This window comes from Gossypium hirsutum, chromosome A01 (genome assembly GCF_007990345.1).
Source record: "Gossypium hirsutum isolate 1008001.06 chromosome A01, Gossypium_hirsutum_v2.1, whole genome shotgun sequence".
In the NCBI taxonomy this organism is placed as follows: Eukaryota; Viridiplantae; Streptophyta; class Magnoliopsida; order Malvales; family Malvaceae; genus Gossypium; species Gossypium hirsutum.
In genome coordinates, this window is record NC_053424.1 from 36,003,129 (window position 1) to 36,147,307 (window position 144,179).

Below are 144,179 nucleotides of genomic sequence, written 5' to 3' on the forward strand. Positions count from 1 at the left end.
CAATAGAGATCAATTTTCTATTCTGATACCTTAAATGAATTCATTCTAACAACAATTCACTCCTAGGATAACATCAAATTTATTAAAAATGCAGTAGCATCAAATCAACAAGAAAGTCGTAACCCTAAATTCTTAGTGAACACTATTTGTAAATAAAATCAAGTATGACACTTTAGACTAAATATTTAGTTACTTTAAAAACATATTCAGGTGACACAAACCGTAAAATCTATTCTGTTACAAACTTAGTGCATATATAAATGTGTCTCAACCCATAGTCAATTAATGCATATAACATCAAAGGTTGGAAAGGTACCGACAGTAGCATCATGAGTTGAGCCCTCCACATGTGCTCAAATCACATAAACTCTAGCGAAAACTCAAGCTTCTGATCGAACCACTATGTCTTTTGTTTTGCTTCTATTGAATTTAGTTATGCCTCAAATTTCTAGTCGTCTACCTCTTATAAAAGTAACAGCAGGTTTTGCATTCTGATATCTATTCAACTCAACTTGATTCAAGCGATCTTTCTTGACATGATCGAGAGATCCACAAACGAAACAAGGCCTATTTTTCAATCTAAGTATTTCAGAATGATTCTGGCCACAATGATCACATTCAAATCTAATCACATTTTTGACACTACTAGTTACTAAAGTCGCTGATGGTCTTACATTACTTTATTTTGATTTATCTTTACCAGAAAATCTTGGTAATACTGAAGAACAATTATTAGATTCATTCCTTTTCTTTGGCGAGGAAGTAGAAATGTTCTAGATACATTTCTTTTATTGAAGTCTCGAACTCTCGTCTCGCTCTATTTCTTGTGATTACAAACTTTTTCATTTTTTTGAGCCTGATAAGATAAAACTACGAAGTCACAAAATTCTATTGCACCCACAAGCATTTTAATCTCATCATTCAATCCATCTTCGAAACAAATACACAATCCCTGTTCAATTGAGACCACCTTATAAGCATATTTACTGGGTTGAACAAACTCTAGCTCATATTCCGCAACTGATCTGTTTCCTAGTTTCAACTCAAGAAATTCCTTTTTCTTTTTATCTAATTATTGTTTACTGACATATTTCTTTCAGAATTTAATTCGGAACGAATCCCAAATAACCTATTCTTTCGATACAATAGTAATTAAAGTCAACTACCAGTGGAGAAGCCTCATATGTTAATAATGACATGGCACACCTCAGATAATCTTTGGAAGAACACAATATTTCATCCAGAACCCTCTGTGTGTTGTCTAACCAATACTATGCTCTACCCAGATTGTCAACCACTTTACTCCGATACTTTTCAACTCCATATAATCAGACTTTATCGATAGAAAGCCTATGAATATTCTGTTATATAGGGCTTTGGGGACGAGGGAGTGGAGGTTGTTGAGCCACGAGATTGACTCTCATATACGCATTAAACATATAATTCATTATTAAGAAAGGTATTGTGAACCTCTTCTCTAGAATCTTTAATTTTGACACATTACGAGCAGCCTCGTGATTGTTGGCTGGAACATAACTCTATACTTTGTCGAAATTAGCTCGATTGGATTAAGCTTACATCTTTGATTTATAAGGTTACAAGTCATCACACTATCACATTATAAAGTGACATGTATTTCTAGATTCAATACATGCTACGTTCAGTCCTAAAATTGACTAAATTGTAGTTGTGATACCACTAAATGTAACATCCCTAACCCATCTTCATCCTTGGAATAAGGTCACGAGATATTATGACAATTAAAAAATTTGATAATATTTTTAAAAAATTCAAAAATCAATTTAAATGGCCCTAAATTCATACAAAAACGGCCTTAAATCAAGATTGTGGGACCTTAGAAATAGTTTGGAAACAATAGAGACTAATCTAAAACAAAATAGAAAAATGTGGGAAATACTGAAAACATGGGTCACACGGCCGAGTGAAAAAGCCTAGGCCATGTGGCTCGGGAATATGGTCGTGTGGCCAAACCATGTACAACTTGAATTTAGGGACACATGACCGTGTTGCTAGGCCGTGCAATAGCCTAATACCGTGTAGAAAAACATGCAGTAAAAATCAATAAGACATACAGCCGTGTAGTTGGCCATGTATGGCACATGATCATTGACAAACCGTGTCCCAGGCCTTATGACAGCCTCTGTCCCAAGCCCTGTGCACCTGTAAACTGAAAAATATATAGGATTTTTCCTATGTAATTTATCACATTTTTACTTAAATTCATTGTTAAAACTAAGTAATTGTTTAATAAATTAATGAAATACATGAAAATATGAAATTAGGATATAGAAATTATTAAAATGTGATTTTTTGCTTTATTATATAGTTTTCATGCATAAAATGGCTTATTTTATGTTGATTTGAGCATATTATATTTTTAAGACATAAAATGCGTCATGCATGATTAAATTAAAGAATAAAATATAAAATTATATTTAATATTTCATTTTAAAATATTTCATTAATAATTTGGGTTTTAATTAATTATTTAAATTGGTTAAACTTTATTCTTTGGTCCTTTAACTTATTAATTTATTTTGGATAGGTCTGTTAGCTTTGTTGGAATACAAAACCGTCCAAATTGAAGACCAAGTCAACCCAAATTTGGCTACACATGGCTGTTCTTTTAAGCCACTTTTTAGTTTAATTACTCAAGGTCCTTGCATTGTTAAAGAAATTAGAGATTTGCCCGAAGATTTACGATTGACTGAGTCTTAGTCTTGAGTTATTATGGCATTTAATTTGCTTAAAAATCAATCAAAATCAGCTCAAATTCCACTAATTGTGGGAGGCCATCCAAGGAAGATATTTGAAGAGACCAAACCAAGCTATTTTTAGCAAACTACCCACCTCTCTTCACCTATAAATATGACCCCTTCATTCCCTCATTCATCATCCCTCATCATTCATCATTCTCTCTTCTCTCCAAATTCTCTTAGCTTTTTCCATTCCCGCTCCTAGCATCATCTCTACATAGAGATTTTAGCAATTAAGCATCTTAAAGAGCCCTTGGTTGGCTAGCTTGGAGAGCCATCAGCAAAGGAGCAAAGCAAAGAAGTGAAGGAGATTAGTCAGTCAGAGTCTTGGGTGACAGCCACTTTGATTTGGGTTTAATCTTTCCTTTCTTTAATTTAATCTAAAAATGTTTGCTATGTGTACTTTGTTCTTGTTTACAACAATGTTAGCTTAATTTTATTTAAGCTAGGATGATTGCTTTGATTAAATAATATTTATTTGATTCATGCTTATAATGTTTGTGCCTCAATCAATCATGTTTTCAATTAAAATCAAGTCTGTATTTCATTCATACTTGATTGAAGTGCACCTAAATTAGTTGAGTAATCCTAACCAAACTACAGCTAATGGACGCATAATTGAAATGAGCATGCTCAATTTAGATCCTAACCCGATTAAATTGCAGGTTGCATAACAACTCTAATCAAGCTCTATTATCTACATAGTTTTTAGATTTGTGTGATTAAACTGTTTCAAACCTAACACGTCCTTGTTACCTCACATGAATACTAAGAAACCCTTAGTAAATAAGAATCATTAAAATGCGTATTTACTAAGTAAAGGATTCCGAAAGGACCTAATGTGGTTTCCAAACTCATGAACGATCGAATTGCCATAGAATGTTTTTCTGAATGTTATTAAGCATGTTGATAATAAGTTGAGTTTAACTGAAGTAATTATCCTAGTTTATTTATGTTATAATTGTTGCAAATTGTGTTTAATTTACCTAAAATCTATTTCACTCATATGGTTTGGATATTAGGATAATTTTGATTAGGGATCATTTCATTTAGTTTAATATATTTAATTTTAATCATCACTTCTCAACCATATTGTGTTCTTATTTACCAAGTTTTTAGTATAATTTTACAATTAAGTGATTTAACACAAATACAATCCCTGTGGAGACGATAACTCGAGACTTACTTATTACTTGATTACGACTAACGATAACTCGATACTTACTTATGACTTGATAACGACTATGTACACTTGCACAAACCTACGCATTATAGCACACGAAATGACTTCCAAAACGAGCAATTTCATACACCATTTCTTAATCACCAAACCAAACCATATCTAACCCCATACATATATTCAAAACACATCTAAACATGCCAAAAAAAATCCAAAATCATACAACCTATTTGCCTAACCAATATGCCCACATTGGCACCACAAATCAAACATTAATCAAAATTTGATTTCAATATACACATGTTCTTACCTTATAAATCAATCAAACATATCTATACAACTATTTCATTCACATTTAGTGAACCAAATTTCAAACCACTTTCATAAGGCATATAGAAAATGGTCAAAAACACTTATATAAACATACCAGTTGTAACACCCCAAACCCGGCCTAGACGTTATGCCCTAATTTGGCATGTCACATTGAAGTGTTTTTCGAAAACCATGTTTTCATTAAAAACCCTTCTTATTTAAAACATAGTACATTGTAAACTTATTAATATTATTCCCAAAATTCTTTTTAGGTTGCGGAAGCAAATTTTAAAAGTAACCGATTTACAAAAACGTGATTTTTAAAAGTTAAGTTGCGAAAACGTAGTGTTTTGAAAACAATTATTGTTTTGGAAAACAGCGATCTACTTCTAACAAATATCAAACATAGTAAATAAAATCCTTAAGTTTAAAATAAAAACCAGATAGGCCTTATTACAAACCAAACTGAATTTAAAGTACTGTAACACCCCTAATTTGTATCCATTACTGGATTAGGGTTATGAGCCATTACTGTATAAAACATAGTTTAGCACACTCATTCCTCACCTTTCATACACTAAGAATTAATAAACATTCAAAACTTATAAATTTCAAATATCCACAATTCACTTATTATAAATTCGAATACATAAATTCGAATACATGGGTCATAATTCCAATTCAGAAATAATCATACCTTATTGAACATATATCTCAAATAAGCACATTTCAAAAATTCCAACTAATTCAGTACGAACATATATCAAAACCCAACTAATTATGTTCCATAATTACTAAATTCGAACCAAACTTGTATATATCAAAGACTTGTTCACATATTTAATACTTCCAATATTCAGTTCCTTATATCCATCATATTAATGCCATTTTCATAATTAAAATCACATTCCATTATATATCATTACACTTCATACTTCGAATATATGCCAATTTCTATCTCATTAATCGTATATCAAACATATCATTTGATAACATTAGCACAAGTTCATAATAAAACCAATTGAATCATATTACATGAATTATTATGCAGTCACATATGAAACTTAAATACATTATAACATGGCCGAACATACTAATGATGCATATATATACAAGTGCGCAATTCATCCTAAAAATAAAAGCCATACGTAACACTTGAACACAAATAACACTCCAACGTTCATCTAATTCATATCTATATTAATATACCTAAACTTCATATTTTTGTTCTATTAACTAACCCAAAACATATTTAATCATTACCATCATTAACCATTTGAACCCATACCAATACAATCAACCAAAACAATCATAAAACATATTCATTACTTACCACTTAGTAACCAAACCTGTTAAGTTAATAGACCATCATCCATCACTCTAATTATACCACATTTCATATTTCCAAAATGAGCTAACTATTAAAACGACTACCACAACCAAACTCATTAAACATTTTAATTAAGAACATGTAAAACCAGACTTAAGCATAATAAGCAAGTCATTTTCACATTGCTTTAAATACATACTTATTCAGAACAATTAACTCCAAGACTAGCCTATACATGCCACATAACTGAGTCTAAAAATGTTATTTACTGAAATGATAACAGGATAGTGTGATGTCGTCTCCATCAACTTCCAACCCGAGCAAATCTCCGAAAATTTATAAACATAAGAAAAAGAAAACACAGAGTAAGCTTTTAAGCTTAGTAAGCTCGTATCTTAATAAACTTAATATAACAAATACTTTCATTACAATGCCGTAAACATAATATGCTATCTCACACAACCTTTCTAAATTTCATAACATGTTCTCATATCAAATTATCATCATTCAATATTATATTTACTCACTTAACCAACTTTAACTTTCACAAACTTATTCAATTAAATTTTTATACATCAACCCTTTCACACATTCTGTAACACCCCAAACCCGAGACCGACACCGGAGTCGAACACGAGGTGTTAACAGACTTTAAACCCCTTATAAAAAATATTTCCCAGACACTGCCAATCTGCGTACTAGTCGCTTTAAAAATCATATCTTGAGTTTCACAACTCGAAAATAAGTTTCGTGATTTTTCCCTGAAACTAGACTCATATGCCCATCTACATATTTTTTTCTAGAGTTTTTGGTCGGGCCAATTAGTACAGTTTATTAGTCAAATTCTCCCATGTTACAGGGATCGACTACCCTGACCTTTGCGCATTACGACTTGGATATCTCCTTGTACAGGGCTCCAATACTGATTCCGTTTGTTTCTATAGAAACTAGACTCAGAGAGGAATCTATAAATATATGGTATGACTCCTAATTATCTCTGGTTAATTTATAATGAATTTCCAAAGTCGGAACAAGGAATCCAGAAACCGTTCTGGCCCTGTCTCACGAGAACCCGAATATCTCTTAACATACATTCCGTATGATTGTTTCGTTACTTTCCTATGAAAGTAGATTCATCAAGGTTTGTTTACGTAATTTATTCACTATTTAATTCCATTCCTACTATTTTTAGTGATTTTCCAAATATACATCACTGCTGCTGTCAGCATCTGCCTTTAAGGTAGACTTTACCTATTTCATGGTTTCCATGATTCAACTAGCCCTTTTTGCATAAATAGCACAACTTATGAAAGTGATTAACCATCCCCGTGGCCAATCCTTGTCAAGCATATCCACACCAAATGATTATAACATTATACTCAAACACATATAAGCCAATTTCGCATGGCTATCCAAAATTTATACAAGTCCAAAGGGTCCACGACCCACAACAAACGGGTAGTCCTATACATGCCATTTCGAAGTTCAACCAAAATTGTACCAAAAGGGGGGCCTTTGATAGTGTGGGCGACTTTGACTTCAAGATCCCGAGTCCGATAGCTGGAGAACCAAATCTATAAAACAGAGGAGCAATGAAACGGAGTAAGCAATTTATGCTTAGTAAGTTTTGAGCAAGGAATTCCAGCACAACAAAAGTATAGCATTCATATAGCTAAACGGATAATTTCATATGCACAAATTTACGATATCGTACTTGCTTCACATTATCAACCCTTATGTACATACACAAAAGATCAACTCAGCCAAAGGCCGGTAGCTCGTTTATCAACTGAGCGAATACTTATTTGTAAGGGCTCAACTAAATTCAAGCACATACGAAACATACCTCAATGTTGGGATGTTTCGAGAGTATTAACTGGAATTTTACAGCAAGTTCATTCATTCCCAAATCACGTACCTTCGGAATTTAACCGGATATAGCTCCTCGTTCAAATGCCTTCGGGACATAGCCCGGTTATAGTAATTCGCACAAATGCCTTCGGGACTTAACCCGGATTTAGTAACTCGCACAAATGCCTTCGGGCTTAGCCCGGAATTAGTATCTCGCACAAATGCCTTCGGGCTTAGCCCGGAATTAGTATCTCGCACAAATGCCTTCGGGCTTAGCCCGGAATTAGTATCTCGCACAAATGCCTTCGGATCTTAGTCCGGATATTGTCACTTAGCACAAGCCTTCGGGACTTAGCCCGGACATCATTCAAATAACCATGCACATTTAACAATAAATCATGGCCCATTCGTATTTCATTTTCGTTAGCAAAACTCAAACACAAGACATTTATCATTCTTGCAAATTCGGCTCAATAGCCACACAAAGAGCATGATTTTAATTTGCTTAAAACATGATCTAATCACATCATAATTTAAGCTCTCTTACTCAAGAACTTACCTCGGGTGTTGTCGAACGATTCCGATAGCTATTCGACCACTTTTTCCTTCCCTTTATCGGATTTAGTTCCCCTTTGCTCTTGAGCTTAATTAAACAAATAAATTGATTTAATCATTTGAGCATCGAAAAGAGGAACACAAGGCACTTAGCCCATATTTATACATTAGACATTAAAGTCACATATGTACGGAATCATGAATCAAACTCAACATTTTAGCTAATTTTTCCCCCTTGGCCGAATATGCATGTCTATTTTGGGGCCGATTTCAACACTTAATACATTCTACAAGTATGGTCACTTGTATTGACTAAACACCCTTTTGTTTCAAGTTCAAAACTTGGCTAATACACACATATACACACTAGTAAAGCATCCTCTCCCTTTCCATCAATTTAACACATGCATTGCTCATTAACATGCAAAAGTTATATTCGGCCTTAGCACACAACTTGCTAGCCGATTCTTCTCCATTTAGCAACCAATGCACATATGTGCTCACTCAAAAATGCTAAAAAGGAGGTTCAAGAATCATCAAGCCACCATCACATGCATCATTAACAAGCTTCATATTTAGCATGCAATGGCATTAACACAAACTCCACCTAGGCCGAATCTTAACTCATCCTCATGCCTCATCACCACAACATCAAACATCAACCAAGAATGATGCATCCTTGGCCGAGTGTCATTTCCATCACATAGCAAGATTTATACCATGGGCTAGGTAGAACTCAAGCTAACAACTAAAACATGCATGCATCTCATGGAACATCATCAAACATACCTTAGCCTAGCTACATGCATGGCCGAACCTCTTCAACCTTTCTTCTTCCTTCCTCCTTAAAATTTTTGGCCAAGGATGAACCAAAGGATGAGCATTTTTTTTCTTTGTTTTTTTCTTTCTAGTTTCGGCTAAATGAAGATGAGAAAGGATGAACAAAAGTTTTCTCCTTTCTTTTCTTTAGCTCACGGCAATGGGGGGGGGAAACAACTACACACATTTTTTTTTGTATTCATCATACTCCTTTTCATTATTTTATGCCCATGCCCCTTATTTTATTTTTTCCTACATACCTCACTAGGCCAACATGTTCCCAACATGTTTCCACCCATAGCATGGCCAACCACTAGCTCAAATTTTGGGTAATTTGACATGCAAACCCATCATTTTCACAACATGCATTAATAGACCATTTTAAATTAGCCTATCATATTTTCACCATGTCTCATATCAATCCCTATTTAATAATTTCTCATACAATTGGCAAAATTGGAGAATGAAACTTCCACATACTCATGTACACACATAATAAGCATAGAATATGGAAATCAATTATTTTTATGACTCGGTTTTGTGGTCCCGAAACCACTTCCCGACTAGGGTCAATTTTGGGCTGTCACAACTCTCCCCCACTTAAGAAATTTTCGTCCCCGAAAATCTTACCGGTAAATAGGTTTGGGTATCGTTCTTTCATCGAGCTCTCGATTTCCCAAGTAGCTTCCTCGATCCTGTGTTTGAGCCATAACACCTTCACTAACGGAACCCTTTTGTTTCGCAACTCCTTCACTTCACGAGCTAGGATATGCATCGGCTCTTCTTCATAACTCATATCGGCTTGAATTTCAACCTCTGATGGGCTAATTATGTGCGATGGATCAGATCGATAGCGTCGAAGCATCGAAACATGAAAGACGTCGTGAATCTTTTCAAGCTTAGGGGGCAAAATCAATCTATACGCAACCGGACCAACTCGTTCGGAGATTTCGTACGGCCCAATGAATCTCGGGCTCAACTTGCCCTTACGGCCAAACCTGAGTACCTTTTTCCAAGGTGAAACTTTAAGGAACACTTTATCTCCCACCTGATATTCAATGTCCTTTCGTTTCAAATCCGCATACGATTTTTGACGATCTGTGGCTGCTTTCAGACTTTCACGGATTACCTTTACTTTCTATTCAGCATCCTTAATCAAATCAACTCCGAAAATTTTACTTTCACCGAGCTCGGTCCAAAACAACGGTGTACGGCATTTACGACCGTACAAAGCCTCGTAAGGTGCCATCTTAATACTTGATTGAAAACTATTATTGTAAGCGAATTCAATCAAAGGTAAATACCGTTCCCATGAACCACTGAACTCGAGGATGCAACATCTCAACATATCCTCAAGTATCTGAATTATCCGCTCAGATTGACCATCGGTTTGGGGATGAAAAGCAGTGCTAAAATGCAGCTTGGTACCCAAAGCTTCTTGTAATTTCCTCCAAAATCGCGAGGTGAATCTCGGATCTCTATCCGACACGATAGAAATAGGTACCCCGTGTAATCTCACAATCTGAGAAACGTGCAATTCAACTAGTCTATCCAATGAAAAATCCATACACACGGGGATAAAGTGAGCCGACTTAGTCAGTCTATCAACAACAACCCAAATCGCATCCTTCTTACTTGTTGACAATGGCAGTCCGGACACAAAGTCCATTGTGACTCGATCCCATTTCCACTCGGGTATCATGATCGGCTGAAGTAATCCTGAAAGCACTTGATGTTCCGCTTTCACTTGTTGACATATTAAACATCTCGAAACAAAGTCGGAGATGTCTCATTTCATACCATGCCACCAAAACCAACGTTTCAAATCGTTGTACATTTTCGTACTCCCCGGGTGACTTGACATTCGGCTACAATGGGCTTCATTCAGAATCATCGAAATGAGTTCCGAACTCCTTGGAATACACAAACGACTTCTGAACCTCAAACAATCATCATCATCAATTTGAAACTCCGATTCCTTGTTCGGAGCACACTCAGCCCGTTTTGCAACCAATTCATCATCAACTTTCTGGGCTTCACGAATTTGATGAATCAATAATGGTTTGGCTTTTAATTCAGCTATTAACACATTGTCGGGTAGAACAGACAAGTGCACATTCATCGCTCGTAAAGCAAACAATGATTTCCGGCTTAAGGCGTCCGCAACCATATTAGCCTTTCCCGGGTGGTAATCAATGACAAGCTCGTAATCTTTCAACAACTCAAGCCAACGTCTTTGTCGCAGATTTAAGTCTCTTTGAGTCATCAAATTTTTGAGACTTTTGTGATCCGAAAATACATGGCACTTCTCACCAAATAAGTAATGTCGCCATATTTTTAAAGCAAATACGATGGCAGCTAGTTCAAGATCATGGGTCGGATAATTTTTCTCATGTGGCTTTAATTGTCTCGACGCATAGGCCACCACTCGAACTTCTTGCATCAATACGCAACCCAACCTAAGTAGGGATGCGTCACTATAAATGACAAACTCTTTGCCTGATTCGGGTTGCACTAAAATTGGAGCTTCAGTCAAATAAGTTTTTAGTTGATCAAAACTTTTCTGACATTTCTCCGTCCATTCGAACTTAACATCCTTTTGAAGTAGCTTCGTCATTGGTGTGGCTATCATCGAGAAACCTTTGATAAATCGTCGGTAATAACCGGCGAGTCCCAGGAAGCTCCGAACTTCGGTAATATTTCTTGGAGGCTTCCAGTTAAGTATGGCTGAAATTTTGCTCGGGTCAGCTCGAATACCCGATGCGGATACCACATGACCCAAGAAGCTAACCTCTCTTAACCAGAACTCACACTTACTGAACTTAGCATATAACTGCTTATCCCGCAAAATTTGCAACACTAGCCTCAGATGCTCAGCATGTTCGGTCTCATCTCTTAAATAGACCAAGATGTCATCAATGAACACAACTACGAACCGATCCAAATATGGTCTGAAGATTCGATTCATCAAATCCATAAATACCGCAGGGGCATTTGTGAGCCCAAACGGCATCACTAAGAACTCGTAGTGACCATATCCCGTTCTGAAAGCAGTTTTGGGTATGTCTGAATCTCGAATTCGCAACTGATAATAGCCCGATCTCAAATCTATTTTTGAGAACATTGAGGCTCCCTTCAGTTGGTCGAACAAATCATCGATATGCGGTAACGGATATTTGTTCTTTATCGTCACTTTATTCAGTTGACGATAGTCAATGCACAAGCTCATGGTTCCGTCCTTCTTTTTCACGAACAATACTGGTGCACCCCAAGGTGAGAAACTTGGTCGAGCAAAACCTCTATCCGTCAATTCTTGCAACTGAGCTTTCAACTCTTTTAACTCGGTTGGTGCCATACGATACGGAGCTATCGAAATCGGCGTAGTCCCAGGTACAAGCTCAATACCAAACTCTACCTCCCGAACAGGTGGTAAACCCGGTAATCCTTCAGGAAAAACATCCGGGTATTCACAAACCACTGGCACAGATTCGGGTTTCTTGTCTAATTCTTTGTCATCCAGTACATACGTAAGGTATGCTTCGCACCCTTTTCTTACATATTTCTGGGCCAACATTGCTGATATTACAGCTGGCATCCCCTCCAAGTCCGTAGACTCAACTCGGATTACTTCGTTATTTGCGCACCTCAAATCAATAGTCTTGCTTTTGCAATTCACAACCGCATCATGCGCGGTCAACCAATCCAAACCAAGAATAACATCAAATTCATCAAACGGCAAAAGCATCAAGTCCGCCGGAAAACAGGAACCTCGAATTTCTAGGGGACATTTCTTACACACTTTGTCGACAAGCACGTAACGACCCAAGGGATTTGACACCCGAATTACGAACTCAGTAGACTCAATAGGTAAAGTCTTACTGGATGCTAAGGTTTCACATATGTAAGAATGAGTAGAACCGGGGTCAATCAAAGCAATTACATTAGTATCAAAGAGAGTAAAAGTACCGGTAATAACATCAGGCGAAGAAGCATCCTCGCGGGCACGTATAGCATAAGCTCTAGCAGGCGCACGAGCCTCGGATCTGGTCGTAGCATCTCTAGATTCTCTCTGACCACCACTAGCATTGCCCGTATTTCCAGATGGTCTACCTCGAGCAGTGGTAGCACCCGGTTTCCCACTCTGATTTTCATTCTGTTCAAACAACCTCGGGCAATCTTTAATGAAGTGGTCAACTGATCCGCACTTGTAACAGGAGCGGTCAGGGAATCTACAACTCCCCGAATGCCATTTACCGCAATATCGACATTTCATTCTATCTCGACGTTCATTCCCAACACTGGCGACCGAAGTGCCTCGTGTACCCACAGGGGGTCGATCACGATCTCGTCTAAAAAGGCCCGAAGTGCCTCTAAACTGGCCCGCATCATCTCGAAATTTCTTCGATGCCTGTTGAAGAGACTTTCCCGAAGATCTTTTACGAAACTCTCCAGTTCCCACATCAACTTTTTGTTTTTCTTTTTTAAGCTCTTCGGCTTTACAAGCTCGCTCGACCAGTACTACGAACTCTCGTATTTCAAGAACGCCAACGAACATTTTTATATCTTCATTCAGCCCATCCTCGAAGCGTTTACACATGATAGCCTCGGACGAAACACATTCCCGAGCGTATCTACTAAGTCTAACAAATTTTCGCTCGTAATCAGTAACTGACATGGAACCTTGCTTAAGCTCAAGAAATTCCTTCCGTTTTTGATCAACAAATCTCTGACTGATATACTTTTTCCGAAACTCAGTTTGGAAAAACTCCAAGTTACTTGCTCTCGGGGCACAACAGAAGTCAGAGTACTCCACCAATAATAGGCAGAATCACGTAGCAAGGAGATAGTACACTTTAGGCATTCATCGGGTGTACAAGATAGCTCATCGAGTACCCGGATAGTGTTGTCCAACCAAAATTCAGCTTGCTCGGCATCGTCGCTATCCGTAGCTTTAAATTCAGTAGCCCCATGTTTTCGGATTCTGTCAACTGGGGGCTTATTTGACCTTATTTGGTCAGTTACTGGAGGTATTGTAGGTGCGGGGGTGGTATTAGTTGGGAATGGAGGTTGTGGGACAGCCGTATTAGTTCGAATGTATTGGTTGAACCAATCATTCATCACGCTATAGAAAGCTTGTCTAGCTTCATCATTCGGGTTACTAGCATTAGGTTGAGAGTCCGCCGGCGCTGTCCCTTGTGCGGGAGCAGGCGCTACACTCTCAAGATCATCAGCTACCTCTCGGTTGGGATCGGGATCCATTACTATAAATAAACACATTTACAATTGTCAGAAATCACCACACTATCAAGTAATCACATAAAATGGCATGTATAGCTAGACCCAACGCATTACGGTAGTCCTAGAATCGACTAAACCGTAGCTCTGATACCAATCAAATGTAACACCCCGAACCCGAGACCGACACCGGAGTCGAACACGAGGTGTTAACAGACTTTAAACCCCTTATAAAAATATTTCCCAGACACTGCCAATCTGCGTACTAGTCGCTTTAAAAATCATATCTTGAGTTTCACAACTCGAAAATCAGTTTCGTGATTTTTCCCTGAAACTAGACTCATATGCCCATCTACATATTTTTTTCTAGAGTTTTTGGTCGGGCCAATTAGTACAGTTTATTAGTCAAAGTATCCCATGTTACAGGGATCGACTACCCTGACCTTTGCGCATTACGACTTGGATATCTCCTTGTACAGGGCTCCAATACTGATGCCGTTTGTTTCTATAGAAACTAGACTCAGAGAGGAATCTATACATATATGGTATGACTCCTAATTACTCTGGTTAATTTATAATGAATTTCCAAAGTCGGAACAGGGAATCCAGAAACCGTTCTGGCCCTGTCTCATGAGAACCCGAATATCTCTTAACATACTGTCCGTATGATTGTTTCGTTACTTTCCTATGAAAGTAGATTCATCAAGGTTTGTTTACATAATTTATTCACTATTTAATTCCATTCCTACTACTTTTAGTGATTTTCCAAATCTACATCACTGCTGCTGTCAGCATCTGCCTTTAAGGTAGAGTTTACCTATTTCATGGTTTCCATGATTCAACTAGCCCTTTTTGCATAAATAGCACAATTTATGAAAGTGATTAACCATCCCCGTGGCCAATCCTTGTCAAGCATATCCACACCAAATGATTATAACATTATACTCAAACACATATAAGCCATTTTCGCATGGCTATCCAAAATTTATACAAGTCCAAAGGGTCCATGACCCACAACAAACGGGTAGTCCTATACATGCCATTTCGAAGTTCAACCAAAATTGTACCAAAAGGGGGGCTTTGATAGTGTGGGCGACTTTGACTTCAAGATCCCGAGTCCGATAGCTGGAGAACCAAATCTATAAAACAGAGGAGCAATGAAACGGAGTAAGCAATTTATGCTTAGTAAGTTTTGAGCAAGGAATTCCAGCACAACAAAAGTATAGCATTCATATAGCTAAACGGATAATTTCATATGCACAAATTTACGATATCGTACTTGCTTCACATTATCAACCCTTATGTACATACACAAAAGATCAACTCAGCCAAAGGCCGGTAGCTCGTTTATCAACTGAGCGAATACTTATTTGTAAGGGCTCAACTAAATTCAAGCACATACGAAACATACCTCAATGTTGGGATGTTTCGAGAGTATTAACTGGAATTTTACAGCAAGTTCATTCATTCCCAAATCACGTACCTTCGGAATTTAACCGGATATAGCTCCTCGTTCAAATGCCTTCGGGACATAGCCCGGTTATAGTAATTCGCACAAATGCCTTCGGGACTTAACCCGGATTTAGTAACTCGCACAAATGCCTTCGGGCTTAGCCCGGAATTAGTATCTCGTACAAATGCCTTCGGGCTTAGCCCGGAATTAGTATCTCGCACAAATGCCTTCGGGCTTAGCCCGGAATTAGTATCTCGCACAAATGCCTTCGGATCTTAGTCCGGATATTGTCACTTAGCACAAGCCTTCGGGACTTAGCCCGGACATCATTCAAATAACCATGCACATTTAACAATAAATCATGGCCCATTCGTATTTCATTTTCGTTAGCAAAACTCAAACACAAGACATTTATCATTCTTGCAAATTCGGCTCAATAGCCACACAAAGAGCATGATTTTAATTTGCTTAAAACATGATCTAATCACATCATAATTTAAGCTCTCTTACTCAAGAACTTACCTCGGGTGTTGTCGAACGATTCCGATAGCTATTCGACCACTTTTTCCTTCCCTTTATCGGATTTAGTTCCCCTTGCTCTTGAGCTTAATTAAACAAATAAATTGATTTAATCATTTGAGCATCGAAAAGAGGAACACAAGGCACTTAGCCCATATTTATACATTAGACATTAAAGTCACATATGTACGGAATCATGAATCAAACTCAACATTTTAGCTAATTTTTCCCCCTTGGCCGAATATGCATGTCTATTTTGGGGCCGATTTCAACACTTAATACATTCTACAAGTATGGTCACTTGTTTTGACTAAACACCCTTTTGTTTCAAGTTCAAAACTTGGCTAATACACACATATACACATTAGTAAAGCATCCTCTCCCTTTCCATCAATTTAACACATGCATTGATCATTAACATGCAAAAGTTATATTCGGCCTTAGCACACAACTTGCTAGCCGATTCTTCTCCATTTAGCAACCAATGCACATATGTGCTCACTCAAAAATGCTAAAAAGGAGGTTCAAGAATCATCAAGCCACCATCACATGCATCATTAACAAGCTTCATATTTAGCATGCAATGGCATTAACACAAACTCCACCTAGGCCGAATCTTAACTCATCCTCATGCCTCGTCACCACAACATCAAACATCAACCAAGAATGATGCATCCATGGCCGAGTGTCATTTCCATCACATAGCAAGATTTAGACCATGGGCTAGGTAGAACTCAAGCTAACAACTAAAACATGCATGCATCTCATGGAACATCATCAAACATACCTTAGCCTAGCTACATGCATGGCCGAACCTCTTCAACCTTTCTTCTTCCTTCCTCCTTAAAATTTTTGGCCAAGGATGAACCAAAGGATGAGCATTTTTTTTTCTTTGTTTTTTTCTTTCTAGTTTCAGCTAAATGAAGATGAGAAAGGATGAACAAAAATTTTCTCCTTTCTTTTCTTTAGCTCACGGCAATGGGGGGGGGAAACAACTACACACATTTTTTTTGTATTCATCATACTCCTTTTCATTATTTTATGCCCATGCCCCTTATTTTATTTTTTTCCTACATACCTCACTAGGCCAACATGTTTCCAACATGTTTCCACCCATAGCATGGCCAACCACTAGCTCAAATTTTGGGTAATTTGACATGCAAACCCATCATTTTCACAACATGCATTAATAGACCATTTTAAATTAGCCTATCATATTTTCACCATGTCTCATATCAATCCCTATTTAATAATTTCTCATGCAATTGGCAAAATTGGAGAATGAAACTTCCACATACTCATGTACACACATAATAAGCATAGAATATGGAAATCAATTATTTTTATGACTCGGTTTTGTGGTCCCGAAACCACTTCCCGACTAGGGTCAATTTTGGGCTGTCACACATTCATATAGCCAAATGAACACATTATGGGAAATAACACATTTAATTATATATCTTTCTCATATGAATCTCGTATGATCATTTATAATCAAATTCACTTTTCATTCATATAGCATCTAACAAATTTCACATATGCAACTTTACAAATCACATCTTATTCATTTATTTATGTTTCATTGGCACATAACCATATTTCATTTCCACATACATCACAATACATTCTTTGCACATACAGCGGATTTATTTTTGGTACCAACAATTAAGAATTGTTTTCCCTTACTTGCTGCATCAAAAACTAAATCACAAGCTTCTGATAAAAAACGAGCGGTTCTAGTCAGATTTGTAATATGAATACCCTTACGTTTTGCAGAGATATATGGCGCCATTCTAGGATTCCATTTCCTAGTACCATGACCAAAATGAACTCCTGCTTCCAACATCTCTTCCAAATTTATGTTCCAATATCTTCTTGCCATTTCTGTTTGCACTTCCTCTCTCTCTCTCTTTTTTTTAAGTAAAAAAAAAGAGAGACAAGACACCTTGAAATAAATAATAGTTCCAATGGAACCTTCTCTTCTACCGGGGATTGGTCGTTTATCCACGAGCCAAGCCATTACTTTCTATTCGTTATTCTCTTTATTACTATTAACAAATTAACAACTCAAATGACCACAACAAATTATCTTAAGAATTATTAATTCTATACCTATAAAGAGCGGCCTGATGTATCATGTAAATTGTTTGAAATGCAAGAGTCAAATAATTCTCGGTGGTGGAAGAAAATATCTCTCATTTCTCCCCGAAGAAATTCTTTTTTTTGTTTCCAAAAGAATGTTGTTATGTTGCCGTGACCGGTGCACTAATCCTTTGAATCCGGTACCGGCGAGTATCATACCCCCAAGCACAACGTTTTCTTTCAGGCCTTTCAACCAATCGATACGACCCCGGAGAGCAGCTTTTGCTAAAACTCGAGCAGTTTCTTGAAACTTGCTTCAGATATAAAACTTTGAGTGTTCAGAGATGCTCTCGTTATTCCCAATAAAACGGCTCGATAACAAATCGCTTCTTCTAAAGTTACCTTATTTTCAAATAGGTAATCAATTATCACGTACCTGATCGTTTTAGCTTGTTTAACGTATTCAACTACCATATTAGCAATAAATCTTTTAGGCATAAACTTATAATAATTCACCGGCATAAAGCCTGCTAGGCCTAAGCCTGTATCTCACACCGGCACAAGGCCTTCTAGACTCAAAGTCTGATTTTATAAATCGGCAATAAGCCTGCTAGGCATAAGCCCGATTTAATTCACCAGCACATGGCTTGCTAGGCTCAAAGCCCGAATAGCACCATTATAAAGTCATCTCGTAAACAATTCATATAATATAGCATGTATACCTGTTCACTTTGCTTGATTTAATCATTCAATCACAATTTATAATTTCCCTTTGAATCATTCGATATTTTGCACACTAAGTGTCATTCTCAATATCTCGCACACTAAGTGTCATTCTCAATATTTCGTACACTGAGTGCCATATTTGATTGCCCCGCACACTAAGTGCCACATTTAGTCGATATGTCATCAGACATTAAAATATTCACGTATATAGAATTTATATGATATTAAAGCATTAGAAACATAAATTTAACAATGCTTATTGCATACAAACTTACCTCGTTCGCGGTAACGACAAATTAGATCGACGAATTCGATACTTTGTTTTTCCCTCGATATAGACTCGTACGAGGCTTAACTTGATCTAATCAATCAAATTCAACTATTACAATTCATATTCTATTCATTTTAACTCAATTTCATATTTTGGTAAAATTACTATTTTACCCCTAAAGTTTCACTTTTATTCAATTTAGTCCCTAAGCTCAAAAAATGCAAATTAACCATTTTTAACCGTAAACAAGCTTAGCCGAATGTTCATAGTATTAAAACAACCCATAAATTACTTTATAGAAAAATTACATTTTTGCCCCCAATATTTCAACTTCTTTACAATTTAGTCCTTAAGCTCGAAAAATGAAATTCATTCAATTTTGGCCAAACCCATGCCTACCCGAATTTACTACAACTTCATAACAGCCCATATTTTCATTTATTCACACTTTCAACAGCATAATTTCAATAATTCACAATTTAACCCAAAATTGACATTTTTACCAAAATTCACTTTACAAAACATGTATATCCAACAACAACAATTTATTTTCCATCATCAACTATCAAAATACTCATGCATTCAACAATGGAGACATTCAAATACTTTAACAGTTTTGAAATCAGAGATACAGGCTAGCTAAAATACGAAGCAACGATCTCAAAAACATAAAAATTATCAAAAACTGAACACAAAACATACCTAAATCAGTTCATGCAAGTTCCAAAACTAAGGAAGCTTCAATGGCTTTCTTTTTCTCCTCCATATTCGACCAAGAAATAAAATTTGCATGGCCATTTTATGTTTTATTTTTATTTAATACATTTTAATATTCCATTTACCTTTTTATCCTTTATAATAATACATAATTTCATATATGCCAAACCACCAATCTCCACTATCATAAAATAATGGTTTAATTGATAAATAGGGACTTCTACTTTAGTAAAACATGACAAATAAACGCTTAGACAATTAGAATGCAACTTTTGCATTTTACGCGATTTAGTCATTTTTGCTTAATTAACTATCGAAACGATAATTTTTTTCAACGAAACTTTACTACCATCTTTTTGCCACTCTGAAAATATTTATAAAAATATTTACGACTCTGTTTATAGAAATGAGGTCCCGATACCTCATTTTCTAAACCCACTTAACCTTAGGGTCATATCACTTGAACTTAATAAATCACTTATAAAACAAATATCACAATATCAAAAACATTTTTAAAATAACAATTAACTCGTAAATATTAAATATAATATTTACAAACCTACTCGTCAGATTTAGTGGCTCTAAAACCACTATTCCGGTTAATCTTAAAAATGGGCTGTTACAAGTACTAAGAAGCAAATAAACGTAGTAGATAACAAAAGCAGCTGTGTGGCCATCTCCGAGTCTCTCGTAGCACCGATCCTCCTAATGTTGGGGATTACCTGCACAGTTAATAAACGGGGTGAGTTTATGAAAACTCAGTGTGTAATTCCCTTCTAAATTAAAACAGTTAGTAAATAGACAGAATTCAGAATCAGTCTGGGCCGGAGTCCACTACAGTAATAGAACAATGTGTGTGGGCCTAAGCCCAGTACAATTTCACTTGGGTCTCAGCCCTCATCAAAATTAATTGGGCCTAGCCCATTCTCAATATAAATAATAGTACCATATGCATAATGTGTGATGCATGCTAACCCATCCCATCCAACCCTACACTTGCCTCCATCCAACCTTGCACTACTTGCGGGGAATAAATCATCCCTACAGTCCCAATGTTAGCACCGGTTGCGGCACTAACCAAAATCGCAGCAAAGCTGCCCTTAAACAGAATGGCCAAGAGCCATAAACAAAATGGTTATAAACCATAATCAAGATAGCACAAAGCCATAATCAGAATGGCATAGAGCCATAATTAGGATGGCACAACGCTATTGGTAACTATAGTAAGTTGCACATAGCCATCAGCGATGGTAATATAATCGGCACACAACCACGGGTAAATATGATCGACACAGAGTCATCAATAAATATGATAGGCACTTAGCCGCAGGTAAATATGATTGGCACAAAGCCATAATCAGGATGGCACAGAGCCATTTTTAGGTTGGCAAAAAGCCATAATCAGATTACACAGCTTTAAGCCTTCCATCGATCCATAGTCGCCTCGTGCGACCCGTGCAACCTTAACAGATCAATACTAGATCCACAGTCGTCTCGTGCGACCCGTGCGACCCTATCAGAACTTCATCCATATCAACGTCCCAACCCCATGCAATATGTCGTGTATGTCATGCCCAATCAACACACGTGTATGCAAAATGGCCATGCTCAGTAACAGTCATTTAAACATATATTAATAGCATAACAATCATATGACTACAGTCAAGTCAGTTAAAACACAGTCATACGATCACAGTCAAATCAGTCAAATTCACAGTCTAAGTCGGTCATCTACCCATAAGGGCAAAATAATCATTTTCCCTACAGGGGTATTTCAGTAATTTTATACTACAAGGGTATTTCGGTAATTTTACACTACAAGGGTATTTCGATAATTGTACACTACAAGGGTATATTTTTACAAATTGGGGCTATTTTAGTAATTTTACAAACTGGGGTCTTAACGACCGAACAGAAGGTCCACCATCACCTCGAGCGACTTAAATAACCTAAACAGACATAACAGTGTAAATTGGCCTACGACCCATTACTCGGCCCAAGTGGGCCCACACACTCGTGTGGCCCATTTAGCCCAAAATCGTTTGATTTTGGTACAGTAAAGAAATTAAGAAAACAAATGCCCAATCGATTAACTGAGAAAAGGGCAGAAAAGAAACTAAAACAAGAGACTCCTAAATCCCTTTAGCAAAAAATCGGCTCTCCAAAAGTGCCTAAAACCAAAATGGCAAGAAAAGATTCTGCAACTACCAACGTCAACACTCCAAAACTGAAAAAAATGAACCCAACTCTCTCTAGCCGAAATTCTTGAGTAGCCAAGCCCTCATTTGGCTAGAATACCTTATTATTCAAATCCTTCCTTGATTTTCACGCAACCTCCAAGATTATCTCTCCCAAATCCCTCCTCAAATTTCTCCAAGACCAATTCAAACTCTCCTCATCAGTGTTTGATTCAAACTCTACTACCTGCTCAGCAAAGGAGTAAAATAAATACTCCTTTGAGTAGGGAGTGACTCGAACTCAAGATCCCTTACCACCTTAATGACGCCACAACCACTGGACCACAAGCTCATCTTGCATCATATTTTCACCCCAAATATTTATAAAGCCTTCATGCAAAGGCTTAGATTCACTTAAGAGCAAAATCAACAATTTTACAAAAGCCAGGGCTTGAACCCAGGACTTCTTAGGCACTCCCAAACACTCCCAATTCACTTAACCATTAAAGAAAACAACCAATCTGTGCTATTCTCATGCACAACTAAATATTTATAAGCCGCCTTCTAACCGATCCCATGCTCAAGGCCCAATCCTACTAGGCCCAAACTCAGGTCGTTACAACTCTACCCCCTTAAAGAAATTTCGTCCCCAAAATTTCCCAACTAACAGGGTAGTCATGTAACAACTACCTCATACGCTACCGCTACGCACTCTAATCCCCACAGCACTGATACGCTTTTAACCTAATTTTGAAACCTTACACACAACCAAACATCTAACCACAGAAGCAAACAAATATTTATCACACTTGCATAAAATTTCTATATTCAAACATCACATCCAAACAAAACACACCTAACTCAAAAGGGACTGTGTAATCCCGAACCCGATGCTCCTTAGACCCGCATCTGATACACGCTCCTGACTTCTTCCAGTATTCACCCGAATGGCACCTTTTGCAATGCTCACAAGCTGAAAAGTTTGGACGTGTCTTAACGCGTTTCACAAAACGAGGCTCCCGCTTCAAAGGACTGTGATCCCTCTTCCTGCTGCACTCTAAGCACCAAGCCTCAAGTGTTTCACCATACGCCTTAACTCTTGCCTCAAACACTTTTTCCAGTACTTCCCTTACTAACCGGGTCAGTTCCTCTATACCAAGCTCCTGGTTATTGTTACCCGAAGTTGGCGGACTTACCTCGACTATCATTTTCTAAACCATCTCATGTTCCAGGGAGACAGGAAACTCCTTGCGACCTTGCTTGCCTTTGGAATCCATCACAGTATTATTGCTAACTTAAAAAAAAATCTGATTTCCAGAACATACACTGAATAAATACAAAATCTAACTTTAAGTACAGTCTAACAGAAAACTTATGGAGTCGGCGCTAGAGACTCGGTAACCACACTTTCAGAAAAACATTTCAAATACTTCAAATCTTTTCAAACCTTTTTGAAACAATTCTTTCAGAAATCCAATTTTAAAACCTATTCCACAGTCAAGTTTTGTAACTTGGCTCTGGTACCACTAAATGTACCAACCCAAGCCTGGACCTAGACGTTATGCCCAAATTTGGCGTGTCACATTGAAGTAATTTTCGAAAACCATGTTTTTATTAAAAACCCTTCTTATTTAAAATGTAGTACATTCTAAACTTATTAATAATATTCCCAAAATTCTTTTTAGGTTGCGAAACTAAATTTTAGAAGTAACTGATTTACGAAAATGTGATGTTTAAAAGTTAAGTTGCGAAAACGTAGTTTTTTGAAAACAGTTATTATTTTGGAAAACCGCTATCTACTTCTAATAAATATCAAATATAGTAAATAAAATCCCAAGGTTTAAAATAAAAACCAGAGAGGCCTTATTACAAACCAAATCGAATTTAAAGTACTGAGAAGCAAATAAAAGTAGTAGATAACAAAAGCAACTGTATGGCCATCTCTGAGTCCCTTGTAGCACCGATCCTCCTAATGTTGGGGATTACCAGCACAGTTAATAAATGAGGTGAGTTTATGAAAACTCAATGTGTAATCCCCTCCTAAATTAAAATAGTTAGTACACAGACAGAATTCAGAATCGCTCTGGGCCGGAGTCCATTACATAATAGAACAATGTGTGTGGGCCTAAGCCAGTACAATTTCACTTGGGTCTCAGCCCTCATCAGAATCAATTGGGCCTAGCCCATTCTCAATATCAATAACAGTTCCATATGCATAATGTGTGATGCATGCTAACCCATCCTATCCAACCCTGCACTTGCCTTCGTCCAACCCTGCACTACCTATGGGGAATAAATCACCCATGCCATCCCTACAGTCCCAATGTTAGCACCGGTTGCGGTACTAACCAAAATCCCAGCAAAGCTGCCCGTAAATAGAATGGCCAAGAGCCATAAACAGAATGGTTATAAACCATAATCAAGATGGCACAAAGACATAATAAGGATGGCAGAGAGCTATAATCAGGATGGCACAAGGCTATCGGTAACTGTATTAAGTTTGGCACATAACCATCAGTAGCAGTAATATAATAGGCACACAGGCACTTAGCCACAGGTAAATATGATTGGCATAAAGCCATAATCAAGATGGCACAGAGCCATTTTTAGGATGGCACAGAGCCATAATCAGATTACGCAGCTTTAAGCCGTCCGTCGGTCCATAGTCATCTCGTGCGACCTTATCAGATCAATACTGGATCCACAATCGTCTTGTGCGACCCGTGCGACTCTATCAGAATTTCCTCCATATCAATGTCCCAACCCCATGCAATATGTCGTGTATGTCATGCCCAATCAACACATGTGTATGCAAAATGGACATGCTCAGTAACAGTCATTTAAACATATATTAAAAGCATAATAGTCATACGACTACAATCAAGTCAGTTAAAACATAGTCATACGATCATAGTCAAATCAGTCAAATTCACAGTCTAAGTCGGTCATCTACCCATAAGGGCAAAACAATCATTTTGCCCTACAAGGGTATCTCGATAATTTTTCACTATAAGGGTATTTCGATAATTTTACACTATAAGGGTATTTCGGTAATTTTACAAACTGGGGTATTTGGGTAATTTTATAAACTGAGGTCTTAATGATCCAACAGAAGGTCCACCGTCACCTTGAGCGACTTAAATAACCTAAACAGACATAACGGTGTAAATAGGCCTACGACCCATTACTCGGCCCTAGTGGACCCACACACTCGTGTGGTCTATTTAGCCTAAAATCAAATGCGGCTATGTGTACACCATAGCCAGTTCCTTATTAGTCACTTACCGTAGATTTCATTTGTGTGGGGCTCACGAGCCCGTTGGGTCTACACTACCCATTTAGGCCCAACGAGGCCTAGAACTACCTAAGTCATGTGCGCGACATGACAAGTCTATCTACGCCCCACTTAACAGTGAAGTTTACCCACGTAGGCCCACGGGCCCATACAGCCCATTCCGGCCCAAGCCTATGAGATTGCTTATGGTGGCCTTCCTCGTCGTACGCCCACGTTTCTTGGGCTCGATTGATCACATGAGCTTTCGCATGGTCATGTGGCCCAAAAGCCTAATCTTTCGGCTTTTCAAATTTTCGGCATTCCAGCATTTTCGCATTTGCCGCTACAGCTAACACCGTGCGAAAAACATACACACTCTATTGGCTTTTGACTGATTAGCAATTACAGTACTAATACACACATTTCTGTGGCTTTTACGCCTAATACCATTTACAAGGTACAGAAACACACCTGATTGCAAGCTTTCGTGAAAACTCTTGAGCATCCAAACCTATAATCCATCATAACACACCATTAATAATTATCTAAAGAGTTAAAACAATTCCTTCCTAATAATTCTGCCGCTTGCCTTGATCGATTGACAGAAAATCACCTACCTACACCGTTGTCCAAAAACTAATCACTCGATCTCAGAGATCTTGTGTCAACCAACCTTATCATCCCTTACCAAAAAGAATAACTTGAGGAAGATAATGAGAATACTTACTGAACCGCGAGGTTAACTAGGGAGAAGGGACAATTGGCTTAACACCACTCGTCCCTAGCCATTGAACGGTAATAAAAAACAAGGTTAAGTGCAAGATTACCAACAAGAAGAAGAAGATTTACAAAGGATCAACACCCACCACTTGACCACAGAATATTTGTACAAGTCGAATACTGGAGTAGTGAGGAAGGGTGCTGATGTTTGGCCAAAGCAAAACCAAAATCAACACTGAAGCGAAAAGAAATAAGGGAGAGAGAGAAAGATTGGTTTGGTCAAATTGAGAATAGAAAGGGGGAGGAGATGTATACGGCTAGAGTTTGAGAATAGAAACAAGAAGAGAAGAAAAGGATTGAGAAGAGGAGAACAAAGGGAGAATCAGCACAAGCAGCAATTGTTTGAGAAATAGCAGAGAAGAGAGGTATTGTTCCGTTTTGATACAGTAAAGAAATTAAGAAAACAAATGCCCAATCGATTAACTGAGAAAAAGGCAGACAAAAAACTAAAACAAGAGACTCCTAAATCCATTTAGCAAAAAATCAGCTCCCCAAAAGTTCCTAAAACCAAAATGGCAAGAAAAGATTCGGCAACTACCAACATCAACACTCTAAAACCGAAAAACATGAACCCAAGTCTCCCTAGCCGAAATTCTTGAGTAACCAAGTCCTCATTCGGCTAGAATACTTCATTATTCAAATCCTTCCTTGATTTTCACCCAACCTCCAAGATTATCTCTCCCAAATCCCTCCTCAAATTTCTCCAAGACCAATTCAAACTCTCCTCAATAGTGTTTGACTCAAACTCTACTACTTGCTCAGAAAAGGAGTAAAATAAATGCTCCTTTGAGCAAGAAGTGACTCGAACTCAGGATCCCTTGCCACCTTAATGACGCCACAACCACTGGACCACAAGCTCATCTTGGGTCATATTTCCACCCCAAATATTTATAAAGCCTTCATGCAAAGGCCTAAATTCACTTAAGAGCAAAATCAACAATTTTGCAAAAGCCAGGGCTTGAACCCAGGACTTCTCAGGCACTTCCAAACACTCCTAATTGACTTAACCATTAAAGCAAACAACCAATTTGTGCTATTCTCATGCACAACTAAATATTTATACCCCGCCTTCTAACCGATCCCATGTTCAAGGCCCAATCCTACTAGGCCCAAATTTAGGGTGTTACAGCAGTGCCATCAATCACCACAATCAACCAAAAAAAATTTAAGATTCACATCAATAAACACATCTCATATTTCAGTTAACACAAAACATATGCGTAATGCTTATAACATATAACAAAACCTTATTTACATGCCACTTATAATCGAACCAAAATAAATAATTAGTTACCGAAAAAGTTGTCAAATAATGTGATCTCCAAAAGCAATCCATTCGACAGCTCGAGTCTGACGATCTATAAGGAAGAAAAGCCAACATGAGGTAAGCTTACATAAAGCTTAGTAAATTCGTAATAAACTTAAACTTTAACTTATCGTAAAGGATGTAATTTTAAACATTTTACAAGATAATTCAATATCATGGTCATAAGTTCATTAATTACATATACAAATCACAAGCCTCACAAGGTTAGTGAGTTCATATATAAAACATATAACTTTATCATGTTATCAAACATATACATGAAAAACACATTTGGCACATAAACCAGCAATCACATATTCATTTGACAACTCACTTTTCATTTCAAATATCCATATCCAATGTCCCAATTCATACATATATTTTCATATAACCAATTCACATAACCATTTCATATAACTATTTCGTATATTAGTTTCATCTAAACATTTCTTACATATATATCACATAATCATTTTGTATACCACATTTCATTTTAATAATTCATATAAATTTATTTATTCGATGTCTAATTCCGTATAACCATTTCATATATTTCATTTCATTTTATACATTTAACACCCAATGAACCAAATTAAATAACATCAGATACGCGAGAATAATGCTCGCACAAAGTGTGGCTGTAATTGTAACTGCAATTGTATCTGTAAATGCTCAGACGAGATGTGAAATGGGTCTACTCACACAAGTTGTGGGTTGAGATGTTAAGTTGCATGGTGATGCTCACATGAGCTATGGAGATTCTGTAACAAATGCAGGAACTCATCCATCAGTAGAACATCCAAGACTAGCACTCGAACTGTAATAAACCTAATGACATGTCATTTGTATCCTAAGCATTCACAAGGTTCATATGGGCTAATATCCATTACAATTTGTTTAAATTTTTTCATATCGTACCGTTACAAGAATGTATCCATGTAGTTTCCGTCTACGATCATAATCATTAACTTAGCTACCATGGTAATTAAAATCATTTCATTAACTACTATATATCAATTAATACAATTCATCACTTATCACTTATCAAACAAATGAACTCAATCAAAACATATATAAATAATTATCAAATCACAAAAAGAAAAAACTAATTAGTTAAACCAATTTACGAACTTACCAAATACCATGGCTACTGACGCCTCAACAGTGACTACTAGATGACCATTTTTTATTTCTCGCGGTTACCAATAGAATGATCTACTTTTTTATCTAAATATAATAATTTTATTCAATTAACCAATACAAATATAATAAAATACTGAAATTCATATATTTGACTATTAATCGCCATTTAACACTTTTACCCTGAACTTTTACTTTTTATTGAATTTAATCCCTAGCCCGAAACTTTCAATTCAATCATAAATTAATCCAAACAAGGCCAGTCGAGTTTTCTATAATTCCGAAATAGCCCATATTCATCATATTATTACAAGAATTTCATATAACTTTACTATTTTAGCAATTTAGTCCTTTAACTTCAAAATTAACCAAAACATTTTACAAAATTATCCAATTTAACTATCAAGCTTATTAAACTAACATAAAACTTCAAAAAATCACCAATTCATCAATGGCATAATCCAAAACATTTAACAATTTTACGAATTAGTCCTTAAGTTAGCTAGACTAAGCTACAACGATCTAAAAAAACATAAAAATTACTAAAAACGGATTAAAAATACTTGCCATGCAAAAGAAATTTCTCATGGCAGAAGTTTTGGTTTCAAGACAATGGTGGTTTTGATGTTCTTAAAAAAATTCAAGAAGATACGAAGTTAAAATGGCTTTTACTTTTGTTTATTTTATTTTATTATAATAAAATATGTTTATCTTTTAATTAAATAAATCTTTAACATATAAAATAGTTAAAAACAACCCACTAACCGTCCAACCTATTTTAATGTGGTACCATGATTTTTTTTACTATTAAGCATGAATAAACTAATAGCGATTAACTTTTATAACTTTTACAATTTAGTCCTTTGTTTCTTAATTAACTATCTGAACGTTAAATTTTTGGGACCAAACTTTAGTATACCTATATAATCGCTCTGTAAATATTTATTAAATATTTATGGGCTTGATTTATAGAAATGAGGTCCCGAACATCATTTTCTAAAACCATTTAACTTTAGGGACAAACCACTTGTACTTAACTATTCGTTCAATTAGCAAAAATTATCTAATCAAAATGTAATATATTACTATATTTGAATCTTAAATATTTAATAATAATATTTACGGACTCACTCATTGAATTTGTGGTCGTGAAACAACTCAAAAGTGGGCTGTTACATAGCAGTTCTAATTAAACTCTAATTTTCTGTATATTATTATATATTCAACTAACTGCTTAGCTTAGACTTTGATTTATATTAAAATTGGGTTTTATATGAATCGAAACACTTTGAAAGTGAAAATTTGGGTTAAAACAGAGTTGGTGTCACAACACAAAACACTCGTGTCACTACACTGCATCCATAATCAAAGGATTGAGAAAATCATCTCGATGTTGTGACACAGCACCTCTGTGTCACAACAGGGAAGATAGTTCACCCATGTTTTCAAAATTTTAGAGTGTGTCGCAACATTGAACCCTGATGTCGCGACATCGATAAAGTGACAGGGGTGTCGCCACACTGAACACCTGTGTCGCGACAGCGTTACAATTTTTTTGTAGGGTCGACCCGACCTATTGTGCAACCCGGTTGACCAAACCATAATTTTCTCGATTTTTAACCTTAAAGACTCCTATTTTAAAATCTAAAAACATCTTAAATCAACATTCAAACTCATCTTAACTCCTTAACCATATTAAAACCTCTCAAATTTCAAAAGCCCTAAAACTCTTTTTACTTTTCCTTACTATTCTACTACAAAATTTATTCTTCTAATCTTATTCGGTGAAGAAATGAACAAGAAACACTCAAAGGAACAACACCAATCGAACTATTACAAGAAATCCAAAGAGAATTTATACCAGGTTAAGGGTTCTTAACTCATCTTTTTACTGTTCCATTGAAAATTTTGCTTGTTAATTTATTAGTATTAGCCTAGACCACAATAAAATATGCCTCAAAGGATAATTAAGAGAACTAATGAATCAGAACCATCGACAGTTACAAACCCCTCTAATATTTCGAATCAAAATGTTGAGAAATATTTTATAGAACTTTAGGGAAAAACATTTATATAAGAAAAGGGTACTTGAACCGTCGATGATTCTCTATTAAAAGATTTGAACTTTGTGTAACATCCCAAATTAGGGCCAAGTTAGAATAGTGGTTTTGGGACCATAAATACGATGTTAAAATATTGATTTTATGGTTGTTATGAGGTTTAGAATATGAATATATGCATGTGTTAAAGTTTCATGAAGAAATTCTAAGTATAAGGGGTCCAGTTGGAAATTAGGGACCAAATTGAATAAGTTGCAAAATTTGTGTTTTAGAAGTAATTTGTATGAAATTTCTTTGGATTATTAATTAGGAGGTCTTAAAGAGAAATTTTCCCAATTTCTAAGTTTTTGGACAAAAATAGGCTTGTATGGAAAAATTTAAAGGAAAGGCATTAGGGGCATTTTGGTCATTTAATATATTAATGAAATAGAAAGGGAAAATAAGCCAAAAATCAGCTCACTCTCTCCATGTTACTGCCAAAATTTTAGGGTTCTTCATAGCTAGGGTTTTCAAGCTTTCCAAGCTCTATAGTAAGTGCTCCCAAGCCCTGTTTTTAATGTTCTTCATATTTTTGAAATCCCGGTAACTTGCTCTCTCTATTTCTACCCATATTTCATGCTAGGGTTCATGTTTAGAAATTTACCCATGCATGAGAAGCTTATGTTTTGATGATTTATGGAAGGATATGAGAGTTTGAAGGATGGTAAACAACTTTTACTAAGTAGATTTTCATGAAAAGGGCTTTAAGGACTATTTTGTAAAAGTTGTAGAAAAGGGTAGAAAAATGTGAAATAAAGGACAATGTGGGCTATTATGAACATGAAAATGTTTGGATAGGCTTGGATAACTAGGAAATCCCATACACTGTATTATCCGAGCCTATGCACTAAATTGTAAATAAGTATAGGGGTAAAATAGTAATTTTACCCAAGTATGAATTTTGGGTCATTTTGAGTAATGTATGTATTAAATGAGATAAATTTGGTATTCTAGATCAAGAGAATCAAGATACGAGCCTTGATCAGGGAAAGAACAAGGTTTACGAGGTTTAGGCTTGATTTCTAATATTTTGTACCGAGGTAAGTACATATGCAAATAAATACAGTAATTATTGTTATTAAATGATTTATTGATATTTGTATGCTCAATATGCTTATTTGGCTATGTTGATAATATAACATGTTTTGATGCTTTGCTATATGATTATGAGACGTTGGCCATATGAAAGATACCAATTATACGAGTACGTTCGGTAAAGGTCTGGAAGTTTAAAATCTCATTTGAACCTTAGGAATAGTTGAGGATACAAGTGACATGTCACTAGGATAGTTATGTGTGTTATGAGCTCATTTAATATGTGATACATGCCAGGGTCCAGGTGTTAGGTATCCTGAGTTGTGTTCGGATACTCTTTTAGCTCTTTTAGTAGACCCGTTGAGAGCGGCATGGGATTCTGTGATATGAGACAGTTTGATGCACATTCTGTCAGGTAGCCAAGGCTACGTTCAGCCACTTTGGTGCATTTCTTACATGTGTCTGAATCATATTCCAAGTGTTTAAATGGTAACGTAATATGAATTCTAGAAGTAAAATTTAAGAAAGCCATATGTGTGCAAGATGGCACTGGTATGTTCTAAAACCCTATGAGGACTTAGTATATGATGATATTATGAAAAGATATGTATTATGATAAACATGTGCATATGAATATGGAAGGTAAGTATATATATATATGACATGATGAAAAGTATCATAATGGATAAGTAATTATGCTTAGATTATCAATAGTTGCAAAATGTAGATTATTTGTATGTGTACTTACTAAGCTTTATTGCTTACCCTCCTCTCTTTTCCCTTCTCTTTAGATACGTCAAGCTAGCTCAAAGGATTGGGGGACGTCGAAGCTCAGATCACACTATCTTCAAGGATTTTGGCTATAAAAGGGTTTAATTATTTTGGTCATGGCATGTATAAGAAACTTGTCTATTTTATGTATATGTGTCATGTTGAAGTAGCCAAGTGTAATGGCTCGTTTGGGCATTGATTATTTTGTATATGGCCATGTGATTTGGTCCATATTAATGATTGGGATGTATCCCAAAGTTTACCTTTGCATGCATACTAAGATGTGTATGCGTTGGTTTGATGGATGGCTATTTATTTGCTTGTATGTGGTTGCATGATTTAGCACTCATAATGGATTGATATTAAGGAATATGGTAAACCATGAAATTGGTGTGGATTGACTAAAAGATAAGGTTGTGTGAATACTAATGGACTAGTATAAAAAGGGGTCATAGTGATGCTATAATGTTGCATATTGAAGATATGGAAGTGTATGATTGTTTAAGGTTGACCAATGGCTTGGAGAATAACCTCCAAATGGTCCACACGGGTAGATACACGGGCATGTGTCTAGGCCGCGTCTGACACACTGTCAGCCCCATGGGTGTGTCGTTCGGCCGTGTGTCCCCTGCACCTCAAATTTTAAGTTGACATGCATGGTAGTAAACACACGGACAGAGACACGGCTGTGTGTCTCAACCATGTAGAGGACATAGCCTTTGGCCACGGGTGTGTACTTGGCCGTGTGCCTCAAATTTGTATGATGATGTCATAAATAGAATGCTCGCTAAAATCACACGGGCTACCACACGGGCGTGTGCCAGGCCGTGTGAGGGACACAGGCGTGTGCTTGGCCGTGTGAAAACCCTTGTTGTTTCAAATTGGAAAATAAATCCAATAATTTCTACACGGGTGTGGAACATGGGTGTGTCCCCAGGCACACGGACATGTGCATTACCTCTACACAGGCATGTGAGGGTTTAACCTAGAATTAAAACTTCCGTAAGTTCTTGGTTTAGTCCTGAACCGTTAATGATGTATGTTTTGGACCTCGTAGGTCCATAATAGGGACAAATTGACTTTAACTGATTGGTTTTAGTTGGATGAAATTTTATGGCCCAGTTTTGCTATGTTGGGTCCTGCTTAAGTCCGGTAATGCCTTGTACCGTGTCCCAGCATCGGATAGGGATATGGAGTGTTATATTTATTAGTATTAGGGCTACGGTTTAGACAGATCTTGGACTACGTAGCATGTGTTTGTGTCTAGCTATATATGCCATGCGTAAATTGTGATAGTGATTACTCTGACGATATTAAACTGTATTTTTCATATAGTTATGGATCCCATTCGAGCTGTAGCAGATGACGTAAAAAGCAATGCACTAGCCCCTACTCAAGGGACGGTGCCTGAAGAAAGTAGACCCGTAACCGTGAGCCAAGGGGGAGGCTAGAGAGGCCTTCTTCCAAATGATAAATGATTGGTATGCTAAGGTCGTTCGTATGAACCCAGCCGCTTAGACGCAACCTCCTTCACCCCCTCCGAACCTTCAGCCTGTACCCGTGATACCCCGAGGTATAGCTTTTATGAGATTTTCTAAAACTCATGTGGATAAGATTCAAAAACAAGGAGCAAAAGAGTTTAGAGCTAACACTGAACTATCTTGTACACCTGAAGAGTGTTCGATGATGCCTACCATTGGTGAAGACTTTGAATTCAGTTGTGCTTAAGGAGGCAGTTACTTGGGACTTCTTTTAGGAGGAATTCCGGAAGAAGTATATTAGCGAGAGGCTTATCAACCAAAAACGTAATGAATTTCTTGAACATAAGCAGGGTCGCATGTCAGTTACCGAATATGAGTGAGAGTTCATCCGGCTTAGCAAGTATGCCCGAGAGTATGTGCCTACTGAGGCTAAGATGTGCAAGAAGTTTGAGGACAGATTTAGTAAGGATATTAGGGTGTTAGTGGGCATCCTTAAACTAAAGAAATTTGTTGTGCTCATTGAACGGGCATGTAAGGATGAAGAATTGACAAGGGAGAAGAAGAAAGTCAAGTCGGAAGCTAGAGATACGTGAAAGAGAATGATGAGCAGATCGGCCCCAACTCAGTCTAAGAAATCTAAAGATGTGTATTCTCATTCTTATGCATCGGCAGGACGCTCCCATGGAAATCGTAAGCAAAGTTCGGGTTTCCGAACTTAGGCTACATCTGTAGCTAGCGTAGGAGACACAAAACCTCGTCGACCCGAGTGTGAATAATGCGGAAGACGTCATCCGAGCTCATGTAGGAGGAATAATGGGACGTTGTATAAATATGGTGTAACACCCTTACCCGTACCCGAGACCGAGACCAGGTACGAGGTGTTACCAAGCATGCACTCAAACATTTTAGAGAAATACGGGTTAGAAAATTTTGTTCCAGTTTGAAACCAATCTAATAATATCTTGGTGTGACTGTTATGGGCCTACAAGGCCCAAGTCATACATTAAAAAGGATCTGGGAACCAAACCAAAACTTAGGAAAATTTCAAGGAAAATCCTAGGTTAGTATCTCACACGCCCGTGTGCTTTGGGACACGCCTGTGTCCCCTACCCGTGTGGAATTAATTGAATTTATTTTCTACTTTGAACCTACAGTGGTTTTCACACAGCCAAGCACATACCCGTGTCTCCAGCCTGTGTCCTTCACACGGCCTAGACACGTCCGTGTGGTCGCCTGTGTCCAAAAACTCGAACATTCTATTTATGATGTCATCATGCATTTAGGGGCACACGGCCAAGACACACACCTGTGTGTTAGGCCGTGCCCTCCACACGGTTGAGACACATGGCCGTGTCTCTACCGCAGGGGACACAAGACCATACCAGCCAATGGGGTGGTCTATGTGTCACACACAGCCTAGACACATGCCCTTGTGTCTACCCGTATGTACCTTGTTAGGCTATTTTCCAAGCCTTTGGTCACCCTCTAACATCCATTCTCACTTATAGGTTTTCATAATACATAACAGGGCCTAATTATACACTTAAGTGACCTTAATAAACCTCATTGCATGTAAACCTCATTTCATCGGTTTTACATATGCTAGGTTATTTCTCTTGTATCAAGGATGTCTATGCTTTATAACAAATTCAAGATTGACTCATTATTATAACTCATTTTCCAATTATGGTCTAGCCATCTCATGTGATTCGGTCATGTTACATGTGTATCTACTTGTGATATGCCACGTTCATTCATCTCAATACATTAGAACACAAATATGCACAACTATGTAAGTCATACCTTATAACAAAATGAGCCAAATCCCATGGCCATGTGCATATGGACATGTATACCTTACAAGCCTTCATATTGGCTAATCGAATGACACATATTAAAAAATTAACAAAAGCCCTATACATGCCAATGAACAAAATAATAGTATCTATATACCAAAGCTAGACAAGATGATAGTGTGTTGACTTTCCAATCGTCTCCCAATCTTCGCGAGTCCACGAGTTCTGTAAACTCACATCGGTGGGATTAGCAGTCCAGGCTAAATCCCCCGTAATGTAAACTCATAAGGTGATGTCGGGACTACCAACCCAGGCTAAATCCCTTATAGCAACAATCACCCTCAATGAGCTCGGATTTGAATTACCAGTTCAGGCTAAATTCAGACCCTAATCGGATTACCTGTCCAGGCTAAATCCATAATGCACACATATTCTTCAGGAGACTCGGTCACTCAAGGAACACCCGTCCAGTCTATATCCTTTCTACATTTGAGATCAACGGAGTACCCGTCCGGGCTAAATCCTTTTCTGCAACACATGCAGGATCTCAACTCATGTAAGCCATGGTTTAACCATCGAATTTCCCTTTTAATCCTCAATCGGGGCATTTATCATCATATCATTATTATTGACATATTTCATGGATTTTCATGCCATTATTATAACTAAATATCATGCATTCATAACACATGTATTAGGTATATTAATAGTTTACTTAAAGTTATTTGAACTTACCTGGTATTCGTCTCGGTTTTGCGTTTCGATTATTCTGAAACCTTTTGTTTTCCTTGATCGACCTCTAGAATTTGCTCCTTAGGGTCTATAACGATAAAAATGAATCATCAATACCCCACATTATTCTTTTTGAGCCTAAATTTCACCCCTAAATAAAATGACCATTTTGCCCTTAAACTTTCACATTTTTACGGTTTAGTCCTTAGGCTCGTATAATAAAATGCATGCAATTTCTACCTTACCCAAGCCTAGCCGATTTTTCTTTCCTCTTATGGCAGCCCACATTTCTCCATTATTTCACATTTTTACCACATATTTTACACCTTTTGCAAAAGGGTCCTTTTAGGGGTTTTTCATGAAAATCACCTAGAAAAAGATGTTTAACACACATACAACTTTCATATTCCTCCATAAAACATCAAAGAATAAACATGTCACACATGGGTCACTTTACAAACATGAACTCTAACTCAAAATATGGGTAGAAATGGAAAGAGTAAGCTACAGGGATTTCAAAAATGCGAAGAACATTAAAAACGGGGCTTGGGAGCACTTACTATTGAGCTTGAAAATGTTGAAAACCCTAGCTATGGAGGGCTTGAGAAATTCAGCTGGATGAGGGAGAATAATGGCTGATTTTTGCCTTCATTTTCCCATTTTATTTCATTAATTAGCCAAATGACCAAAATGCCCTTAAGCCTTTTCTTTAAAATTTTATCCATACATGCCCATTTCTGTCCAAAAACTTAGAAATTGGGAAAATTTCTCCTTAAGACCTTCTAATTAAGAATCTAAAGCAATTTCATTCAAATTGCTTCTAGAATCCAAGTTTTGCAATTTATTTAATTTGGTCCTTATTTTCTAATTGGACACCTTACTCATAGAATTTCCTCATGAAACTTTAACACATGCATATTTTTATATTCTAGACCTCATAATAATCATAAAATAAATATTTCAACATCGAATTTTTGGTCCCAAAACCACTGTTCTGACTAGGCCTTATTTTGGGATGTTACATGTGGTTTCTCAAGACCACTTTATTAAGGATTGTCCCAAGATGGGCGAGAGATTTTAGAATACAAGATAGAGTGGTTCAGCTTCAAAGGCGAGACCCTCGAAGAGTGCTGATACTGGAGCTTGCAGTAAAAGTATGACACGAGAGATGACAGTACGATCTTGAGGCTAGGGCTTCGGTTGAGCCTATGCCATACCAGCACGTGAAGAAGCATCGTCGCTTGACGTGATCATTGGTACATTTTATCTTTATGACACTGTTTTTATTGCTTTGATAGATCCAGGATCTACACATTTGTATGCATGCATGAAATTGGCATCTAGCTTGAATTTACTCGGGGAGTCTACAAATTTTGTGATTAGAGTGTCAAACCTGTTGGGAAAGCATGTCTTAGTCGATAAAGTATGCAAGAACTGCCCTTTGATGATTAGAGGTCTTTGTTTTCTAGCCGACTTGATGTTGTTGTCGTTTGATTAATTCGATGTTATTTTAGGTATGGATTGGTTGACACTTCATAGTGCTATAGTAGATTGTAAATGAAAAGTTATGGAATTGAAAAATGAGAATGGTGAAGTCCTTTGAGTCGAATAAAATGAACTTAGTGGTTTGCCAACCGTAATTTCTTTGATGACCACTCAGAAATGTATGAGAAAAGGATACGAAGCATATCTGGCTTATGTGTTAAATACAAAAGAATCTGAGTTGAAAGTCGAATCAGTGCCTGTTGTATGTGAGCTTGCGGATGTGTTCCCGAAAGAATTGCCAGGTTTACCCCTGGTTAGGGAAGTTGAATTTGGTATTGAGTTAATTCCAGGGGCTGCACCTATCTCTATCGCTCCGTATAGGATGGCTCCGACAGAGTTAAGGGAATTAAAGTCACAGTTGCAAGAATTGGTTGACAAAGACTTTGTGAGACCTAGTTTTTCACCTTGGGGTGCTTTCGTGTTATTCATAAAGAAGAATGATTGTTCCATGAGATTATGTATTGATTACCAGTAACTTAATAAGGTAACGGTTAAGAACAAATATCTATTGCCAATAATTGATGATTTGTTCGATTAGTTAAAAGGAGTAACATGCTTTTCCATGATAGACTTGAGGTCCGATTATTACTAGGTGCGAGTTAAGGAGATAGACATACCTAAGACTACTTTTAGAACAAGGTATGGTCACTACGAATTTCTTGTTATGCCTTTTGGATTGACGAATGATCCGGCTGTGTTTATGGATTTGATGAATAGAATATTTCGTCCATACTTGGATAAGTTTGTTGTAGTGTTGACAGATGACATTTTAATTTACTTTAGAGATCAGATAGAACATACCAAATATCTGAGGATCATTTTACAGACTTTGAGGGATAAGCAATTCTTTGTCAAGTTCAATAAAAGTGAGTTTTGGCTTCAGGAAGTTGGATTCTTAGGCCACATTGTTTCCAGTGATGGTATTCGGGTTGATACTAGTAAAATTTCTGCCATTGTTGAATGGAAGCCTCCAAGAAATGTAACCGAAGTTAGGAGCTTTTTGGGCTTAGCCGGTTATTACCGAAGGTTTGTAAAGAGATTTTCTACAATAGCCACTCCTATGAGGAGACTGCTGCAAAAGGCTGTTAAGTTTAAGTGGACAGAAAAGTGCCAACAAAGCTTTGAAAAGTTGAAAATGCTATTGACCGAGGCGCCAGTTCTAGTAGAACAGGAACCAGGGAAAGAATTTGTAATTTACAGTGATGTGTCCTTGAATGGACTAGGATGTATACTTATGCAAGAAGGAAAAGTTGTAGCCTGTGCTTCGAGACAACTGAAACCTCACGAGAAGAATTATCCAACTCATGACTTGGAATTGGCCGCCATAGTGTTTGCCTTGAAGATTTGGCATCAGTATTTGTTCGGGGAAAAATGCTATGTCTATATTGATCATAAGATCCTCAAGTATTTGATGACTCAAAAAGATTTGAATTTAAGGCAACAGAGATGGTTGGAATTGTTGAAAGATTATGAGTTTATAATTGATTATCATCTGGGAAGGAAAACGTGGTCACCGACGCTTTGAGTAGGAAGTCTCTATTTGCTTTGAGGGCAATGAATACACATATAACCTTATGTAATGATGGTTCCATTTTAGCTGAATTGACGTATAGGCCGACTCTTCTCCATCCGATTTTTGAAGCTTAGAAATCCAATGAGAAATTACAAGCTAAGAAAGTTCAGTGTGAATCAACCAATGAACCCAACTTTTAGATTGACTCTGAGGGATGCTTGAGATTTCAGGGAAGAATTTAAGTTCCAAAGGATACTGAGTTGATCCAAACTATTTTACACAAGGCACATAACAGTCGTATGTCAGTTCATCCAGGAAGTACAAAGATGTACAATGACTTGAAGAAAGTTTATTGGTGGAATGGCATGAAAAGAGATATCTTAGAATTTGTATCAAGATGTTTGATTTTTTAGCAGTTTAAAGCTGAACATCAAGTACCCTCCGATTTACTCCAGCATATTGTGGTCCCTGAGTGGAAATGGGATTGGATCACTATGGATTTCATGATTAGGTTGCCAGTGACTCCAAGAAAGAAAGATGCTATTTGAGTGATAGTCGATAGATTGACTAAATCAACCCATTTTATTCCGGTACGTACAAACTATTCTCTAAATAAGTTAGTTGATTTGTACATTTCAGATATTGTTAGACTTCAAGGTGTGCCATTGTCGATTATTTCAGATAAAGATTCGAGATTTACGTCGCGATTTTGGAAAAAATTGCAAGCGACATTGGGAACGAAATTGAATTTTAGTACTGCTTTCCACCCACAACTGATGGACAATCCGAGAGAATAATTTAGACACTTGAAGATATGCTTAGATGTTGTGTTCTTGAGTTTCAAGGTAATTGAAAAAATTATCTACCTTTGGTTGAATTTGCTTACAACAACAGTTATCAGTCTAGTTGAAGGATGGTACCTTATGAGGCATTATACAGCCGAAAGTGTTGAACACCTTTGTCTTGGATAGAGCTTAAGGAAAGTAAAATTTTCAGAGTTGATTTGATCAAAGAAACCGAGGATGAAGTTAAGGTGATTCAAGATTGTTTAAAAGTAGCGTCAGATAGATAGAATAGAAATTGAGTATCAAGTGGGTTACAAGGTATTGAGTATCAAGTGGGTTACAAGGTATTCTTGAAGGTATCACCCTAGAAAAAGGTTTTAAGATTCGGTATAAAAGACAAATTAAGTCCTCGTTTTATTGGGCTTTATGAGATTACCGAGAGAATAGCACTGGTTGCCTATCGCTTAGCTCTACTGTTAGAGTTGGAAAAGATCCATGACGTGTTGAATATATCCATTTTACGTCGATATAGATCAGACCCCTCGCATTTGATTACCCCAACAGAGATTGAAATTCAACCGGACATGACTTACGGTGAGGAACCGGTTAAGATTTTAGCGAGGGAAGTTAAGCAACTGAGGAACAAAAGTATTGCCTTTGTGAAGGTATTATGGCATAGACATGGGGTTGAAGAAGCCACTCGAAACCAGAGGAGACTATGAGAAGTCAATACATGAACCTGTTTACTGGTAACACTTTCGAGGACGAAAGTCCCTAAGGGGGAGAAATGTTACATCCCAAATTTGGACCTAGTCAGAATAGTGGTTTTGAGACCATAAATCCAATGTTAAAATATTTATTTTATGATTTTTATGAGGTTTAGAATATGAATATATGCATGTGTTAAAGTTTCATGAAGAAATTCTAAGTATAAGGGGTCCAATTGGAAATTAGGGACCAAATTGAATAAGTTGCAAAATTTGTGTTTTAGAAGCAATTTGTATGAAATTGCTTTGGATTATTAATTAGGAGGTCTTAAAGAGCAATTTTCCCAATTTCTAAGTTTTTGGACAAAAATGGGCTTGTATGGAAAAATTTGAAGGAAAGGCATTAGGGGCATTTTGGTTATTTGGTATATTAATAAAATAAAAAGGGAAAATAAGCTAAAAATAAGCTTATTCTCTCCATGTTGCTGCCGAAACTTTAGGTTCTCTATAGCTAGGGTTTTCAAGCTTTCCAAGCTCTATAGTAAATGCTCCCATGCCTTGTTTTTAATGTTCTTCGTATTTTTGAAATCCCGGTAACTTGTTCTCTCTATTTCTATCCATATTTCATGCTAAGGTTCATGTTTAGAAATTTACCCATGCATGAGAAGCTTATGTTTTGAAGATTTACGGAAGGATATGAGAGTTTAAAGGATAGTAAACAACTTTTACTAAGTAGATTTTCATGAAAAAGGCTTTAAGGACTATTTTGTAAAAGTTGTAGAAAAGGGTAGAAAAATGTGAAATGAAGGAAAATGTGGGCTATTATGAACATGAAAAATGTTTGGCTAGGCTTGGATAACTAATAAATCCCATACATTGTATTATCCGAGCCTAGGGACTTAATTGCAAATATATAAAAGTATAGGGGTAAAATAGTAATTTTGCCCAAGTATGAATTTTGAGTCGTTTTGAGTAATGTATGTATTAAACGAGCTAAATTTGGTATTATAGATCAAGAGAATCGAGATACGGGCCTTGATCTAGGAAAAAACAAGTTTTACGAGGTTTAAGCTCGATTTCTAATATTTTGTACCGAGTTAAGTACATATGCAAATAAATACATTAATTATTGTTATTAAATGATTTATTGATATTTGTATGCTTAATATGCTTATTTGGCTATGTTGATAATATAACATGTTTTGATGTTTTGCTATATGATTATGAAACGTTGGCCATGTGAAAGAAACCAATTATACGAGTACTTTCGGTAAAGGTATGAAAGTCTAAAATCCCGTTTGAACCTTAGGAATAGTTGAGGATACAAGTGACATGTCACTAGGATAGTTATGTGTGTTATGAGCTCATTGAATATGTGATACATGCTAGGGTCCAGGTGCTGGGTATCCTGAGTTGTGTTCGGATACTCTTTTAGCTCTTTGAGTAGCCCCATTGAGAGCGGCATGGGTTTTGTGATATGAGGCACTTCGGTGCACATTCTGTCAAGTAGCCAATGTAATAGCCCAAAATTAGGTCTAGTTGGAACAGGGGTTTCGGGACCACAAAATCCGAGATAGAAATAATTATTTTATGATTATTTTGAGGTCTATGATATGATTGCATGATTGTGTGAAAATTTCGTGAAGAAATTCTATGCATAAAGTGCTCAATTTGAAGTTAGGGACTAAATTGAATAAGTTGCAAAACTTGCATTCTAGAAGTTTCTAGTATGAAATTGCTTTGAAATATTAATTAGGAGGTCTTAAATAGCAATTTGACCAATTCCTAAGTTATGGACAAAAATTGGACATGGATGGAATTTTTGAAAGTTTAGTAAGGAAGGGCATTTTGGTCATTTGGTAATTAAAAGAAATAAAAAGGGAAAATAAATCCAAAATTGACTCATCTTTTTCATGGATGCCGAAATTAGCATGGGAGAAGCCATGGCTAGGGTTTTCAAGCTTTCCAAGCTCAATAGTAAGTCTGTTCTAACCCCGTTTTTCAAGTTCTTTACGTTTTTTGAATCCCGGTAATTTGATTAAGCTTATTCTAGCAATAATTTAAGCTAGGGTTCATATTTGGAAAAATACCCATAGGTGAAATGTGTTTATTTTGATGTTTTATGATAGAATATGAGGTTTTAAATTCTGTTAGACAACTTGTGCTACTCGGTTTTGAGTGAAAACAAGTAAAATGGCTTAATCGGTAAAAATACCTAATAATCATAAGTATATGTTAGAGTGAGAATTTGATGTTGCCATAGAAGGGAAAAGTGATCAGGATGTCATAAAACATAAGAATAAGGGATGAAGTTTAATTCCCGAGCCTAGGGGCAAAAGTGTAAATATGCAAAAGTTTAGGGGCAAAATTGTAATTTTTCCAAAGTTTGAGTTAAGGTACATGAAGTGCATTGAATTATCATACATAAATGTGATTTCTATGATTATGGATATTATGGGAAATTGTAAGTTCATATGATTTTTAATAAGGCAATGTGTAATTTAATGTTATTGCATTGATATTAAATGAGATGTAAGTTTATATGTAAGTAATACATCAATTTTACTTGTATTATAATATTTTATAATAATATTGGAAATATGTTTGTTGATAATTACTTGATTGGTGAAATTTTTGGAAAAGAGAGAGAAATCCCGGTTGAACCTTTGGAAAGATTGGATGATACAAATGGTATGTAGCTAGGTCACATGTATGGTGCTGAGTGCACATCATGTGTACAAGAGAGCTACAAAACATTATGATGTAGCTAGGTCGCATGAGTGATACTATGTGTACACCATGTAGACAAAAGAGCTACGGGATATATGTAGCTAGGTCGCATGCGTGGTTCCAGGTGAAGGACACCATGTAGACAAGAGAGCTACGAGATAAATTGGCTGGGTCACATGGGTGGTACTAAGTGTTCACCATGTGTACAAGAGAGCCGAACTATATGATGGGTTGAGCTATGTGTTGAAACCACCAAGTATCGAGGATTGATCCGAAGTGTTCAACGGGAGACTTTCTATGTATTGCTTTTTGAGTTTTGTGATGAATAAGTGCAGGAACTTGGTTATGTGAATGATGTGTACATTAAGTGAACGGGATGTGGTAAGGTTATAAACAAGTAAGTTATATGTGAGGATGATTTTATGGTGACCTTGTGATCATGGGCCTATACTTGTGATGTATGAAATGTGGTGAAAATGATTTGTGATATGTATGTTAAAATGAGGTTAATACAAAGAAAGTGTGAAAGAGTGAATTAGCAATAAAACTGTTTTGGACAGTAACAGTGATGTGATTTTGAAAAATCACCAAAAATAGTATAACTTGAATCAGAGACTGAATGAGAGATCAAATTAAATCTTAATTAGTCTATTTTCATATAAAAGAAACATAGAAAGAAAAGGAGTTCTATATTTTGATATATTTATGTTTTTGTGTGACTGGTTCAGAATGATTATGTGATCCCCTGTTCTGACTTTGGAAAATCAAAAAAATTTGGATAAAAATAATTAGAGGCTAAAACTTATATTTTTAAAATCCTTAATGAGTATATTTTCAATATAAATCAACAATAACATTATCTGAGTTCTAGACTGTGAGATAACTAATTTTTAGTGAAGAGAGGTCATAACTGTCAGAAAGTGAAACATGGGAAAATTTAATGAATAAACTGTACTAATTGGCTAAACGAAAAATTATGAAAATTTTATGGTGGAAAGATATGTGAGTCTTGTTTCAGGGGAAATTTACAGATCTTAATTTGGAGCTCTGTAGCTCGAATTATAAATAAGTAAGTGACTATGACTCGTGTGGACAGTTTGATGTGAGCATTTATTAGTAAATTGTGAAATCGTACTTACAAGAATGCTATATACATTAAGGATGTGGAATGGAGAGGAGGAGGAGGAAAATAAATATATGTGGAATACATGGAAACTATGGTATATGAAATATTGATATAATGAAATAAATGATATGTGTTTATAAGAAAACAGAAAGAGAATGATATGTATCATGATATATATATAACTAGTCTCAATGTAATGCTTGTTGGGTATGGAGTTGAATTGAAATGTTTTAGGCAAACATGTTATTCTGCGCATCTGAATTGTGGTATTTTATAAAGATATGATCTAGGTTTAAATATGAATGCTTGATGATTAAGCTGAAGATATTTGGTAAGATGATAATCTTGGTATAAATGTACAAGTGTGTAAGAGATTAAGGTTGACCAAAGCTTGGAAAATAGCCTAGGTATATTCCATACAGGCAGAGACACGACCATGTGTCTCAGCCGTGTATGGAACACAACTTTGGGACACGAGCGTGTGGAGCCTTAAAGCATGAAATTTCTAAGATTTTCGTAAGTTCTCGGTTTAGTCCCGAACCCTTTCTAAAGTATGTTTTGGGCTCCGTAGACTCAAATAAGGGACTATGTGTAAATGAATGAACGTTTTGAAATATGAATGAAATTTTATGGCTAAGGGGTGTTACAGCTAAGGCTACGTTCAGGCACTTCGGTGCATTTCTTTCGTGTGTCCGAATCATTTTCCAAGTGTTTAACGGGTAATGTAATATGAATTCCGGAAGTAAAATTTAAGTAAGCCATATATGTGCAAGATGGCACAGGTATGTACTAAAACCCTATGAGAACTTAGTATATGATGATATTATGAAAAGATATGTATTTGGACAAGCATATGCATATGAATATGGAAGGTAAGTATATATATATATGACATGATGAAAAGTAACATAATGGATAAGTAATTATGCTTAGATTTTCAATAGTTGCAAAATGTAGATTATTTTTATGTGTACTTACTAAGCTTTATAGCTTACCCTCCTCTCTTTTCCCTTCTCTTTAGATACGTCAAGCTAGCTCAAAGGATCGAGGGACATCGAAGCTCGAATCACACTATTTTCAAGGATTTTGGGTATAAAAGGGTTTAATTATTTTGGTCATGGCATGTATAGGAAACTTGTCTATTTTGTATATATGTGTCATGTTGAAGTAGCCAAGTGCAATGGATCGTTTGGGAATTGATTAATATGTATATGGCCATGTGATTTGGTCTATACTAATGATTGGGATGTATCCTTAAGTTTACCTTTGCATGAATACTAAGATGTGTATGCGTTGGTTTGATGGATGACTATTTATTTGCTTGTATGTGGTTGCATGATTTAGCACTCATAATGGATTGATAATAAAGAATATGGTAAACCATGAAATTGGTGTGGAATGACTAGAAGGTAAGGTTGTACGAATACTAATAGACTAGTATAAAAAGGGGTCATAGTGATGCTATAATGTTGCATTTTTAAGTGTCCAAATATGTCATGGAATATGCCGTTGAACATATGGAAGTGTATGATTGTTTAAGGGTGACCAATGGCTTGGAGAATACCCTCCAAATGGTCCACACGGGTAGACACACGGGCATGTGTCCAGGCTGCGTGTGACATACAGTCAGCCCAATGGGCATGTCGTTTGGCCGTGTGTCCCCTGCACCTCGAATTTTAGGTTAACACGCATGGTAGTAAACACACGGGCAGAGACACGGCCGTGTGTCTCAACCATGTGGAGGACATAGCCTCTGGCCATGGGCATGTGCTTGGCCGTGTGCCTCAAATTTGTATGATGATGTCATAAATAGAATGATAGCTAAAATCACACGAGCTACCACACGGGCGTGTGCCAGGCCATGTGAGGGACACGGGCCAAGGACACGGGCGTGTGCTCGACCGTGTGAAAACTCCTATAGGTTCTAATTGGAAAATAAATCCAATAATTTCCAAACGAGTGTGGGACATGGGCGTGTCCCTAAGCACACGGGCGTGTGCATTGCCTCCACACGGGCGTGTGAGGCTTTAATGTGACAGCCTTAAAGTGACCCTAGTCGGAAAGCGGTTTCGGGACTGCTAAACCGAGTCACCAAATTATTTGAATATGAATGTGTGAAAGTTTTAAGCTTCGATTTAGTAAATTGCATGTGAATTTAGTCAATAGGACTTATGTGTGACACTTTTTAAATGTGATAGGTCAAAACATAAGGATCTATTAGTGCATGTAATAAAAAGGGTGGACTTGCATGTCAATTTCCCCCCCTAATTAGTAGTGGCCGGCCATGACAAATAGGGTGGACAAAGTGTGATGGGCAAAACATGTCATAAACATGTTATGTTGGTGTTTCATGGGAGGAATGATAAAATAAGGAGCATGGTAATAAAATAATGGAAGGGAAAATGATGAAAACAAAGAAAAAAAAAGTGTCCATCTTTTACATTTCTTTGGCCGAAAGTTCTAAGGAGGAAGGAAGAAGGAAGGAGCTCTCTTGCTTTATGTTCGGCTTGGAAGAGGATTAGAAAGAGGTTCGACCATACTTGTATCTAGGTTAAGGTATGTTTGATGTTGTTCCATGAGATTCATGCATGCTTTTAGTTGTTAGCTTGAGTTCTACCTAGCCCATGGTTCAAATCTTTGCTATGTCATAGAGATGATATTCGGCTAAGGTGGATTGGTGTTGATATCATTTGCATGCTAAAAGTGAAGCTTTGTAATGATACATGTGATGGTGGATTGATGACTTTTGAATTTTCTTTTTAGCATTTTTGAGTTAGACATTAAGTTCTTTGTTTAACCATGACCAAAATTGAAATGGTATGGTGTTTTGATGCATTTGGACATGGTAGGAAGTAGAAGAGAAATATGGTTGTTGTTCACGTTATTTGGATGAGAAATGGTAGTAAGGTGAAGTGCAAATGTTAGTGTTTGATTTACTAGTGTGTATATGTGTATTAGTCGAGTTTTGAATTTGAAACAAAATGGTATGTAGTCAATACAAGTAACCATATTTGTAGGAAGTATTAAGCATATATTGGCCTCAACATAGACATGCATATTCGGCCACATGAGATAGATTGGTGTTCCATGTATTCGGTTAGAGGCAAGCATATTGATGCTTTTATCTTGGCTTAGATAATCGGCTAAAAGAGAGTGTGGGCTAATATGTTGAGTTTCATTCATGATTTCATATATATGTGACTCTAATGTCTAATGTATATATGGGTTAAGTACCTTGAGTTTCTCTTTTTGATGTTCAAATGATTAAATCAATTTATTTGTTAATATTAAGCTCAAGAGCAAAGGGGAACTAAATCCGATAAAGGGAATGAAAAAGTAAACGAATAGCCGTGGATATCTAGTCGTCGACCACTTCCGAGGTAAGTTTTAAGTGATTAAACGTTGAGTAAATTCAATCATAATAGGACATAATGAGTTGATTTAATAAGATATGATGTGGCCATGATATGTCTTAAACTCAAATGGTAAGTTCATAAGTGTTTGGACTTGGAAATTTAAGAGCAAATTGTAATAATTTGCTTTGGACAGAAGCAGTAATGTGATTTTAGAAAATCACTATAAATTGTTGGTGTGGAATTATAGGCTGAATAAAATATGTAATCAAAGCTTAGTTAGTCTAGTTTCTTATAAAAGAGACCGTGGAAGCAATGAAATTTCCTATAAAGAGATATTTAAAGTTGTGTGGGACAGTGTCAGAATGACTCCGAAATCCCCTGTTCTTTTTTTGGAAAATCATTATAATTTGTAAAAAAATGGTTATAAGATAAGATTTATATGCTTAGACTCCTTAATGAGTCTAGTTTCAAATGAAATCAAATAGAACACATTATGAATTCTGTACAATGAAAAATTTGATTCGTAGTGACGAGTGGTCAGATTAGTCAAACTGTGAAACAGGGGAAACTTTAAGAAAAATCTGGTATTGATTGGCCAAACCTAAAATTCTGGAAATTTTATGGATGGAAGATATACGAGTCTATATTCAGGGAAAATTAACGGCAAGTGATTTGGAGTTTTTTAGCTCCAGTTATAAATAATTTAGTGACTATGGCTCAGGAAAACATCTCATAGTGAATATGTGATTTTGTTGTAAACATGGATAAAACTTGTTTTAGTTGCTCATAAGCTATTGATTAAACCCATACGTGAATTATAAATCGTGATATTGTAAAACGATATATGAGTGTTAGATGGATCTTCGATATTAAAATTTGTGAAATTGTAAGTTTATGAGTATTCGAATATGAAATGATAGTATGGCGTGAAATTAAATTATTCATTGGAAAATGATTGATGTAGATTCGGCCAAGACAAAGTGTATACATGATAGTATATGTGGTATGTGAAGTATATTTGGATAATTGTGATGTGAATACATGAAAATTTATATTTTGATTTAGGATTTTATGTGATGAATGTAAATGTGTATATATGAGATAAGGCCGAATGGCCAATGTGATGAATGTGAGCATGCATATGTGTGATAAGGCCGAATGGCAAATGTGATGAATGTGAGCATGCATATGTGTGATAAGGCCGAATGGCCAATGTGATGAATGTGAACATGCATATATGTGATAAGGCCGAATGGCCAATGTGATGAATGTGAACATGCATATATGTGATAAGGCCGAGTGGCCAATGTGATGAATGTGAGCATGCATATGTGTGATAAGGCCGAATGGCCAATGTGGTGAGTATGAACATGCATATATGTGGTAAAGCCGAATGGCTCATGTGAAATATATATATGAGATATGTATATGTGGTAAAGCCGAATGGCTAGTGTGAAATATGTAGGCGATGTGCGTATATTGTGGCCGAACGACCAATGTGAAAGGTGTGTATTATTAGATATTTGATGAGGCAAATGAATTACAAATATGACAGTCGATGTGAATGTTGTAACATGTGATTAAATGTACATGAAACTTGGAAATATATTCCAGGTAAGACCCGATGACTACGTGTGGAGATTATGTCCGGGTAAGACCCGATGACTATGTGTGGAGATTATGTCCGGGGAAGACCCGATGACTACGTGTGGAGATTATGTCCGGGTAAGACCCGATGACTACGTGTGGAGATTATGTCCGGGTAAGACCCGATGACTACGTGTGGAGATTTTATCCGGGTAAGACTTGATAACTTCGTGTGGAGATTATGTCCGGGTAAGACCCGATGACTACGTGTGGAGATTATGTCCGGGTAAGACCCGATGACTACGTGTGGAGATTTTATCCGGGTAAGACTTGATAACTTCGTGTGGAGATTTCGTCTGAGCTAAAGTTCTCGCCGATAATCCGAGTAGAGGTTAAAGCTATAAGACTTCGTAATAAGAATTGCTTATAAATATATTCAATGCGAAAGGTTAAACAGGTATGTACTCCAAGTTTATATGTGAGCTTGATTTGAACTAAATCATAAGGTAGTTATGTGATGCATACGAGAGCAATCTATGAGACTATTCCTATGATTATGTGACATCGGATCAGTGTGAGAGGTTATGTGAAATCATACAATATATTTATGTCACATGAGCTCACTTTTATGTGAAAGTTTATCTGCCTATTGTATATGATGAGATGTGCATATTCGGTAAAGGGATGGTATGCCCGAAGGAAGAGTGAAATAAAATATACGAACAACTATGTTATAATTTGATTGTTCTCTGTTGACACTGCTTAAAACTTACTAAGCATTGTAATGCTTACTCCGTTTACTCTGTTTCCTCTGTTTTATAGATCTCATTGCGAAGCTACAGGCTCGGGGATTGTCAGCAACTAGTCACACTATCACTATCCACCGCTTGTTACTGTTATGTTTAGAATTATTTTATGGCTTGTATAGAATAGACTGGTGGCGGAAGAATATTTTTGGTTAATGTATATAAGCCATGCGAAAATGGCATCTTTTGAATGTTTACTTAGTGAAGTTTAAATTTTACCTCTGGTTGTGCTTAGTACTTATTTAAATGAACGATCTTTATTTCAAGAAAAAGTTCAAAATTTTACTGTTCTGACATGAGTTACAAGTCCGGTAATGCCCCTTACCTATTCTGGAGACAGTTACGGGATAAGGGTGTTACATTTAACCTAGAAATTTTCTTAGAACTTTCGTAAGTTCTCGATTTAGTCCCGTACCGCTAATGATGTATGTTTTGGACCTCTTAGGTCCATAATAGGAGCATATTTACTTTAATTGATTTGTTTTAGTTGTATGAAATTTTATGGCCGATTTTGTATGTTTGGTTCTGCTTAAGTCCGGTAATGCTTCGTACCTTGTCCAAGCATCGGATACGGGTAAGAGTTGTTACACTTTGGTTCGATACCATAGATGGGAATGCTTCCAAGTGATCCCAAAAGACTCTGTTGTGGTCCCCGTAGTTTAGAAATTGTACACATCTTTATGGGACCAAGAGTCTAAAAGGAGTGAACGCTCCACATAAAAAATAGTATAGGCGAGGGAAAGAAGTGCGACTTACCCCTAAAATTATTGGCAAATTTTATAAAACTACATTTTATGATAAATACTTTGTGGACGAAACTGATTTAGATTACATTAGACACATAAATATGGACAATGTTATAAACTATCTAACGGAAGGAAGGGACCAATGGAAGTGCCGCCCATCTACAAATATCCCAACTTCATTTAATCATGCAATAATGTTTCCTGTAACAAAAATGTGGATTCAATTTCTGTGCACTCGAATTGCTCCTGTGTTGAATGTTTCTAATGTCATTACTTTCTTAGCGGTTTTGTTTTATGCTAGTGTGTAGAAGAAATAGATATGCATCGGAACATGGATATATCAAAATATGAAGAAATGCGTTAGCGGCCAAAAAGTAGAAGACTTCTTTCCCCATTTAGTGACAGCCTTATACAAAAGAGCAGGCATTTCGGTGGTGTCTACTGAGTAATCCATGAAACAATCCCGAAGCATACTTGGAGACACACAGTATACATAGTACATAGAGCTTCAGACGATAAAAATTAAGGAGTGGAATAAACGCCAACAATAGAGGACAACTTCTCCAACATCATCTCCAAGGAAAGCAAAGTCAACAACCCGACAGGAAATTGGCGAGAGCAGTCATCCAAAGTAGGATTGTATGATACATTAGATGTAAGAATTAGGCACAATTTTTCAAGAACTTGCACCGCAAAACAATATTAGAGTACTTAATTATATATAAGATATAACAACCCGTTTTTAGTCAAATTGGAACAGTGGTTTTGGACCACAAATTTGAGGTTGAAATATTTATTCTATTATTATTTTAATGTCTACAACATGATAGTAATGTTGTATAAAAATTTCGTTTAGAAATTTTATCGTTTGTGTACTTAATTTGATAAAAAGGACTAAATCGTGTAAAGTGTAACAGTTGGGTTCTAATAGCTAAAGGTGTCTAAAAGCTATAGAATGTGATAACTTTTAAGGTTAATTATGCCATTTAGTAATTAAATGATAAATTAAATAAAGTAAAATAAGCTTTCATCTATTATGGTCTTCTCCAACTGATTTTCACAAGAGAAAATAGCCATTTTTGAAGCTAGGGTTCGGCCATGCTTGTTTGGCTAGATTAGGTATGTATTTTGTCCCATTTTTAATGATTTCTATATTTTTGAGATTGTTGTAGCTTAATCTAGCTAGGCTAGGGACTAATTTGCAAAACTGTTAAAGGTTTAGGGTTTTACCATTGATGAATATGTGTGTATCCTAATGTTTGATGATAGAAAATGGATGGTTGTTGTTAGATAAAGAACATTTGTTAAGTGATTTTTGATAAAATTGTCAATTAGGGATTTAATTAAGAAATGTGTAAAATTAATGGTGAAATGTGTGAAATAATGAAAATTTTGGGCTGCTATGGATCTATAGGAAATTCAGCTAGCATAGGCGTTCACTTAATTGCATAAATTTTCATTTTTATGAGCTAGGAACTAAATTCTAAAGAAATTGAAATATTAGGGTAGAAGTGTAAAATTGTCATAATATGATTTTTGGGATAAATAAAATAGAATGATAATTAAATAAGTAAAATCTAATTATATATAGATCAAGAAAAGCGAAGTTCGGAATTAGATCGAGGGAAAAACAAAATAGTTGATTGATAGCTCGTTTCTCTCTTTATAAAATCTGAGGTAAGTTCGTATGTTAGTAAGCGTTAATATAAATTTGTTTTAAAAGCTTTATTATTGAATTAATTGTGAATACGATCTTACGGAAATGTTCGACGAAGAATTTTCTACATGTGAAATCCCAGTTGAACCTTAGGAATAGATAGGATACAAATGACATGTCATTAGGGGTTATTGTGTTTGGGTGTTGGTCCATACGTTCTACCGGTGGCTGAGTTTTTGTCATGTGTTGCAGATCCTTGTCAACTTGTGTGAGCAACACTGTGTAGTTACGTCTTGACCGTCAACTTGTGTAAGCAGACCCGTTGATAGCTCGAGAGTGAGTATTTTATTAGATATGGGATTGAGATGGCTTCAGCCTTGTATTGCCACTTAGGGTGCGGGATTCCCGAGTATTTGATATTTTTCCAAATGGTTCAACGGGTATATTGAAGATATGAAAGCGTAAGAGGTTGATACGTATTAGTGCTGTTATGTATGTAAACCGTATAAGCATTGAATCTATGAAGTTTGTGAGTTACATGATCTAGTATGTAAATGAAAATGTATTCAGCTTAAGTTAAATTGTAGTTTTTTATGATAGATAACTTACTTTGAGAATGAATGGTAAGTTTTACTTATTAACTATACGAGCTTACAAAGCTTTATAGCTTACTCTGTTTACTTTTCTGTGTTTTATAGTGATTATTGAAGCTTGCTTGGATTGGGAGTTGTCAGAGATCTCATCACACTATCAAGCTATCATTTCGGTATTTTTGAACTTGTGTATTTGGTTATATGGCATGTATAAGAGATGTGGTTAATATGGTCTCTATGTTGGTAATGGATTTAAGCAATTGATTTGGCTTGTAAATGATGAATGTTTGGTTATGTGTATAGCGATGTGATTTAGCTTATTTTGGAATATTTGACTATGTATATATATGTACAAATGGCCTTTTGTTATGTGGTTGTAATTGCTATGTGAATGCTTGTTGTGATTTTGTATTTTGAGTACCAAATGGTTGAATCTTGAGATATGGTATGCATGTGATGCTAGGCAAGATAATGTATATATGAAGTTAACCACTAGGGTGATTTGTGTATGTGAAATTGATATGTTTTGAATTGGCAAAACATGATTTTATGAGCATTATAGTTGTTAATTTTAGGCTTGATTGAGATTGGTTTGAATGCCTATTGATGCTATGTTATATGTCATTTGGTTTGTGTAGGTGAATGCAAATTTGGGTGAGAAAGATGGCTTGGTAAATAGCCTATTTTTGTCCACCTAGGTAAAGACATGGGCATGTCTTAGTCGTGTGTGACACACGGTCAAGTGACACAGTGTCCTATGATGATTATTTAAAAACCAAGTCAGTATGCTCCACACGCCCTAGCACACGGGCATGTGACTTGGCTATGTGATATAAGTCAGTATACCCTTCAGTTTTTGCACGGCCTAGCATACAGCCTGGCATACAAGCATGTGTGGCCATTTCAAAGGGTACACGGGCTAGTCACACGGGCACGTGGTTGGCCGTGTGACCCAAGTCAGAGAGTTACATGGGGTGGGATACGGGCTGGGACACAGCCTTGTGATCCCATTTCGAATGTCCACACAGCCTGTGACACCGGCGTGTCTTTGGTCGTGTGAGACACATGTCGGGCCATACGGGCGTATGTCCCCTATATTTTGAAAAATTTCTATACTTTTCAAAAAGTTTCCTAAGTTCTCGGTTTAGTCCCAAACCACTTCTAATGCATGATTTGGGCCTCATAGGCTCGTATTAGGGACTATATGATTGATTGTGAATGACTTTTAGTTGGAAATGAAAAATGTATGTGAAATATATGTTTGTTTAAGTAATAAGTTCGATAATGCTCCGTAACCCTATTTCAGCGACAAGTACGAGTTAGGGGTGTTACATTTTTTAGTATCAGAGCTAAGGTTTAGTTGATTCTCGAACTAACGTAGTGTGTGTAAGTCTAGCTATACATGCCATATTTAACATGTGATAGTGTAATATCTCCTGACAGTTTTAAATCATGTTTTTATATAGTAATGAATCCAAATTGAGCAGTTGCTGATGATGTTGAAAGTAATGCGCTAGCCTCCACTCACAGAGCAACACCATCTGAATCGAGACCTATATCTGGGATTCAAGGAGGAGAGGCCAAAGAAGCCTTTTCCCAAATGATGAACGAATGGTTCACTGAGTTTTTCCAAAAGAATCCAGCTGCTCAGCAACCTCCACCCCACCTATTCCCTAATAGGTTCCCGTAGCTCTTCAAGATTTAGAACCTTTACGTTTGAGCAAGCCACCTATTGATAAAATTTGAAAATACGGGGCTGAAGAGTTTAGAGCTACAGTCGATGATGATCCTGAGAGAGCCGAGTTTTGACTTGAGAATATAATCTGAGTATTTGATGAATTGTCTTGTTCGCCAGCAAAATGTGTAAAATGCATTGTATCACTCCTGAGAGATACTGCATATCAGTGGTGGAACACTTTGATATATGTGGTGCCAAGAGAAAGAGTCACGTGAGAATTCTTTCAGACAGAGTTTAAAAAGAAATATATAAGTCAGCGATTTATTGATCAAAAGCGTAAAGAATTTCTAAAGTTGAAACAGGGTCATATGTCTGTGACCGGGTACGAAAGAGAATTTGTGAGACTCAATAAATATGCTCAAGAATGTGTTTCCACTGAAGAGATTATGTGTAAGTAGTTCGAAGACGGGTTGAATGAAGATTTAAGCTTTTAGTCGGGATTCTTGAATTGAATGAATTTGTTGTGTTAATTGATAGAGCTTGCAAAGCCGAAGAACTTGACAAAGAAAAGAGAAAAGTCGATTTAGAGGCTAAAGATTCGAGAAAGAGGCCAATGAGTAAACTCTATCATTCTTTTTCCAAGAAATCATAGGATTCGTATAATCATTCAAATGCTTTAGTGGGGTATTCTAATAGAATCGTGGGAAGCAATATATGAGTCCTAAAGCTCAAGCCACCTCAGCATCGAGTGTTGGTATTGTCAGAACCAACAAACCTGAGTGTCAACAGTGCGGAAGACAGCATTTTGGAGATTGCTGGATGAATAACAAAGCTTGTTTTAGATGTGGCTCGCGAGATCACTTTACTCGGGATTTTCCTAAGTTACTTGGGAAAGAGAAATTTTTGAATACAAGACTGAGCAATACAGCTGCTAGAAGGAGACTATCTAGAAATACGAGAATTGTGACTAGCAGCAAAGGTGTGACAAAGGATTCTACAGTGAGATCTGAGGCTCGAGCACCAGCCAAAGCTTACACTATTCGCACTCGCGAAGATACGTCATCACCAGATGTTATCAACGGTACATTTTCTCTCTATGACACTAATGTAATTACTTTGATTGATCCTGGATCAACTTATTCGTATGTTTGTAAAAATTCAGTGTCTAGTGATAAACCGTAATTTATACATATTTTTACCCCATGTTTAACGCATTTTATGGATGATTTTCCATTAGAATTAGTGAATTTGATGCTCCTAATGCTTTAATTTCATGTTTTACACTTAGGAGAGCATAGGAGAGTGAAAGGAATGAGAAACGGGCCAAAAATGGAGAAAATGGGCCAAAGTATGAAATCAACATGGCCTGGACCTCCTCACTCCGGTAGACACACGACCGTGTTGATTTGGCAAGCTCGAGCACGGCCTGAAGTAATCGAACACAGGCGTGTCCCTACTGAGCCCAAGTTGAGTCCAATTCGGAAAAGGCTAATTTTGAGGGTTTTTAGGCATTCCAAAGCCTATAAATACACCCTAGAGAAGGAAGAAAGGGGAGGACGGAGTAGGGGGTAAGGAATTAGTCCAAAAAAGCTGATTGATTCATCTCAGAGGCCGGATTCATCATCAAGACTGAAGATCTCTCCTCAATTCCCCTTTCGGAGTTTTGGATTTTCCTTATGTTTTGTATTCTTTATTATTTTGATATGTTTTCTTATTTAGGTATGAACTAAATCCCCTAAATACCTAAGGGGAATGAAACCTAAGATGAATCTTGTTATTATTTTCTAAATTGTATGATAAATATTTGACTTGTTCTTAATTATGTGTTCGTAATTCTTGTTTTGATATCCCAGGATACTGATTCAAGATAAGCTCTTATTCAGAGGAGGAATAGACCCTGTTTAAGAGTACATTTGTCATAATTAAATGGAGTTTATTGCGCGTCTAGACATAGGGTGACAAGATTTTGCCGGATTAGGGTGAAACCTAATAAGGGGATCCATAGATCGAGTTAATATAACCCTAGAGTGTTAATTAGAGAGAAGTCTCAGTTATTCAATCTAGGGATTAGACGTTGTTACTCTTGAATAGGGATAATAACATAACTTAGGGATCTCTACGAAACAAGTTAAATGAATAAATCGTTCGATTCGGAGCTAGAATAACAAGTACAGTCTAGGTGGATTTTTCCTTAGGTATTGTCCTCATTCAATCGATTTTTCCAAAAGCAATTCCCCAATTCCATTCTCTGTGCATTCTTAGTTTAGATAATTAGTTAGTTAAAACAAAAACCACTTTATTCTTAGGCTAGATAATAAAAGACAGTCATTACTAGTACTTTTAGTTCCTTTGGGTTCGACAATCCGGTCTTGCTAAAACTATACTACTGTTCGATAGGTACACTTGCCTACATCGTGATAATAGTTAGTTCAAGAATGAGTAATTATAAATATTTAAAACCTATCACGAAATCATGCGATAATCTAGTAAGAGTTTACCTGTTGAGTCAACCAAATTTTTTATTAAGGTAATGAAACCCTTAGGCAAGTATGTCATAGTTGATAAAGTTTGCAAGAATTGTCCTTTGATGACTCGGGGTTACTATTTTCTGCCTGATTTGATGCTTTTACCATTTAATTGTGACACCCCTAAAGTGACCCTAGTCGAAAAGTGGTTTCGGGACCACTAAACCGAGTCATAAAGATAATTAACCGTCATAGTTGATGCTCATTATATGTACATATGCATGTGTGAAAATTTCATGTTTGAATTTTGTTAATAGTAAGTGAATTTTATCAAATAGGACTTATGTGAGAAAATTTGGAAATGTGCTAGGCAAATGTAAAGTGGCCTAATAATGCATGTTGTGAAATGATGGGTTTGCATGTCAAATTACCCAAAATTAAAGCATAGTGGCCGGCCATGCTATGGGTGGAAACATGTTGCAAACATGTTGTGTTAGTGAGTTATGTTAGAAAGAATAAAGAAAAGGGGTTAGGATTAAAGTAATGCAAAAAGGTGGAGTGATGAAAAAAAAAATGGTCTCATCCATGCCCCCCCCTTTGCCGTGAATGGAAGAAAGGAAACAAAGAAAAAAAAAGTGTTCATCCTTGAACATCTTTGGCCGAATAGAAGAAAGAAAGGAAGGGAATGAGCTTGGAGAAAAATCGGCTATGAAGGCTCACTAGATTAAGGTATGTTTAGTGTTGCTTTGAAAGTTCATACATCCCTTGGATGATTAGTCTAAATTCTAACTATCTCATGGATGGATTTGGGATTATTAGAGAGTTAGTATTCGACTAAGAGGCTTCAAAAGTTTTAGTTGAAGCCTTGAGACTATTAGCATGTTAGCTATATAGATGTGTTATGAGGCTTGAGGTGTTAGGTAAATTTGAACTCATCACCAAGTTCTTTAAGCAATCCAAGCTAAAAGTTTCGATATTGAGGTATCTTGAGCATCCAGCCATGGTAGGAAGTAGAAGGGAAAATATGGTTTTTGTTAGATGAAGTAGAGTCTAACAAATGAGCACATATGTGCATTAGTTGCTAGATGGAGAAGAATCGGCTAGCAAGTTGTGTGCTAAGGCCGAATATAATTTTGTATATTAATGAGTAATGCATGTGTTGAATTGATGGAAAGGGAGAGGATGCTTTACTAGTGTATATATGTGTATTGGCCAAGTTTTGAACTTGAAACAAAATGGTGTTTAGTCAATACAAGTGACCATACTTGTAGAATGTATTAAGTGTTGCAATCGGCCTCAACATAGACATGTATGTTCGGCCACATGAATGAGTACATAAGTTGATGTGTATGTTCGGCCATAAGTAACCATATTGGTGGCTTAATCTTGGCTTAGACAATCGGCTAAAAGAGAGTGTGGGTTAATATGTTGAGTTGATTCATGATTTCATATGTATGTGACTTTAATGTCTAATGTATATATATATGGGTTAAGTACCTTGATTTTCTCTTTTCGATGTTCAAATGATTAAATCAATTTATTTGTTAAATTAAGCTCAAGAGCAAAGGGGAACTAAATCCGATAAAGGGAAGGAAAAAAGTGATCGAATAGCCGCCGAAATCGTTCGACCACATCCGAGGTAAGTTTTAAGTGATTAAACGTTGAGTAAATTCAGTCATAATAGGACATAATGAGTTGATTTAATAAGATATGATGTGGCCATAATATGTCTTAAACTCAAATGGTAAGTTCATAAGTGTTTGGACTTGGAAATTTAAGAGCAAATTGTAATAATTTGCTTTGGACAGCAGCAGTAATGTGATTTTAGAAAATCACTATAAATTGTTGGTGTGGAATTATAGGCTGAATAAAATATGTAATCAAAGCTTATTTAGTCTAGTTTCTTATAAAAGAGACCGTGGAAGCAAAGAAATTTCCTATAAAGAGATATTTAAAGTTGTGTGGGACAGTGTCAGAATGACTCCGAAATCCCCTGTTCTGTTTTTAGAAAAATCATTATAATTTGTACAAAAATGGTTATAAGATAAAATTTATATGCCTAGACTCCTTAATGAGTCTAGTTTCAAATGAAATCAAATAGAACACATTTTTAATTCCGTACAATGAGAAATTTGATTCGTAGTGAAGAGTGGTCAGATTAGTCAAACAGTGAAACAGGGGAAACTTTAAGAAAAATCTGGTATTGATTGGCCAAACCAAAAATTCTGAAAATTTGCTGGATAAGATATGTATGAGTCTATTTCCAGGGAAAATTAATGGCACTCCATTTTGAGTTTCGTAGCTCCATTTACGAATAATTTAATGACTATTGCTCAGAAAAAAACAGCTTGTGCTGAATTTGGAATTTTGTTGTAAACCTTAATAAAACCATTTGAGTTGCTTATAAGCTATCGATTAAACATTGGTAATCAAAGTACCAAATTCGTATTAAAGTGAAGCTATAAGCCACAAATGACTAGTATACCTAGTAAATTTTGTTATGATGAAATTGATGTACAAGTATATATATGTGATAGGGCCGAGTGGCCAATGTGATGAATGTGAAAGTATATATATGCGTGATAAGGCCGAATGGCCAATGTGATGAATGTGAACATGTGTATGTGTGATAAGGCCGAATGGCCAATGTGATGAATGTGAACATGCATATATGAGATAAGGCCGAATGGCCAATGTGATGAATGTGAAAGTGTATATATGTGATAAGGCCGAATGGCCAATGTGATGGATGTGGAAGTGTATAAATGTGATAAGTCCCGAAGGGCAATTGTGCCAGTACTATATCCGGGTTAAAACCCCGCAGGCTTTATGCGAGAATATTATCCTGATTAATGTCCGTAGGCTTCGTGCTCGTACTATATCCGAGCTTTAAAGACCCGACGGCTAAATGCTAGGATTCAAGTAAGACTTTGATATTGAGTATCTGCATTAAGTTACCATCAAATAAGTATTATGTATTCAAGATGTTCAGGTACGTATTACTTACTCATCGGTGGAGTGATTTCGAGGTGAATTATCAGTATCAAAGAGGTAGGTAAATGTGATTAATATTATAACTCCAAATGTGAGAATGATCTAATTGGTAATGGTATGTTTGTATAATAAAGTATGCGATGAAATATTCTTATGTATTAGTGCAGATTCTGCCCAAAAGCCTTATGATCTGAGTATGGGTTGGGTTGAGCTAGATGTGCCAGTACAAGGTAAGGATTATGATTTGTAAGCTTACATATATGTGATAAGGAATATGTTGGTTCTTTATGTGCCTATGGTAATTTAGTACTTGTCATGTTGAAATACTTAAAAGTATGGATGTGATTATGAACAAGTGGAAAGGATTATTGAAAGTTGAAAATCGATGAAGAATGTGCTTTGGAAATATTTGACCATCTAGGTCATTATTATTCGAAAGTATATATGTGGCAGCCAAGTGTTGCGTTTAATGATATTATAGATCGAGATGAAGCTCTAGATTAACTTCATCGAACAGTTGAAATGAATGACCAATAATAGTGATTGAGAACACTTTGTCTTGCTTACTAAGCATTAAATGCTTACTCCGTTCTTTGAATCTCTGTTTTATAGATTTTGGTTCGTCAGCTATCGGACTCGGGATTATTGAAGTCGAAGTCGCCCACACTATCAAAGCCCTTTTGGTACACTTTTGGTTGAACTCTGAAAATGGCATGTATAGGACTACCCTTTTTGTAGTGGGTCATGGACCCTTTGGATTTGTATAATTTTTGATAGCCATGCGAAAATGGCTTATATATGTTTGAGCATAATGTTATAATTATTTGGTATGGATATGGTTATTGAGAGGTGTGGATATGCTTAACAAGGATTGGCCATGGGAATGGTTAATCACTATCATAATTTGTGCTATTTATGCTAAAAGGGCTAGTTGAATCATGGAAACTATGAAATAGGTAAAGTCTACCTTAAAGGCAGATGCTGACAGCAGCAGTGATGTAGATTTGGAAAATCACTAAAAATAGTAGGAATAGAATTAAATAGTGAATCAATTATTTAAATGAACCTTGATGAATCCACTTTCATATGGAAGAAACGAAACGGTCATATGAGTGGTATGTTAAGAGATAATTAGGTTTTCGTGAGACAGAGCCAGAACGGTTTCTGGATTCCCTGTTCCGACTTTGGAAATTCATTATAAATTAACCAGAGATAATTAGGAGTCATGCCATATATGTATAGATTCCTCTCTGGGTCTAGTTTCTATAGAAACAAACGGCATCAGTATTGAAGCCCTGTACAGGGAGATATCCAAATTGTAATGCATGAAGGTCAGTGTAGTCGTACCCTGTAACAGGGGAGACTTTAACTAATAAAATGTACTAATTGGCCCGACCAAAAATTCTAGAAAAAAATATGTAGATGGAAATAGGAGTCTAGTTTCAGGGAAAAATCACGAAACTGATTTTTGAGTTGTGAAACTCAAGATATGATTTTTAAGGTGACAGCGACACAGTTAGCCAGCTGTCTGGAAAAATTTAAAATGGACTGCAATAGTAAGCAAATTTAGTCTGTGAACCCCTCGTGTCCGACTCCGGCAACGGTCTCGGGTACGGGGTGTTACATTAATGAATTCGATGTGATCTTGGGTATGAATTGGTTGACTCTGCATGATGTTGTGAATTGTAAACGAAAGACTATTGAGTTGAAATGTCATAATAGTGAAATTCTTCGTATTGAAACTGATGATTCAAGTGGGTTGCCTATTGTGGTATAGACGATGTTAGCTCAAAAATATGTGAGGAAAGGTTGTGATGCTTATCTTTCGTATGTACTGGATACAAAAGTGTTTGAATCAAAGATTGAAGTAGTGCTAGTGGTTTGTGAATATCCAGATGTATTTCCAGAAGAGTAACCTGGGTTGCCACCAATCAGAGAGGTTGAATTTACTATCGAATTAGTACAAGGAACATCACCGATATCGATAGCTCCGTACAGAATGGCTCTAACAGAATTGAAAAAATTGAAAGCTCAATTGCAAGAGTTAACAAATAAAGGTTTTGCGCGACCTAGTTTTTCGCCCTGGGGTGCACCAGTTCTATTTGTAAAGAAAAAAAGATGGATCAATGAGACTGTGTATCAACTATCATTAACTTAACAAGGTTATAATTAAGAATAATTATCATTTTCCTAGAATTGATGATTTGTTTGGTTAGTTGAAAGGGACAACTATATTTTCAAAGATTTTTCTATGATTTGGTTATTATCAGTTGCGAGTTAAAGATTCATGTAACACCCCAAGCCTGGCCTAGATGTTATGGCTGAACTAGCGATGTCACATTGAAGTGTTTTTCGCAAAATATAATATCATTGAAAAACCCGTTCTATAGTGAGCCTCTTTGTGATCTTAGCAAAGATTTAAAGATATCCCGTTTATTTTCAAAGCTTAAATCATTTGACAAAAAGTTAACCATATTAAATTTGTTATTAATTTTAAAACATTATTTCTTGCGGAAGCTTTTAAAAACATGCCGCATAAACGCTGTGATTTGAAAAACATTTGTCTTTTTGAAAACTCCCATCCTACCACTAGCAGATATAAATCAAAATAAATAAAACCGCAAAATTAAAGCTTAAAAATTATAGAGGCCTTATTACATTAAAAACATCTAAAACAAAACTATTTCTAATTTTAAAACCCAATAAGAAAGTCCGTGCAGTTGTGTGGCCACCTTTGAGTTCCTCGCAGCGCTAACCCACCTAAGCCGGGGGATTACCTGTACAGTTAAATAGATGGGTGAGTTATGAAAAATCAGTGTGTAATCCCATATCAAATAATCAATCAGAGAGCATATACAGTCTAGGCCTAAGCCCAATTCAGTAACGGTTCGGTTTCAGTTAGGGCCTTAGCCCATTACAGTATTAGTATCAGTGTGGGTCTGAGCCTATCTCAATAACATTACAGTACAAATATGTAATTAATAAATCCTACCTAACCAGCCTCTACACTCCATCTCTTTCCAACCCTACACTCCATGTGGCGATAAAATTAACCCATTCGTCCCTACACTCCAGGTAGTACCGGTTGCGGCACTAAACAATTTTTGTAGCAAAGCTGCTAGTACAGTACACTTCCCCCAATCATAATAAACCCATTCCCATGCAACATGTCATGCATCATGTCACAATATCATACGTGTGATCAATATATATAAAATGGCATGCTCAACCATAGTCATACATCTCATAGGGGCATATAAATCATTTTACCATGTAGGGGCATTTTAGTCATTTTATCAATTAGGGGGTCTAGGTACACTTACTGACCCAACAGTAGGTCCAAATTCGTCTCGGGCGACCCATGCAACCTTAACATTCAAACAGTGAAAATGGGCCTACGGCCCATTTGCGGGTCCATGTGGGCCCACACGCCTGTGAGGCCCACATAGCCCAGAAATGGCCTTGGCCATGTTGATTACACAGCCTAGCCCAATATTCTTCATGTAATGCCCCCGTACTTGAGACCGTTGTTGGAGTCGAGCACGAGGTGTTAACGGACTTAATTCATTAATTAAACAGCTCAAACAATTTATTTTAGAATTTCCAGACAAGCTGGCTAACTGCGTCATAGTCTCTAAAAAAATTATATCTCGAGTTAAGAAACTCAAAATCCAATTTCGTAAATTTTCATTGAAACTAGACTCATATATATACTTACTAATTTTTTTCTATAATTTTTGGTCCGGCCAATTAGTACAGTTTATTAGTTAAATTCTCCTCTATTTCAAGGTTCAGCTACTCTAACCCCTATGTATTACGAATCAGATATCTCCCTGTACAGAGTCTCAATAACTATTCTGTTTGTTTCTCATAAAATTAGACTCAATAATTATTTCATACATGTAATGTAAAACTCCTAATCATTTTTGTACAATTTATGGTGAATTTTTAAATTCAGAACAGGGGATACAGAGATCGCTCTGACCCTATTCTACTAAAACTTGAATATATCATAAAATATAACTCATTTATCTGTTTTGTTTCTTCCATATGAAAATAGACTCATCAGCTTCAATTACATAACTTATTCATCATTTAATTCTATTTCTACTATTTTTAGTGATTTTTAAAATTCATGTCACTGCTGCTGTCTGATTCTGTTTTGTGGCAAATTTTACCTTTCCAAGGGTTTTCATGGTTTAGTTAAGACATAAAGCATACATGTTATCGTTTATAAACTTGATTAGCCATTCCAATAGCTAATCATTCTCAAACATTTCCATTCCATCCATGGCCATATCGTAAGATTATACACACAAAATGATTGGAATGCTATACATGCCATATTTCCAAAAATTTCAAGTCATTATACCGCGATAGTCCAGTGATAGTGTGAGTTTTGCCTCCGACCGTCCCAATCTCCAAATTGACTTTTCAAAACTACAAAGAATGAAAAGGAGGGAGTAAGCATAGATGCTTAGTAAGTCAACATGAAAATAACAAATAACTTAACAAAGCAATTATACCAACCAACATTAGCATAATATCACTAAAACATGTATCACACTTCTATTCATCATTGATCATCTTACCATATTATTATTGTCGTATCAAGTCTCAACCCGAGGGTTAAGTACATACCTGTCCAAAGTGCCCATTCCACAACACTTACGAATATGTCACTTGCATCTTGAGTATTCTTCCATGTCATTAGAATTTTACCCGTTAAACACATCGGAATATAACTCGGATACATGGAAAGTTTGCACATAAGTTCCACATATGTAGCCAAGCTACCATGTAACCCGCCCATAAGCGAACTCAGACTCAACTCAACGAGCTCGGGCATTCGCATCCATAAGTGAACTCGGACTCAACTCAACGAGTTCGGATGCCTAGTTACATTTCATGAACTCGGACTCAACTCAACGAGTTCGGACGTTCGCATCCATAAGTGAACTCGAACTCAACTCAATGAGCTTAGGCCTTCGCATCCATAAGTGAATTCGGACTCGACTCAATGAGTTTGGATGCCAGTTACATTTCATGAACTCGGACTCAACTCAACGAGTTCGGACGTTCGCATCCATAAGTGAACTCGAACTCAACTCAACGAGTTCAGATGTTCGCATCCATAAGTGAACTTAGACTCAACTCAACGAGTTTGGATGCCAAAATATTTGAATCTATTCCTAAGGTTCAACGGGACTTTCCTCGTTCGTACTCCTTTACCATTCTCCTTGGAATACCATTGATGATACTTCAGTAGTCTTTCACATTTTTCAGATAATTCATAAAATTTTTGCATGTTGTCCAAAAATGACCACAAAGCATAGAATTGCATGATAAAAATCATAATATCGTATAAATAGTATTAAATGATTTAAAATAACGGTTATATTACAATATTTACATATGAACTTACCTCGATACAAAATGAGAATAGTCGAGCCTATTCCTCGTAAACTTTATTTTTCCCCTGATCTCGACTCGAATCTCTTTTCTCTTGATCTATAATACCAAAATAATTTATTTAATACGCACATTCAATAAAACAGCCCCTAGTACGAACTTTGGCAAAATTACCATTTTGCCCCTAAATTTTCACATATTTACACTTTTGCCCCAAGGCTCGTAAATTAAACCTCGTCCTATTTTCTTATGTTTTATGACATGCTGATCATTTTTTCCTTCTATAGAAACATCAAATTCACACTTTAACATGTACTTATGAATATTAGGTATTTTTACCGATTATGTCATTTTACTCGTTTTTACGAAAAATCACTTAGCAAAAGTTGTTTAACACAATCTCAAACTTCATATTCTACCATAAAACATCAAAATTCATACATATCATCCATGGGTAAAATTTTATATATAAACCCTAGCTCAAAATATTGGTAGAAATAGGTAAACCGAGCTACGAGGATTTCAAAAATGTAAAGAACATTAAAAACGGGCATAGAAATCACTTACAATCAAGGCTTAAAAGTGTTGAAGCCCTAGCTATGGTGAAGAGAAAAATTCAGCAGCAACTTATGGAGAAGATGATCATTTTTGTGTTATTTTTCCCATTTTATTTCATTTAATATCCAAATGACCAAAATGCCCTTCCTTACTAAACTTTCAAAAATTCCATCCATGTCCAATTTTTGTCCATAAACTTAGAAATTGGTCAAATTGCTATTTAATACCTCCTAATTAATATTTCAAATCAATTTCATACTAGAAACTTCTAGAATGCAAGTTTTGCAACTTATTCAATTTAGTCCCTAACTTCAAATTAAGCACTTTATGCATAAAATTTCTTCACGAAATTTTCACACAATCATGCAATCATATCATAGACCTCAAATAATCATAAAATAATTATTTCTATCTCGAATTTTGTGGTCCCGAAACCACTATTCTGATTAGGCCCTAATTTGGGTTATCACACTTCACACTTCTATGTTATAAACCCGTGTGAGGCCTATATGCTCGTGGGGCCCACACGACCCATTTCGGGCTAACATGATCCAAAACGGCCTATGCCCATGAAATCTCTCATGGTGGCCTTTACGATCAAACACCCATGTTTATGCGTTCGAATTACCACACGAACGAGCGCATGCCCGTGTAGCGTCGACTGTCACTTATTTTGGCTTTTGCCGGTTTACGATTAGGGCAGTGTTTTTACACATCTGATAGGATTCCAAATACGAATGCTCCTGAGATAACTCACACCTAAACAATTAACAATTTCATGCCCATCATTACTAGCACTTAGAATCGATCATACACGAACAATCCCCAACTGAAATCATTAACGATACTTACTTCCACTGCTTCAACCAATGTAGCCTACAAATCTGTAAGTAAACCAAATTCGATGCGATTCGATGCTGCCAACAAGGTTTACCACAACAAAGAGTCAAAACTCTTACCCCATTTAACAATTGAAACTACATCCTCGCCTCTTACCGAAAGACTTACCAAATCCACGAGAAACAAGAGTTGAGCGCAAGGGAAGAACAAATTTTGCAAAGAACTGAAAAAGGGGATTGAACTGAAACAGTAAACAGAGGGGGTGTAACGAAAAATATAGGAAAAGAAGGGAAAAGCTGAAAGAGCAGAAGTAAAGCAGTGTCTTACCTATCAATATTCGGCCAACGCACGCCTTTTTGAGGAAAAGGGAAAGAATAAAAAGGAATTAAGTGCACCCACTGATTGCTAGAGAATAGTTGCCAAACCGAAAACAAAAATAGTATTCGGAAAGAGTACAAAATGGAAAGAGCTAATAAGAGAAAAGTTTTGAGAGAGAAGAGAGGGAAAGAGAAGGTATTCAACAAAAGAGAGAATCAATTGCGAGAGGGGGAGACTAGGAGGAAATCGGCCAAAGAAAAAGATGAAAACAAGGAAAAGAATGATTGCTCAAGGAGTAAGGGAGAAGAGAAATTGGTCAAAAAGGGCACTGCAAAGAAGAGTAAAACTGAAAAAAACCTCAAATGAAAGGTACCTGTGTGGTTACTAACAATATTCAGCTACCAAAACACAGAGTGAAAAGAACCCGAAAGCTACTGCTAGAAACCAAAAATGAGAAGAGCAAGCATCCCAAGCCGAATTCTGAGTGTTTGGAGTCCAAAATCGGCACCAACACTCCTACTCCTCCAAAACCCCTTAATTTCATCCCCAAATCCCTCCTCAAATCACTCCATCCGATCACTATCCACATCCTAACATTCCCTCCTAAAATCCTTCTATCACCAATTCAAACTCCACTCCACTCAGTAGTGTTTCGGTCAACTTCCTCTACCCACACGACAAGAGTAGCAAAATTAAACACTTCCTTGCATCAAGTAGGACTCAAACTCAAGACCTTCAGTAATAGTAACACGTCACTTATCCCTTAGACTAGTAGGCCCTTTCTGTCATGTTATAAACACATTAATTTAAAAGACCTACTGACTAGAGATAGGGTTTAATCTTCTAAAAACAAAACTTTTGCACAAATCAAGGCTTGAACCCAAGACTTCTCAAACACTCCCAGAACACATAACCACTGAAGTAGATACACTGTTGTGTCACAAACATACAAAAAAAATTACTAAGGTTTTTGGGGCGTTACAACTCTAGCCTTCTAAAAGAAATTTTCGGCATCAAAATTTACCTGATCAGAATAGGAGAGGGTATTGTTTTCGCATTGCCTCCTAGGGTTCCTACGTGGCCTCCTCTGAGCTATGGTTATGCCAAAGTACCTTAACCAATAGGATAGACTTCTTCCTTAACACTTTTACATCATGCTCCAATACCTAAACTGGTTCCTCTTCAAAAGTCAGGTCTGGCTTAAGCTCAATCTCCTCAATCGAGATAACATGCACAGGATCAGAGCCGTAGCACCTCAACATAGAGATGTAGAACACATCATGAATTCGGTCCAACTCCGGAAGTAACTCTAACTGATATGCAACTGGCCCCACACATTTCAGTATGCGGTAAGGCCCAATGAACCTAGGGCTTAGCTTGGCCTTAAGTCCAAACCTTAGTACTTTCTTCTATTGCAAGACCTTGAGAAAAATGAAGTCCCCTATAGAATATTCAAGCTCCTTACACTTCAGATCCACATATGACTTCTATTTGTCTGATACCGCCTTCATTCGATCTCGAATTAATCTAACTTTATCCTCAGTATCAGAAACTACTTCAGGGCCCAGAACATGTTGCTCGCCCAACTCAGTTAACATGAAGGAGTACGACACCTATGACCATATAATGCCTCGTAAGGTGCCATATGTATGCTAGACTGGTAGCTATTATTATACGCAAACTCTGCTAACGGCAAGTAGTCCTCCCAACTACCTCAGAAATATATCATATAACTCCTTTCATGTCCTCCAGTATCTGAATCACCCTCTCTGGCTGACCATCTGTTTGAGGATGGAACGCAGTACTGAAGTCCAATCTTGTACCCAAAGCTTCGTGCAACTTTCTTCAAAACTGAGACATAAAACGAGTTTCTTTATCAGATATTATGGAAACTGATACACCATGTAGTCTCACTATCTTAGACACATATAACTTAGCCCGATTCTGTAAAGAATAATTAGTACGAACTGGTATGAAATGGGTAGATTTGGTCAACCGATCTACGATGACCCATAGCGAATCCTTCTTAGTAGGCGTTAGGGGCAGCCCACTAACGAAGTCCATTGTCACTCTCTCCCACTTTTAAAGTGGAATCTTAACTAGCTAAAGCAATCACGAAGGTAACTGATGCTCCGCCTTAACCTGCTGACAAGTCAGACATTTACCCACAAAGTTAGCAACCTCACGCTTAAGACCTGGCCACCAATATAACTTACGAAGGTCTCGGTACATCTTATTCCCACCAGGATGCATAACATAAGGGCTATTATGAGCTTCTCACAGTATAGACAACCTCAAATCAGTATCCTTCAGTACGTAGACTCTCCCACGGAAACAGAGTACCCCTTCGCTATTTAGTCCAAAATCTGATGTGCTACCACTCTCTATTTGTCAGAATCGAAGACCTAGTCACTCATCCTCTAACTATTTATCCTTAATTTGCTTAATCCACACCGGTTTAACTTAGAGCTCGGCCAACAAGCTACCATCATTAGATAAACTGAGGCAAGCAAACATCGCCCTTAGATCAATCATAGCCCTACGGCTCAATGCGTCAGCCACCACATTGGACTTCCCAGGATGGTATTCAATCATGCAGTCGCAGTCTTTTGGTAGCTCAATCCATCTACGCTGTCTAAGATTAAGCTCCTTCTGAGTGAGGAGATACTTGAGGCTCTTGTGATCCATGTAAATGATACACTTCTCACCGTATAGGTAATGACTCCAAATTTTCAATACAAATACCACCGTAGCCAAATCCAAAATCATGAGTAAAATAATTTGCCTCATGAGTCTTAAGCTGATGAGAAGCATATGCAACCACATTACCCTTTTGCATCAACACACTTCCCAACCTAACATGTGATGCATCACTGTAAACAGTGAACTCTTTCCCAGACTCTGGCTATATCAAGACAGAGGCCTCAATCAGAACTTTCTCAAGCTTCTCAAACTCTCTTACTGTGCATCAGTCCAATTAAACAGCACGCCCTTATACAACAACTTTGTCAAAGGTGTAGCAATCAATGAAAACCCTTCAACAAATCACCGGTAATACCCTGCCAGTCCCAGAAAATTACGGATTTTTGATACAGTCTTAGGTGGCTTTCAATCTAGAATAGCCTTAATTTTCTGAGGATTAACCCTAATCCCTTCAGCAAATACCACATGGCCCAAAAATGTTACCTCTCAAAACCAGAACTCACACTTTCTAAACTTAGCGTACAGTTTTTTCTCCCTCAGAATTTGCATAACCACTCAAAGATGTGCATCATTATCCTCTCCAGTTCTCAAATACACCAGAATGTCATCAATAAAAATAACTATAAACTGATCCAGATAGGGCTAGAACACTCAGTTCATCAGATCCATAAAAGCTTCTGGTGCATTCGTCAATCCAAACAACATTACTAGGAACTCGTAATGACCATAACGAGTCCTAAACGTTGTCTTATAAACATCAGTCTCTTTAACCCTCAGTTGATGGTGCCCAGATCAGAGATTAATCTTGGAAAAAATCAAACGCCCACAAAACTGGTTGAATAGATCATCAATCCTCGATAGGGGTACTTATTCTTAATGGTCAATTTATTCAGTTACCGATAATAGATGTACATGCACATGGATCCATCCTTCTTTTTCGCAAACAAAACCAGTGCTTCCCATTGAGACATACTAGGTTAGATGAACCCACGATCTAATAATTCTTGAATTTGAGCCTTAAGCTCCACAAGCTCCTTTAGTGCCATTTTATAAGGTGCAATGGACACCGGAGCTATACCAGGCAGGAGCTCAATCCCAAACTCAACTTCACAGTTTGGAAGTAACCTAGGTAGCTCATTAGGAAAAACATTGGGAAAGTCTTTAATTGTTCTCATATTCAGCCACTGATTTATCCCCCTGTGTCAGATTTGGAAACTCTCTCCTTCAGGCATCCACATAACTAGCATCCATATATTTTCCTTGGAAAGCAGTCTTGAAGAATTCCCAAGTCAACCGATCGAGCTGAGTGCCCTCTTTAACTGTAAGTCACCACTAGTAAGCCTCATCTCTCATCAATGACACTACACCCTTTAGTTTCTGCTCGGTGGTACAATCAAGATCATCCATGATCTTCTCTGTGGCCTCAATCCAATATTCAGCCACATTAGGGGCAACTCTAGCAATACCCCTAAAAATCTCAACTCTGTTAGACTGGAGCCGTTCCATAACTGACCCACGGCCCACGGTACCAATACCGGGCCCAGCAACCCTCTTCAAAATTCGCAACATGGCCTGGGACAATGCGTCATCCCCAGCTGCACGATCATGAGACCCAGTCTTAGTCATAGTTGAAGCCGGTACCTCTCGAGCTTCAATATTAGGCATGTGGCCAGATGACGAAGACCCAACCTGAGCACGTCCACGGCTTCTACTGCGACCTCTTGTACCCCTTCCATGAGTACCTCTAGTGCTCATTATCGAATTACGCTTTCTCTATACTAACAATTTGATGCATCAATTTATAGTTCTAGTGTTTATTAACGGATATTTTATGGACAAAGAGTATCAGTAATTTAGAGTTCATTTTCGCGGATCGCAGTCTTACTACAGTTTTAGTTTACCCTAAATACAGTATTTTAGTACATTTTACTACCTATAGTCATCTCAGTATTTCAATTAATCAATCAATTGTTTTAGAAGACTTACAGAATCGGTGCACATTCAGTAAACCTTTCAAAATACTTCAAACCATTTTGAAATAATTCTTTTTGAAATTTACCTTTTATAAGAAACCCAAATCCACAGCTGAGTTTTGCAATCTGGCTCTCATACCACTAAATGTAACACCCCAAGCCCAGCTAGACGTTATGGCCGAATCTGGCGAAGTCACATTGAAGTGTTTTTCGCAAAATATAATATCATTGAAAAACCCGTTCTATATTTAGCCTCTTTAGGATCTTAGCAAAGATTTAAATATATCTCGTTTATTTTGAAATATTAAATCGTTTGACAAAAAGTTAACCATATTAAATTTGTTATTAATTTTAAAACATTATTTCTTACGGAAGCTTCTAAAAACATGCCGCGTAAACGCGGTGATTTGAAAAACATTTTTCTTTTTGAAAACCTACTAGCAAATATAAATCAAAATAAATAAAACCCCAAACTTAAAGACTAAAAATTATAGAGGCCACCCAAAACAAAACTATTTATAATTTTAAAACTAAATAAGAAAGTTTGTGTAGTTGTGTGGCCACCTTTGAGTTCCTCGTAGCACCAACCCGCCTCAGCCTGGGGATTACCTGTATAGTTAAACAGATGGGTGAGTTATGAAAACTCAGTGTGTAATCCCATATCAGATAATCAATCAGAGAGCATATATAGTCTAGGCTTAAGCCCAATTCAGTAACGGTTCGATTTGAGTTAGTGCCTTAACCCATTACATTATTAGTAGCAGTGTGGGCCTGAGCCCATCTTAGTAACAGTACAGTATAGATATGCAATCAATAAATCCTACCCAACCAGCCTCTACACTCCATCTCCGTCCAACCCTATACTCTATGTGGGTATAAAATCAACCCACCCATCCCTACACTCTATATAGTACTGGTTGCGGCACTAAACAGTATTTGCAGCAGAGCTACCAGTACAGTACACTTCCTCCAATCATAATAAACCCATCCCCATGCAACATGTCATGCATCATGTCATAATATCATACGTGTGATCAATATATATATAAAATGGCATGCTCAACCATAGTCATACGTCTCATAGGGGCATATCAGTCATTTTACCAGTAGGGGCGTTTTAGTATTTTATCAATTGGGGGTCTACGTACACTTACCAACCCAACAATAGGTCCATAGTTGTCTCGGGCGACCCGTGCAACCTTAACAGTCAAACAGTGAAAATGGGCTTATGGCCCATATTGCGGGCCCATGTGGATCCACATGCCTGTGTGGCCCACATAGCCCAGAAATGGCCTTGGCTATGTCGATTACACAACCTCACCCAATATTCTCTACACTTCCGTCTGATAAACTCGTATGGGGCCCATACGCCAGTGGGGTCTACACGGCCCAAAATGGCGTAAGCCCCAAAAATCGCTCATGGTGACCTTTACGATTAAACGCCCATGTTTATGCATTCGGATTACCACACGAACAGGCGCACGCCCGTGTAGCATCGACGGTCACTTATTTCGACTTTTTCCAATTTACGATTAGGGCAGTGTTTTTACACACTTGATAGGATTCTAGATATGAATGCTCTTGATATAACTCACACCTAAACAATTAACAGTTTCAAGCCCATTGTTAGTCACACTTAGAATTGATAATACAAGAACAATCCCCAACCAAAATCATTAATGATACTTACTTCCACTGCTTCAACTGATGTAGCCTAGAAATCCACAGGTAAACCAAGTTCAATGCAATTAAATGCTGCCAACAAGGTTTAACACAATAAAGAGTTAGAACTCTTACCCTATTTAACAAGTGAAACTACATCCTCGCCTCTTACTAAAAGATTTACCAAATCCACGAGAAATAAGAGTTGAGCACAAGGGAAGAACAGATTCGGTAAAAAACTGAAAAGCAGGATTGAATTGAAATAATAAACAGATGGGGTGTAACAAAAAATATGGGAAACAAAGAGAAAAGCTAAAAAAGCAGAAGAAAAGCAGGGACATACCTATCAATATTCGGCCAACGCATGCCTTTTTAACGAAAAAAGAAGAATAGAGAGGAATTGAGTGCACCCAACAATTGCCAAACTGTAAACAAAAATAGAGGGAGTAAGGGATGAAGTATTTGGCCAGAGTACAAAATGGAAAGAGCTAATAACAGAAGAGTTTTGAGAGAGAAAAGAGAAGAGAAGGGAAGAGAAGGTATTCGACAAAAGAGAGAATCAATTGAGAGAGGGAAAGACTAGGAGGAAATCGACCAAAGTAAAAGATGAAAACAAGGAAAAGAACAATTGTTCAAGGAGTAAGGAAGGAGAGAAATTGGTCAAAAAAGGCACTATAAAGAAGTGTAAAACTAAAATAAAACTCAAATGAAAGGTACCCATGTGGTCACACAATATTCGGCTACCAAAACAGAGAGTGAAAATAACCTGAAAGCTATTACTAAAAATCAAAAATGAGGAGTGCAAGCATCCCAAGTCAAATTCTGAGTGTTAGAGTCCACAATCGGCACCAACACTTCTACCTCTCCAAAACCCCTTAATTTCCTTCCCAAATCCCTCTTCAAATCACTCTAACCAATCACTATCCACATCCTAACATTCCCTCATAAAATCCCTCCATCACCAATTCAAACTTCACTCCACTTAGCAGTGTTTCGGTCGATTTCTTATACCCACACGGCAAGAGCAACAAAATTAAACACTTCCTTGCAAAAATCCCTCCATCACCAATTCAAACTTCACTCCACTTAGCAGCGTTTCGGTCGACTTCTTATACCCACATGGCAAGAGCAGCAAAATTAAACACTTCCTTGCATCAAGCAGTCCTTGAACTCAAGACCTTCAGTAATAGTAACACACCACTTATCCCTTAGACTAGCAGGCCCTTTCTGTCATGTTATAAACACATTAATTTAAAAGACCTACTGACTAGAGATAAGGTTTAATCTTCTAAAAACAAAACTTTTGGACAAGTCAAGTCTTGAACCCAAGACTTCTCAGACACTCCCAGAACACATAACCACTGAAGTAGATACACTATTGTGTCACAAACATAAAAAATAATTACTAAAGATTTTGGGGCGTTACAATTTAGATGTGCCAAAAATTGTATTCAGAACTGGGTACGGGCATTATCAATTTCTTGTTATGCCATTAGGATTAACTAACACTCCTGTAGTTTTTATGGATTTGATGAATAGAATTTTCAGACCCTATTTGGACAAATTTGTTGTTCTATTCCTTGATGAGATTCTGATCTATTCTCGAGATGAATCTGAACATGCTGAGCATTTGAGGATTGTATTACAAACATTAAGAGATAAGAAACTGTTTGCTAAATTCAGTAAATGTGAGTTTTAGCTCCGAGAAGTTGGATTTTTGGGACACACTGTTTCAGCGGAAGGCATTCGAGTTGATCCGAGTAAGATTACATCAGTTGTTGATTGGAAACGACCAAGAAATGTATCTAAAGTCAGAAGTTTTCTGGGATTAGCTGGCTACTATAGGCGTTTTGTAAAAGGGTTCTCAATGGATGCTACACTGATAACTTGATTGTTACAAAAAGATGTGAAATTTGTTGTCTGAGAAATGCCAACAGAGTTTTGAACAATTAAAAGCATTGTTAACTGAAGCACCAGTTTTAGTTCAGCCTAAGTCAGGTAAAGAGTTTGTGATTGTCAGTGACGCATCATTGAATGGTTTGGGATCTGTATTAAAGCTAGAAGGCAAAGTATTGGCTTATGTAGCACCCCAAACCCGGCCCAAACGTTATGGTCGAATCCGACATGCCACATTGAAGTTAAAAACCCATGTTCCCTTTTAAGTGTTTTAAAAGCCGACTTTTGTTAAGCTAACCAAGTGAATGGAAACTGGGCACCAGGTAGGTATCCATAACAGAGGAGGTGAGCCATGAAGGCTGCTTAAGTACCAAGCTCTTCGATTGGATCCAATTCTAGACATGCCCACACCCATTGCCACACTTGGTTATAACGGATTGAAACTTCTTTAAGTGGTTATCTTTGATAAATCAAAAATTCATGACGTCGTGTTATTTTAAAAACAAGTATCGTTTTGAAATCACGCCCTAAGTCTAGCCCATTTGAATTATTACACCCCAGAAAATAAAAGAAGAAAATAAAGTTAAAATGGCCTTATTACACCCCAAAAATTAAATAGTAAATAAAAATGACTTAAGGAAACCAGTCTCTTTTCAAACCCAAAAGCGTTCACCATGGCCACTCTGAATCCCCTCCGGCTCCAAGACATCCACATCAAGGCCCACCTGCAAGGTTGAAGAAGGGGTGAGTTTGGAAACTCAGTGTGTAAGGAAAGCCCATTCAAAGACCAGGTCAGCTCAAGCCCATCGGGCCTAAGCCCATTCGGATAACAGTGATACTGGGCCAGAGCCCTTTTTAGATTACATTAAACTGGGCCTTAGCCCCTTATTCAGATAACAGTACGGCCCATAGGCCCATTTCAAAATACATGCAACATCAATAAACATATGCAAGCCCATTTAGGGAGACTACTCAACCAACCAACCGCTACAATCCACCCGTACCAGCCCTACACTCCATGTGGGGAATAACTCAACCCACCCAGCCTTACACTCCACAGTTGCAGCCTTGCTGCTCAGTTAACAGTAAATTGAGGCAAAGCCTCCAGTACGTGGACAAGCCACTTTTAGTACTTCCTCCATCAATATCCTAGTCCCATGCATCAGATAATAACAATATGGCATGCAGTAAATAACAACAGTTAAACATGCATTTAGGTCAATTTACTCCTAGGGGTATTTTGGTACTTTATCTCCTATGGGTAAAACTATAAATTTTCCACTTTTTAAAGGTATTTCAGTAATTTACCTATTCTAGGGTTTTTCATGCATATTCCTACCTTTCACGTACTAACAGAATCACTTACCGAGGGTTCTTACCGAATTGGGCCTGTTGGCCTTTATTCTAATTTTGGCCCAATAAGCCCAAAAATATCGAGGGCACAAAAATCATCCACTTTGCAGTCCAAACATTGAAGCTTACCAAAAACATTAATCGATTTACCTCACGAGCACTCGCGCACTCGCAAATCTACAAAATACCAGTTTTTTGGCATTTCAACTTTTCGGCTTTTGCCGAACTAGACTAAGAAAGGGTGTCAGTTACACACCTATTTTATGACGATTCGTTTGATGAGATCCTCACACGAACTACCTACAATTATATTACTACCACGTTAATCTACTACTGAAACGAACTACATAATATCTCCTTACCTCATTCGGCCATAACACCTTAGGCACTAGCAATCCTACCTTTGCCAAAGTTTGCGACTAGACTTAGATCCCGTTGCTCCACTTGTCCAAGCCCTTGATCAGCAGCCTCTAGATCACATTATTATCAAGACAAAACAGTTATCACAACCCCTTAGGGCTACAAGTCCAAGTCGACAGCCTCCCTAACCTTTAGAGGTTTCGGCTTTTCTAAAATACGAAATAAAGACTAGATTGAAAGGACTTACCACCGGTTCCTTCGGTCAATGATCCCAATTAATTTCTACTCAATTCTGATACCGATCTAAGCCCTCCAATGATAACAAAAGTCGAGCCTTCAGTGATCTCACTATTCAGCCAAGTCCCTAAGAGAGTGGGGTTTTCAGCTTTTGTTGAAGCTGTGTAAAGAAAGATGAAATAGGAGGGTTTTGTATGGTCCTGTCGACAGAACCTTGAGGTTTAGAGAACTAGAGAATCGGTCAAGAATGATGGAAAATATAATAAAATTGGCAAGGAGAAATCGGCACAGAAAAAGTATAGTTTTTAGGATTTCGGCTTTTTATGGCAATGGTTATGAAGGTTTTAGAAACGTCTGAAGAAAAAGATGGAGATGCATAGGTGGTTAGTGAGATTCGGATATGGAGGAAAAGAAGAAAAAGAAAAAGTTGAAGAGAAAAGGAGAAAAGAAAGAAGAGGAGAATGGTCAGCAAATGGCACAACTTTCCCCCTCATGCCGAATTTATACTAGCACTTAACCTAGCCGAATTTTCCCATGCTAGAGGCCCTTGGCCGGCCAACTCCTGCTCCTTGATCAGCTCCTAAATCTTCTCCTGACAGCCTTTCACTTTAGTTCCACTGCTTACCTTTTCTGCACATAAAAATTAATATCACCAATTTGCTTACCTTGCGACTCGAACCTTTGCTCTCCTTGGTCATCCACACGCCACCTCTCAAGCCCCCAAGTGACGCCACAAGCCAACTTACCACGGGCTTCCTTGTGTTTTATTTTACCCAGTTTATACCTTAAAGCCCAGCTAACCAGAACCCCTTCTTCTATAGAATTAAAATTAACTAAAATTACCAGATTTTAACTTAAACTTGGGCCTTCTAGAGACCCACTAACGTGATTAAATCTACGCCAAGCAGACAGAACACCAAAATTTAAAATTTGCCAACACTCACAGAATTCCCAAAAATTGAGGCGTTACAACTCTACCCCCCTAAAAGAAATTTTGGCCTCGAAATTTACCTGATCCAAATAGTTGAGGATATTGTTGACGCATAGTCTCTTCTGACTCCCAAGTAGCTTCTTCCCTTCCATGATTACTCCAAAGCACTTTTACTAATGGAACAGATTTCCTTCTGAGAACCTTAACATCTCGTGCCAATATCTGCATAGGCTCCTCCTCAAAGGTCAAATAAATCCTTACTTCAATCTCCTCCACTGGCAAAACATGTGAGGGATCCAATCGATATCGTCTTAACATAGACACATGAAAGACGTCATGGATTCTGTCCAACTCTGGTGGTAACTCTAACTGATACGCTGCTGGCCCTACACACTTAAGAACCCGATAAGGACCTATAAATCGTGAACTCAATTTGCCCTTCTTGTCGAATCTCAAGATCTTCTTCCAAGGTGAAACCTTCAAGAAAACCATATCTCCAATAGCGAACTCTATCTCTTTTCACTTTAGATCCGCCCTTTAATCGATCTCTTATCAACTTAACCTTACTCTCGGTATCTGCCACCAACTCCGGTCCAAGCACTTGTCGTTCACCCAACTCTGTCCAACACGTAGGCGTACGACATCTCCTCCCACAAAGTGCCTCATATGGAGCCATCTGAATACTTGCTTGGTAGCTGTTATTGTATGCAAACTCCGCCAATGGAAAATAGTCCTCCCAACTCCCACGAAAATTGATGATACACCCCCTTAACATATCCTCCAAAATCTAAATAACCCTCTCCGACTGTCCATCTGTCTGTGGGTGAAAGGCAGTACTGAAATCCAAGCGTGTACCCAATGCCTCCTGCAACTTCTTCCAGAACCGAGATGTAAACCTAGGGTCTCGATCAGAAATAATCGACCCTGGCACTCCATGTAGTCGCACTATCTCTGCCAAATACAACCTAGCCAACTTTTGCAGGGAGTAATCAGTACAAACTGGTATGAAATGGGCAGATTTTGTTAACCTATCCACCACTACCCATACAGAATCTTTCTTGGCGGATGTCAAAGGTAGCCCACCCACAAAGTCCATAGTGACTCTCTCCCACTTCCACAATGGAATTTTCATCGGTTGCAGTAATCCAGAAGGAAATTGATGCTCAGCTTTCAATTGCTGGCATGTTAGACATTTCCCCACGAATTTCGTTACTTCTCGTTTAAGTCCAGGCCACCAGTACAACTCTCGCAAGTCGTGATACAACTTATTCCCTCCAGGATGCATGGCACAAAGTCCCCCATGAGCTTCCTTCAATATTGACTGTCTCAAGTCAGAGTCCTTCGGAATACAAATTCTTCCTCGGAAGCATAAAACTCCTTCAGTATTCAGTCCAAAATCCTCATTCTCACCCTTCTCAACTTGTTGAAACTGAAGAACCAACGAATCATCCTTCAACTATTTTTATTTAACTTCCTCAGTCCAAGTAGGCCTCACTTGCAACTTTGCTAAAGACTTCCATCGTCAAACAGACTCAAACGTGCAAACAAGGCTCTCAAATCAGAAACAACCCTTCGACTCAATGCATCAGCCACCACGTTAGCCTTACCTGGGTGGTACTCAATCGAACAGTCGTAATCCTTAAGCAACTCTACCCATCTTCGTTGCCTAAGGTTTAACTCCTTCTAAGTTAATAGATACTTTAGGCTCTTATGGTCTGTGTATATGATACATTTTTCCCCATATAAGTAATGTCTCTAGATTTTCAACGCGAAGATCACTGCTGCTAGCTCTAAATCGTGCATAGGGTAGTTCGCTTCATGAGGCTTAAGCTGTCGGGAAGCATAAGCGACCACCTTACCCTCTTGTATCAATACACATCCTAACCCCACATACGACGCATCGCTGTACACAGTGAAGTCCTTCCCAGACTCCGGTTGAATCAACACTGGTGCTTCAGTCAATACCTTTTCCAAATGGTCAAAAGCTTTTTGCTGATTCTTAGTCCAGACAAATGCTACCCCTTTCCTTAACAGTGTCATCAATGGTGCAGCAATCAGATAAAATCCTTCTACGAACCTTCGGTAATAGCCTGCCAAACCTAGAAAACTTCGAATTTCTGATACTAATCTTGGTGGCTTCCATCCCAGAACTACCTCAACTTTTCGAGGATCCACTCTAATTCCTTCAGCAGAAACCACATGACCTAGAAAAGCCACTTCTCGCAACCAAAATTCACACTTACTAAACTTTGCATACAGTTGCTTCTCTCTTAGCACTTGCAGCACAATATGTAGATGCTCTTCATGTTCCTCCTCGGTTTCCGAGTATACCAGAATATCATCGATAAAAACTACCATGAATCGATCCAAGTAAGGTTGGAACACTCGATTCATCAGATCCATGAAAGCGGTAGGTGCGTTCATCAACCCAAACGGCATAACAAGGAACTCGTAATGACCATATCGAGTCCTGAATGCTGTCTTATGAATATCCACTTCCTATACCCTTAACTGATGGTATTCAGATCGAAGGTCAATCTTGGAAAATACCGAAGCTCCTCTAAGTTGGTCAAATAAATCATCAATCCTTGGAAGTGGGTATTTGTTCTTTATCGTCAGTTTGTTCAATTGGCGGTAATCGATGCACATGCGCATTGTCCCGTCCTTTTTCTTCACAAATAGGGCCGGTGCTCCCTATGGAGACACACTAAGTCTCATGAAGCCCCTATCTAACAACTCTTGGATTTGAGCTTTCAATTTCACTAACTCCTTCAGTGTCATTCTTTAGGGTGCAATGGATACTGGAGCTGTTCCAGGCAACAAATCGATTCCAAACTCCACTTCTCGATTCAGAGGCAATCCAGGAAGCTCCTCCGGAAAAACATCTCGGAATTCCCTAATAGTCCTGACGGTATCCACAGTCAGATCCCCAGTTTCAACTTGATTTATAAAACCCAAGTACGTCTCGCATCCCTTACGCATCAGTTTCTCAGCCTTTAAAGCTGATACCACATTGGACAAGTAATCTCTTCGTTCCCCAATAATCATTACCTCCTCATCCTCAATAGTCCTTAACACCATCCTCTTAGCTGCACAATCCAGCGTTGCCTTATGCCTGGTCAGCCAATCCATCCCTAAGATCAAATCGAATTCTCCGATCGGTAACTCCATTAAGTCTCCACAGAAAATCCTACCTTGAGTCTCTAAAGGCACTTCCCTAAAGAGTTTCTCTACTTTAACTGAGTGACCTAACGGACTTATCACAGTTACCCCACACACAATCTCCTCAAATTGAACACCCAATACCCTAGGAATATCACATGCTACATATGATTGAGTTGACCCCACATCTATCAGAGCAGTATAGGGTACGTCAGAGATAAAAACGTACTAGTTATGACATCAGGTGCGTCACCCTCCTCGCGGTGACGAGCAGCATATACTAAAGCTGGCTGACGAGCCTCAATGTTAGCAGTACCCTTGCCAGGTGCCCCACGTCCATGGCCATTACTACCGCGACCTTGGCCACGACCTCTCGGCGGCGACGGTCCACCTCGCGCTGGTTGGACGGGTTGCACAGCCCTTTGTTCAACCACTTGAGCTTGAGCTGGCCTCTTAGGATAATCCCTGACCTTATGTTCCTTTGATCCACAATGAAGACAAGCCCCAGAATGTTTCCAACATTCCCCCAGATGCATTCTACCACAATCTCCACAAACTTGTGATCTAACAATGTTCACCAGAACCGCTCGAACTAGTTCCTCCATCCTGGCTCTCTTAACATTTCGGTTTGCAGCACCAGCCGGTCCAGCATCTCTCCTAAACCAGTTTCGATCCCTATCGCGGTTCCGTCGTTCGGCTTGCTTCACCTCTTCGGCTATCTTAGCCTTTTCTACTAGTGCAGTAAAATCGCACTCTCTCTGCAGAGCTATTAGCACCCTTAGCTCATCCTTGAGGCCATCATCAAAGCGAACACTGTGCTCATATTTTGTAGAGACAATACGACTAGCATACCGGCTCAATCGCAGAAACTCTGCCTCATATTCAGCAACGATCATACCACCCTAGGTCAGGTTCACGAATTACTTCCTTCTTGCATCCATATAGCTAGCTCCAACATACTTCGCCTTGAAGGACTACTTAAACAACTCCCAAGTTACCCTCTCAGCTGGGGTACCCTCTCTCACAGTGATCCACCACTGATATGCCTCGTCCCGCAGTAAGGACACCGCCCCTTTTAACTTTTGCTCCACTAAGCAGTCCAGTTCATCCATAATCTGCTCCGTGGCTTCCAGCCAGTACTCAGCTACATTTGGGGCTACTCCAGATACATCCTTAAAAACTTCCGCTCCGTTGGCCCAGAGCCGCTCAGAAATGGACCCCCTTTTCATGGGCCCAATATTAGCTCTGGCCACCCTTTCCAAAACTCTTAGCATGGCCTAGGACAGAGCGTCATTCCCTGTGGCCAGATTATACGGCCCATTCTCATCCACCGGTGGTGGTCGTGCTACCCTAGCGGGTATGTGCTAAGAAAACGAAGATCTAGCTTGAGTACTACCTCGGCCTCGACCACGGCCTCTTCCCCGAGTAGCTCTCGTACTCATATCGATTTATCTGATTATGAATTTTATGCAGTTAGTTTACTGTTTCCACTATTTATTACAGAATATCTTATGAACAGATAAGGTTTCATAGTTGTTCTCGCGTAACCATAGTTTAGCTACTGTCTCAGTTTCCTAGGGCTGAGTTTACTCTACAGTCTCAGTTTTGTAGCCTTTATGCTACATTATCTATAGTACTATCGCTAATGCTTAGTACTAACTACAGTACAGTTCAGTATGTAAAACAGAAAGGTACTTATAGCCTTGGTGCCGGGGATTTAGTGTGCCACCTCATCAGTTTTCAGATAAACTCAAAAGATTTAGGCTTTTTGAAATCCATTTTTCAAACATTTGAAAAAAAACCAAGTTCGGAGATTATCCCCTTTTAAACAGAAAATTTATTTTCAAAAGTCAAGTTTTTCCAAAAATACCCTCTTTGGCATAAAGTTTTGAAAACCCTTTTTGGACCCGATCCACAGCCGAGTTGTTGCAACCCAGGCTTTGATACCACTAAATGTAGAACCCCAAACCTAGCCCAGATGTTATTGCCGAATCCGACGTGCCACATTCAAGTTAAAAACCCATGTTCCCTTTTAAGTGTTTTAAAAGCCGACTTTTGTTAAGCTAACCAAGTGAATGGAAGTTGGGCACTAGGTCGGTATCCATAACAGAGGAGGTGAGCCATGAAGGCTGCTTAAGTACCAAGCTCTTCGATTGGATCCAATCCTGGACATGCCCACATCCATTGCCACACTTGGTTATAACGGATTGAAACTTCTTTGAGTGGTTATCTTTGATAAATCGAAAATTCGTGACGTCGTGTTATTTTAAAAACAAGTATCGTTTTGAAATCGTGCCGTAAGTCTAGCCCATTTGAATTATTATCCACCAGAATAAAGTTATTAAAAAGAATATAATCCTAGAAAATCAAAGAAGAAAATAAAGTTAAAATGGCCTTATTACACCCCAAAAATTAAATAGTAAATAAAAATGACTTAAGGAAACCAGTCTCTTTTCAAACCCAAAAGCATTCACCATGGCCACTCTGAATCCCCTCCGGCTCCAAGACACCCACACGAAGGCCCACCTGCAAGGTTGAAGAAGCGGTAAGTTTGGAAACTCAGTGTGTAAGGAAAACCCATTCAAAGCCCAGGTCAGCTCAAGCCCATCAGACCTAAGCCCATTCAGATAACAGTGATACTGGGCCAGAGCCCTTTTCAAATTACATTAAACTGGGCCTTAGTCCCTTATTCAGATAATAGTACGACCCATAGGCCCATTTCAAAATACATGCAACATAAATAAACATATGCAAGCCCGTTTGGGGAGACTACTCAACCCACCAACCGCTACACTCCACCCGTACCAGCCCTACACTCCATGTGGGGAATAACTCAACCCACCCAGCCTTACACTCCACAGTTGCAGCCTTGCTGCTCAGTTAACAGTAAATTGAGGCAAAGCCTCCAGTACATGGACAAGCCACTTTCAGTACTTCCTCCGTCAATATCCCAGTCCCATGCATCAGATAATAACAACATGGCATGCAGTAAATAACAACAGTCAAACATGCATTTAGGTCAATTTACTCCTAGGAGTATTTCGGTACTTTATCTCCTAGGGGTAAAACTATAAATTTTCCACTTTTTAAAGGTATTTTAGTAATTTATCTATTCTAGGGTTTTTCATGCATATTCCTACCTTTCACGTACTAATAGAATCACTTACCGAGGGTTCTTACCGAATTGGGCCTGTTGGCCCTTTATTCCAATTTTGGCCCAATAAGCCCAAAAATATCGAGGGCACAGAAATCGTGCACTTTGCAGTCCAAACATTACAGCTTATCAAAACCATTAATCGATTTACCTCACGAGCATTCGCACACTCGCAAATCTACAAAATACCAGTTTTTCGGCATTTCAACTTTTCAACTTTTGCTGAACTAGACTGAGAAAAGGTGTCAGTTACACACCTGTTTTATGACGATTCGTTTGACGAGATCCATGCATGAACTACCTACAATTATATTACTACCACGTTAATCTACTACCGAAATGAATTCCATAATATCTCCTTACCTTATTCGGCCATAACACCTTAGGCACTAGCAATCCTACCTTTGCCGAAGTTTGCAACTAGACTTAGATCCCGTTGCTCCACTTGTCCAAGCCCTTGATCAGCAACCTCTAGATCACATTATTATCAAGACAAAACAGTTATCACAACCCCTTAGGGCTACAAGTCCAAGTCGACAGCCTCCCTAACCTTTAGGGGTTTCGGCTTTTCTAAAATACGAAATAAAGACTAGATTGAAAAGACTTACCATCGGTTCCTTCGGTCGAGGATCCCAATTAATTTCTACTCAATTCTGATGCCGATCTAAGCCCTCAAATGATAACAAAAGTCGAGCCTTCAGTGATCTCACTATTTGGCCAAGTCCCTAAGAGAGTGGGGGTTTCGACTTTTGTTGAAGCTGTGTAAAGAAAGATGAAATAAGAGGGTTTTGCTATGGACCTGTCGACAGAACCTTGAGGTTTAGAGAACTAGAGAATCGGTCAAGAATGATGGAAAAGATAATAAAATTGGCTAGGAGAAATCGGCACAGAAAAAGTATAGTTTTCGGGATTTTGGCTTTTTATGGCAATGGCGATGAAGGTTTTAGAAACGTCTGAAGAAAAAGATGGAGATGCACAGGTGGTTAGAGAGATTCGGCTATGGAGGAAAAGAACAAAAAGAAAAATTTGAAGAGAAAAGGAGAAAAGAAAGAATAGGAGAATGGTCAGCAAACGGCACAACTTTCCCTTTCATGCCGAATTTATAGTGGCACTTAACCTAGCCGAATTTTCCCATGCTAGAGGCCCTTGGCCGGCCAACTCCTGCTCCTTGATCATCTTCTAAATCTTCTCCTTTATCAACTCCTAAATCCTCTCCCTTATCAGCTCCTAAATCCTCTCCCTAATCAGCTCCTAAATCTTCTCCTGACAGCCTTTCACTTTAGTTCCACTACTTACCTTTTCTGTACATAAAAATTAATATCACCAATTTGCTTACCTTGCGACTTGAACCTTTGCTCTCCTTGGTCATCCACACGCCACCTCTCAAGCCCCCAAGTGAGGCCACAAGCCAACTTACCACGGGCTTCCTTGTGTTTTATTTTACCCAGTTAATACCTTAAAGCCCAGCTAACCAGAACCCCTTCTTCTATAGAATTAAAATTAACTAAAATTACCAAATTTTAACTTAAACTTGGGCCTTCTAGAGACCCACTAACCTGATTAAATCTACGCCAAGCAGATAGAACACCAAAATTTAAAATTTGCCAACACTCACAGAATTCTCAAAAATTGGGGCGTTACAGCTTACGCATCCAAACAGTTAAAATCGCATGAAAATAATTATCCGACGCACGAGTTAGACTTGGCCTCTATTGTTTTCGCATTGGAAATTTGGCAACATTATTTGTACGGTGAAAAGTGCCATGTATTTACTAACCATAAGAGTTTGAAGTATCTAATGTCTCAAAAATATTTGAATTTGCAACAATGAAGATGGCTCAAATTATTGCAAGATTATGAGTTAGTAATTGATTATCATCCGAGGAAAATGAATGTTGTCGCGGATGCTCTGAGTAGAGAGTATTTGTTTACTTTGTGGGCAATGAACACACAGTTAACCTTATCTGATGATGGTTCACTTTTAGTTGAGTTAAAAGCTAAATCGGTATTTCTTCAGCAAATTTGTAAGGCTCAGAAGTGTGACAATGAATTGCAAGCTAAAAGAGTACAGTGCGAGTCAACTACTGATTTAGAGCATTAAATCGGATCCGGTGATTGTTTACTATTCCATGGTAGAATTTGTGTACTGAGAAATTTTGAGCTTGTTCAGAAAATTCTACACGAAGCACACCGTGGTTGCTTATTTGTTCATCCAGGAAGTACTAAGATGTACAGTGATTTGAAATAATTGTATTGGTGGTTAGGCATGAAACAAGACATTTCAAAATTTGTGTCAAGATGCTTAGTTTGTCAACAAGTCAAAGGTGAACATCAAGTGCCTTCAAGACTACTACAGCTAGTGATGATACCAGAGTGGAAATGGATAGAGTTACAATGGATTTCATATCGGGATTATCCCTATGTCTGAAAAAGAAAGATGCCATCTGGGTTGTAGTTAATCGATTGATGAAATTTTCACATTTCATTTTGGTATGTACGTACTTCTCAGTTGATAGATTAGCTTAATTATATATCTCTGAGATTGTCAGATTGCACAGAGTGTCAGTTTCTATTATCTCGGATAGAGATTCGAGGTATACGTTACGATTTTGGAAGAAATTGCAAAAGCTTTGGGTAACAGTTGCACTTTAGTACCAGTTTTCATCCTCAAACAGATGGTCAATCCAAGAGAGTTATTCAGATTATCAAAGATATGCTTAGTTGTTGTGTTTTAGAGTTTGAAGGCAACTGGAAAAATATTTACCGTTGGTTGAATTCACGTATAACAACAATTTTCAATCAGGTATAAAGATGGCACCGTATGAAGATTTATATGGTTGTAAATGCTAAACTCCATTTATTGTATCGAGATTAGTGAGAAAAAGATTCACGGGGTTTATTTGATTAAAGAAGCTGAAGAGAAAGTGAAAGTAATTTGCGATAGTTTGAAATGAGCTTCAAATTGACAAAAATCATATGCAGATTTAAGACATAAAGACATTGAATTTCAAATCGGTGACAGAGTGTTTCTAAAAGTATCATTGTGGAAGAAGATTCTTCGATTTCGTTGCAAAGGAAAATTAAGTTAGCGATTTATCGGGCTGTCTGAAACTATCGAAAGAATAGGGCTAGTGCCATATCAACTTTACCGTCAGAGTTAGAAAATATTCATAATGTATTTTATCTATTGATGTTACGCCAATATAGATCAAATCCGTCAAACGTAATCTTTCCAATAGAAGTTGAAATTCAACCTGATATGTCATATAATGAAGAACCGATTAGAATTCTGGCTCGAGAGATTAAAGAGTTAAGAAATAAAAGCATAGCTTTAGTGAAATTTCTATGGCAACGTCATGGTTTAGAAGAGGCTACGTGGGAACCCAAGGAAGCTATGAGAAAATAGTACCCTAACCTATTTTCTGGTAAGATTTTCAGGGACGAAAATTCTTAAAGGGGAGAGTTGTAACAACTCGTTTTTAGTCAAATCAGAACTGTGGTTTTGGGACAACAAATTTGAGGTTGAAATATTTATTTTATTATTATTTTAACGTCTACAGCATGTTATTAGTGTCATATAAAAATTTCATTAAGAAATTTTATCGTTTGTGTGCTTGATTTGATAAAAAAAGAATAAATCGCGTAAAGTGCAAAAGTTGGGTTCTAATAACTAAAGGTGTCTAATAGCTATAGAACTTTCAAGTAGAGGTCTTTATGTGGTAAATAGCCCAGTAATGTGTTAGGGGATGATAGTGGCTTGGCAATTTTGAAATTTGTGATAAATTTTAAGGTTAATTATGTAATTTAGTAATTAAATGATAAATTAAATAAAGTAAAATAAGCTTTCATCTATTATGGTTTCTTCAACAAATTTTCACAAGACAAAATAGCCATTTTTGAAGCTAGGGTTCGGCCATGCTTTTTTGGCTAGATTAGGTATGTATTTTGTCCCATTTTTTATGATTTTTATGTTTTTAAGATCGTTGTAGCTTAATCTAGCTAGGCCAGGGACTAATTTGCAAAATTGTTAAAGGTTTAGGGTTTTACCATTGATGAATACGTGTGTATCTTGATGTTTGATGACAGAAAATGGATGGTTCTTGTTAGATAAACAACATTTGTTAAGTGATTTTTTATGTCAATTAGGGATTTAATTGAGAAATGTGTAAAATTCATGGTAAAATGTGTGAAATAATGAAAATTTTGGGCTCCTATGGGTCTATGGAAATTTGGCTAGCATGGGTGTGGACTTAATTGTGTAAATTTGCATTCTTATGAGCTATAGACTAAATTGTAAATAAATTAAAATATTAGGGGCAAAAGTGTAAAATTACGATAATATGATTTTTGGGCTAAATTGAATAGAATGATAATTAAATAAATTAAAATTTGATTATATATAGATCAAGAAAACCGAAGTTTGGGATTAGATTGGGGGAAAAACAAGATAGTTGATTGATAGCTCGTTTCTCTCCGTATAAATCCGAGGTAAGTTCGTATGTTAATAAGCATTAATATAATTGTGTTTTAAATGCTTTATTATTGAATTAATTATGAATACAATCTTACAAAAATCTTCGACGAAGAATTGCTACGTGTAAAATCCCGATTGAACCTTAGGAATAGATAGGATACAAATGACATGTCATTAGGGGTTATTGTGTTTGGGTGTTGGTCTATACGTTTTACCGGTGGCTGATTTTTCTGGCATGTGTTGCAGATTCTCGTCAGCTTGTGTGAGTAGCACCGTATGGTTACATCTTAACCATCAGCTTCTGTGAGTAGACTTGTTGATAGCTCGAGAGTGGGCATTATATGAGATATGAGATTGAGATGGCTTCGGCCTTGTATTGCCACTTAGGGTGCAAGATTCTCGAGTATCTGATATTATTCTAAATGGTTTAATAGGTATATTGAAGATATGAAAGGGTAAGAGGTAGATACGTATCAGTGTAGGTATGTACGTAAACCGTATAAGCATTGAATCTATGAAGTTTGTGAGTTACATGATCTAGTATGTGAATGAAAATGTATTCACCATATGATTATGTTAAATTGTAGTGTTTTATGATAGATAATTTACTTTGAGAATGAATAATAAGTTTTACTAATTAACTATACGAGCTTACTAAGCTTTATAGCTTACTCTGTTTACGTTTTTGTGTTTTATAGTGATTATCGAAGCTTGCTCGAATTGGGAGTTGTCGGAGATCCCATCACACTATCAAGCTGTCATTTTGGTGCTTTTGAACTTGTGTTTTTGGTTATATGGCATGTATAGGAGTTGTGGTTAATATAGTCTATGATGCGATCATGGTCCAAGACTAACCTGAAGCTGCTGCAGAACCCATGGAGCTACCAAAGGGGCCGATTACTCGAGCTCGAGCTAAGAGGTTCAAGGAAGCTATTGCGGGACTTATTGATCGAATTTGGGGTGAAGCCATTACGGGGTTTATTCATCAATCATGGACATGCACTCCATGCATGCCATGCAACTTGCTTCAAGCTCAACTAGCTCAATTTTATCTTTCTTTAGCTTGTGCATTTTATTTGATGGAATAAACAAATAAATTCGGTTATAGTTATTTTAGTTTAATTAGTTTAAGTCATTAATTACATCATAATTTAAACATTATTAATATGAGTTTTAATTATTTCATAATTCGAACATCTTTAATAAGGGATTTTAATTATGTCATAGTTTAGGACATCTTAAATATATGTTTTAAATGTGTCCTAGTTAAGACATCTTTAATACATGTCTTTAGTTCAGACATATTAAATTGTGATATTAGCATATTTAAGACGAGTTTAATGTGTCTTGTAGGTGTTCACATTGGCTACTGCTAGGAAGCTTCCTTTGGGCTATTCGCATGGCACAATTATGAGCTGAACACAGCCTCCCAAGATCCATTTCGTGTTCAGCAAAGCATCAAGTGTTTTCACACTTGATTAACTGATTGGCTACCATGTTCACACCAAGGGACTATCCAATTTTTGCTATTCACATTGTAGACTCTTCATGTGCCCAAGAAACTATAAAGAGTTGCTTGTCCATTCGGGTTTCCAAGGCAACATCTCAACTTGTTCACAACATCTTGGGTGATCAGCTCCATGCACATTCAACTCAATTCTAAAGTCAAATGAACTAACTGACTGGAATTACAAATGGTCATGGCTGTTGGTGTCACCAAGGCTTGGAAAACTTCAAAAGACATGTGGGATAGTTCAAAGGTTAATAAGCTCAATTAAGCTAAACTCAATTTGTCCATTCAGCTAGACTTTTGTGGAGCTATAAATATTAAGCTCAAAACATTTATTTTAGAATTTTGACCTTTTTATGAATATTATAACTTTTGTGAGTTATTCAACTCTCTTTGATTCTTTTTTTGACTCAAATTGGCTTATCTAGCTATGTCTAGTGGCGTCAATTCTTAATATTTTGTGAACTTATCACTTCCACGGGTGTAGCGTTCAATCAATACTGTTTGGTTCCTATCTCTCATAGATAGTGGGTCACGGTTAAACTTTTAACACCAATTTTGACTTAAAAGCTATTATAAGATTCGGGTCAATATTACCATATAATATTGGTTCTTTCTTTAGCCTTAGACCGAGCCTATTTTTACCATCTCTAAACACTTAACAATTTGTTTTCAAACCAAATTGTTTGTTTCGAACCCCTTTCAAGAACTAAACCTATACTTCTTAATTTTATGATTGGGAACACCCGTAACTCAAATCAACTCACTAGTATGAGATCGCATCATTTTGTATCAGAGCTAGCCACAATTGAGAAGTATCAACGTTCTAGCATTCCTAGGGTGAGTTTTTGAAGAAAATTAATATTCGAAAAAAAATTTGTGTTAAAAAAGAGAGAGGGATATATAGTATATTTGAAGTACAAAGTTTGCAATATATAAATAAAAAAAGAAGAAAGTTTCAAATTAAAAAAAAAAGAAAAGAAAAGAGAAGAGCTAGTTTTGAAAGTTATTGTTTCTCGAGCACTAAATTTCATTTTACAAACACTTTCGCCGCACTTCAAGTTATCTACTTCTGTCTTTTAGCCTACCCAACACCGATATCAATTCCTACCTTTGCAACACCTTTTGAAACCGACCCATGAAGATTTACTGTTAAATCTAAAGTAGTCACTTACGAACTTAGAGAGGCGAATACGAGTGGAAAAGAGCAAGAGAATGGTGAGATCATTAGAGAGATATAAAAGCCAAAGTTTGAGTGAAAACATGAGTGGAGAGCACAACTATTTTTTCTTATTTTTGAGTGGATTAGTGAGGTTTGTGGTGAGGATTAAAACACTATGTCTTGTAGTCTTGAAAGAAATGTTTTGGAAGGTGGTGGTTTACACCTCATAAGAAACGTTGCTGTTGGTGGAGGAGTACCGACTTAGCATATCAACCCCTAATCCAAGAGATGTACTGAATGCTCCAACGGTGTCTAGAGCCCATATAGGAGAAATTAGAGCAATTAGAAGAACGGGTCCAACAAGAAAGAACTCCCCAAAATCTGAGGAGAGAGCAAGGCCGACCAAGATAAACCAAGACAATCCCTATGATCCTAGCGATGTGGAGAGCGATCAAGCATCTAACTAAAGTGAAAGACGATGAGGCCATAGAAACCGAGGGCTTAGGGAGCAAGAACGAATAGATGATGACCAATCTGGAGACGTATCCAGAATGGGAGAAAAAGATTGAGCTTGTCTTCGATTGCCATAACTACTCAGAGAATAAAAAAGTCAAGCTCACGGCCATTAAGTTTTCTGACTATACAATCATATGGTGGGATCAACTGATTATGAGCCGGGGGAGAAACAGAGGGTGACCCGTGTCCACATGGGTCGAGATGAAAGCCATCATGAGGAAAAGGTTCGTTCCCGCTTACTATCACCGGGAGCTATATCAAAAGCTATAAAACCTTATGCAAGGCAACCGGAGTGTGGAGGACTATTATAAGGAAATGGAGATTGCCATGATCCGGGCCAACATCTTAAAGGATCGGGAGGCTATCATGGCGAGGTTCTTAGCCAGATTTAATCATGAAATTTCCAATGTAGTGGAACTACAACACTACGTTGAAGTTGTAGATATGGTGCATATGGCCATCAAAGTGGAGAAATAACTCAAACAAAAAGATGTTGTTTGAGCCTATCCTAACTCCACTTCCACATCAAAATGGGGTCAAGGAACCAACAAGAACAACAACTCCTTTCGATCAAAGGAACCTATGGTATCCACAAAGCCCAACAAGCCGAGTGGAGAAACCAGCAAAGGAAAAAATGAAGCCGTGCCGAACCGTACCCATGACACTAAATGCTTCAAGTGCCTTGGGAGGGCTCACATTGCAATTCAATGCCCAAATTGAAGCGTAATTGTTGTAAGACCTAATAGTGATATCGAATCAGAAAAAGAGAAAGAGGATGAATCCAGCGCACCCACTGAAGAGGAGGAAGATCTCGAGTATGCTGTTGACGGTGAAATACTCATCATCAAATGAAGTTTAAGCCTACAAAGTATGGAGAACAAATAGCAACGTGAGAATATCTTTCACACGTGATGTCATGTTCAAGGAAAAGTTTGTAGTGTGATCATCGACGGAGGAAGCTACACAAAAGTTTCTAGTACCATGTTGGTGGAGAAGCTTGGCTTACCAATGACCAAACATCTGCACCTATATATGCTACAATGGCTTAATGATGGAGGTAAGCTAAAAGTCACTAAACAAGCTATTGTTGCCTTTTCAATAGGAAAATATAGCGATGAAGTTGTGCGCAGCGTGGTGCCAATGCATACTAGCCATTTGCTTTTGGGAAGGCCATGCCAGTTCGATCGAAGAGTGATCCATGATGGTTACACCAATCGACACACATTCAAGCACCTTGGAAAGAATGTAACCTTGGCACCATAGACTCCTAAGCAAGTGTACGAGGATCAACTGAAATTGAAAGATTCTTTTGAACAATTGAGAGCGAAAGAACAAAAAGAAAAAAGTGAAAAAGAAAAAGAAAAGATAACTGAAAAAAAAAGAAAAAAAAGAAAGAGGTAAAAACGAGGGAAAAGAATAAAGAGAGCAAAATAAGAATGAGAGAAGAAAAAAGAAGAGATGAAAAAGAGGTTGAAAAATTAAGTGTTTAAGCAAAAGAGAGGGAGATTTGAAAATCTTTGTTGTTGAAACAGCCGATGCTTGTACTTATGTACAAGGAAAATTTTCTCAATACTAACAATTTGGATGACAACCTGCCTTCTTTGATTGTGTCCTTGTTGTAGGATTTTGAAGATGTATTACCGAAAGATGTCCTTAGTGGTTTACCACCTATTCGAGGGATCGAGTATCAAATTGACTTCATACTTGGAGCTACTATTCCAAACCGTCTGACCTACCAAAGTAACCCGAAGAGACTAAGGAACTTCAAAGGAAAGTAGCCGAATTGATGGAGAAGGGGTACATCCGAGAGAGCCTAAGTCCTTATGTCGTGCCCGTGCTCTTGGTGCCCAAAAAGGATGGAACTTGGCATATGTCCATGGACTGTCGAGCGGTCAACAAGATCACAATCAAGTATCGACATCCAATACCGTACCTTGACGACATGTTGGATGAATTAAGTGGCGCACAAATCTTCTCCAAAATAGATCTTAAAAGCGGATATCATCAGATCCGAAGGCGAGAAGGAGATGAGTGGAAAGTGGCTTTTAAGACAAAGCACAGTTTGTATGAGTGGTTGGTTATGCCTTTTGGCTTAATTAACGCACCTAGCACGTTTATGTGTCTAATGAATTATGTGTTGTGTAACACCCTTCACCCATAGTCAATGCCATAATAGGGTTATGGAGTATTACCGAACTTATAAAATAATTTAACATTTACTATTCATAAATTTACACATTTCATACAATTATCATTCAATCTCAATTAATATGTCCCAAATACGAGCCTACAAGGCCTAAAACATACATTGAAAGTGGTTCAGGACTAAACTGATAACTTTGAAAACTCATAAAACACTTAAATTTTTTTTCTTAAAACAGGGGACACATGCCCGTGTGGCCCGACCGTGTGTCTGACATGTTCAACAGACACGCCCGTGTCACAGGCCATGTGGACATTTGAAATGGGATCACATGGTCGTGTCTCAGCCTGTGTCTGACCCCGTGTAACTCTCTGACTTGGGTCACACGGCCAAATCGTACTCCCGTGTGTGAGGCCTTGTGGAGCATACTGACTTGATTCAAATTTCAACACTAAGGGACACACGATCGTGTAATATAACCGTGTGTCACACACAGCTGAGACACACGTCTATGTCTCTACCCGTGTGGACAAAATAGGCTATTTACCAAGCTGTTTTGCCACCCATACTTGTGCACACCTACACCAAACTCAATGGCACAAAACATAACATATATTAGACATTTAAACCAGCCAATTCAAACATAAATCATGAACATTCTATACTTCCATTTTTCATATGCACAAATCACCAAAATATGCTATACTATTTGTACCAAAATTTACTTCCTCAATTCACCAATATGATCATTATCAATTATGAATCATTTGATCTATTTTCTCAAGCTTGTTAATCAATCAAAAGTTGGCTATTAGATATTTGCTATGCTAATTATCCACAAGCATCACATATCTAACTTTCAAAACATCACTCAAGCCACATACACATATATATTCATGATTTAAACATACCAAAATAACCCAAAATAAGCCATCCCTCATGGTTATATATACAAACCAAAATATAAACATTTACAAGCCATTTCAAATGGTACAACACTTTACCAAATATGCCAAAATGACCAAAATCCCTATACATGCCATATACTCAGATGTTAATTCAAAAGGTACCAAAATGATAGTAGGATAGTGTGACGATGTCTCCGACGACCTCAAATCCGAGCTAACTTCGAAATCACTATAAAACATGGTAAAATAAACAAAGTAAGCTTTATAGCTTAGTAAGATCGTATGACAATAATATGCAAATATCACCATTCATTTATCAATTTAAATTAAATGACATAATATGCAACAATACAATAATCTCAACTAAAATGAACTTAACCACCTACTTGATCATAAACTCACAACTTCCATTGATTCATTGCTCATATATACTTCCGAACATACTTGTACCGATACGTATCTATTTCTCACCATTTCACATCTTTAATTTACCCGTTGAACAATTCGAAATAAAAGTCGGATACTCGAAAGTCTCGCACTCTAGGTGCCAATATCACGGCTCGACGCCAAACCAATGAAGCTCGCACCAGAAGTGCTAATATCATGGCCTGAAGCCAAATCAATGAAGATCGTACCCAAAGTGCTAATATCATGGCGCGAAGCAAAATCAATAAAGCTCGTAATGACATGTCCTTCATATCCTCATTTATTGCTAAGGTTCAATCAGGATTTCAAATGCCGAATCATCTTCAAATCATTTTTGAATACGTCTGTACTCTCGTATTCACAGTTTATACACTATCAAAGAATTTAAAATATATTCACAATGAAACTTATTACATACAAACTTACTTCAGAAGCAAAAACGGCTAAACGAGTCAATTATTTTGCAACCTTATTCTTTCCCCAATCTAAGTCCGTATTTTACTTTTCTTGATCTATATGATATCAAATTAAACTTATTCAATTATATCTCTATTCAATTTATGTAACACCCTTTACCCGTATTCGACGCCAGAATAGGGTACGAGGCATTACCGGACTTATACACAAGCAATCATACAAAATCAAGACGTAAATTTTCATCCAAATTTAAAACTTTTTATTTACATTCATATCATCTCTAAAATGAGCCTACGAGGTCCAAAACATACATTGGAAGCGGTTCGGCAGTAAATCGAGAACTTAGGAAAATTTCACAACACTTAGAAAATTTTTCATGTGTTAAGAGCCACACGCCCATGTAGCTTGGGACATTCCTGTGTGGGCAGGCTCCTATGTGGGCAGGCCATTTGGTCACACACGCCTATGTCCCTAACCCATGTAACTCTCTGTTTGTCACCCAAGAACAAATTGAAGGCACACGGCCAAGTCACACGCCCATATGCTAGGCTGTGTGGTCGATTTCATTTTCATAATTTTTCATAAAATATGTGCAGACTTCACACACCCAGGGCACACACTCGTGCCTGAGGCCGTGTCATCCACACGGCTGAGACACATGCCCATGTCTTTGCCCGTATGCTCAATTTTGAGCATTATGTTTTGCAAAAATTAAAGTGTAGGGGGCACACGACCAGAACACATGGCCATAAGGCAAGCCGTGTGTCACACACGGCCTAGACACACCCCGTGTGTCTACCCGTGTGGACAAAAACAAGGCTATTTACCAAGCCATTTTGTCACCCTTTTATGCACACACCTACAAAACATAACACCATTCAAAGCAATTACATTCAACCAATTTAGCCACAATCAAGACATCCACACATCATTAACATGCTACCATTTACCACATACACATATCACATCCTTATGAACTTAAACCATGCAAATTTCCACATCTATAAAAACATCATCATATGCATAAATACTTCGACCAATATTGGCCACTTTCATATGGCCATTTACAAAATAAATTATCAACCAATATGGGCCAACATATCAGGCCAATTCAATTATGACAGATAACAAAATGACCAAGTCCCTATACATGTCATAACTCAAAACATTGAAATCATTGGTACCCAGAATATTAAGTTGATAGTGTGACTAGATCTCTGACAAATCTCCGATGCCTGAGCTGGCTTGGTGACACTATAAGACAAGGGAAAAAAAAGGGAGTAAACTTTAAAGCTTAATAATAGGCATCATAACCATGCATTTAACATATAACTAACATGATGGTAATTAGCATAAATATCAATAAAATCTTATAACAATAACTTAATCAAAATCTTACGAAGGGTTCATCACATAACGAGCTCATTTCGTATGAGTTTTACGTACATACCTGACTCATCTCGAATTGGATTTACACACAATTCATCGTTGACATACTCGTTAAATTACCCGTTGAACCACTTGGAATACTAAAGGATACTAGGGAGTTCCATGCACACAATACCATACCAATCTCATATCCCAGATATGGTCTTAATGAGATCTCGTATCGATGCCAATAGTCCCAGTTATGGTCTTACACAAAGTCTCTTATCGATTCCATATCCCAAATATGCTCTTACAAGAAGTCTCACATAAATGCCATATCCCAGATATGGTCTTACACATAGTTTTACTAACCCTAATATCATGACATTTGTATCCTATCTATTTCTAAGGTTCAACCAGGATTTTCTCTCTTGTTGTAATTTTTTCGAACACGCTCAATGGTCAATCATAATTCATATAATAATAAAGCATTTAAAACATAATTAAAACAATGCATTATTTACATAAGAACTTACCTCAGTAAAAAAATAGTAAGAAATGAACCTAATCGTCAAATACTTTATTTTTCCCCCGATCTAGGTTCGAACCTCATTTCTCTTTATCTATAATAGAAAATTATATTATGGAAAAATTACATTCTTGCCCCTAAACTTTAACATATTTACATTTTAGTCCCTAGGCTCGTAAAATGAAATATATTCAATTTCATCAAGACCCAAGCCTATCCGAATCTCTTTCATGCTTATAACAACTCATATTTTCCATTTAATCACACTTTTATACACATTTTGAAATCTTTTTACAAATATGTCCTATAACATCCCGAATTAGGGCTTAGTCAGAATAGTGGGTTCGAGACCATAAGTTAGAATTAGAAATAATTATTTTATGATTATAGTATGGTTTGTGATATATTTATATGCTTGTGTAAAAATTTCATGAAGAAATTCTAAGTGGAAAGTGCTTAATTTGACTTTAAGGAAAAAATAGAATAAATTGTAAAACTTGAGTTCTAGAAGCTTTAAGCATGAAATTGAATTGAATTACTAATTAGAGGTCCTTAAAAAGTAATTTGACCAAGTTCTAAAAATTTGGACAAAAATGGGCTTGTGTGGTAAAAATTTCAAAGAATGGTTAAAAGGGAAATTTGGTCATTTGGTAAATAAATGATTTAAAAAGGGAAAATAAGCCAAAATTTCTCATCTTCCCCATTCAACCGAAAATTAGAAGGAACCATGCCTAGGGTTTTTGTTCAAGCTTCCAAGCTTATTTGTAAGTGATCCCGAGCCCTATTTTATTATTCTACGCATTTTTGAAGTCCTCGTAACTTGATCTAATCATTTCTACCCATATTTTTAGCTAGGGTTCATGTTTAAAAATTTACCCATGCATGAAATGTTAGTTAATGCAAGAATATGAAAGACTGAAGTATGTGTAACAACTTTTACTAGGTGATTTTTCATGAAAACACCTTGAAAGGACTAAAATGTAAAAGTTGTAAAATGGGTAGTAAATGTGTAAAATGAAAGAGAAATGTGGGCTGCTACAAGAGTGATAAAGGTTCGGCTAGGCTTAAAGTACAAGAAAAATGAATATATTTCATTTTATGAGCCTAGGGGCTAAATTATAAATATATGAAAGTTTAGGGGTAAAAATAAAAATTGTAAAAGTATGATTTTTGGGTCAATTTGAATAATGTGAGTAATGAATAAGCTATATTTGAAATGTTAGATCAAGAAAACTGAGATTCGACTTAAATCAGGAAAGTACGAGATTGTGGACTGAAATGGAATAATTAGTTGTGCTCGGATTCGAGGTAAGTTCGTACGTCAATAATAATGCAATGTTATACTTGAATGTTAGTGTTTGATATTACATGAATTATAATTACATATGTAAATAATGTGACAATGTAATATATTTTGATGTGTTGACATTATGTGATAAGTGTTTCATCATTATTATGAATGCTATGTCTAAAGATAACTTTGTAAGTATGAACAATATTGGTCGTTATCCATGATGTTACGAACAAGTATGATGGAGATGCTATGTGTATATAAGAAAGAATCCCGTTTGAACTTTAGGAATAGTTTAGGATACAAGTGACATGTCACTAGGAATTAAGAAATCTGAACTCATTGAGTTGGTCTGGGTTTGTGATATGTATGAGGCATCCAAGCTCGTTGAGTTGGTTCGAGTTCATTATGGATTCGATACATGTAATTGGGTTCTGGGCAATGGTCTTATGTGTCCTACTGGTGGCTAGGTAATCCTTGAGTGGGTCAGATACCTGACAGCTTATGTAAGCAGCCCGCGTAGTTACACCTTGATCAATAACTTATATGAGCAAGCCTGTGAGTAGCTCCATTGCGAGCGTTACTCGTTATGAGGTAGCTTTGGCTACGTATGTATATGTGGCACTTATGTGTAAGTTTTTCGAGTGTCCAATAGTATTCCGAGTGTTCAACGGGTAATGTAATGGATGATGTGACCAAAGTCTAAGGAGAATATGTTAAGGAAGTTATGATTATATGATGTATTACGAGTTGGTATAGGTATGTACACTAATCTCGCGAGTAATGCCTTGATATATGATCTTTCATGATAAAGAGATATGTGGGTGATAAGTAATTCAAAGGTTTTGAATCATGAATAAACTTATGTTAATGTTTATGATTATGTTTATTATGTCATCATATGATAGTTATCATGATATTGCTCTAAAACAGTTTTGAATAGCAGTAGTTTGTGACATTGAAAATCCACCAAAAATTGTGGAACTAGAATTAGAGACTGAATACAATATTAAATTAAAGCTTGTTGAGTCTAGTTTCACATAGTGGAAACAGTGCAAACAAAAGAATTTCATATTATGAGATATTTGAATTTTTGCGAGACAAGGTCCGAGTGATTTCGAGCTCCCCTGTCTTAACTTGGGAAAATCACTAAAAAATTTAAAAAAATAATTATGGGTTAGAACTGATTCTAATAAGTTCTTAATAAATCTATTTTCAATAGAAACATATGGGAACATTATCCGGATCCCGTACTAAAAGATAAATAAATTTTAGTAAAGAAAGGTCAAAGCTGTCAAAAAGTAAAATAGAGGTGTAACAGCCCGATTTAGACCCTAATCGGAACAATGGTTTCGGGACCATGAATCTGAGTCAAAAAAATATTTAAAAATTATATTCCGTGTTATTTTGTGTGAATTTATATCTATAAAATTTTCGTGATTTAATTTTGTCGTTTAAGTATCCGATTAAGAAAAAGGACTTAATTGCATAAATTAAAATTTTGGTAGTTAAAATCATAAAGGGCTGAATTGTTATTATTTCATTAAGGTTATTTAAGTAATTTAGTTAATAATAAAGTTATCAAAATTATTTAGTTTCATTTGTTCTTCATTGCCGAAAGTTAAAACAAGAAAAAAGAAAGAAACTAAGCTAGGGTTCAATTGGTTCTAAGCTCAATCAAGGTAAATGTTCAGCTCGCTTTTTGATAATTTTTACGTTTTTGAGATCGTTGCTTTGAGTACTACAAACCCATGCTTGAATTTTTGATTTTGATGAATCTTTTGAGTTATGCCATTGATTAGAGCTTATGCTTTTTGTTGTTTGATGATGAAAAATGAAAGATATGTTTTAGATTAACATGTTTTGTATTGGAGTTTTTGATGATTTTGAGTAATTAGGACTAAATAGCAAAAATAATAATTTGAGGGACTAAAATGTGAAATAAATGAAATATATGGACTTGTATAATCATGATTTGGCCCACCATGAGTATGGCGAAATTTTGTGTATTTTGTGTTTTGTGCAATAGGGACTAAATTGTAAAAATTGTAAATGCCAGGGGTAAAATGATAATTTGCCCATTTATGTGTTTTTGGACTAAATTGAATGAAAATATGTTTGAATGAGCTTAATATGAATATGTTTAGATCAAGAACCAATTAATCGAATTTGGATCGGGGGAAAACGAAAGTCGTCGACTAGCTACCCTATTCAGTTTATAACGTCTGAGGTAAGTTTATAAGCAAATAGACGTACTTAATTTTAATCTAATGTAAAGAATATATGCTGATATGATATATATGAATTAATATGTGCTAATGCAGAATGTGTAAGCATGGTAACTATGTTCATGAAATCGTTTCGACCGAGTTACGACGTCCGGAAGCCCCATATGAACCTTAGGCATAGTTAGGATACATATGTCATGACATAGGATTCTGATATATGTGTGCGAGTAAGACCATGGCATCAATTTGTGATTCCGATATGTGTGTACGAATAAGACCCTGTTTGGGACAGTGGCATCGATATGTGGCTACATGTAAGACCACGTCTGAGACGTTGGCATTGTAAAATTTATGTGATTATCTGAGTGTCCTATCCGATTCTGAATGGTTCATTGGACAAAGATAGGATATGATTGAATGTCTAAAACGAGCTATATGCCAGGTATGGATTAACTTGTTACCTATTCAAGGTAAGGTAAGTAAGTATTTAATGTTTGATACAAATGACTTATGAGGTAAATATGGAATGTGTAATTAAAAGTGTAATCGATCTTGGTAAGATATATATATTGTGATTGTCTTCGAAATGGTATGAGATATGTTTATTGATGTAACCATGTGTATTCAGCCATCTAGGTAATGTGTACATGATGATATATTAAGATGCTTGAGTTGGTGTTTATGAGTATAAGTATATTTGATTGTCTAATGATATATTGGCTTTGTAAGTGAAGTGTGAAATACTCATATTGGTTATATAGGCATTCGGCCAAAGTGGGGATTTTGTATAAAAATGAAAATATCATGTATGTTAGGTTGAGACTAAGCATACTTATACTAGTATAATTCGATTAAGTTTAAAATGAGTTGGTTATATTACTAGATTGTTTATTTGCTTATGGCTTACTAAGCTATGATAGCTTACTCTGTGTGTTATGTTACTTTGTTTTATAGATTTTGGAGTCAAGCTATGAGCTCGGGGACTGTCAGCCAAGTTCACCATACTATCTACTGTTTTGGTACCTTATAAGCAAAACTTAAATTATAGGATGTATAGACTGGCTTTGGGGATTAATTATTTTGAAAATGTTTCTATATTAGCCATGCGAAAATGGCTTAACTACCTTGCTTGATTTTGGTTTCGGTTTAGTTGTCGTTTAAGTCTATTTTGGGTCAAGATGCTGTATGCTATAAACATTTATAAATGGTGCTATGTGATTGTATATTAAGGTTGGTTTATGACTTAGTAAGTGACATGGTAGAATCAGTCATAAGCATGTTAAATTAGTTTGGATGTGATCAAGTTTAGATGAAGTATACATATGTGAATTTGCTTTATATGCTTTGGCTTACGCTCGTATGTTCATAGATATAATAGTTAGTGAGCTTAGATTTAAGTATTACCATTCGGTGATGAAAGGTAGCAAGTATTAAATACATTTTAAAATTGTTTTGGCTAATTATTTGACATGTACGCATAAGTTAAGTGTGGCCTTAAAATTTTGGATAAATAAACATTAGTTACAAATATATATATGTATTGGTAATAGGTACGACCATGTTATATAGCACCAATGATGCATATGTGATTTTTATTTAAATTTTGTACTATGAATTCTTTTAGTTTACATAGAAGTGTATGCAAAGGTTGTTATTGTGATTTAATGGCAGCTTGATAATATAATGAATTTTGCATGATGTGATATTAAATTATCATTAGGGTTCTTTAACGGGTTTATGCTAAATGGTAAAATGTGTTTGAGCTCTATAACATATGTTGCGTCTTTTATGTGATGGTGATTTATTAAATTGAAATTATGACCTGCCTTATAGTTTTATTCGGTTATGTTAGTTATACCTACTTACATGTTTATATATATTTAATGGCTGTATTAGATAGCCTTAATGTATGACCTATGAACAACATAATAATTAATAAAGAAATGCCACATGAATAAATAAAAAGGAAGGTAATGGCATTAGTTTTAATTAATGTAAAATTTATGCATACACGCGACATTTATAAAACAAGTCTAATATTCAATAATGAAGTTATGGATGTGTTCCATGTTCTGTATATGTATAAAATGTTTAACTTATATATATACATTTTGGGTCATACATTATTTATGCTGCGTTGTGCATGTTAAATTTTTTTTATAAAGATTTGATATTGGATTGATTTATAAGCATATATGTGACCTGAAGCTCGAATTGCAATTTATAATGAACATTTGTATGAATAATAGTAAGATCGGTAATACCTCATAACCCTAATCTGGCACCAGATACGAGCTAGGGGTGTTACATTTTATTGGTATCAAAGCTACGGTTTAGTAGGTTCTAGGTCTAACGTAGCATGTGTGAGTTTAGCTATACATGCCATAATTATATACGAAGATAGTGTGATGACTTCTGACATTTGAAATGTGTTTTCGTATAGTAAATGGATCTCGACAGAGCTATAGCTGATGATGTCGAGAGTGTAACGCCTGCTCTCGCGCAAGGGGCAGTGCCGGTTGATTGTCGACTGATTTCGAGTCATCAGGAATGAGAGGCTAGACAAGCCTTTTACCAAATGAAGAATGACTGGTTTACTCAGTATATCCAGACTAACCTGGCTGCACAACAACCTCCACCCCCAACTAATCCATCTTCGATGCCTGTTGTACCTCAAGTAAGTGATCCGCTGAAATTATATAAGCCACTTGTTGATAAAATCAGAAAACATGGGGCGAAAGAGTTTAAAGCTACTGATGATGATGATGTTAAGTAGGCTGATTCTGGCTTGATAATACTATCCGTGTATTTGATGAGCTGTCCTGTACCCCAGATGAATGTTTGAAATGTGTCATATCTTTGCTTCGAGACACAGCATATCACTGGTGGAATACCCTAGTATCAATGGTTTTGAGAGAGCAGGCGACTTGGGAATTCTTTCAGGATGAGTTCTGTAAGAAATATATTAGTAAGAGATCTATTGATCAGAAGCAAAAAGAATTTCTGGAGCTGAAACAGGGTCGGTTGACCATGACAGAGTATGAGCGAAAATTCGTGACACTCAGTCGGTAACGAAGCTTTAATGTGTAAAAGATTTGAAGATGGGTTGAATGAAGACATTAAACTGTTAGTTGGCATACTTGAGATAAAAGAGTTCGTAGTACTAGTTGAGTGAGCCTACAAAGCTGAAGAGCTCGAGAAAGGGAAGAGAAAAGCTGATTTTGAAGCTAGAGACTCAAGTAAGAGATCATTCAGCAAGTAAATCCAGTCGGCACCAAAGAAGTTTTGAGATGATTTCAGTCGTTCAAAAGCCACTTCGGGTTATTCTTGATGGGATCAGAATAGACCACCTATAAGCTCGAGAGCTACCTCAGTAGCGAGTGTGGGGAATGTCAGATCAAATCAACCCGAGTAGAAACACTATGGTAAACAACATCTCGAAAGTTGTAGATTGCATGATCGGGCATGTTTTAAATGTGGATCAATAGATCATTATATTCGAGATTGCCCAGGGTTAGCTAAAGAAAATCTAGTGCAAAACACGAGATCGGGTAATCCTGTGGCTCAGGGTAGACCACCGAGAAATGCGGGTAATGCGAGTGGAAGTCAGAGAGGAAATAAAGATACAACAATCAGATCTGAGGCTCGTGCACCTGCCAGAGCCTATGCCATTCGCACGTGAGAGGAGGCTTCATCCCCAGATGTTATTACTGGTACATTCACTCTTTATGATACTAATGTAATTGCATAGATTGATCCTAGTTCTACTCATTCTTATGTCTGTGAGACTTTAGTATTCAGGAAGACTCTACCTATTGAGTCTACTGAGTTTGTGATTAGAGTGTTAAACCCCTTGGGCTGGTGTGTTATGGTTGATAAAGTGTGTAGGAATTGTCCTTCGATGGTTCGAGATTCGTGCTTTTCAGCTGATTTGATCTATTGCCATTTGATGAGTTCGACACAATTTTGGGTATGGATTGGTTAACTTTGCACGATGCTGTTGTAAACTGCAAGAGAAAGACTGTTGATTTATAGAGCTAGAATGATGAGATTATTCAGATTGAATCTAGTGATTTGAAAGGGTTACTAGCAGTGATTTCTTCGATGCTCAAAAATATGTAAGAAAGGGCTGCGAAGCTTACTTTGCATATGTGCTTGATAGTAAAGTGGCTGAAAGAAACATTGAATTAGTACCTGTTGTATGTGTGTATCCAAATGTGTTTCTTAAAGAATTACTGGGTTTGCCACCTATTCGGGAGGTAGAATTTGGTATTGAGTTAATGCCTGGGACGACTCCGATATCTATAGCTCTGTATAGAATGGCACCTACAGAATTAAAAGAATTGAAAGCTCAGTTGCAAGAATTGACAGTTAGAGGTTTTGCACGATCGAGTTTCTCTCCGTGGGGTGCACTTGTGTTGTTTGTGAAAAAGAAAGACAGAACTATGAGAATGTGCATTGATTATAGGCAGCTTAAAAAGGTGACTATAAAGAATAAGTATTTGTTGCCACAGATTGATGATCTGTTTGACCAACTGAAACAGGCTACAGTGTTTTCGAAGATAGATTTGAGGTCAGACTATTATCAGTTGCGAGTTAAAGACTCTGATGTACTAAAGACTGCTTTCCGAACGAGGTACGGACATTATGAGTTTTTGGTTATGCCATTCGGACTCACTAATGCACCTGCTGTTTTCATGGATTTGATGAATCGGATCTTCAGACCGTATCTGGACCAGTTTGTGGTTGTGTTTATAGATGACATTTTGATCTACTCTCATGATGAAGCTGAACATGCCGAACATTTGAGACTTGTGTTGCAGACTTTGCGAGATAAGCAATTGTACGCGAAATTCAGTAAATGTGAGTTCTGGTTAAGTGAAGTCAATTTTCTGGGCCATGTAGTGTCTGCATCATGCATTTGAGTTGATCCAAGCAAAATTTCAGCTATACTTGATTGGAAACCTCCAAAGAATGTTTCTAAAGTCCAAAGCTGTCTGGGACTTGCTGGTTATTATAGACGATTTGGGAAAGGTTTCTCTATAATTGCAGCACAGATGAAAAAGCTATTGTAGAAAGATGTTAAGTTCGAGTGGTCAGAGAAGTGCCAGAAAAGTTTTGATCAGCTGAAAGCCCTTTTTGTAACACCCCGTACCCGAGACCGTTGCCGGAGTCGGACACGAGGGGTTTGCAGACTTAAATCACTTATTTGCACAGTCCATTTTAAATTTCCAGACAAGCTAGCTAACTGCGTCACTATCACCTTAAAAATAATATCTTGAGTTCCAAAACTCAAAAACCAGTTCCATAAATTTTTCCTGAAACTAGACTCATATGTCCATCCACAAATTTTTTTCTAGAATTTTTGGTCAAACCAATTAGTACAGTTTATTAGTTAAAGTCTCCCCTGTTTCAGGGTTCGACTACACTGACCTTTGCACATTACGACTTGAATATCTCCCTGTACAAGGCTTCAATACTGATGCCGTTTGTTTCTATAGAAACTAGTCTCGAAAAGGAATCTATGCATATATGGAATGACTTCTAATTATCTCTGGTTAATTTATAATGAATTTCCAAAGTCGGAACAGGGAATCCAGAAACCGTTCTGGCCCTGTTTCGCGAAAACTTAAATATCTCATAATATACTGTTCATATGATCGTTTCGTTACTTTCCTATGAAAATATATTCATCAAGGTTTGATTACATAATTTATTCACTATTTAATTCCATTCCTACAATTTTTAGTGATTTTTCACATTCACGTCACTGCTACTATCAGCATCTATTTTTAAGGTAGACTTTACCTATTACATAGTTTCCATGATTCAACTAGCCCTTTAGCATATATAGCACAAAATGTGATCATGATTAACCATTCCAATGGCTAATCATTCCCAAACATTTCCATACCTCTTAACGAACATCATACAAGACGATTATAATACTAAGCTCAAAGTGTATATAAGCCATTTTCGCATGGCTATCCAAATTTATACAAAACCAAAGGGTCCATGACCAACAACAAAACGGGTAGTCCTATACATGCCATTTCAAAGTTCAACCAAAAGTGTACCAAAGGGGGCTTTGATAGTGTGGGCGACTTCGACTTCAATAATCCCGAGTCCGATAGCTGACGAACCAAAATCTATAAAACAGAGATTCAAAGAACGGAGTAAGCATTTAATGCTTAGTAAGTTTGAGCCATAAAATTAGACACAACTAAAGTGTAGCATTCATATGGCTAAACAGATAATTTCATATGCACAAATTCTCAATATCATACTTACTTCACATTACCAACCCTTATATTCATACACAAAAGATCAACTTAGCCAAAGGCCGGTAGCTCATTTATCGACTGAGCGAATACTAATTGTAAGGGATCAACTAAATCAATGCATATACGAGACATACCTCATTGCTGGGATTTTACGAGCATATTAATTGAAACTATTACAGCAAGGTCGCTCATTCCCAAGCCAAGTACCTTCGGGATTTAACCGGATATAGCTACTCGCTCAATGCTTTCGGGACATAGCCGGATATAGTAACTCGCACCAATGCCTTCGGGACTTAGCCCGGGTATAGTAACTCGCACAAATGCCTTCGGGACTTAGCCCAGATGTAATAACTTGCACAAATGCCTTCGGGACTTAGCCCGGAACTAGTCACTAGCGCAAAATGCCTTCGGGACTTAGCCTGGTTATCATCCAAATATTCATGCACATATCAATAAATCATGACACATCTATATTTCATTTTCATAATTATAGTTCAAACACAAGTCACGTATTAAGCAATCCCATTTTTGGCTCACTAGCCACATACAAACAGCATGGTTTAGTTTGCTTTATGACACGATCTCTATGCACATACGGCTACCCGTCATACGTATAGACTAATTAACTCAACATATAATTCAAGTAGAATCATCATATCACCGTATATTTGTTATGCTCATACGTCATGACTTAATCAAATCGTAAACTAAGTCTCGTTACTCGAAAACTTACCTCGGATGTTGTCGAACGATTCCGATGGCTATTCGACCACTTTTTCCTTCCCTTTATCGGATTTAGTTCCCCTTTGCTCTTGAGCTTAATTTAACAAATAAATTGATTTAATCATTTGAGCATCGAAAAGAGGAACTCAAAGTACTTAGCCCATATATATACATTAGACATTAAAGTCACATACATATGAAATCATGAATCAACTCAACATATTAACCCACACTCCCTTTTAGCCGATTGTCTAAGCCAAAATAAAAGCATCAATATGCTTGCCTCTAACCGAATACATGCAACACCAATCTTCTTTCTATGGCCGAATATGCATGTCTATGTTGAGGCCGATTGCAACACTTAATACATTCTACAATTATGGTTACTTGTATTGACGAAATACCAATTCGTTTTAAGTTCAAAACTCGGCTAATACACATATATACTCTAGAGATCAAATACTAACATTTGCACTTCACCTTACTACCATTTTCATCCAAATAACATGATCAACAACCATGCTTCTCTTCTACTTCCTAACATGGCCGAATGCATCAAGACACCATACCACTTAAATTTTGGTCATGGGTTAAACAAAGAACTTAAGGCCTAACTCAAGAATGCTAAAAAGAAAATCCACCACCACATGTATCATTACAAAGCTTCACATTTAGCATACAAATGGCATCAATCACAAATCCTCCTTAGCCAAAACTTAACTCATCTTCATGCCTCATCACCACAACATCAAACATCAACCAAGAAGACAACACCCATGGCCGAATATCATCTCCATCACATAGCAAAGATCTAAACCATGGGCTAGATAGAACTCGAGCTAACAAATAAATAAAATAAAATAAATAAATAAAAAAAACATGCATGAATCTCATGGAACAACACCAAACATACCTCCTCCTAAACACCAACCAACTGAACAAGAAGCAAGAAAATCCTTTCTTCTTCCTTTCTCCTTAAAATTTTCGGCCAAAGATGTTCAAGGATGAACACCTTTTTTTTGTTTTCTTTCTTCAATTCACGGCAATGGGGGGGCATGGGTGAGACAATTTTTTTTCATCACTCCTCCCTTTGCATTACTTTAATCCTAACCCCTTTTTTTATTCTTTCTAACATAACACACTACACAACATGTTTACAACATGTTTCCACCCATAGCATGGCCGGCCACTATGCTTTAATTTTGGGTAATTTGACATGCAAACCCATCATTTTCACAACATGCATTATTAGGCCACTTTACATTTGCCTAGCACATTTCTAAATTTTCTCACATAAGTCCTATTTGATAAATTCACTTACAATTAACAAAATTCAAACATGAAATTTTCACACATGCATATGTACATATAATGAGCATCAACTATGACGGTTAATTATTTTTATGACTCGGTTTAGTGGTCCCAAAACCACTTTCTGACTAGGGTCAATTTGGGGCTGTCACACTTTTGACCGAAGCTCCAGTGCTAGTTCAGCTGGAATCCGGTAAAGAATTTGTTATTTATAGTGATGCATCTTTAAATGGTGTAGGCTGTGTATTGATACTGGAGGGAAAAGTAATAGCTTATGCCTCGAGACAGTTAAAGCCACATGAAAAGAACTATCCGACGCATGACCTAAAATTGGAAGCTATTCTATTTGCGTTGAAAATCTGGCGTCACTATCTGTTTGGTGAGAAATGTCATGTTTATTCAGATCACAAAAGCCTGAAATATTTGATGACACAGAAAGATCTGAACTTGAGACAACACCGATGGTTAGAATTGCTAAAAGACTACAAGGTTGTGATTGACTATCACCTGGGAAAAGCTAATGTTGTTGTTGATGCTTTGAGCCGAAAATCACTGTTTGCTTTGCGTGCAATGAATGCACATATGGCTATATTTGAGAATGGTTCAATAATAGTTGAATTGAAAGCAAGACCGTTATTTGTTCAACAAATTTGTGATGCCCAGAAGGTTGATAATGAGTTGATCGCAAAACGAGCTCAATGTGAGACGGATGTTGATTCAGAATTCAGAGTTGATGCTGATGACTATTTGAGATTCAAAGATTGAATATGCGTTCTGAGGAATTAAGAGCTGATTCAAATAATTTTGAATGAAGCTCACAGCAGTCGATTATCTATTCACCTAGGTAGTACGAAGATGTATAACGATCTGAAATAACTTTATTGGTGGCATGGCATGAAACGATACATTTCTGACCTTGTTGCAAGATGTTTAATCTGTCAACAAGTAAAATTCGAGCATCAGGTACCTTTTGGATTGCTCTAGCCGATTATGATACCTGAGTGGAAATGGGACAGGGTTATTATGGATTTTGTATCTGGTGTACTATTTACACCGAGCAAGAAAGATGCAATCTGGGTTATTGTGGATAGATTAACTAAGACGGCTCATTTCGTCCTGATACATACAGACTACTCGCTTGATAAGCTGGCAAAATTATACATTTCTCAGATTGTGAGATTATATGGTGTGCCTATATCTATTGTTTCGGATAGAGATCCGAGGTTTACATCGCAGTTTTGGAAGAAACTGCAAGATGCACTAGGTACAAAATTACATTTTAGTACTACTTTCCATCCACAAACAGATGGCCAGTCTGAATGAATCATTCAGATACTTGAGGATATGTTGAGATGTTTCATCCTCGAGTTTGAAGGTACGTAGGAACGATACCTACCTCTAATTGAATTTACGTATAATAACAGCTTTCAATCGAGTATCAAAATGGCACTTTATAAGGCTTTGTATGGTCATAAATGTTGTACACCATTGTACTAGACTAAGCTCAGTGAAAATAAGATACACGGGGTTGACTTAATCAGGGAAACTGAACAGAAAGTGAAAGTAGTCCATGGAAGTCTGAAAACAGCATCAGATCGTCAAAAATCATATGCGGACTTGAAATGTAAAGACATAGAATTTCATATCGGAGATAAAGTCTTCTTGAAAGTCTCACCGTGGAAGAAAATACTCAAATTTGGTCATAAAGGCAAATTGAGTCCGAGATTTATTGAGCAATATGAAATTATAGAACGTATCGGGCCAGTTGCTTACAGACTGTTGTTGCCACCTGAGTTAGAAAAGATCCACAATGTATTACATGTCTCGATGCTTAGTAGATATTAATCTGATCCTTCGCATGTGATTAGTCTGTCTGAGATTAAGATTAAACCCGATATGACGTACGAGGAAGAACCGATTCGTATTCTGGCTTGTGAGATTAAAGAGTTGCAAAAAAAGAAAATTCTGTTAGTTAAAGTATTATGGTGTAAACACGGGGTTGAGGAAGTAACGTGAGAGCTAGAAGATGCAATGAGAGAATGCAATCCAAACCTTTTCACTGGTAAGATTTTCGGGGACGAAAATCCTTAAAGGGGAGAGTTGTAACAGCCCGATTTAGACCCTAATCGAAACAGTGGTTTTGGGACCACGAATCCAAGTCAAAAAATATTTAAAAATTATATTCTGTGTTTATTTTGTGTGAATTTATATCTGTGAAATTTTCGTGATTTAATTTTGTCGTTTAGGTATCCGATTAAGAAAAAGGACTTAATCGCGTAAATTAAAAATTTGGTAGCTAAAAGCATAAAGGGCCGAATTGTTATTGGCTTATTAAATGGAAGTCCTTAAGTTGTGAATAGCCTATTGGCATAATAAGTGGACAATAAAAGACATATATTATATAGTTTTGTTATTATTTCATTAAGGTTATTTAAGTAATTTAGTTAATAAACATATATTAGTTAATAATAAAGTTATCAAAATTATTTAGTTTCATTTGTTCTTCATTGTCGAAAGTTAAAACAAGAAAAAATAAAGAAACCAAGCTAAGGTTCGGTTGGTTCTAAGCTCAATCAAGGTAAGTGTTCAGCTCGGTTTTTGATAATTTTTACATTTTTGAGATCGTTGTTTCGAGTACTACAAAACCCATGCTTGAATTTTTTATTTTGATGAATATTTTGAGTTATGCCATTGATGAGAGTTTATGATTTTTGTTGTTTGATGATGAAAAATGAAAGATATGTTTTAGATTAACATGTTTTGCATTGGAATTTTTGATGATTTTGAGTAATTAGGACTAAATTGAAAAAATAATAATTTGAGGGACTAAAATGTGAAATAAATGAAATATATGGGCTTTTATAAGCATGATTCAGCCCAACCTGAGTATAGGGAAATTTTGTGTATTTTGTGTTTTGTGCAATAGGGACTAAATTGTAAAAATTATAAATGTTAAGGTCAAATAATAAATTTCCCATTTATGTGTTTTTGGACTAAATTGAATGAAAATATGTTTGAATGAGCTTAATTTGAATATGTTTAGATCAAGAACCAAAGAAATCAAATTTGGATCGGGAGAAAATGAAAGTTGTCGACTAGCTGCACTGTTCTATTTATCATGTCCGAGGTGAGTTTATAAGCAAATAGATGTACTTATTTTTAATCTAATGTAAAGAATATATGTTGTTATGAAATATATGAATTAATATGTGCTAATGCCGAATGTGGAAGCATGGTAACTATGTTCCTGAAATCGTTTCGACCGAGTTACGACGTCCGAAAGCCCCGTATGAAACTTAGGGATAGTTAGGATACATATGTCATGACATAGGATTCTGATATATGTGTGCGAGTAAGTCCATGGCATCGATATGTGATTTCAATATGTGTGTACGAGTAAAACCCTGTTTGGGACAGTGGCATCGATATGCGGCTACATGTAAGACCACATCTGGGACGTTGGTATTGTATGATTTATGTGATTATCTGAGTGTCCTATCTGATTCCGAATGGTTCATCGGGCAAAGATAAGCTATGATTGAATGTGTAAAACGAGCTCTATGCCAGGTATGGATTAACTTGTTACCTATTCAAGGTAAGGTAAGTAAGTATTTAAGTTTGATACAAATGACTTATGAGGTAAATATGGCATGTGTAATTATAGAAGTGTAATCGATCTTGATAAGATATATATTGTGATTGTCTTTGAAATGGTATGAGATATGTTTATTGATGTAACCATGTGTATTTGGCCATCTAGGTAATGTGTACATGATAATATATTAAGATGCTTGAGTTGGTGTTTATGAGTATAAGTATATTTGATTGTCTAATGATATATTGGCTTTGTAAGTGAAATGTGAATTACTTATATTGGTTATATAGGCATTCGGCCAAAGTGGGAATTTTGTATAAAAACGAAAATATCATGTATGAAATTGGTAGGTTGAGACTAAGCATACTTATACGAGTATAATTCGGTTAAGTTTAAAATGAGTTGGTTATATCACTAGATTTTTTATTTGCTTATGGCTTACTAAGCTATGATAGCTTACTCTGTGTGTTATGTTACTCTATTTTATAGATTTTGGAGTCAAGCTACGAGCTCGGGGACTGTCAGCCAAGTTCATCACACTATCTACTGTTTTGGTACCTGATAAGCTAAACTGAAATTATGGCATGTATAGACTGGCTTTGTGGATTAATTATTTTGAAAATGTTTGTATATTAGCCATGCGAATATGGCTTAACTACCTTGCTTGATTTTGGTTTCAGTTTAGTTATCATTTAAGTCTATTTTGGGTCAAGATGCCATATGCTATGAACATTTATAAATGGTGCTATGTGATTGTATCTTAAGGTTGGTTTATGACTTAGTAAATGACATGGTAGAATTGGTCATAAGCATGTTAAATTAGATTGGATGTGATTAAGTTTAGATGAAGTATACGTATGTGAATTTGCTTTATATGCTTTGGCTTAGGCTCGTATGTGCATAGATATAATACTTAGTGAGCTTAGATTTAAGTATTGCCATTTGGTGATGAAAGGTAACAAGTATTAAATACATTTTAAAATTGTTTTGGTTAATTATTTGACATGTACGCATAAGTTAAGTGTGGCCTTAAAATTTTGGATAAATAAGCATTAGTTATAAATATATATATGTACTGGTAGTAGGTACGGCCATGTTATGTAACACCAATGATGCATATGTGATTTTTATTTAAATTATGTACTATGAATTCTTTTAGTTTACATAGAAGTGTATGCAGAGGTTGTTGTTGTGATTTAATGGCAGCTTGATAATATAATGAATTTTGCATGATGTGATATTAAATTATCAATAGGGTTCTTTAACGGGTTTATGCTAAATGGTAAAATGTGTTTGAGCTTTATAATATATGTTGCATCTCCTACGTGATGGTGATTTATTAAATTGAAATTATGACTTGCCTTATAGTTTTATTCGGTTATGTTTAGTTATACCTACTTACATGTTTATATATATTTAACGGGTGTATTAGATAGATTTAATGTATGACCTGTGAACAACATAATAATTAATAAAGTAATGCCACATGAATAAATAAAAAGGAAGTTAATGACATTTGTTTTAATTAATGTAAAATTTGTGCATACGCACGGCACTTATAAAACAAGTCTAATATTCAATAATGAAGTTATGGATGTGTTCCATGTTTTGTATATGTATAAAATGTTTAACTTATATATATAAATTTTGGGTCATACATTATTTATGCTGCGTTGTGCATGTTAATTTTTTTTTTAAGATTTGATATTGGATTGAGTTATAAGCATATATGTGATCCGAATCTCGAATTGCAATTTATAATGAACATTTGTATGAATAATAGTATGATCGGTAATACCTCGTAACCCTAATCCGACGATATATATGGGCTAGGGGTGTTATAAAGGGTAACTTTGAAGAATAACTGTTGTTATTGACTAGACCAAAAATTCTAGAAATTTTATGGTTAGAAGATATGTGAGTCTAATTTCAGGGAAAATTGGCAGATCTTAATTTAGAGTTTTGTATCTCAAGTTACAAATAATATAGTGACTATGATTTGAGTAGACAGCTCGACTGGAATATGAGCAAATAGTAGAATTATGAGTACTTTCGATTGTGTTACCATGAAAACATGTTGTAAGATTTTGGAAAAAGCAAGTTAATAAATTGCTTATTATTATTTTCGTATGGGTTTACTAAGCTATATAGCTTACCCCCTCCTTTTCATTTCTTTAGTGTTGCCAGGTTAGCTCGAGGTTGGAGATCGTCAGAGGCAGCATCACACTATCAAATTATCAAGCCAGGGTATTAATAAAATCTTAAGTGTTTTCAAGTGAGTGGCATGTATAGAGATTTAGTACTTTATGATATGTGTTTCATGATTTAGCCAATTCAGTTGGCTTATAATGATTCATTTGTATAGAGCCATGAGATATGGCCTATATTTGATCATTGGGTTGTAAACCTAATTGATTTTGCTTGACTGCTCTGATGTCTTGATGGTATGCATGTTGTGATGGCTTGATATCGATGGATGTATGATATGGTATATATTTGATGGATGAACTTTGATCAATAGATGTGACCATATTCTTAGTATAAAAGTGTAAATTTAGAGTAAGTTAATTATGTTAATGAAGATGACAAGGCCAAATGAATATGGTTTGGTATGTCAAGACTTGATATAAAATGAGTATGAGAAACACAAGTATGATGACATGCAAATGTTATGTTTGTAACTTAATTGAGGATGTTTAATCTTTAATTGGATACCATGTTCTATGCCTTTGATGTTGTATAAGTGTGTGAGGGATTAAGGTTGACTAGGGCTTGGAAAATAGCCTAAGTGTTGGCCATATGGACAAAGGCACGGCCGTGTGTCTTAGCCGTGTGGAAGACATGGCCTAGCACACGGGCGTGTGTCTTGGCCGTGTCACCTTAAAATATTGCTGACGTCATAAACAGAGAGTTAGACGAGCTAAGGACAAAAGCGTGTCTGAGCCACACGGGTGTGTGACCACATGGCCTACCTACACGAGCGTGTGACTCTCCAAAACTATAAACTTTTCTAAGTATTGTAAAAAGTTCGTAAGTTCTCGGTTTAGGCTCGAACCACCCTCAATATATGTTTTGGGCCTCGTAGGCCCGTATAAGGGACGATATGCATGTGTTTGAATGTTTTTGAATTGGTTGAAATTTTATGGCCCAATTTTATGAAATTGTGTACGTTTAAGTCCAGTAATGTCTCGTACCCTATCCTGGCCTCAGGTACGGGTAAGGGGTGTTACAGGTCCTTTTGACATTTTTATCAAAAATCACTGAGGAAAAGTTGTTTATCTTACATCTAACATACATTTTCCACCATTAGACATCAAAATGCACAAATATTCTTCATGGGTAACATTTTAGACTTTGATTTTCTTTCAAATTAGTCACTGAAATAGCTAGATTAGGTTATAAGGATCTCAAAAACATAAAAATCATTAAAAATAGGGCTAGAATGGACTTAAAATCGAGCTTGGAAGATGATCAAACCCTAGCTATGGTTACCCCATGGGAATTTTAGCCTTGGGAAGAAGATGGACAAATTTTGACTTTTTAATTTGATTTTTAATTCATTTATTTAACCAAAAGACCAAAATGCCCCTAACTTAAAGCATAAAATTTCTGTTACTTCATGTCCATTTTTGTCTACTAACTTAACAAATGGTCTAATTACCATCTAAGGACCTTCAATTTAAAATTTCATAACAATTAGACACCTCTAAAATGTAGAACTCAACTTTTGCACTTTTTACAATTTAGTCTTTTTTGCTAAATTGAGTGCTCAAATGTCCAAATTTTCGAACGAAATTTTCATGAAATCATTTCATTAAAATTGTAGACCATAAAAATTTAATAAAAAAAGTTTTAATACATCGTATTCGTGGTCCCGAAACCACTGTTCTGACTAGGCCATAAATCAAGTTGTTACAATTCTCCCCCCTTTAGGGATTTTCGTCCGCGAAAATCTTACTAGAAAATAGGTTTGAGTACAGTTTTCTCATATCCTCATCAGGTTCCCACGTAGCCTCTTCAACCCCATGTTGTTGCCATAACTCTTTCACTAGAACTATACTCTTATTTCTCTACTGTTTAACTTCCCGAGCTAAGATCTTGATCGGTTCTTCACCATACGTCATATCCGGTTGATCTCAATCTCTAATGGAGAAATCACATGGGAGGGATCTAATCGATAACAGTGCAACATCGATACATGAAACACATTATGAATCCTTTCCAACACTGTCTGTAAAGATAATCGATATGCCATTGGCCTTATTCTTTCGATAACCTCATATGGCCCAATGAGGACTCAACTTGCCTTTACGACCAAATCTCAGAATCTTCTTCCATGGAGATATTTTTAGGAATACTTTATCACCGATCTAAAATTCAATCTCTTTTCTTTTCAAATCTGCATATGACTTTTGTCGATCTGAAGTTGCTTTCAAGCAATCACGGATTACCTTTAAATTTTCTTTGATGTCTCTGACCAATTCAACCCCGTAAATCTGTTTCTCACTAAGCTCTATCCAATACAAGGGTGTTCGACACTTGCGGCCATACAATGCCTCATAAGGTGCCATCTTTATACTCGACTGAAAACTGTTGTTATAAGTAAATTTGACCAGTGGTAGATATTTTTCCCAACTACCCTCGAATTCTAGAACACAACATCATAGCATATCTTCGAGTACTTGAATCGTCCTTTCAGACTAATCGTTGGTTTGTAGATGAAATGCAGTACTAAAGTTCATCTTTGTACGCAGAGCCTCTTGTTACTTCTTCCAAACTCTCGAAGTGAACCTTGAATCTCTATCCGAAATAATAGACATAGGCACTCTGTGCAATGTCACAATCTCTGAAATGTACAATTTGGCTAACTTATCAAGTTAGTAGTCAGTACGTACCGGAATAAAATGAGCTGATTTCATCAATCTATCAACAACAACCCAGACGACATCTTTCTTTTTTAGAGTCAAACGCAACCTAGTTACGAAATCCATAGTAATCCTATCCCACTTCTACTCAAGTACCATCACTGGCTGAAGTAAACTCGAAGACACTTGGTGTTTAGCCTTCACTTTTTGATAGATCAAATACTTTAAAACAAACATTGAAGTATCTCATTTCATACCTGGCCACCAATAAAATTTCTTCAAATGATTATACATTTTCATACAACCTGGATGCACAGATGAACAACCATTATTTGCTTCATGAAGAATTTTATGAATAAGTTCATCATCTTTCAGTACACAAATTCTGCCTCGGAACATCAAACAATCATCAGATCCGATATGAAAATCTGAATCATTACCTGATTGACAAAGAACTCTTTTGACTTGCAAATTATTGTCACATTCCTGAGCTTCACAAATTTGCTGAAGGAATAACGGTCTAGCTCTCAACTTAGCTAGGATTGAACCATTATTAGACAAAGTCAACCTTGTATTCATCGCTCTCAAAGCAAAAATTCTTTCTACACAACACAGCTGTGACTATATTTGCCTTACCTGGATGGTAATCAATTACTAGCTCGTGATCCTTCAGTAACTCGAGCCATCTCCATTGCCGCAAGTTTAAATCTTTCTAAGTCATCAAGTATTTTAAACTCTTATGATCAGTAAAGATATGACATTTCTCACTGTAACAGCCCAAACCCGACCTAGACGTTATGCTTGAATCTATGATGTCACATTGGAGTGGTTTTTCCAAAAACACAAATTTGATGAGAAACCGTTTTTCTTAAAAGTTCCTTTAGGCTGATTAAAACTTAGGGTGTCTTTTCATAAGGAAAACTCAATTTATTTTAGAAAGTCATATTAGGTTGTTGTTGAACTCTTAAAATAATAGTTGTTTCAAAAACTCTCATTTTGCGTTGCGTAAATGTGGTATTTGTAGTAAATCATTGGTTTATAACTTTTTTTTAAAACTCAAGTCCTACTACTAGCAGGTAAACATTCAAGAAAATAAATCCCCAAATTAAATAAAAATTAAAGCGACCTTATTACATCTTAAAAACCCAAAATAAAACCTTGTTTATAGTATAAAAAGAGATAACTACGTTGAATGGCCACCGTTGAGTCCTCCGTCGCCTTGATCCTTCTAAGCTTGGGGATTTCCAACACAGATAACAGATGGGTGAGTTTACGAAAAATCAGTGTGTGAAATCCCAAAAAACCTAGTAATCAGAGTAAGCCCAATCTAGGCCTAAGCCCTATCGGTTTTAGTTAGGAGTCTTAGCCCCTTTTTCAGTAACAGTAGCAGACTAGGCCTTAGCCTATTTCAATAGCAGTGACAATCTAGGCCTTAGACCATTTCAGTACAGTATGCAAGCAAAGAGTCCTGCCCAATCCATCTGCTACACACCAACTCCGTACCAGCCCCACACACCATGTGGTGATTAAATCGACCCACCTAACCCTACACACCAAATCGTACCAAATTCAGTACTAAAACAGCAGTTGCAGTAAAGCTGCCAGTAATAGGCTTATAGCCTTTCAATATAGTTCTTCCATGCAACATAATAACATACCTGTATGCAGAAATATCATGCTTAGAAATAGATATACATAATACAGGGTATTTCAATCAATTTACCTCACAAGGGTATAATGGTCATTTCATTAGTAGAGGGTCTAATTATACTTATCGACTCAATAGTAGGTCCACAGTCATGTTAGGCGACCCGTGCAACCTTAATAGTCAATTAGTGATAATAGGCTTTCAACCCATATTACGGGCCCATGTTGGCCCATACTCTCATATGGCCCACATAGCCCAAAAATGGCCTCAGCCGTGTAGTTCACAAAACTTGGCTCCCAATTTACAACATTTCTGCAATTTCTCCATGTGGGGCACACGGGCCCATTGGGCCCACTTGGCCCAATTCAGCCCAAAATGGCCTAATACCACTTTGGTCCATGAAAATGCTCATGGCCATTCCGTCGACATCACGACCTCGTTTTGTAGCATGGCCTATCACATCGGTGCCCACATGCCCGAGTGGTGTCAACAACCCACTTTCTGGCTTTTCAGCCTTTGCAGTTTCAAAACTAATAACAGTGTTCACACACCTGTAACGTAACTGTAACCTCAACACTTCCGTGATCAAAGCACCTATGAGCAACCACAACAACCCCACCATCAATCATATTTACGGTTAATCCAAAAACTAAAGCATTGCAAACAACTTTAACTGAATCATCGCTACTTACCAACGAACTATTGTAAAACCCCTCTCGCTCCTAAAATCCACGTATTCTTCCTAAAGCTTCAACATTCACACAAAATAGTTAACCAATTCATCAAACTCTATAATCCCACATAATTGTATCTAGGATTTAAAGTACTTACCAATAAAGAAGGCACCACTTGTAGGGACAGGGTAATCAGCTTAGCACTTTGATTACCAAAATCGAGCCCTTAGCAAAAATCACATAAAAAAAGAAATAAAACGGTATTAGATTAATATTACCCCATGGTAGGAAAGAGAGAAAGCAATCGTTCCCTAAGAGATACAAAAGCAAAACCTTTGAGAAGAAAAACAAATGAAATTCGGCTAGGGGGAGACAAACTGTAACCACTTACCCAAAAACCACAGAATTTCGATAACACCTCAGCAAGAAACAGCCAGAAAAGAAAGGAAAGAAGGAGGTGTCCCACACTCAGGGTATTCGGCTAGCAAAGTAGAGAAACTAAGAAGAAAACTGAACCAGAAAAGAGGGAGAAGGAATAAGAATGTTTCGACAAAGGCTTATGAGTGAAACAAGGAAATGCTCGGTCAAGGAGAGGAACGACTGTGAGGCAGAAGAGAAAAGAAGGGTATTCAATTAGGGTTTGAAGAAGAAAAGAGAAGAAAATATTCCAAAGGTCAATTCAGTCACAACTTCAAAATGCAAAGAAAAACAAAAAAAACTGACGAAATGAGAGCAATACCCCAAAACCAATTTCGGCACCCCCTTGCCTATAACTGAATTGGTACCAAGAAGACTCCCATTTTCAGCCACTACTACCTCTCCCCTTCTCCTTGATCCACTCCTCTTATCTCTCCACAAATCTCTCTTCTTTTCCCTCACTTGACCAATTCAAATTCCCTCTACAACTCCTCTGTCGCCCCACCACTAGATTCCCATTGCCATCCAACCTCCCTCACAGCCATTTGCAAAAAGGAACTCTCTTGCGTGCAACTGGACTCGAACTCCAGTCCCTTGGCATAGAAACACGCTACATACCACTAGACCAACAAGCCTTTCATGACATGATCTCCCCACAATTACTTAAAAGTCTACTAACAGAAGATAGAGGTTTATTCAACTAAAAGCACAATTTTGCTAAAGCCCAAGCTTGAACCCACAACTTCCTAGATTCCCACAGAGCACTAAACCACTAAGCTAGACATACTTTCACATCGCAAACACACAAAATAATTTTTACAGGGTTTTCAAGATTTGGGGTGTTATAATTCTACCCTCCTAAAAGAAAATTTCAGCCTCAAAATTTACCTGGTCAGAATAGGTGAGGATATTGTTACCGCATTGCCTCATCGGGATCCTGCGTAGCCTTCTCTAAACTATGATTCCACCAAGAACTTTTACTAGTGGGATTGACTTCCTTCTCAAGACTTTTACCTCTCGATCCAAAATCTGGACTGGTTCTTCCTTGAAAGTCAAATAAGGTCTAATTTTAATCTCCTCAATCGGAAAAACATAAATAGGATCAGAGCAGTAGCATCTCAGCATAGAGATGTGGAATACATCATGAATCCGCTCTAATTTCAGAGGTAACTCTAACTGATAGGCAACCGGTCCTACTCGTTTCAAAATATGGTAAGGCCTAATAAACCTTGGGCTCAACTTGCCTTTACACCCAAATCTCAATACCTTCTTCCATGGCGAGACCTTCAGAAAGACAAAATCTCCCACAGCATACTTAATATCTTTACGCTTCAGATCTGCATATGACTTCTATCTGTCCGATGCTGCCTTCAGTCGATCCTAAGTTACTCTGACCTTATCCTTGGTATTAGCTACTAACTCAAGACCCAAAGCATGTCGCTCGCCCAACTTAGTCAAACATAATAGAGTGCGACACCTACGACCATATAGTACTTCGTAAAGTGCCATCTATATGCTAGACTCGTAATTATTGTTATAAGCAAACTCTGCTGTGGCAAGTACTCCTCCTAGCTACCTCGAAAGTCAATTACACAACTTCTTAACATGTCTTCCAGTATCTAGATCACCCTCTCCGATTGACCATCTGTCTGCAGATGAAACGCAGTACTGAAGTCCAACCGCGTGCCCCGAGCTTCATGTAACTTCTTCTAGAACTGAGACATGAAGCGAGGATCTCTATTAGATATTATGGAAACTGGTACCCCATGCAGTCTCACTATCTCAGATACATACAACTTAGCCAATTTCTGCAACGAAAAATCTGTGCGAACCGGCATAAAATGGGCAGTTTTGGTCAATCGATCCACGATGACCCACACGGAATCTTTCTTAGAAGGCGTTAGGGGTAGCCCACTCACAAAGTCCATAGTTACCCTTTCCCACTTCCACATCGAAATTTTAACCAGCTGAAGTAACCCAGAAGCCAATTGATGTTCTGTTTTAACCTGTTGGCAAGTCAAACATTTCCCCACAAAGTTGGTAATCTCACACTTAAGACTTGGCCACCAATATACCTCACGGAGATCTCTGTACATCTTATTCCCACCTGGGTGCATAGCATAGGGGCTACTATGCGCCTTTCGCAGTAAAGTCTGCCTCAAATCAGTATCCTCAGGCACACAAATCCTACCTCTGAAACAGAGTACTCCTTCACTATTCAGTCCAAAATCCACTATATTACCATTCTCAATTTGCTGGAACCGAAGACCCAATGATTCATCTTCCAACTATTTATTCTTAATTTGTTCAATCCACACTGGTTTAACTTAGAGCTCGGCCAATATACTACCATTATCAAATAAGCTAAGACGAGCAAACATTGCTCTCAGATTAGTCATAGCCCTACGGCTCAGTGCACCAGCCACCACGTTGGCCTTACCATGATGGTATTCAATCGAACAATCATAATCCTTATGTAGCTCAATCCACCTAAGCTGCCTAAGATTTAACTCCTTCTAAGTAAGGAGATACTTGAGGCCCTTGTGATCCGTGTAAATGATATACTTTTCACCGAACAAGTAATGCCTCTAGATTTTTAATGCGAATACCACTGCGGCCAACTTCAAATCAAGAGTTGGATAATTCACCTCATGCAACTTAAGCTAACGAGATGCATAAGCAACCACCTTACCCTCTTACATCAACACACAACCCAAACAAACGTGTGACGCATTGCTATAAACAGTAAATTCCTTTCCAGACTCTGCCTAAATCAAGACAAGGACCTCAGTCAGAACTTTCTTGAGCTTCTCAAAGCTCTCCTACTGCATATTAGTCCAGTTAAAAGGTACGCCCTTATGTAGCAGCTTAGTTAAGGGTGCGACAATCAGTGAAAACCCCTTTACAAACCTGCGATAGTACCCAGCTAGACCTAGAAAACTACAAATTTCTGACACAGTCTTAGGCTACTTCCAATCTACAACGGCCTCAATTTTTCGAGGATCAACCCTAATTCCCTCATCAGATACCACATGACCATGAAACATCACCTCACATAACCAAAATTCACACTTGCTGAACTTGGCGAACAATTGTTTCTCCCTCAAGATTTGCAGAACCACCCATAAATGTTCATCATGTTCATTCTCTGTCCTTGAATACACCAATATATCGTCTATAAATACTACCACAAACTGATCCAGATAGGGTTGAAACACTCTGTTCATTAGATCCATAAAGGCTGCCGGTGCATTTGTCAGTCCAAAAGGCATTACCAGGAACTCATAATGACCATAACGAGTCCTAAACGCCATCTTCTGCACATCAGCCTCTTTAACTTTTTGTTGGTGATACCCCGAACGGAGATCTATTTTAGAGAAAACCATCATTCCCCGTAGCTGATCGAACAGATCATCAATCCTTGGTAAAGGGTATTTGTTCTTAATAGTCAACTTATTCAATTGTCTGTGTTGATGCATATACGCATGGATCCATCCTTCTTTTTCATAAATAAAACTGGTGCTCCCCATAGAGACACACTCGATCGGATAAACCCATGGTCCAGTACTTCTTGAATTTTGGCCTTAAGCTCTACAAGCTCTTTCGGTGCCATTCTATAAGGTACAATGGACACCGGAGCTGTACCAGGAAAGTGCTCAATCCCTAACTCCACCTCACATTTTAGAGGTAACCTCGGTAACTCTTCAGGGAAGATGTCTGAAAAATCCTTAACAGTTTTGATATCCTTTACTGAAGAGTCCCTAACATCTGAAACACTGACATAGGCCAAGTACGCTTCACAACCCTTATGTACCAGCCTCTCAGCCTTTAGCGCAGAAATTATATTTCTCAGATAGTTCTGTCGTTCCCCAATTACCACTATCTCCTCACCGGCTTCAGTTCTCAGTACAACTCGCTTAGTGGCACAATCCAAGCTTACCTGGTGTTTAACTAACCAGTCCATGCCCAATATTAAATCAAATTTCTTGAAAGACAGCTCCATAAGATCAACCAAAAAGATAATTCCTTGTATCTCCAAGGGAACATCTCTAAACATCTTATTTATCTAAACGAGCTACCCCAGCGGACTCAATACTGTAATTCCCCTCGAAGTATTCTCAACTGAAATCCCCAAGTTCTCAGTAACATTACAGGAAACATAGGAATGGGTAGATCTTACATCTATCAATGCAATATAAGGTATCTTATGGATAAAGAATGTACCTGTTATAACAACTGGAGCATCTCCGTCCTCACGACGACGTGCAGCATAAACCAGTCTCGGCTGCCTCGACTCAGTATGACCAACACCTCTGCCCAGTGCTCTGCGTCCATGGCTCGCACCATTTTCACCCCTGGCCTGACTACGACTTCTCGGTGGCTTCTGAAAACCTCTTGGTGCTTGACCAGTACCCATACCAGTAGCTTGCATCTGATTGTGCCTCTGTAGACAATCCTTAACCTGGTGCTCCAATGATCCGCATCTCAGACATGCACACAACTTCCTCCAACATTCGCCTTGATGGCATTTCCTACAATTAGCACAAAATTGAACACACCGTCACATCCTCTAAAAAGAATTTGAGGGCTCAGCATCCCTCTTACTTCTGCCTTTCTCTCTGTTCAAGTGCGTGTCACATCCTCTGTAATTTTTGCCTTGTCAACCAGTGCTGCAAAATCCCACTCCCTCTGAGGAGCTATCAGAACCCTCAAACCATCTCTGAGGCCATCCTCAAACTGAACACACCGCTCGTATTTTGTTGCTACCATCCCACGTGCATAGTGGCTCAATCGCAAGAATTCAGCCTCATATTTAGCCATTGTCCTATCTCCCTGAGTTAAGTTCAAAAATTCCCTCCTACGAGCATCCACATAGCTGGCACCCATAAACTTGGCCTGGAAAATAGTTTTGAAAAACTCCTTGGTCAATTGATCAGCTTGAGTGCCCTATTTGACAGTAAGCCACCACTAGTAGGCCTCATCCCTCAACAGTGATACTGCACCTTTTAATTTTTACTCACCGGTACAGTTGAGGTCATCCATGATCCTCTCTGTGGCCTCGATCCAATATTCAGCCACATTAGGGGCAACTCCAACAATACCTCTGAAAATCTCTACCCCATTAGACCTGATTTGTTCCGTAACCGACCCACAGCCCACATTACGAGTTCCAGGCCCAGCGACCCTTTCCAAAATCTTCAAAATTGATTGGAACAATGCGTCGTCCCTAGCTGCTCGATTTTGAGACTCCGTCTCATTCATAGGTGAAGTTGGTGCCTCTCTAACTTCCTCATTAGGCTCGTGTCTAGAAGAAGATGACCCGGCCCGAGTACTTCCATGGCCTCTGTTTTTGCAGTTCACAATTTTGACGTTCACTCAAACTAAAGAGTTTTCGGTACAGTTTTACTTCCTAAGTAGTTTCAGTAATAACATTTCTATATTCTTATTTCAGTATAAAATTCAGAAGACTTAACAGATTGGCACGGAGACTAAGTGTACCACTCCTTCAGTAAAACATTTTCAAACAATCATTTTAAATCATTTGAACCAATTTTTTTGTAAAATTCTCCGTGTTTTTGAAAAACCCAAATCCACAGCTGAGTTTTGCAGCATGACTCTAATACCACTAAATGTCACACCCCAAACCCGGCATAGACATTATGGCCGAATCTGTGATGTCACATTGGAGTGGTTTTTCCAAAAACACAAATTTGATGAGAAACCGTTTTTCTTAAAAGTTCCTTTGGGTTGATTAAAACTTAGGGTGTCTTTTTATAAGGAAAACTCAATTTATTTTAGAAAATCATATTAGGTTGTTATTGAACTTTTAAAAAAATAATTGTTTCGAAAACTCTCATTTTACGTTGCGTAAACGTGGTATTTGTAGTAAATCATTGGTTTATAACTTTTTAATTTTAAAACCCGAGTCCTACTACTAACATTCAAGAAAATAAATCCCAAATTTAAATAAAAATTCAATCAGCCTTATTACATCTTGAAAACCCAAAATAAAACCTTGTTTATAGTATAAAAAGAAATAACTACGTTGAGTGGCCACCGGTAAGTCCTCTGTCGCCTCGATCCGTCTAAGCTTAAGGATTTCCATCACAGATAACAGATAGGTGAGTTTACGGAAAATCAGTCTGTGAAATCCCAAAAAATTAGTAATTAGAGTTAGCGCAATCTGGGCCTAAGCCTATCGGTTTCAGTTAGGTGTCCTAGCCCCTTTTTCAGTAATAGTAGCGGACTGGGCCTTAACCCATTTCAATAACAGTGACAGTTTAGGCCTTATCCCATTTCAATAAAATATGCAAGCAAAGAGTCCTACCCAATCCATCCGCTACACACCAACTCCGTACTAGCCCCACACATCATGTGGTGATTAAATCGACCCACTCAACCCTACACACCAAATCATACCGAATTCAGTACTAAAATAGTATTTGCAGCAGAGCTGCCAGTAATAGGCTTATAGCCTTTCAGTACACTTCCTCCATAATCATATATCCCACCCCATGTAATGCAACATAATAACATACGTGTATGCAGAAATATCATGCTCAAAAATAGATATACATAATACAGGATATTTCAGTCAATTTACCTCACAGGGGTATAATGGTCATGTAACAACCCAATTTTAGGACTAGTCAAAATAGTGGTCTCGAGACCATAGATCCAAAGTTATAGAAATTATTTTATTATTATTTTGGAGTCACAACATGTTTATAATAGTACATGAAAAATTTGGTGAGCTAATTTTGACGTTTGTGAGCCCAATTGCGAAAAAGGACTAAATCGCATAAAGTGAAAAAGTTCTATTTCGATAGCTAAAGGTGCTATTTTATTAGAGAAGCAAAATTAGGGGATTTTAAAGGGCAATTCGACCAGTTCTAAGGAAAAATCATCCATAAAATGTGCTAAGCATGGGGTAAAAATATGTTTAAATTATGGTTTATCAGAGTTCGTACCTACAGAAGCCACCATGTGTAAAAGGTTTGAGGATGGCCTCAATGAAGATATCTGAGTGTTTGTCGGCATCTTAGAGCTACGGGAATTTGTAGCATGTAACACCTTGATTTTGGGCCTAGTTAGAACAGTGGTTTCGGGACCACAAATTCGATGATGAAAATTTTATTTTTTATTATATTTTTATGGTCTATGATTTCACAAAATAATTTCGTGAAAATTTTCGTTCGGAAATTTTGACGTTCGAGCACTTAATTTAGTCAAAAGGACTAAATTGTAAAAAGTACAAAAGTTGAGTTCTACATACTAGAGGTGTCCAATTGTTATGAAATTTTAAATTGAGGGTCCTTAAATGGTAATTAGACCATTGGTTAATTTTTGGACAAAAGTAGACATGAAATGGGTGTAATAAAATATTTTTAAGTTAGGGGTATTTTGGTAAACTAATAATTAAAAGAATTAAAAAAGGGAAATAAGCCAAATTAGCTATCATCTTCTTCATTCAACCGTTTCTACCAGCAGCAGCCATGGTTAAGGTTTGTTCAAACTCCCAAGCTCGATTGTAAGTGCTCCCTAGCCCCATTTTTAAAGTTCTTTACATTTTTGAAATCCCGGTAACTTGGTAAAAGCTTATTCTAGCAATAATTTAACCGAGGGTTTATATTTGGAAAAATACCCATAGGTGAAATGTGTTTATTTTGATGTTTTATGAAAGAATATGAAGCTTGAAATTGTGTTAAATAACTTTTACTAAGCGATTTTACGTGAAAATGATTAAAACGATATAATCGGTAAAAATACCTAATCTTCATAAGTACATGTTAGAGTGCGAATTTGAGGTTGCTATAGAAGGGAAAAATGATCAAGATGCCATAAAACATAAGGAAATAGGATGAAGTTTAATTGACAAGCCTAGGGACAAAAATGTAATTCTGACAAAGTTTAGCGGCAAAATTGTAATTTTTCCAAAATATGATTTTGGCTTAATTTGAATAATATGAGTCCTAAATAGGTTAGATTTGAAATGATAGAGCAAGGAAAAATTGAAATTTGGGCTAAAATAAGAAAATATCAAGTTGTGGACAAAATGGTAAAAATAGCCATTTTCGCATACGAGGTAAGTTCATATGATTTTTAATAATGCAATGTGTAATTTAATGTTATTGCCTTGATATTAAATGAGATGTAAGTTCAGGTGTAAATGTAGTAACATAATTGTCATTTTAAGTAATTTAATGTTATTTATATGATATGATGATTATTATCATGAATATTATGCTTTGTGGATTATATTTAGTAATATGCAAATTATGTGAGCTACTTGATAAATATGAAATGCTACCAAGTATCGGTTCTAACATTCCGTGGAAGACGGCAAAGATGTGTGATTGAGGAATATCCCGTTTGAACCTTGGGAATAGATTAGAATACAAGTGACAAGTCACTAGGATATCTGAATTTCGAACTCGTTGAGTTGAGTCCGAATTTGTGAGATGTAACTAGGCATCCAAACTCGTTGAGTTGAGTCCGAGTTCACTTATGGATGTGCACACCTAAGCTCGTTGAGTTGAATCTGAGTTCACTTATGGGTGGGTTACATGGTAGCTTGGCTACACATATATTCCGCAGGCTATTGAGTTTGTCTAGCAATGGGCATGGCACTTACGTGCATGCATTCCGTGTATCCGATTATATTCTGAGTGTTCAACGGGTAATTTGGAGAAGTATTCGTTGATGATCCCAATGAGATAAGCCATTGGTGAGTATGTATTTTAGTTATGTTTCAAGTTGTACAGGTATGTACACTAAACTTATGTGTGATGCCTTGATATGTGATGATCTATGATGTATATAGTATTTAGTAAATATTATGAAAATGACATGATTTGGAATAAGTCCTTGATACTTGATGACATTGAGATTATGGATTTATGCTTATGAAGCATAATTATGTGTTCTTACCATTATGAATGAAATGATATTGTATGGATTTTGTGAATAATAGTAATGAATGAGTAAATTTACCCTTGGCAGTTTTGGATTATTGCAGTGGTGTAACTTTGGAAATTCACCAAAAATTTTGGAAATTAAATTAGGGGCTGAATAAAATATGAGGTTAAAGCCCAATGAGTCTAGTTTCACATAGAAGAAACGGTATATGCAATTGAAATTTATATTATGAGATATTTAAATTTTTGTGAGACTGAGTCTGAATGACTTCGTGATCCCGTGTTTTAATTTGAGAAAATAATTAAAAAATGTATAAAAATAATTATGGGTTGTAATTTATATTATTAAAATCCTTAATGAATTTTTTCTCTAGAAAAATAGATCAGAGCATTATCTGAATTCTGTACTATGAGAAAAATAATTTTTAGTGAAGAGAGATTAGAACTGTTGGACAGTAAAACATGGGAAACTTTAATGAAACTTAATGGGAGGAAGGTATATGATTGTAGTTTCTATTAAAATTATCTAAACTTAATTTGGAGTCTCGTACCACTAGAGATAAATAAATTAGTAACTATAACTTGGTAAAATAGCTTAACTTGAACAAGAGTAAATTGTACAATTATGATGTTTTACCTTAAAAAAATAAAAAAATAAAACATGTGGGTAATTGCTTATTAACTTCATATGGACTTACTAAGTGGAAAGCTTACTCCTCCTCTGTACTTCTTTAGTTTTGGTAAGTCGGCTCGGGGTTGGAGTTCGTCGGAGGCAAAATCACACTATCAAGCTATCATTTTTTGGGAGAATTAATTCAAATATTAGAAATATCAAGTGAGTGACATGTATAGGAAGTTCGTTTGTGATATGTATTATTATTATGACTTTGACCATACGTATCGGTCTGCATTGAGTTATCGTATATGATCATGAGATGCGGTCCTTATCCATTATGGTTTTTAAGTTTAATTAATCATGCCATGTCCTATGTTTTGATGTGATGATATAGTTAGCTATGTTTGTTATGCATGATTGGTAATACATCAGGTAAGTTAAATGCAGGCCAGTGGATCATGAATTAAATGGAAATGAGTAATGTTGCCTTGAATATGGATGTTTAATGGACAAATTGGTAACTACATTATGATGGTATAAAATGAATATAAGATTTAGCATGTCTAGTTCTAGTTCTAGTTAATGTAAGAATGTATATTATATACAGGATGGTAAGCAAATATGTTTAAAGTGAATGACATGTTATTGCATGATTATGGATGTGAAAGTGCTCATTTATGCAACATTATATAACTTTAAATATGAGTCTATGCATGTATTCGAAAATTTTTGAATTAAATGAAATTTTATGGCCCGGTTTTTGTCTATGTGTATGGTTAAATCTGGTAATGCCTCGTACCCTGTTCTGACCTTGGATACGGGTAAGGGGTGTTACATTTGGTGGTATCAGAGCTATAGTTTAGTCGGCTCTCAAACTAACCTAGCATGTGTAAAAGTCTAGTTATATATGCCACAAATCCGTGATAGTGTGATGTCTCCCGTCGCGTAAGAGCACCGTCTTATTTAGACAAAGGTACTTTCCAACCGAGCTGCACCGACCATGTTCAAGGTGATTGAAGGTATTTGAGTAAAATTATGATTATGATAAGTCTCGGTTCAGAAAAGAATGAATAAAATTTTATGATATATATGTGATAACACGTGATATGAAAGTTTATGTTGTGATAAATATCTATATTTGCTTAATGCTCATATGATGTAGTGCACTTGGCTTACTTGACAAGTTGAATGGGATAAATAGAAATTCATAGAGGTATGAGTAAGGGTTCATAATATCATGATACGAATGAAAATGTCATTGTCTTGATTGGACATTGAATGTTGATGAATGTTAATGATATTTTTATGAGATAAAGAATTATAACAAAATGAACTTATGTATGTTAAATTGTTTAGACTGAATTATATGACTGTAATAATATGTATATGACGATACACAAAGTGAAAGTTGCAATTGTGATTCAAATATTCATGTTTGTCTGGCCCTTATGTGATGTCATGAGCATGACTTATTTAATTACCTGAATGAATTAGTAAAGTTATCCAGAAAACATAAGATGCATGCATAAGTATACTTGTCTAAATGGGATATGTGACACCCCTAATTTGACCCTAGTCGGGAAGTGGTTTCGGGACCGCTAAACCGAGTTGCAGAAATAATTGAATATATTATTTTATGTCTAAAATATGTGATCATGCATGTGTGAAATTTGAATGCTTTGATTTTTGTCAATTTGAATGTATTTCTAAATAAAAAGGACTTATGTGAGAAAATTTAGAAATGTGCTAGGCAATTGCAAAATGGCCTATTAATGCATATTGTGAAAATGATGGGTTTGCATGTCAATTTACCCAAATTAAGGCATGGTGGCCAGCCATGCTATGAGTGGAAACATGTCACAAACATGTTATGTTAGTGATGGATGTTAGGAACAATAAAATAAGGAGTATGGGATACAAAATATGTGCCTTTTATATTAATAAATTAAATGTTAAATGAATAAATAATATGAAATATGAACATATATTAAAAGAAATGGGTGATAAAAACAAAGTTGGTTCATCTTTTTCTTCTTCTCCATTGCCGTGAGTAGAAAAGGGAAAGAAGGAAAAAATAGCTTGAGACACATTTGGCCATTAGCATAGATTGATTCTAAGGTATGAGTTTATGTCATTTTTTTGTTGAAAACTTGTGAAATTGAGTTTGTATCTTAGTTCTATCTTAAACCATGAGTTATTCTCTTAGATTTTTTTTATGGAAGCATGTACGGTTTTGTATAGAAAATCCTATGTTTGAAATTTGTTGTTAGAAAAGGGATTAAGAGTACTTAATAGACTCCATGAGGTTAAATTTCATATGAATAGGAAATTGTGAACTTAATTTATGAGCTAGATGCAATCCCTTATAAACCCCACGTTGAATTTCGATTTTGGTCAAAGAATGTGTATTCGGCCAAGTTCTTTATGAGTTAAATTTGATTGCTTGAAGCTTTAATTTGTAATTGGTCATTAGGTGAGTTTTAAACTTGTCAAAGTTGATAAATTGGGGGTTTAAATGGCTTGTTTATATTGTTAAGTTGGTTATGGTGGTTTCATCAAATGATGGTTATTAATGATTTTGATAAATTGACCAAAGTGTAGTGATAAGTGTGAATTATATTTGACACGTTGCTCATGATTTTGTTGATTCAGTTATGTCATGTATTTAATGGTGGTAAGATGAGCATTCGGTTTTTATCATGGAAGCATAGGAAGCTTGTTAAAGTTGAATTTTAGAAAAGTTAAATGTGTGTGTGCTTGTGCTAGAGCCGAATGTGTATATGTATACTATGAGGTGGTTTAGCTTAAAGAAAATTAAGGTGCTCGGAAGGTGATTGTCGTGGATAGTTTAAGTAATGAAATTTAATTTCTGTTATGTAAAGTGATGACATTGCTGTTTGCAAATTTGAAGTTAAAAATTATTGATTGAGCATCAAGAGCTTATGGAAACAAAGTCGGATCGTGGAAAAAGGGAAATTGGTCGAATAGTCGGAATTGACGTACATTAGCGATCGAGGTAAGTTTTAAGTATTAAAGCCTATAATGTGATTGAGTATGATATGTTAAGCACATATTAAAAGAATCATAACTCTATTGTAAATTTTTATGCATATAGCCTAATGGCTATTATGAAGTATAGGTAAGTTATTAATATGATATGTTGCCAAATGGATATGATATTATGAAGTGCTAAAAGGATATGTCAGAAGAGTAAAATTGTGATAAACCTGCTGAGGACAGCAGCAGTAACATGAATTTAGAAAATCACCATAAATTGTTGGAGTTGAATGAGAGGCTGAATAAATTATGAAATTAAAGCTTAAGGAGTCTAGTTTCTTATAAAAGAAATCGTGTAAGAAAATTTATTTCCGATAATGAGATATTTAAAGTTGTGTGAGACAGTGCAGAATGACACTGTAATCCTCTGTTCCGTTTTTAGAAAATCATTATAAATTGTACAAAAATGTTTATAAGATAAAATTTATATGCTTAGACTCCTTAATGAGTCTAGTTTCAAATGAAATCAAATAAAACACATTTTGAATCCTGTAAAATGAGAAATCTGATTCGTAGTGAAGAGTGATTAGATTAGTCAAACAGTGAATCAGGGGAAACTTTAAGAAAAATCTGGTATTGATTGGCCAAACTTAAAATTCTGGAAATTTTATGGATGGAAGATATACGAGTCTATATTCAGGAAAAATTAACGGAAAGTGATTTGGAGTTTTGTAGCTCCAGTTATAAATGATTTAGTGACTATTGCTCAGGAAAAACAGCTTGTGCTGAATTTGAGATTGTGTTGTAAACCTTGATAAACTTGTTCTAGTTGCTCATAAGCTATTGATTAAACCCATACGTGAATTCTAAATTGTGATATTGGAAAATGATAGATGTAGATTCAGCCAACACAGTGTATATATGTGATAAGGCCTAATGGCCGATGTGATGAATGTGAAAGTGTATATGTGTGATAAGGCCTAATAGCCGATGTGATGAATGTGAAAGTGTATATATGTGATAAGGCCTAATGGCCGATGTGATGAATGTGAAAGTGTATATGTGTGATAAGGCCTAATAGCCGATGTGATGAATGTGAAAGTGCATATGTGTGATAAGGCCTAATAGCCGATGTGATGAATGTGAAAGTGTATATATGTAATAAGGCCTAATGGCCGATGTGATGAATGTGAAAGTGTATATATGTGATAAGGCCTAATGGCCGATGTGATGAATGTGAAAGTGTATATATGTGACAGGGCCGAGTGGCCAACGTGATGGATGTGAAAGTGCATAAATGTGATAAGTCCCGAAGGGCATTTGTGTCAGTACTATATCCGGGTTAAAACCCCGCAGGCTTTATGCGAGAATATTATCACTGATTAATGTCCGTAAGCTTTGTGCTCGTACTATATCCGAGCTCTAAAGGCCCGATGACTACGTGTGGGACTTTTGTCCGGGTAAGACCCGATAACTTCGTGTGGAGATTATGTCCGGGTAAGACTTCGTAATAAGAATTGCTTATAAATATATTCAATGCGAAAGGTTAAACAGGTATGTACTCCAAGTTTATATGTGAGCTTGATTTGCACTAAATCATAAGGTAGTTATGTGATGCATACGAGAGCAATCTATGAGACTATTCCTATGATTATGTGACATCGGATCAGTGTGAGAGGCGATGTGAAATCATACGATATATCTATGTCACATGAGCTCACTTTTATGTGAAAGTTTATCTGCATATTGTATATGATGAGATGTGCATATTCGGTAAAGGGATGGCATGCCCGAAGGAAGAGTGAAATAAAAATACGAACAACTATGTTATAATTGTTGACACTGCTTAAAACTTACTAAGCATTGTAATGCTTACTCCGTTTACTCTGTTTCCTCTGTTTTATAGATCTCATTGAGAAGCTACAGGCTCGGGGATCGTCAGCAACTAGTCACACTATCACTATCCACTGTTTGGTACTGCTATGTTTCGGATTATCTTATGGCATGTATAAAATAGACTAGTGGCGGAAGAATATTTTGGTTAATGTATATAGCCATGCGAAAATGGCTTATATATGTTTGAACATAATGTTATAATCATTTGGTATGGAATGGTTAATCACTATCATAATTTGTGCTATTTATGCTAAAAGGGCTAGTTGAATCATGGAAACTATGAAATAGGTAAAGTCTACCTTAAAGGCAGATGCTGGCAGCAGCAGTGAGGTAGATTTGGAAAATCACTAAAAATAGTAGGATTGGAATTAAATAATTAATAAATTATGTAAATGAACCTTGATGAATCTATTTTCATAGGAAAGTAACGAAACGATCATATGGACAGTATGTTAAGAGATATTTAGGTTCTCGTGAGACAGGGCTAGAACGGTTTCTGGATTCCCTGTTCCGACTTTGGAAATTCATTATAAATTAACCAGAGATAATTAGGAGTCATGCCATATATGTATAGATTCCTCTCTGAGTCTAGTTTCTATAGAAACAAACGGCATCAGTATTGAAGCTCTGTGCAGGGAGATATCCAAGTCGTAATGCGCAAAGGTCAGTGTAGTCGATCCCTGTAACATGGGATACTTTGACTAATAAACTGTACTAATTGGCCCGACCAAAAATTCTAGAAAAGAATATGTAGATGGGCATATGAGTTTAGTTTCAGGGAAAAATTACGAAACTGATTTTCGAGTTGTGAAACTCAAGATATGATTTTTAAGGTGACAGTGACGCAGTTAGCCAGCTTGCCTGGAAAATTTTTAAAATGGACTGCGATAGTAAGCGAAATTAGTCTGTGACCCCCTCGTGTCCGACTCCGGCAACGGTCTCGGGTACGGGGTGTTACAGGATAATTGGAAAATTGGTGTAAACCAACATGAATGTTGCATTTCCTGAAATCAATGACATGATTTTGACGATGTTGCTATGATGATGAAAGTTGTGTCATATGTATATGTATAAGAAAGTCGACTCAGAGGCCCTACAACCCCTCCCTCTTATCGAAGTGGTGCTTATAATGGAATTTCATGAGATTTGTACTGAATAAGTTCTCGGTTGAGAAACCAAAGAGTTCAATGATAGAATAATTATAAGTATGATTAGAGATTGAGAATGAGTTCATAAGTAAAGTCAGAGCTAGAAAGGTATCATGTTGACATAAAGATTATTGGAGCTATGCACTGTTCCAGTTAAAGAATGAATTTACTTTGGTAAATTGAATTACTCAGGTACAAGGTTGAGAAAAGTGTAAATCAAAATTTATTCAGAACTGGTCTTCTTTAGTGAAAGGTCTAACATGAAATTTGTGATGGCAAAAATAGTTTTGGGAAATGATATTTGAAATGTGTAATATCTGAGTGTGACAATTACGGCTGAACAGATTTAACAGTTTCTTCTGAGATGTTCTATGTATTTATCCATTCTCAGAAAAATTTCTATGGCTATTGATCTTTTGAAGAAATTCTTATTATATGGGAATGTTTTCTAATCTTGGTGTTAGATAAAAGCATTGGTAGTCTGACTGGTTTATAATTTGTATTGTTGTATTTCCTCGAGCATTTTATTACATTTCGTCTGATAAGAATTGATGAGAGGATATGTATGATATTATGATACTGTTTCTTCTACTTGATGCTCCATTTGATATATATGTATGGGAAGATACATTATTCTTGTTATATTTGATTCCAGTGGGATTAAATGATGTTTTCTTTTGGACTTCTTTTCTTTGAGGAATTTTTGAGATCTTCCATATTTTCCTATGAGTTTGGTTTTCGATTTTCCGGCATAGTATCGTATCTTGGATTTCTTTATTTGGTTTTCTTGTTATCTTTGTTCCATAATTTGTCAATTATGACTTATGTTCGAAGTGCGTTCGTCATCTCGTGATAATCATGACAAGCATGACTATACTTCCGATTTGATCTTGGTAATGTGGTGATTTTAGTATTGGAATTTCTCAAATTTCTGTGTAAGGATTTGACAACAGTAAAGGCATAAGTGATAAAAGTGCGAGTTTCAATCGGTATGGTGGATTACTTCTCTCAAGTAAGTCAATTATAATTAATGATTTCAATTGAGATATTTTGGTTACTTGAGCTAATACAATTGAGATGGTTTTGATTAGCGTAAGGAATGAATAGTAAAGGACTGCATGATGAATTGTTTAGTAACTAGAAGAAAGGATTACTTGAAATGTCATTCAACAGTGTTTAGATCGACTCGAGTGTTTAATCTGTGTGAATTATTTATTTGAAAGATTTCATATGAAAATTATGTCAGGATCATTTTTCCCAAGTCTGATAATAGAATTTCATTTCTTTACGGGTAAAAGGAAAATAGTCTGAATGAGAATGTATATCTCTTAGAAAATTTTGATATGAGTTAAAGCTACTAAGAATGATAAAGTTTTCATCTTGCGAAAGCTGAAAAGTTTATTACATGTTAGCAAGGTTTGGACAGATGAGAATATTGCTAACAAAAATGTCTGAACTGGACTAGTCTGCATTGAGTAAAGATTTCCTAATTTTCAGTAATGCACTGTTGTATGAAGGGTGATGTATTTCAAGAAAATAAGGCAATGTGATAGTTTGGAGCATTTGATGTCAAGAAAATTTGAGTTGTTGATGGGGTTAAAGCCGAGCATCAAGATCTACCAGAATTATCTCTGCCAGTATTAATATTAGGATGAGAATAAGAAGGATTATTTTCGAGGCTATATTAGAATTATTTCTATAGCGGAAAGAGGAAAATGTGATAATGAGTAGTAAACTAAAAAAGTATAGTGAGGATCGACTTCTGATGTTGAATTTTAGATTGGATCTGATTCATGGTATTATTATTCCGAGGCTTATACTGAAAGAACTGTACAAAGCTCACAGTGAAAATTTACCTATTCTTTCAGAGAGTAATGACGTGTACTGTAATTTGATTCAAATGTTATTGGATTGTAATTTATCGATGACGAAAATCTGTATGATTATTTCGAAAGAGTGCAGGTCCCTTTGATTGTTGGATTTCTTGGAATTCTAGTCTCCATAAACCAAATTTAGATCCGGGTTTTATGTCATGATATCATGGGAAACAGAGAAGCCTTTGAAATTTAAGAACAATTAGGAGTTGAGTCCGTAAGCTGTCGGATCATATGAGAAATTAAAGAGATGTATTGGAGGCACCACCTGAGTGAAGGTACTTTGGTATTGAGTACGAGATTAAGGAATCTAAGTGAAGACCACTTTTCTGGTAAGATTTTCGGAGATGAAAATCCCTAAAGAGGGGAGAGTTGTAACACCCTGATTTTGGGCCTAATCGGAACAGTGGTTTCGAGACCACAAATTTGACGATGAAAATTTTATTTTTATTATATTTTTATGGTCTACGATTTCACGGAATAATTTCGTGAAAATTTCATTTGAAATTTTTGATGTTCGGGCACTTAATTTAGTCAAAAAGACTAAATCGTAAAAAGTGCAAAAGTTGAGTTCTACATACTAGAGGTGTCCAATTGTTATGAAATTTTAAATTGAGGGTCCTTAAATGGAATTAGACCATTGGTTAATTGCTGGACAAAAATAGACATGAAATGGGTGTAATGAAATATTTTTAAGTTAGGGGTATTTTGGTAAACTAATAATTAAAAGAATTAAAAAAGGGAAATAAGACAAATTAGCTATCATCTTCTTCATTCAACCATTTCTACCAGTAGCAGCCATGGTTAAGGCTTGTTCAAACTCCCAAGCTCAATTGTAAGTGCTCCCCAGCCCCGTTTTTAAAGTTCTTTACATTTTTGAAATCCTAGTAACTTGGTTAAGCTTATTCTAGCAATAATTTAACCTAGGGTTTATATTTGGAAAAATACCCATAAGTGAAATGTGTTTATTTTGATGTTTTATGTAGAATATGAAGCTTGAAATTGTGTTAAACAACTTTTACTAAGTGATTTTACATGAAAACGAGTAAAACGACATAATCGATAAAAATACCTAATGTTTATAAGTACATGTTAGAATGCGAATTTGAGGTTGCTATAGAAGGGAAAAATGATCAGCATGTCATAAAACGTAAGGAAATAGGATGAAGTTTAATTTACGAGCCTAGGGGAAAAATGTAATTTTGACAAAGTTTAGGGGCAAAATTGTAAATTTTCCAAAATATGATTTTGGATTAATTTGAATAATTTGAGTCCTAATTAGGCTATATTGGAAATGATAGAGCAAGGAAAAATCGAAATTCAGGCTAAAATCAGAAAATATTAGGTTGTGGACAAAATGGTAAAAAATGGTCATTTTCGCATACGAGGTAAGTTCATATGATTTTTAATAATGCAATGTGTAATTTAATGTTATTGCCTTGATATTAAATGAGATGTAAGTTCAGGTGTAAATGTAGTAACATAATTGTCATTTTAAGTAATTTAATGTTATTTATATGATATGATGATTATTATCATGAAATATTATGCTTTGTGGATTATTATTTAGTAACAAGCAAGTTATGTGAGCTACTTGATAAATATGAAATGCTACCAAGTACCGGTTCTGACATTCCGTGGAAGACGACAAAGATGTGTGATTGAGGAAAATCCGTTTGAACCTTGGGAATAGATTAGGATACAAGTGATATGTCACTAGGATATTTGAGTTCTGAACTCGTTGAGTTGAGTCCGAACTCGTTGAGTTGATTCTGAGTTCACTTATGGATGCGCACACTCGAGCTCGCTGAGTTGAGTCCGAGTTCGCTTATGGGTGGGTTACATGGTAGCTTGGCTACACATATATTCCGTAGGCTATTGAGTTTGTCTAGCTGTGGGCATGGCACTTATATGGATGCATTCCATATATCTGATTATATTCTGAGTGTTTAACGGGTAATTCAGCAAAGAATTCATTGATGATCCCAATGAGATAAGTCATTGGTGAGTATGTCTTTGAGTTATGTTACAAGTTGTACAGGTATGTACACTAAACTTATGTGTGATGCCTTGATATGTGATGGTCTATGATGTATATAGTATATAGAAAATATTATGAAAATGACATGATTTGGAATAATTCCTTGATACTTGATGACATTAAGATTATGGATTTCTGCTTATGAAGCATAATTATGTGTTCTTACCATTATGAATGAAATGATATTGTATGGATTTGGTGAATAATAGTAATGAATGAGTAAATTTAGCCTTGGCAGTTTTGGGTTACTACAGTGGTGCAACTTTGGAAATTCACTATAAATTGCAGAAATTGAATTACATAAGAATAATTATGTGTTCTTACCATTATGAATGAAATGATATTGTATGGATTTGGTGAATAATAGTAATGAATGAGTAAATTTAGCCTTGGCAGTTTTGGGTTACTACAGTGGTGCAACTTTGGAAATTCACTATAAATTGCAGAAATTGAATTAGGGGCTTAATAAAATATGAGGTTAAATTCCAATAAGTCTAGTTTCATATAGAAGAAACGGTATACGCAATCGAAATTTATATTATGATATATTTAAATTGTTGTGAGATAGGGTCTGAATGACTTCGTGATCCCGTGTTTCGATTTCAGAAACTCATTAAAAATTGTATAAAAATAATTATGGGTTTTAATTTATATTATTAAAATCCTTAATGAGTATATTCTCTAGAAAGATAAATGAGAGCATTATTCGAATTTTGTACTATGAGAAAAATAATTTTTAGTGAAGAGAGGTCAGAACTGTTGGACAGCAAAACATGGGAAACTTTAATGAATAAAATATACTAATTGACTGAACCAAAAAATCTGTAAATTTTATGGGAGTAAGCTATATGAGTCTATTTTCAATGCAAATTAACAAAACGTAATTTGGAGTCTTGTAGCTCCAGATATAAATGAATTAGTAACTGTAACTCGATAAAATAGCTTAACCTAAACAATAGTAAATTGTACGATTATGACATTTTACCTTAAAAAAATAAAAAAATAAAACATGTGGGTAATTTCTTATTAACTTCATATGGACTTACTAAGCATAAAGCTTACCCCTTCTCTCTACTTCTTCAGTTTTGGCAAGTCGGCTCGGGGTTGGAGATCATCGGAGGCAAAATCACACTATCAAGCTATCATTTTTTGGGAGAATTAATTCAAATATTAGAAATATCAAGTGAGTGACATGTATAGGAAGTTGGTTAGTGATATGTATTATTATTATGACTTTGACCATACGTATCAGTCTGCATTGAGTTATCGTAGATGATCATGAGATGAGGTCCTTATCCTTTATGGTTTGTAAGTTTAATTAATCATGCCATGTCCTATGTTTTGATGTGATGATATAGTGAACTTTGTTTGTTATGCATGATTGGCAATACATCAGGTAAGTTAAATACAAGCCAATGGATCATGAATTAAATGGAAATGAGTAATGTTGCCTTGAATATGGATGTTTAATGGACAAATTGGTAACTATATTATGTTGGTATAAATTGAGAATAAGATTTAGCATGTATAGTTCTAGTTAATGTAAGAATGTATATTATATACAGGATGGTAAGCAAATATGTTTAAAGTGAATGACATGTTATTGCATGATTATGGATGTGTAAGTGCTCATTTATGCCACGTTATATAACTTTAATATGAGTCTATGCATGTGTTCGAAAAATTTTGAATTAAATGAAATTTTATGACCCGGTTTATGTGTATGGTTAAGTTTGGTAATGCCTCGTACCTTGTTCTGGCCTTGGATACGGGTAAGGGGTGTTACATAGCATTTGTTACAAGAGCCTGTAAGGTCGAAGAGTTGATTACAGAAAGGAGGGAAGCGAGTTTTGAGTCACGAGATTCAAAGAAGAGACAGATGGGGAAATCATATTAGTCCTTATCTAAAAGATTGAGAGAGTTCACTACCCGATTGAATGCTTCGGTGGGGTATTCAAATAGGAACAAGAACTGGCAGAACACAACTTCCAAATCCCAAACCACTTCGGTCGCAAGTGTTTGTAGCACTCGGCTAAATAGGCCAGAATGCTCGCAATGTGGTAGGTGTCATTTTGGCGAGTATTGAGGAATTGAAAGGGCCTATTTCAAGTGCGGATCATTGGAACACTTCATCCGTGATTTTCCTGAATTGGATGAGAGAGAGAAAACAAGATGTGAAAGTAAGTAGTGCCCCTTTGAGGGGTAGGCCACAGAAGAACCCTGAAAGTGGGGCTAGCAGTAAAAGCATGCCAAGAGATGCTGTGGTGAGGTCCGAGGGCAGAGCGCTTGCAAGGACTTACACTATACGAGCTTGGGAAGAGGCAGAGTCCCTCGACGTGATCACGGGCACCTTTTCTATCCATGAAATATTTTTTGTTGCTTTAATTGACCCAGGATCTACACACTCTTATATTTGTATGGAATTGGTACCTCACACGGGTATGCTAGTAGAGTCCACTGTGTTTGTAATAAAAGTGTCCAATCCTTTAGGCAGACATGTACTAGTGGACCAAGTATGGAGGAATTGCCCTTTGACAATTAGAGGTTATTGTTTTTCAGCTAACTTGATGTTTTTTCCATTTAATGAATTTGATGTAATCCTTGGGATGGACTGGTTGACTTCTCATAGTGCTGTAGTTGATTGCGGGAAAAAGATAATTGAGTTGAAATGTGAATATGGGAATGTTCTTTGAGTTGGACCAGATGAGTCAAATAATCTTCCTATAGTAATATCGTCTTTGACTACTGAGAAATATTTGAGGAAAAGATACGAGGCTTATCTAGCTTATGTGTTGAATACTCAAGTGTCTAAATTGAAGATTGAATTGGTACTAGTGGTTTGTGAGTTTACAGACGTGTTTCCGGATGAATTACCCGGATTGCCTCAGGTGAGGGAGATAGAATTCAGAATTGAGTTAATCCCCGGTACGACACC